This window comes from Triticum aestivum, chromosome 4B, assembly GCF_018294505.1.
Source record: "Triticum aestivum cultivar Chinese Spring chromosome 4B, IWGSC CS RefSeq v2.1, whole genome shotgun sequence".
In the NCBI taxonomy this organism is placed as follows: Eukaryota; Viridiplantae; Streptophyta; class Magnoliopsida; order Poales; family Poaceae; genus Triticum; species Triticum aestivum.
Window position 1 is genome coordinate 419,216,012 of NC_057804.1, and position 144,179 is coordinate 419,360,190.

A 144,179-nucleotide genomic window follows, 5' to 3' on the forward strand; every position below is an offset into this window, starting at 1 on the left:
GCTCTATAGTATGCTATGCTAAGTACCGCACCTGATGTGTGCCTTGCCACATGTCTGGCAAGAGGGTACAAAGGTGATCAAGGAGTGGATCATCAGATAGCGGTCAAAATTATCCTTAGAGGAATAAGGATTTGTTTCTCGATTATGGAGGTGATAAAGAGTTCGGCATAAAGGGTTACGATGATGCAAGCTTTAACACCTATCCGAATGACTCTGAGTAGCAAACCGGATACGTATAGTGGAGCAACCATTTGGAAAAGCTCCAAGTGGAGCGTGGAAGCAGCATTTACAATATGACCTAGAGATTTGTGAAGTACATACGGATCTGAATGTTGTAGACCTGTTGACTAAAACCTCTCTCAAGCAAAACATGATCAAACCCTAGAACTCATTGAGTCTTAATCACATGATGATGTGAACTAGTTTAATGACACTAGTAAACTCTTTGGATGTTGATCACATGGCGATGTGACCTGTGAGTGTTAATCACATGGCGATGTGAACTAGATTATTGACTCTAGTGCAAGTGGGAGACTGTTGGAAATATTCCCTAGAGGCAATAATAAATAAGTTATTATTATATTTCCTTGTTCATGATAATCGTTTATTATCCGTGCTATAATTGTATTGACAGGAAACTCAGATACATGTGTGGATACATAGACAACACCATGTCCCTAGTAAGCCTCTAATTGACTAGCTCGTTGATCAATAGATGGTTATGGTTTCCTGACCATGGACATTGGATGTCACTGATAATGGGATCACATCATTAGGAGAATGATGTGATGGACAAGACCCAATCCTAAGCCTAGCATAGAGATTGTGTAGTTCGTATGCTAAAGCTTTTCTAATGTCAAGTATTTTTTCCTTAGACCATGAGATTGTTCAACTCCCAGATACCGTAGGAATGCTTTGGGTGTACCAAACGTCACAACGTAACTGGGTGGCTATAAAGGTGCACTATAGGTATCTCCGAAAGTGTCTGTTGGGTTGGCACGAATCGAGACTGGGATTTGTCACTCCGTGTAAACGGAGAGGTATCTCTGGGCCCACTCGGTAGGACATCATCATAATGTGCACAATGTGACCACGGGGTTGATCACAAGATGATGTGTTACGGAAACGAGTAAAGAGACTTGCCGGTAACAAGATTGAACAAGGTATCGGTATACCGACGATCGAATCTCGGGCAAGTATAATACCGCTAGACAAAGGGAATTGTATACGGGATCGATTGAGTCCTTGACATCGTGGTTCATCCGATGAGATCATCGTGGAACATGTGGGAGCCAACATGGGTATCCAGATCCCGCTGTTGGTTATTGATCGGAGAACGTCTCGGTCATGTCTACATGTCTCCCGAACCCGTAGGGTCTACACACTTAAGGTTCGATGACGCTAGGGTTATAAAGGAAGTTTGTATGTGGTTACCGAATGTTGTTCGAAGTTCCGGATGAGATCCCGGACGTCACGAGGAGTTCCAGAATGGTCCAGAGGTAAAGATTTATATATGGGAAGTCTTATTTTGGTCGCCGGAAAAGTTTCGCACTTTATCGGTATTGTACCGGGAGTGCCGAAAGGGGTCCGGGGGTCCATCGGGGGGGGGTCCACCTGCCCCAGGGGGCCACATGGGCTGTAGAGGGTGCGCCTTGGCCAATATGGGCCAAGGGCACCAGCCCCAAGAGGCCCATGCACCAAGGAGACTTGGGGAGGGGAGAATCCTAAAAGGGGAAGGCACATCCGAGGTGCCTTGGGGAGGATGGACTCCTCCCCCCCTTGGCCGCACCCCTTCCTTGGAGGAAGGGGCAAGGCTGCGCCTCCCCCCTCTCCCTTGCCCCTATATAAAGGGAGGGGAGGGAAGGGCAGCCGCACCTGAAGCCCTGGCGCCTCCCTCCCTCCCGTGACACCTCCTCCTCTCCCGCAGGTGCTTGGCGAAGCCCTGCAGGATTGCCACGCTCCTCAACCACCACCACGCCGTTGTGCTGCTGTTGGATGGAGTCTTCCTCAACCTCTCCCTCTCTCCTTACTGGATCAAGGCATGGGAGACGTCACCGGGTTGTACGTGTGTTGAACGCGGAGGTGCCGTCCGTTCGGCACTAGGATCTCCGGTGATTTGGATCACGACGAGTACGACTCCTTCAACCCCGTTCTCTTGAACGCTTCCGCTTAGCGATCTACAAGGGTATGTAGATGCACTCTCCTTCCCCTTGTTGCTGGTTTCTCCATAGATAGATCTTGGTGACACGTAGGAATTTTTTTGAATTTTTGCTACGTTCCCCACCAAGTATATGCGGTATTCATGGCATCCCGAAAACTACGACACTGCTTTCAAGAGTGTTCAATCATGGTGGCCTCCGAAGTACCACTCAATGGCATAATAAATAACCGCGATGCCATGGGCCGGATTGCAAAATGGGCTATCGAGCTCCTCCCGTTCGACATAACATACAAACCACGGCAGGCCATTAAGTCGCAAGTACTAGACAATTTCGTCGCCGAATGGACAGAAGCCGAACTCCCTAAAGAATACGGCGCGTACTCCAATTGGATCATGCACTTTGACGACTCTAAGATGCTAGCTGGTCTAGGGGCTGGCGTCGTCCTGACGTCCCCCGCCAGAGATGCAGTCCAATACGTACTCCAAATACTTTTCACAGATTCCAACAATGCAGCAGAGTATGAGGCATTGTTGCACGGTCTTCGGATGGCAGTCTCCATGGGCATTCAACGTCTTGAAGTACATGGGGATTCAAATCTCGCAATATCTCAAATAAATGGAGACTTTGACGCCAAGGACCTGAAAATGGCGGCTTACCGTAATGCCATTCTCAAAATGTTAGCTTGGTTTGAGGGGCTCAAATTCCACCATGTGGTCGAGAAAACAATCAAGCGGCGGATATCCTTGCCCGTATCGGCGCTAAACGTGACCCCGTCCCACCAAATATTTTTTTAGAAAGGCTGTTCAAGCCATCCGTGGTATGGGAAGGGGCGTCCGGCAATACTAATCCGGATCCGCATACAACCCCAGATCCTGAACAATCTGACGTAATTGGAGGCTCCGCCACCGAAATCACATCTTCGGCCCACGTGATCATGGTGGTCATCGCCCCGTGGACGGAACCCTTCCTAGCTTACTTAAATAGGCAGGAACTCCCGAAGGACTAAAATGAGGCACGCTGCATTGTGCGGCGCTCTAAAGCCTACAAAGTCCACGAGGGAGAGCTTTATAATAAAAGCGCAACCGGAGTGCTCCAAAGGTGCATCTCCGAAGAGGAAGGGCGGCAGCTCTTGGCTGAAATTCATGCCGGACTCGGCGGCCACCATGCCGCAGCTCGGGCGCTCGTAAGCAAGGCCTTCCATACAGGTTTCTACTGGCCGACAGCCCGGGCAGACGCACAAGACCTTGTCCAACACTGCATCGGTTGCCAGCTTTTTGCAAATCAAAGCCACATGCCGCCCACCGCCCTCCAAACAATCCCTATAATTTGGCCCTTTGCGGTATGGGGGCTCGATATGGTTTGACCTCTTAAAGGAGGAAGCCATAAGAAGAAATATTTGTTGGTTATGGTCGATAAATTAACCAAATGGATAGAAGCCAAACTAGTTAAAACGGCTGAATCCGGACCAGTGATAGACTTTATATCCGAGGTTTTACACCGCTACGGTGTCCCAACACAACATCATCACCGATAACGGCTCGAACTTTACAGCCGATGAGGTGAAAGCCCGGTGCAATAAAATGGGCATAAAACTTGATTACGCCTCCGTCTATCACCCCCAAACAAATGGTCAAGTCGAACGAGCGAATGGTCTTATTATGAGCGAAATTAAACCCAGACTAGTGCGATCCTTGAAGGAATCGGATACGCACTGGGTCGAGGAGCTTGACTCTGTATTATGGGGGCTGCGGACCACGCCGAATCGCACAACCGGATACACACCATTTTTTATGGTGTACAACGCAGAGGTAGTGCTACCCTGCGATATCATTCATGATTCACCCAGAGTGCGCATGTACGAAGAGAGAGAAGACGAGCTGGATCGACAAGACAGCTTAGATGCCCTGGAGGAGGAGCGTGACGTCGCGAAGGCCCGTTCCGCATTCTATCAACAGTAGGCTCGAAGGAATCAAAGCAGAGAAGTGCGGGCCAAAACTTATAACATTGGCGAACTCGTTCTACGCCTACCAGAGAAGAAAAAGGACAAGCTCAAGCCCAAGTGCGAGGACCCCTTCATCATTGACAAAGTTCTCACTTGAGGTGCGTACCCTCTGCGTGATGCATCAGACAATCGACTCGAGCCGAACCCATGGAACGCGGCCAGACTCCGAAGATTCTACGCCGAGTGTCGAACTCTGTGTTTGTCTCCTCACCTTCGTTTCCCTTTTTAAATTATATCCTCTCTCTCTCTGCCTTTTACATGTATAGCCTTAAAAGCTTCAAATATGCCCTGACCGCACACTCTGGCCGCGCTATGCACGCTCAATATACCTAGGGGCTTCTTACACAGAAGCTTAATTGTCTTCTGGGCTTTATGCTCACCACATATGCGTCACTTCTTCGTATGTCCCTTTTTTCACCACTATATGCATCGATATGACTTAAGTTTGGCCAAGCTGGGTCTCCTGGCTCTTGTGTTTATGCCCTACATTCCCGTTAATTCGGCTAGGGCATAAGGGGAGCACCTCTACAATTGTTACTGCCGGGTTAGCCAGATGTGTACCTTAGACTGGGTGAAGTCGAAAGCTAGCGTCCTTAAGAGAATATTCGGTCAGTGAACAAAAGATGTATTTTACCTATTACAAAACATGCCCCTAGATGTTTATATCCTGCGTAAATTTTTGCAGTTCGGACATGCACATCAATGCATGCACACCTAGGGAAAGGAACCCTTAACGGAACTATTCTCCCTGGAAGATGTTTCTTACTACCCATGTAATATAACATAACTAGTTGGGCACTTGTCTGTTCAAGCACTTATGACCCCTACGCATGGTTTCCACGCGTGCCCCGGTTTTCACATAACCGAGCGAGTATTCGGATACACTCCGGACTGTCGCGTCCAGAGGTTGAAGCGAAAAGGTCAGCCAAGACAAATGATTTACAATCCGGCTAGGGACAAAATGTGTCCTTCGAAGTACAAATTCACTTAGACTGACTAAATTCTTCTTCTATAGCATCCAACAGACTGTCTAGCCTACAGTCCTATTGGGAATACTTAGCGGCTAATGCTACCTGGTCATACACCAGATGTATAGGGATCTCCTTCCCATCTGACCCTACAGGTCCGACCTCGGCCATGTGGTTCGGGTTAGCCTTGGTGTATCGCGTCTTCACCATTGCCCAGGCTTCCCTTGCTCCTTGTCGGCAGGCCGATATCTTCCATAATCGGAAGCGCTGCTGCGCTCCCTTCAGCATCTCCATAAGCTCCCCCATGCCTCTTGGCAAGGAGGCGGATGGCCACAAGGCTTGGGCAATGCCCCCCATCACCAGCCGAACTTGTTCGTGCAGTTCTGAGAGCTCTGGCAGAAGATCGCCTACTGATCCGGGCATCTCCTCTTCGGGATGACCTGTCAGCATGCCTACAGACATAATTCTGTTAGCATGCTTCTTTGCCGAACTCTATAGTAGGTTTGTTAGAACACTTACTGAATATGCCGCGTCGAAGCCTCTTATTCTCCTTTACGGAGTCAGCAAGCTGGGCCCGAACATCCTTTAATTCGACGTCCAGTCGGATGTTCGCGTCCTGGAGAGTATTTTTCTCCTTTATAACCTTTGTAAGCACACACTGGCCAGCCTTCAGCTGTCGCCGAACATGTTGCTCATCCTCTGGTACGGTCTCCGGATTGCCTCCGGGATTGTCTGCAGATTCTATTGTTAAAATCGCATTCATGCCGAATACTTACCTGGTACATGCCATGACATTATTTTCGTTTAAAGCAAATATTACCAGATGGGGCCTTCGTAGACTCCTCCGTCACGGCAATTGCGGCCCTCAGTTGGGCCTTGCACTCCTCCAGCTCTTTGGATAGCTGGGTATTCTTCTCTGTTAGAACCTATGCACACGAGGATCCTTAAATCAGTTGTGCCAACTGTTTCAAGTCTCAGGGGCTACTGATATACATACTGATCAAATTTTCTTACCCGTATATCCTTTACGTACTGCTCTGTGGCCCTGGCGAGGCCACCTTGAGCAGCCCGGATGTACGCGTCCCCTGAGTTGAAGGCATCGAACGCCTCTTCAGAGAAATTAGGGTCGCGTAGTGCAGCCCGACGGCGCCTATGATTCATGGCGCTCTCCACTTTGGAGTTTGTAGCAGAAAATCTATCTGCATCCTCTGTTGGAGGATCGTCCGCATTGACCTCCGCCCTCGAGTCCGGCCTTGGAGTCTGGCTGGTGGAGGCGTGGTCGGCAGGCTCTCCGGATATAGTCCGGCGAGTGCTTTTTCTATCGGAAGACAATGGACATTGTTATATCTTAACAATGATAAATTCGTGGCAGGTTTCTAAACATACCTTTGCAACGGCGTCTCGGTCCTGACGGCCTTCCTTTTAAGTCTACCTGACTTCGGTGCCCCTTGTTGGCGAGTCGATGCGGGTTCGGCTTGGCGCCCCGATGGCCTTCCCTGTAAGACGCAATACATCTGCGGTGGGTGAAGTGTAAAGGGGGAATCCTTTTCAGAAGTTGGGACTCTGGCTTTACTTACCTGGGATACAGGGAGTAGGCCAGGATAATAGGCTATGATGGCCACCATCGCACCATCACGGCTCAACTGGTAAAATGTCCTGTCAACAAGCTCCACAAACGTGTCCGGATCTTATTGGAGTCTGGGGTTGAGAGCCCGGTCAGGGTCCTCTGGCTGTGGAGATGGGCTGTGAACATCCTTCATAGTCCTTCGCAGTTCCTGCTATGAATTGACAAACTAAGCATCTGTGCTAAAAATACGGGAAGATTGGAATAAAAGATAGCGACTCACCCAGCTTGGGGGGTTGTACATGGAGAATCCATCCCGTGGCTTGATATGGATGAACTCCTCCTCTTCTCCTTTGTATAAATCAGACAGTATCTTTGCCAGAGCGGCGGGAGAATCCGGACCTTTACGGCCGCAGCGGCTGGCATCGTCTTCTCCATTGAAGTGCCACATGGGTTTTCCCCGATATTGAAGTGGCTGCACTCCTCGCATTATGCATATGGACATAACTTCAATTATTGTCAGTCCTGATTTGGCCAGTGTATTTATCTATCCATCAGGAAAAGGATCTCTCTGTTATATTCCTCCTGGGGGCTCCTGGGGCGCCAGTTGTGGTGTTTCTTCAACGGGGCATTTACAAACTTGGGAAGGCCCTTCCGAACAGGGTCCGGAAGAGGGACGTCCTCCATGTAGAACCATTCTGAGGGCCAGTCCTCGGATGTCTTCTTCGGGGTGCCGGATAGATATCTGGTCCCGGCAATGCGCCATATTTCGGCTCCGCCCACTTGAAATACCGATCCCTCTTGAGTACGGGGTACTAGGCAGAATAGCCTCTTCCACAGCTCGAAATGAGCTTCACAGCCCAGAAAAAGCTTGCAGAAGGCAACATAGCCTGCGATATGCAGTATGGAGGCTGGGGTAAAGTTATGCAGCTGGAGGCCATAGAACTGCAGGAGCCCGCGGAGGAAAGGATGGATTAGAAATCTGAGCCCCCTCAGCAAGTAGGGGACGAAGCATACCCGCTCTCCCTTGGATGGGTTTAGAGAGCTCTCGGCTTGCTCCCCGCCATTCTAAGTGGCTAGTCCAGCTCGGACGGGGACCATGTATACAGGTGGGAGAAACCCCTTGGTCTGCAACTCTACTAGTCGGCCGTGGGGAACAGAACATCTCTCCCAATCGCCTGGCCTAGTGCTATGGGAGCGAGAGGAGGAACCACGACAATCGGCCACGGTGGTATGGATTTGTCCGGACGCGCTCTGATGAATGCTCACTGGGAATAGATTGTGTGATTTGGATCTGAGAATCCCCGTCTCTTTTATAGATGATTTACTCACATAGTTGGGGTGGAAAATGTAAAAATGCCCCGACTTATCGCATTCGCTCTACACATGGAAACAACCGTTATTAAAGCACAGAAGCCGAGGAGTGCGACATTGATGAGGAGCCAGACACTGCTCGTTACAAGAATGCTCTGGAGGATTTGGAGAAGAACCCGCCTTGCAATGCCGAAGACAATTTGCGTGTCGGACTCATCGTCATTGAAGCCTAGTTCAGGGGCAACTGAGGGAGTCCTGGATTAAGGGGTCATCGGACAGCCGGACTATATACTTTGGCCAGACTGTTGGAGTATGAAGATACAAGACTGAAGACTTCGTCCCGTGTCCGGATGGGACTCTCCTTTGCATGGAAGGCAAGCTTGGATATTCGGATATGTAGATTTCCTTCTCTGTAACCTACTTTGTGTAACCCTAGCCCCCTCCGGCATCTATATAAACTGGAGGGTTTAGTCCGTAGGACAACAACAATCATAATCATAGGCTAGCTTCTAGGGTTTAGCCTCTACGATCTCGTGGTAGATCAACTCTTGTAATACTCATATCATCAAGATCAATCAAGCAGGAAGTAGGGTATTACCTCCATCGTGAGGGCCTGAACCTGGGTAAAACATCGTGTCCCCTGCCTCCTGTTACCATTAGCCTTAGACGCATAGTTCGGGACCCCCTACCCGAGATCCGCCGGTTTTGACACCGGCAGGGGCCATCGGGAACCCAGGCCCACCTCTACCGGGATAGAGCCACCTGTCTTTCCAGTCCCCACATCGGAATCACTTGCGGGTACTCTACGAGCTGACCCGACTTTAGTCACCATCTGCATAGTATGTATGTATGTAAGTATATACCCGTGATCACCTCCCGAGTGATCACAGCCCGATAGTATAGCATGGCAGACGGACAAGAATGTAGGGCCACAGATGATAAACTAGCATCCTATACTAAGCAATTAGGATTGCAGTTAAGGTATCAACAACTGTAGCAACAATGACAGGCTATGCAACAGAATAGGATTAAGCAAAACAGTAACATGCTATACTACTCTAATGCAAGCAGTAGAGGGAAGAATAGGCGATATCTGGTGATCAAGGGGGGGCTTTCCTGGTTTCTCTAGCAAGAAGGAGGGGTCGTCAACTCCGTAGTCGTACTGGGTAGCAACGACGTCGGTCTTGTAGTCTACTGGAGAGAAGAGGGGTAAGAAATAATAAATATAGCGCAAACATAAGAATGACGATGCAAGACATGACAATGAGTGATGCTAGGTGTGCCCTAACGCGGTAGTAGGTGATACCGACGAAAGGGGGAAACATCCGGGAAAGTATCCCCGGTATTTCGCGTTTTCGGACAAGTGAACTAGAGTGGGAAAGTTGCGTGTTCGCTATGCTAGGGATGTGTGGCGGACGAACGGGCTGCGTATTCGGATTCGTCTCGTTGTTATGAGCAACTTTCATGTACAAAGTATTTTCATCTGAGCAACGGTTTATTTTATATTAATTATCAAAGTTTTAATGAATTTATAGGGTCATTTAATTTCGAAATAATAACAGGATACTTTTTTCACCTAGTTCTAATCTAGACAGAATTTATGACAGGTGGGGTCCCCAGGCCAATCAACTATTGACCAGTCAAGAGTTGACTAGTCAACTAGGTCAAAGTGGACCCGCGTGTTTGTGTCATATTAGGTTAATTACCTAAATAACTAATAAAGCAATATTTTCCTAATTATTATATTTATTATTATTTCTAACTAAACCTTTTTTAAAGGGGCCGGTCCCACATGGAAGTGGCACCACTCGGCCACAGATGGGAGCTGCGCCCGCGCGAGCACAGGCCGCGGCCTGGCCACGGCCGAGCACGACCAGCAGGCGAAGGGGGCGGGGCGGCGAGCGTGTAGCGACGGGGGTGGCCAGACGAGGCGCGGTGGGGGCGAGCCACGGCAGCGGTGGGCGGAGCCGGCTCGGCCACGGCGCCGCGGGGCAGAGGGGAGCTGGGCGGGCGGCCAGCGGAGGCGCCACGGCAGAGGTCCGAGGCGAGCAGCGGGGGTAGCCCGAGCGTGGGGGTAGCGGCGCGGGAGGGCACGACCTTGCCACCGTGAGGCATGCGCGGGGCGCCGCCGGCAGCGGCGGGTAGTGGCGCGCAGCGACCAGTAGGCAGGCGCTAGGTACGATAGGGCAGCGGGCAGCGCGCACAATGGCGATGCGGGACAGGCGAGCGGGCGCGGTTGTGGCCGCGCGGGCGCGTGCGTGCACGACGGTGCGAGGAGCAGACGCGGGCCGGGGGAGAAAGAGGAGGAGAGGCCTGGGCCTCCGGCTGTGGTGGGGAAAGGGCAGTGGGGCTCGGGGAGGAAGACGGGGACGACGGCGTTGACGGAGATGGGGAGGCAGGCTGGCGTGGTGGCTCAAGCGACCAGGAGGCCTTCGGGCGGCGGCGGACGGGGCGGGGAGCACCGGCGACAGCGGGGCAACACTGGGCGGCATCGGCATCGATCCCCCGATCTCGATCCAGATCTGGGGAGGAGTGGGCAATGTGGGGGCGAGTGGGTGCGTAGGTAGGTTAGGTCACGGGGGAGTGGGGTTAAACTGGGGAGGTGAGGGGGCTAGCTGGGCTGGTTTGGTTAGCCCAGAAACCGCCTGGGCCGTGGCCCAGTGGGGGGGGGGGTTCTCCTTTTAGTTATTTTTTTATTGTTGTTATTTTTAATTCTGCATTTATGTTTTCTTTTTAGTATTAATAGCTTTCAGTTTTGTAAAATTATAAGACCACTACTTAAACTGAGGTTGCAAATTAGCCCACTGCCACAATATATTTTGGTAACTAAAATAGTCAGTTCGCATTTTTATAAATTTCAAAAAGAGCACTTATAATAGGTTTAGCTGCTGTTTTATTTGTCTTACTGCATTCGAATACTTTACAGAAGTGTGGTTTCTTCACCAATATTTCGTATGGATCATTTGCCACAAACCAAACATTTTAGTCTTAATGTTTTGAAAACTTTTGAGGTTCGTCAAAAACTCAAATATGAATTTGAATCGTTTGAACTAACGCGGGATTAGCAATAGTAACCGGGGTGACATGGCATCTTTAGTAGAGGTTTACTATAGCTTGATTATCCAGGCGTTAAAATTCTCCTGCACTACTAGAAATCTCGTCCCGAGATTTAAGAGGTGGGATAAGGGGGAAAGGTCTGGTTACAAAATTCCAACGCATCTTGTCGGTCTTGGTTGCTCTTCTCGAAGTGGTCGATCCATTACATGGATGTCTTCATCTTTCTGCTTCAGATCCTCATGATGAAGTTGGCATTATTTCTTCGGGTACTCCATCGTACTTACGAATAGGTATGGGGCATCTCGACAATAATAGAAGGCTACAATGGGTAATCATAGGGGGGTATCCCATGAATGAACACATGGGTATCTCTCGAGTTGGTCAAATGAAACACAACGAGAGCCACCAAGAAGGTATAGTAAGAAGTTTCAAGCGGATAGAAAATCATTCGATGTCTGAAACAAGTGGGAAAGGGGTCTAGAGCAATGAGAATAAGTATTGCATCTGATACCAGAATAGATAATCTCTAGGAAGGTGACCCGCATATTACATACGGTGTCAAACACAAGGAATAACTATGGCAAACAGGGGTGTACAGGAGAGTCAGGTTTCGATCCTGTGGAACTATGGGCTATGGGCCCACCATGTGGTTTTAAAAGTAGAAAGAGCGGTGACATCTTGCATGGTTAAAATAGCAAGGTATGTCAGAGGATAGCTGGTCAGTTATGTTGGCAACAACGTTGGTACCAAGGGCGAGGGATGAAGAGAACCATTTTCCCGCTCGTTGAATGATGCGGACCAATAGGCAAAGTTCTCATCCATCGGTGGTTACCGGAATACTATCGACAAATTCAACAGGGTCTTACTGACACGGTTGTACACCAAGGTGTTTACATAAGCAGAAGAATATTACTGCTTAGATCATAGGGATCACAAGGAAGGTTAAACAAATCAATGGAAAGGAAAATGTGATCATCAGATCAAACAGAACAATGGAAAGGAAAATGTGTTTGACACATATACCAGGGATATACCCTTCCCAAGGACAAGCAGAACATGATATCCATGGCAGGATATAAAGTAGAAAACCCTTCAGGAAAGGGGAGAGAAATTTCATGACATTACCCATACAATGGTGTTTGGATAATTGAGAAGGAAACATTTAGCATTGGGCTTCAAATATTCTTAAGGATGTTCGAAGTACCACAGTCATGCTTCGGGATAGCCTTGACATGGTCGTCAAGTAAAGGTCAGACTTTGGATGCACAAAGGATCCATCAGGAACAACTCCTATAAGTCTTACAATTTCTTCATGGAAAATGGCTAACCTTGCTAAAGGAAACTATAACAATAGGTCCTCCGGCCAGGTGTGCTAGGCATGACATCACTTTACCGGGTCATATAAAGACCAATGTTATAACTCTTGGAAAGTTGTCCCAACCATCATATCTGACCGAGATTCATATCCGATAGGTGTCATGATACCTCAGACTCAGGATGTCCGAGAAGAAAAGGTGCAACACAAATCGACGAAATGACATTGCAAGATTCTCGGGAAATGAACTAGGGGAGCGGGTTCCTGAAACAATAGTCCATCATCAAACCAAGGAGGGGATGAGGAGGTGGCTGATGGGCTCAGCGACAATTCATCGAGAATTCCAAATGGATGGATTTCCACAATAATGTGAACAAGAAGATTACACTTGTCAATTCAAATGACATAATGTTCTATGCTCGAGGAAATCATACACCATCAATCATTAGTTGAAAGGTGTGCCCGAAGTATGACCTTAGGCAGCAAGATCAATGTTAGAGTGACGATTCAATAACCAGCAGTCTAAGAACGAACTGTCGATCGTTAACATCAAAGAAATAGGGTTTCTAGAAGTACAGACTCAAGCAGCATCGTTAGCATATTGGTATCCTGGTTAAAAACAACACGGGGACGAAGGAAGAATGGTGATGGTGAGAAGTATCATCATACTGAGAATTTCTAAGAGGTGGAGCAATCCCCACAACATTCTCGACAGAAAAGACAGTAATACTTCAAGGCAGAACACAACACTAGCTGGAGAGCAAGTTGTATTCATAATGTGGATAAGTTCGCGATGAAAGGAAGTCAAGGGTGTTGTCGATGATAATAAAAATCATCGAGAGCAAGGAGGGTATTTCTCATCATGAACGCAGTTGACATCTCGGAAGAAGTCAAAGTGTTGAAGGTGATCCGACACATTTGCCGGGAGGTTTCGAGAGGATGCAATCAAACAACAACGGCAACAAGCAAGGGAATGACGAAGTGGCAAGTTATAGGATCAATATATAAGATGCAAGCTCTGAACCAAAGTTTCCTTTCAAGACAAGCAATATGATGTTGAAAGCTCGACATAAGTCGTGCTCACACACAGAAGAATTCGTGCACCAGAGAAGGATGAGGTAGCACAGTCAAAGATTGCAAGACCAGGATGCGGCCGATAGTCTAGGAATGACCAGATTGAGTTCATAATTTCCTAGTAAAAATACTAGGGGTATTTGATTAGTGGTGCGAAATAATTTCACTAATCGGTGTCCTCGGTTGACAACAACCCAGAACCCGCAGAGTGATTACGACAAGGAAAGACATTACTTCAACAAAGTTAGTAAGATGTGGTGCAATGGCAAGACATCTTCAAGATACCAGGGGGTAATACTCGAAGGTAGAACATGATAGAAATAGAATCGGGTCATTGACCTATGCCAGTAGATACTTTAACCTTGCCAAAAATAGACGAGGCACTGGAATGAATTCACATCAGATATATTAGATCAGGACAGCATGGTCGGAACCATAACTGTAAGGAATCAATTTTAAGAATACCGAAAGAATCATACAGCTGGATAATCATTTTGCAAGAAGCTTCCGAGACGGTCTACATCATTTTCATGGGCATGAACACAAAGTTCAAGGTCGACTCCCACTTCTTTAATGAATATTATTTCATTCACCTCTCGCTTTGATAAAATTGTAGCATTGGAATTTTCTCTGGTAGAACACCGAAAGAGTATGACTTGTGAAAACTTTTGGGTTCTCACGGATTAGGGGAAGACATAGGTTCAACCCATCGGGCATCTTAGTAACATATACCACAAGTTTCAAAAGTAAATACACAAGCTTGAAAGCAGAGCATGGTTGGCCAAGTAGATGATACAATTTACCAAAGGCACTATGTATCAGGGGAAGAACTCATAAGGTGGTTGAATATGAAGGACATTGTCGGATAACAATCGAACAATGGATCGGGCGATCCACAACGAAGCTGATGTGAGTATCGATACTCACTCAGAGGAAGAAAGAATGCAGAGGCATCAGATTCAAGAATCACTTGATTATTCTAATGCTTAAATGGAAAGAAATTATGGTTTCCAAAACGAAGGATCGTAAGCAGACGCTCTGATCAAGGATGGATAAGTTGAAAACACTTAGTTGGAAAATCAATAAAGGTTTGAATTGCCGAGAATCAACTCATGTCCGGAATGACGTCTGAGTCAGAAAGATAATTTTAAAAAGGATAACCTGTTATCAAGGACTACTAGTCATATGGAATTAAGCATAATGCAAGCAGGCAAGAATTTCAAGAATAACAGGCTGCAGAAAATTTTCGAAAGATCAAAAAGTATTCCAAAGAATTTTGTGAGACACATGAACAATTGAGAAAAATGGATCCTCGATAAATGTGAGGAAAAAACCGTAAGGGTTTTCATGCGAAATAAAACTGCAAGACAGTAAACTCAAAGGATTCTCGGGGCAACAGAGAATAGTTTGAGGCATCTTGTAACAACAAGAGCGACGAGAAATGATCATGAGAATGACAAGTGCGTGTAGATATCCATAGGGATATATCGGTGGCAGTGAATTGCAAAGGCGATGAGCACAAGGGTCTCAGGAAAATATCGAGGGATATCCTCAGAATCTTCTGACGAAGTAGGTGACCTTCCGGAATGAGGGCTCTCCGGGAGAAATAGTTACGAGAACCTAGAGTTAGAGTTAGCAAAATCATTTAACCCAAATAGAAGAGAGATCAGAGTCCCAGCGTATAGATGAGGAGTAAAAGATCCTAATACCACCCAATGGCGACGTGGGCCCGTAAGCCACACAGCCATGTTAGTAAAAGTTTTGCAATTGACTAGACTCGACTTCGGCCAAAGAGTGTGGAAGGGGGATTCCTACAGGCAGTCGGCTCTGATACCAACTTGTGATGCCCCAGTTCAATCATACACTAATCATGCACGCAAATGTGTACGATCAAGATTAGGGACTCACGGGGAGATATCACAACACAACTCTAAAAGTAAAATAAGTCATACAAGCATCATATTACAAGCTAGGGGCCTCAAGGGCTCGAATACAAGTGCTCGAACATAAACGAGTCAGTGGAAGCAAAAATATCTAAGTACAGACATAAGTTAAACAAGTTGCCATAAGATAGCTAGCAAAAACTGGGATACAGATCGAAAGAGGCGCAGGCCTCCTGCCTGGGATCCTCCTAAACTACTCCTGGTTGTCGTCAACGGCCTGCACGTAGTAATAGGCCCCTCCAGTGTAGTAGGAGTTGTCGTCGACGTTGGCGTCTAGCTCCTGGGCTCCAACGTCTGGTTGCGACATCCGGGAAGAAGAGGAAAAAGGGGGGAAAGAGGGAGCAAAGCAACTATGAGTACTCATCCAAAGTACTTGCAAGCAAGGATCTAGACTGCATATGCATGGGTATATGTGTAAAGAGGCAATATGAGTGGACTAAACTGCAGCATGCCAGAATAAGAGGGGGATAGCTAGTCCTATCGAAGACTACACTTCTGGCAGCCTCCATCTTGCAGCATGTAGAAGAGAGTAGATTCAAGTCCTCCAAGTAGCATCGCATAGCATATCCTACCCGGCGATCCTCCCCTCGTCGCCCTGTGGGAAAGCAATCACCGGGATGCCTCTAGAACTTGTCTGGGTGTGTTTTATTAAGTATCCGGTTCTAGTTGTCATAAGTTCAAGGTACAACTCTGGGTCGTCCTTTTACCGAGGGACACGGCTATTCGAATAGATAAACTTCCCTGCAAGGGTGCACCACATAACCCAACACGCTCGATCCCTCTGGCCGGACACACTTTCCTGGGTCATGCCTGGCCTCGGAAGATCAACACGTCACATCCCCACCTAGGCACAACAGAGAGGTCACCACACCGGTCTAAATCGTATGTGCGCAGGGGTCTGGGCCCATCACCCATTGCACACCTGCACGTTGCATACGCGGCTGGTGAGCAGACCTAGCAACCTCCATTACAAAGGAAGTTGCGTTACGTGGTCCAACCCGGCGCGCGTCGCTCAGTCGCTGATATCAAGAAGATTTCGGCTGATACCACGACGTCGAGTGCCCATAACTGTTCCCGCGTAGTTGGTTAGTGCGTATAGGCTAGTGGCCAGACTCAGATCAAATACCAATATCTTGTTAAGCGTGTTATTTTGAAGTAACCACGGACACCGACCAGGGACAGGCCCACCTCTTGCCTAGGTGGTCTCCACCTACCCTGTCGCTCCACCACAAAGTAACGGTTGGGGGCCGTCGGGAACCCAAGCCCACCTCTACCGGGATGGAGCCACCTGTCCTTCCAGCCCCCACATCGGAATCACTTGCAGGTACTCTACGAGCCGACCCGACTTTAGTCACCATCTGTATAGTATGTATGTATGTAAGTATATACACGTGATCACCTCCGGAGTGATCACGGCCCGATAGTATAACATGGCAGATGGACAAGAATGTAGGGCCACAGATGATAAACTAGCATCCTATACTAAGCATTTAAGATTGCAAGTAAGGTATCAACAACTGTAGCAACAATGACAGGCTATGCAACAGAATAGGATTAAGCAAAACAGTAACATGCTATACTACTCTAATGCAAGCAGTAGAGGGAAGAATAGGTGATATCTGGTGATCAGGGGGGGCTTGCCTGGTTGCTCTAGCAAGAAGAGGGGTCGTCAACTCCATAGTCGTACTGGGTAGCAGCGGCGTCGGTCTCGTAGTCTACCGGAGAGAAGAGGGGGAAGAAACAATAAATACAATGTAAACATAAGCATGATGATGCAAGACATGACAATGAGCGGTGCTAGGTTTGCCCTAATGCGGTAGTAGGTGATACCGGCGAAAGGGGGAAACATCCGGGAAAGTATCCCCGGTGTTTCGCGTTTTCGAACAAGTGAACCGAAGGGGGAAAGTTGCGTGTTCGCTATGCTAGGGATGTGTGGCAGACGAACGAGCTGCGTATTCGGATTCGTCTCGTCGTTCTGAGCAACTTTCAGGCACAAAGTATTTTCATCTGAGCAACGGTTTATTTTATATTAATTATCAAAGTTTTAATGAATTTCTAGGGTTATTTAGTATCAAAATAATAACAAGATACTTTTGTCACCTAGTTCTAGTCTAAACAGAGTGTATGACAGGTGGGGTCCTCTGTCCCAGTCAATTGTTGACCAGTCAATAGTTGATTGGTCAACTGGGTCAAAGTGGACCCGTGTGTTATTGCCATATTAGGTTAATTACCTAAATAACTAATTAAGCAATTAAATATTTTCCTAATTATTTTATTTATTATTATTTCTAACTAAACCTTTTTTAAAGGGGTCGGCCCCACATGGAAGTAGCACCAATCGGACACAGAGGGGAACTACGCCCGCGCGAGCACAGGCCGAGGCCTGGCCATGGCCGAGCGCGGCCAGCAGGCGAAGGGGGCGGGGCGACGAGTGTGTAGCAACGAGGGTGAGCCGCAGCAGCGGTGGGCGGAGCCGGCGTGGCCACGACGCGGCGGGGCAGAGGGGAGCCGAACGGGCGGCCAATGGAGGCGCCACGGCAGAGGTCCGAGGCGAGCAGCGGGGGAAGCCCGAGCGCGGGGGTAGCGGCGCGGGAGGGCACAGCCTTGCCACTATGAAGCACGCGTGGGGCGCCGCCGACAGCGGCGGGTAGTGGCGCGCAGCGACCAGCAGCCAGGCACTAGGTACGGCAGGGCAGCGGGCAGCGCACGCGGTGGCGATGCGGGACAGGCGAGCGGGTGCGGTTGTGGCCGCGCGGGTGCGCGCGTGCACGACGGCGCGAGGAGTAGACACGGGCATGGGGAGAGAGAGGAAGAGAGGCCGGAGCCTCACTAGCTGTCGTGGGGAAAGGGCAGCGGCGCTCGGGGAGGAAGACGGGGACGACGCGGTTGACGGAGACGGGGAGGCAGGCCGGCGTGGTGGCTCCGACGACCGGGAGGCCTTCGGGCGGCGGCGGACGGGGCGGGGAGCGCCAGCGAAGGCGGGGCAACACTGGGCAGCATCGGCATCAATCCCCCGACCTTGATCCAGATCGGGGAAGGAGTGGGCAATGTGGGGCGAGTGGGTGTGTGGGTAGGTTAGGTCACGGGGGAGTGGGGTTAAGCTGGGGAGGTGAGGGGGCTAGCTGGGCCGGTCTAGTTAGCCCAGAGGCCAGCTGGGCCGTGGCCAAGTGGGGGAGGGGGTTCTCCTTCTAGTTATTTTTTATACTTTTGTTTGTTTTAATTCTGCATTTATGTTTTCTTTTTAGTATTAATAGCTTTCAATTTTGTAAAATTATAAGACCAGTACCTAAATTGAGGTTGCAAATTAGCCCACTGCCACAATATATTTTGGTAACTAAAATAGTCAGTTCGCATTTTTATAAATTTCAAAAGGAGCATTTATAATAGGTTTAGCTGCTATTTTATTTGTTTTACTGCATTTCAATACTTTACAAAAGTGTGGTTTCTTCACCAATATTTCGTATGGATCATTTGCCACAAACCGAACATTTTAGTCTTAATGTTTTGAAAACTTTTGAGGTTCGTCAAAAACTCAAATATGAATTTGAATCGTTTGAACTAACGCGGGATTAGCAACAGTAACTGGGGCGACGTGGCATCTTTAGCAGAGGTTTACTGTAGCTTGATTATCCGGGCGTTACATTGGTAAGTCTTCGAGGTAGACTTCCAAACCTTCACAGGCTTCGTTCAACGGCAATCCACAATGACTCTTGGATGCTCAGAACGTGACGCCTAACCGGCTCGAGGATTCACAGTACTCAAGTGTAATAAGTCTTCAGATCACGCAGACAGAAAGACTTTAGTGATGCCTAACACTCTTTGGCTCTGGGTGTTTGGGCTTTGTCCTCGCAAGGATTTCTCTCTCAAATGCTTCGGAGGTGGGTTGCTCTCAAACGACAAAAGCTATGCACTAACTCTGAGCAGCCACCAATTTATGGTGTAGGGGGTGGGCTATTTATAACCAGGATGCAACCCGACCTGATTTGTCCGAAATGACCCTAGATCACTAAGGAACTGACATGTGTCCAACGGTTAGATTTCAAACACACGCGACAACTTGGCTTGGGCTACAAGCAAAGCTGACTCATCCAGGTGTGGATAAGATTTGCTCTCATTGTCTTCGCTCGAAGACATAGGATTTGGTTGAGCATCACTTCAGTCACTCTGACTTCATTCACTTGGACCCCACTTAATAGTACGGTGGTTCCTAAGACTCAATAAGAAGAAAAAGGAAACTGCGAAACAACTATGTCTTTGCACTCCATAGTCTTCAAGTGAATAGCTTCACGCGTCATAATCTTCGTCGTGAATGTCTTCACGAACCACCATTGTCTTCAATGTCTTCACACATTTTTAGGGGTCATCTCTGGTAGGTAAACCGAATCAATGAGGGATATTATCTGTGTTATCCTGCAATTCTCACAAACACATTAGTCCCTCAACCATGTTTGTCATCAATACTCCAAAACCAACTAGGGGTGGCACTAGATGCACTTACAATCTCCCCCTTTTTGGTGATTGATGACAAACTGGTTGAAGCTTTCAACAGGGATAAAAGTATGTGAAAGTTCAGTGTTGTGGGTATTGTCTTCATACATATGACGAGGCTCCCCTGAAGATGTGCATATAAATAGTTTGCTTTTGAATGCAAATGCACATGGCTGGTTTTGCTTTGTGGAGGCCATCTTCAAAGTGTGAAGACAATGCATCATGCATATAAGAAGATAATGAAGATAATGATATGCATAATGGAAAATGGACATCTGCAGAATGACTTCATGCGGAATTTATCATCGCATCACAAAGTGGTAACAAAAGTAGCAGACGACCATCAAGTTTAAGTGTTACAACTCAAAAGCCAAATGTTTCGGAACGAGAGTTGTAAGAACTTAGCAAAAAAAATAAGCAACCACCCATATGGACCCGCTTGAAGACTATCAACTCATATGCTTCTCCCCCTTTTGTCAGTAATGACCAAAAAGGATTGAAGACATAGAGTGTCTACTCGTTCCTAGTAGGAGACCATGTTGGAGTAGCAGGATTGATAGTGGAGTTAGGTGGTGCAGACGGGCCTGGTGCAGCATCATTATGCTGAGCAGTGAGAGCAGGCGAAGTGGCGTCATCTTCTTCATCGACGACTCTCGCAACAACAGTTGCAGCCGAAGATGAGTACTCAGAATCTTCAATGGAGGGTGTGCGACGCCAACTTGCATTTTGAGGTGGCCTGGAGTCAAACTTGAAATTTTCAGTGAAGCCATCCGCGCGAAGTTCATCTTCAGTGCATAGCAAGGTGAGACTCTTCAAGGAATGGCGACAAGCTTCTTGAGCAACAAACGAGTTCTTGGTGGCTAAGTTGCGAATGCGATTGACATCCACCAAGATACTCTTCATCTGACGCTTTAGCCAATCATGATGTTTGTCCTGCTTTTGATGTAAAGCCACCAGAAGCTCACGGTCATTGACAACACGGGGATGCTTCTGAGGCCTTTGTGCAATTGTGCTGGCAGTGGCTTCGGTGTTTGCACTATGCGGTAGGCGCAGGTTTCTAGCCAAGCGATAGGCATGAGTTGGAGCATTTGGCACATGAACACCATCAATGGACTGTATGAAGCTCTGGAACTCAGCAATCTGAAGATGTAGGGGCTTCTTTGCAGGCTTAGGGTAGATGGCTTCAACAGACATATCAACCTCAGGCAAGAAAACAATGTGATTGTGAGCTGAAGGCCGATAGTCAACAGTTGAATTAAGCTTAATCAAACTCATCACCCATTGAGCACAGAACTTTAGACCAAACAGATCAATCCCGGAAACAACAAGTTGTCTAATGAAGAAATCCTGAGTATTGAATCTTATGCCATTGACGATATAGAACACCAAAGTCTTCATGGAGCCTTCAAGTTTGGCTTCAGATGAATGGCCTTTGATGGGTCAAAGAGTATGCCTCACAATGTGATAAACTGTGCGTGGCAGATACTTGAGGTCCTCAACAAAGAATTCCTTTGGATATTCAGCGTCTTGAGGCAAAGGCTTCATCATGCTTTAGCATTTGGCTCATGTTTGGCTCAGGCTTCTGAAATATGCTCTATAGTTCATTCTGATAAAGCGAACAACCAGGTTCATATAGCTCACCTGGAGTGGGCAGGGAAGTCAGCTCGATGATATCCTAAGCTTTGGCTTCCTGACGCACATCACCTGTCATCCACTCAAGGATCCAAGTCTTCGGATCCCTGTTGTAGCCTCGAATGTGCAAGGTGGCATAGAACTGCATGAGAAGCTCTTCATTCCAGTTCTCTTTATCAGTGACAAATGCCAGAAGACCAACATCCCTGAAGCAGTCAAGGGCTTCTTCCAGACATGGCAGCCCAGCCATAGCATCACAATCCATACGCCTGTGTGGAAAAATCCTGTATAGAATGCAAGAGTAATAGCTTCACTGTTGGTAGCTCCAAAATCTATCAGATGAGATCCTTGGCTTCTTGTAAGGGTTCTTGGCACTATCAAAGAATGTATTGTCTTCTCTGAAACTGAGCACACTGAATGACCCTTGAGTAGTTACAGCACTAGGAAGCCTTGGCAGAGGCGGCTTAGGCTTCTGGACTTGAGGCCATCGCTCCACATGATAGTCATATTGTGGTCCTGGAGCGGTTGGAGGAATCATAATTGGCCAACGAACAGTGACCAGCTGATCGTCACGATCAAAGGCCAATTCCATTGTGTGAGGCAGTGGTGGAGGAACAGCGCCATCAGTGATGATTGGCGTCACAATAGCTTCAGCATTCACATTGTCTTCAGGCTCTAGATTGCCTTCAGCCATGACAGGGTCATAGGCTTCAGTAGCAGCGTTGGTGGCAGCCTCATTGTTTTCAACCTCCATTTGGTCAACGACCGGAGGCTCAGGCACGATCACATTCTCTTCAAGAATGACTTGATCAACAACAGGGGGTGTGGCTTCTCTTTCTTCTTCTCTTCGTTCTTCATCGGCTGATGCAGCCGAAATGTCTTCAACAGCATTAGCTTCAGACGCTTGATCAGTCGCAGAAGGATTCTCTTCAGGGAACACTTGACATGCCATTGAGCTGGATTGTTGTGAATCTTCTTCTGGAATGGTGGACATGGAGACGGATGGCTTGAGACCTTTCCGAATCCTACGAAATGCTGGCGACGCCTTTGGAGATGGAGTAGTCTCCATGTAATTGTCATCATCAAGTACCGGATAGGTAACTTGAGCTGGTGGAGTATGGGGTGTCTCATCTTGAACAGGGGTTTCTTCTTGTTGGCGCTCAGCCTAGGAGTCGTCTTGAGCAATTGGCGTCAATAGACGACCAATGCTAATGTATTCATTGCTCGTTGGAGCAGGCCATAATACCAACTGGTGCTGCAGTTGAGGAAGGACTTCATCATCAACTACACTGTCTTCATGACCAATGTCTTCAGCTTCGTTGGGGTCAACAGTTGGAACTTCATCAAATTATGGAGCCTCTGTGGGAGCAGGCTCATGAACAACGAGACGACGCTCGCGATTGGCAGAGGCAGGATATACAACAGAGATGGGTTCAACAACAAGAGGCTCAGGGGCAGCAGCACGATCTTTCCTTGAAGACTTAGAGCCCTTAGTCTTCAGCTTCTTCTTGGAAGGGACATCATCAGATGTATCCTTGTGCTTCCTCTTCCTGGCTTCTGCTTCAGCATGCCTAGTCTTCTTAAGCTCAGAAGCAGCTGAGGGGACCTTTGGTTTCGAGCCAGTCATGCTAGCAGGGAAGACAATGTTGGGTTGTCCCTGCCTTGCAGTGTCAGGATTAGCTTCAGCGTGCTTCTTGCTCTTCTTAGCAACCATTCTTGGATCAATGCCAGGACGCCCAAGAGCTTTCCTCTTTTCAGCTTCATTGTGTGCTTGCACACATTTCTGAGCATAGGATTTCATGCGTTGTCGAGAGTCTTTGGCTTCTTCACGCTTCTTATGAAATTCAGATTTGAGGTCATGCAACATCTTCTTGAAGATTTGCACATCTGCCACACTGAGCTTGTGCATGTTCTTATTGAAATGGGCCTTCTCATAGTCAATTTTGTTCTTGAGCTCGACGAGTTTATGTGCCAGGGCCAGCTCATTAGCAATTGTAGTGTGGAATGTGACGCTAATGCCCACTGGCAGCTGCAGACTGTCAATGCTGATGTTCTATTCGTCGAACCACTCATCAATGAAATTGTTCAAAATGTCAACATCAAAGAGGGGCAGATCACTGAAGATCTCTGCTTATTGCTTACTCTTGATAAACATCTCAAGGGCTTCATCACCAAGATCTTCATCGCTGGACAGATCAATGGTGTCATCCTTGTTGTGCAGAATGGCAACATGAGTGAGGGGTTGCCCAGCAGCCTTCTTGGGCAATGGCTTCTTGGTCCTCTTGGACACGCGAGACAAATCTTCAGACTGCACACTGGACTCAGGCGGTGCAGTTGTCAGTGACTTCTTGGTTGAAGCTTTTGGAGCAGCAGAGGCAGATGACTTTGAAGCTTTTGCCTTCTTCTTCTTCTGCTTTAGCGGTGATGGAGCATCATCAGAATCAGCTTCTTTAGCAGATTGCTCCACAACAGCTCTCTGGGCAGCAATATGAGACAGAAGCCTGTCAAAGTTGGCGAAGGGGCCAATCATGTCCTCATTGGCTTCATGAGTTCCATCTGGTCTCGGAGCGGAGGGGCCAGGGTTGAAATTGAGGCCAAACTCCTTTTGGTTCTTAGCCACATAATCTTTTGCAAACTGGAAGGTGTGCTTGAAAAGATTGTCTTCACGACACCATAAGAGACAAGATGGGTCGACATTCTCAGGCTGTGGCCCTCTGGCCAAACAGGGATAGAACCCTTGTTCAATAGCTTCAACCTTGTTCTTTGGTACCAAGCCACGGTACAGACAGTCACCCCACGGGCACTTGATGGCATTCTTTTCAGCATATTCAGGTGTTACAAACATGTACTTGAACCATTGCTCTGCCCAATATCTTTGGATCCACTGGATCCGGTTCTTGTGCTGGGTGTAACTCTCCTCTGGGTCAGACTTATAGAGTTCATACAGATCATCAGGCAAATCAAGTGCAGTGTTGCCATAGTGTTGCATGCCTCCTTTCCTTGCAGACTTCTCTGAAGCCATAAGATTCAGACTGATTGGCTTCAAGGTAGTGAAAGGCTTCCGTCTGCTGGTCAGGCAAGAACTAGCTTCAGGAGATTCGATGTGACGCTGTAAGAATTCTGCAAATGAATGCAGACTATGAGAACCGGGGATTCTCCCACGGACATGTACCTGTGACAGCATTAGAGATGCGAGGGAAGGGGAAGAGGTCATATGCATTCTCAGAAGATTTTGAAGATAAATCAGTTTAGAAGACATTTACCTCATGGTGTGAAGACATTTACTTATTGAAGGAAGTTGGTTCCAGATTTGTACAAATCCGCGAATAGGTACAAGTGAGGAATCTAACTAATTTTGACGCATAAGTGAACATACTTTGCAATATATGAGATTCACAAAGAGATAGATCTAGATTTGGAAGTGTATAAACCACTTTTGGTTGAAGTGGATGGATTTGACAGATCGAAAAGACTGTAAAAAGTAGATTTTAATTACCACAGATGAACTGCTAGATGAAGTAGACGGGAGGCCGAGCAGTCCAATCTCACGCACCCTAACTTAGCGGCGGAAGATACCTATGACGGCGGCGGTGAGGAAGAGGTCCGCGACCGGCGCGAGGACAGTGTCGAAGATGTCGCAGCAACTAAGCACTTCGTCTCTAGCGTCGACGCGAGCTAGCGAAGGCGCTAGGGTTTGAGCGAGGTGGCGAGGTGGAACAAGAAATTTTGACCATGAGGGGTGTGTGTTTATAAGAAGGAGGAGGGCGGCGCATTGCAATTACGCAGGTGCTCCTGGCGGTTCACATTTGAGGAACACGTGGCGTGCATGCAACTTGTCAGGAGTTGATCTATGTTCCCACGCACGCCTGGATTGTCGGGTGGTCGTTCCGGCTTCTCCGGTTTTCAGGAAAAAGGATAGAACATTAAAAGTTGGTTGTAAATGTGTGTCTTTGTATCTTCTGCTGGCAAGGACCCAGAGAAGATATTCGACAAGTGTCAATAGAATGCACATGACTTGGACAGAAAGAATTTGAGGGAGTAGCACAGATGGGATTAGGGTCCGATCACATTCACTTATGTCAGAAAAATAGGAACATGAAGACATAGCTATAAGTGAATGATGTGGAGGACAGAAGACATATGCAAATATAATTATTACTAAAGACAAATAAACATTGCAAAGATATAGATTTGAAGATAAACCAATGTAGAAGACAATCCAAATGTGAAGATAATTCAGTTATGACGCCAAAAGAAAATCTTCAAAAAGTTTTGGTCGTGGCGTTACCCACCTTATAGGAAGTATTAGACCCAGACATGGCACACAATTGTCGTGGCGCTCCGAAGTCAAATTCCATGTTAATATATTCACACTCAGAGGGTAAGTCTTCATTGATTGAAGAAATACGTTACTTCGTGTGTTGCACATCTAAGTCATCAACATGCATAAGCGTTAGGATGTGTGTCCATTCACTGGACATTTGAGGATTCTAAGATATTTAGCTCACACCATAGCTTGCAAAACCACTTCTCATACAAGGGCTTAGTGAAGATATCAGCCAGTTGCTCTTCAGTGTTGACATGAATAATATCAATGTCTTCTTTGTTGACATGATCTCTGAGAAAGTGATGACGAATCTAGATGTGCTTTGTCTTTGAGTGCTGAACTGGATTCTTGGAAAGCTTGATGACGCTTTCATTGTCGCAGAAGAGTGGCACATTCTTCGTGTTGATGCCATAGTCCTTGAGAGTTTGCTTCATCCAGAGAAGCTGAGCACAGCACGATCCAGCAGCAATGTATTTAGATTTAGCAGTGGAGAGTGATACACAGTTCTGCTTCTTTGAAGACCAACAGACAAGAGATCGTCCAAGAAAGTGACATGTTCCTGAAGTGGACTTGCGATCAACCTTGTCACCAGCATAATCAGCATCAGAATATCCAACCAGATCAAATGTTGAGCCCTTTGGATACCATAATCCTAGTGTTGGGGTGTGAGCCAAATATCTAAGTATTCGCTTCACCGCTAGGTGATGCCACTCCTTTGGTGCCGCTTGGAATCGGGCACACATGCAAACGCTAAGCATAATATCAAGCCTAGATGCACATAAATAGAGAAAAGGACCAATCATGGAGTGGTATACCTTTTGACCGAACTCTTTACCATTGTCGTTAAGGCGGAGATGACTTTTGGTTGGCATTGGCGTCATGTACCCTTTGCAGTCTTGCATTCCAAACTTTTTCAAGCAATCTTTGAGGTATTTTTCTTGTGATATGAAGATGCCATTGCACTGTTGACGGATTTGAAGACCAAGGAAGAATTTCAGCTCCCCCATCATGGACATCTGATTTGCATCATGTATCCAAACTCGTCACTATATCTCTTATCAGTGCATCCGAAGATAATGTCATCCACATATATTTGGCACACAAATAGTTCACCATCATATGTCTTCGTGAAGAGTGAGAGATCTAGTGAACCAGGTTTGAAGCCTTTGCTCAGGAATTCCTTCAGTGTGTCATACCAAGCGTGAGGTGCTTGTTTGAGGCCATACAGTGCCTTGTTGAGCTTGTACACCATATCAGGATTTTTGGGATCTTCAAAACCAGGCGGTTGAGAGACATATACTTCTTCTTCAATTTTTCCATTGAGAAAGGCACTCTTCACATCCATTTGATATAGAAGAATGTTGTGATGGTTTGCATAAGCCAGCAGTATGCGAATGGCTTCAAGCCGAGCCACGGGAGCAAAGGTTTCATCGAAGTCTATTCCTTCCACTTGTGTGTAACCTTGAGCAACGAGGCGAGCTTTGTTTCTGACAACTTGTCCAAGTTCATCTTGCTTGTTGCGATAGATCCATTTCGTGCCAATGACATTGTGCTTGCGAGGATCAGGGTGTTTGACAAGCTCCCAGACATTATTCAGCTCAAACTGTTGAAGCTCTTCTTGCATAGCTTGAATCCATTCAGGTTCCATGAAGGCTTCTTCGACTTTCTTGGGTTCAGATATAGAGAATAAATCAAAGTGACCACATAAGTTTGCTAGTTGTGTAGCTCTTGATCGAGTGAGAGGTCCATGAGCATTGATGCTATCAATGATCTTCTCAATTTGGACTTCATTTGCAACCCGAGGATGAGCTGGACGAAGATTTTGATCTGGCTAACTGTTGTCTTCATCTTCAGCATTGGCTTCGGACTGAGCATTGTCTTCAGGTTGATTAGATGCAGAAATGATGATCTCATCCTCAGTCTGTTCCTCTGTGGGTATGATTTCTCCAGTACCCATTAACTTGATAGCTTCACCTGGTGTAGCTTCATCTAGCACATTTGGCAGATGCTCTCTTTGCGAGTCATTAGTCTCATCGAACTGCACATCCACAGTTTCAACCACTTTATAGTGAAAGAGGTTGAAGACTTTGTAGGTGTGCGAGTCCTTTCCGTAACCAAGAATAAAACCTTCATGTGCTTTCGGTGCAAATTTAGACGTGTGATGTGGATATTTGATCCAGCACCTAGCACCAAAGACTTTGAAGTAACTAACATTTGGCTTCTTACCAGTTAGAAGTTCATAAGATGTCTTCTTGAAGAACTTGTGAAGATATACTTTGTTGATGATGTGGCATGCAGTATCAATAGCTTCAGGCCAGAATTTGCTTGGAGTCTTGTACTCATCGAGCATCGTTCGTGCCATCTCAATGAGTGTTCTGTTCTTGCGCTCCATGATGCCATTCTACTGAGGTGTGTAAGGAGCAAAGAACTCATGTGTGATGCCCAAACTATCAAGATAAATGTTGAGGCCAGCATTCTTGAACTCAGTGCCATTGTCACTCCGGATGTGCTTGATCTTGATGCCATAATTCGTCATGGCCCAGTTTGCGAAGCGCCTGAAGACATCCTGCACTTCAGTCTTATAGAGAATGATGTGCACCCAGGTGTATCTTGAGTAATCATCAACAATAACGAAGCCATAGAGATGTGCAGTAGTAGTGAGAGTAGAGTAGTGAGTAGGGCCAAATAGATCCATGTGAAGCAGCTCGAAGGGGCATGAGGTAGTCATGATTGTCTTCAAGGGATGCTTGGCTCTTGTCATCTTTCCAGCTTCACAGGCACCACATAGATGATCCTTCTTGAACTTGACGCCCTCGATGCCAATGATGTGCTTCTTCTTCGCGAGAGTGTACAGGTTCCTCATGCCCGCATGTCCTAGTCGTCGATGCCATAGCCAGCATTCTGAAGCCTTTGCTAGAAGACATACGGCAAGCTGTGGTCCTGCTGAGAAATCTACCATATACAGATCACCTCTTCGATAGCCTTCGAAGACTAGAGATTTGTCAGATTCCATTAGCACAAGACAACGATATTTTCCAAATATCACAATCATGTTCAGATCACAGAGCATTGACACAGACATTAAGTTGTAACCAATGGATTCAACAAGCATCACTTTATCCATGTGTTGATCCTTTGAGATAGCAACTCTACCAAGACCCAATACCTTACTTTTACCAGTGTTGGCGAATGTGATGTGGCTCTTAGTAGAAGGACGTAGGGTTGAATCCATTAGAAGACTTCGATCACCAGTCATGTGGTTGGTGCAGCCGCTATCCATGATCCATTCAGTGGCTTTCGGAGTTGTACCCTACAGTGCAGTTAGCGGGATAAGCTTCACCAAGAGTATTGTGAAGCAGAAACATATAGCGAACACGCATATTATCAAAATTTAAATCCTGGTTGGGCATGATAGGATGCTCGTCAAGGAACCCTAGGACGAAATACATGATAAGACCATTTGAGCATTTTATCTTGCGTCCCACAAGATGTTTTAGGTCTCTAGCATTGTTGTCAGAAGATTTTGCTTTCCGGCTGGAGACCTTTCCCTGCAAAAGAAGTTAATTCTTCTTAACCACCCACGTCTTCAGGGGTGGCTTAGAAGCAATGAGTCTAAGTGCAGCATCTGAGAACTTTGGCTTGGGAGCCCTAGTAAATAGCTTCACAAGAGGAGAATAATACTCATAAGAATATGCAGAAAAGTTCTTAGTGTTGTGAACATAGCGGTTGGATGAAACACACTCATATTCATGAGTCTCATAGCGATTCTCCTGCAAAACATTGACTTTAGGGTGACCATAAGTGGTCCTCTGTCTGTATGAAGCCTTTGGACCATATGACGCCTTTGGCCGAGGGTTTGTCTTCTTCCTAGGTGGTGTCATGATGACATTCACGGGAAGCTTCTCAAGACAGCTTTTGGGCACCCAGATCTTCTTCTGGGGTGACCCATTCCTGCAGTTAGTACCAATGTACTTAGCAAACACTTCACCATTATGATTCTTAAACAGTTTAAAGTTTGCATCAAAGGATTCATCAATGACAATTGGATTAGCACAAGTGAAGCCAGATAAAGTAGATGGGTCCACTGAAGGATCCTTAGCAGCAACCCAGGTGGTTTTGGGGTACTGCTCAGGTGTCTAATATGAACCATCGACATTCATTTTCCTCTCGAACCCAACACCCTCTTTCCTAGGGTTTCGGTTCAGAATCTGTTTCTTGAGGAAATCGCACAGTTTGATGCCCTTTGAGGCTTTTGTACATGCCAGTCTCAAGCAGTGCCTTCAACCTAGCATTCTCATTAGCAATAGTAGTGGCATCCTTAGTAGAGGGGTTAGTTACCACATTGGCAGTTGAAGATATTGCAACATCAGAGGTAGTAGAACATTCAGCAACAGAGACAACATTATCGCGCTCAAGACACTTCAAGCATGGTGGAACAAATTCTACCTGAGCGGTATTGATCTATTGGGCGAGTAGTGAATCATTCTCCTTTGAAGATCTTCATGAGACGCTCTCAGTTTCTCTAGATCCTGGTAATCATAGGGAAGCTTCTCATGAGATGCTGAGAGAGTTTCATGACGACTTTCAAGATCTTCGTACTTAATGCGAAGACTTTTAGTGTCTTTGATTAAGGACTGAGTTCGATTCATTTCCGCGTCCAACAGGTCATCGCTTTTGTCTAGCAGCTTTTGAATATGTTCCATAGCAGTTTGTTGCTCAGTTGCAATTTTAGCAAGTGTCTTATAGCTAGATTTGGATTCACATTCAGAATCATCTTCACTAGAGGTTTGGAAGTAGGCATCGTGTGAAGTTACCTTGGCACCACATGCCATGAAGTAGTAGGTAGGAGCAGAGTCGTTGTCATCATCATCAGCTTTGGCTTCAACACTGCGACCATTGTCTTCAGTGTTGAAGATGGACTTGGTGACGAACGCTGATGCCAGAGCCAAGCTTGCCATGCTTGAGTCAGACTCCTCCCGAGACTCCACCTCTGCCTCCTCAGAAGCAGACTCCTCCTCTGAATCCATTTCCTTGCCAATAAATGCATGAGCCTTGCTTGATGAGGTCTTCTTGTGAGATGAAGACTTTGACGAAGACTTTGAAGAAGATTTTGAAGATTTCTTCTTCTTCTTATCATCAGAATCATATTCCTTGCTCTTCTTCTTCTTCGATTTCTTATCCCACCGAGGACACTCGGAAATGTAGTGGCCAGTCTTCTTGCATTTGTGGCAAGTTCTCTTCTTGTAGTCACGTGATGAAGTGTAACACCCCGGATACACCCGCCGGTTGTCATTACTCCTGGCGGGATCTAGACTGGCCCCACAGATCAATACTAGACTTTTCTGCGCACTTTGTCCTCACTCATGCGCACCCGGGAGCAACTTCCCGGTCGATCACCCATCGTGAAACTACTCCAAGCTGAGCACGCTTAACTTTGGAGTTCTGTCTAAATGGGCTCCCGGAAAAGAAGGAATTCCTTATTGATATGAGTAGTCTATCATCCCTAATAAGCCAGGCTATCACATACACCCCCACTCAGAGGAACCGACGTCCTCGTTGGGCCACATGAACGTTCCCTCTTGGCGCATACGTCTGTGCATCCAGTCCAGTACATGTGCAATGTCGTGTGCCACGACGGGTCACAAACGTTATGAACAACATGACCGCGCACCTGTCCGCAAACATCCGTGTAACCACGAGGGTCGGCTCTAATACCAACTTGTACTGCCCCAGACACACCCGTCGGTGGTCGTTACTCCTGGCGGGATCTAGACTTGCCCCGCATATCAATACTAGTCTTTTCTGCGCACTTTGTCCTCACTCGTGCGCACCCGGGAGCAACTTCCCGATCGATCACTCATCCTGAAACTACTCCAAGCTGAGCACGCTTAACTATGGAGTTCTGCCTGAATGGGCTCCCAGAAGAGAAGGAATTCCTTATTGATATGAGTAGTTTATCATCCCTAATAAGCCAGGCTATCACATTAAGCCTCGTCGTTCTTGGAGCTAGATCTTGAAGACTTGCTGAATCAATTCTTCTTGGAGAATTTCTGGAACTTTCTCACCAGCATTGCAAGCTCTTTGCCAAGCTCCTCAGGATCACCAGAGCTACAATCAAATTCTTCTTCAGATGAGTAAACAACCTTTGCCTTCAGAGCACGGGTTCGGCCATAGTTGGGGCCATAGATATCACGCTTCTCAGATAGCTGGAACTCATGTGTGTTGAGCCTCTCGAGTATGTCAGACGGATCAAGATCTTTGAAGTCAGGATGTTCTTGAATCATCAAGGCTAAGGTGTCAAACGAGCTGTCAAGTGATCTCAGAAGCTTCTTCACGATCTCATGCTTGGTGATTTCAGTGGCGCTGAGAGCACGCAGCTCATTGGTGATGTCAATCAAGTGATCGAACGTGAGCTGGACATTTTCATTGTCGTTTCTCTTGAAGCGGTTGAACAGATTGCGAAGAACATCAATTCTTGAGTCTCTTTGAGTTGAGACGCCTTCATTGACCTTGGACAGCCAGTTTCAGACCAGCTTTGCAGTTTCTAGTGCACTCACACGGCCATACTGCCCTTTGGTCAGATGACCATAGATGATGTTCTTGGCGGTTGAGTCCAGTTGAGCAAATCTCCTGACATCAGCAGCGGTGACGCCTTCACCGACTTTGGGAACACCAGTCTTGATGACATACCAAAGATCAACATCAATGGCTTCAAGATGCATGTGCATCTTGTTCTTCCAGTAGGGGTAGTCAGTGCAATCGAAGACAGGGCACGCAGCGGAGACCTTAATTATCCCTACAGTTGACATAGCTAAAACTCGAGGTGGTTAAACCGAATCACATAGAGCAAGGGATACCAATTGAAAGTGCTAGTTATTGACTACAAGGGGGGTGAATAGGCGATTTTTATGAAAGTCTTCAAAACACGGTTGCTTTGAAGACAAACAAGTAACTGAACCCAAATAGTAAGCAGCAGAATGAAAACTACACTAGGTAAGCATAAGTCTAACATACAACATAATGAAAGCATGAAGACTAATTGCAACTAGGTAGATAGGATCAGAAAGGTAGATAGTACGAAGCTAAACAGATAATAGTCTTCACAGTGTGAAGTCAAACAGATTAGACAAGTAAGCAATGACTTCATGAAGACAACTGTAAAGGAAGGAGAGTAGAGGATAGAACCAGAAGCTTGACGAAGATAAGGATTTGGTAGACCAGTTCCAGTTACTGTGACAACTGTACTCTGGTTAGGGAGGCTGAGATTTAACTTAGAAGACCGTGTCTTCATCTTATTCCCCTTGAGCTAAGGACACCTAGTCCTCGCCCAATCACCCTGGTAAGTCTTCGAGGTAGACTTCCAAACCTTCACAGGCTTCGTTCACCGGCAATCCACAATGACTTTTGGATGCTCAAAATGTGACGCCTAATCGGTTGGAGGATTCACAGTCCTCAAGTGTAATAAGTCTTTAGATCACGTAGATAGAAAGACTTTAGTGATGCCTAACACTCTTTGGCTCTGGGTGTTTGGGCTTTGTCCTCGTAAGGATTTCTCTCTCAAATGCTTCGAAGGTGGGTTGCTCTCAAACGACAAAAGGCGTGCACTAACTCTGAGCAGTCACCAATTTATGGTGTAGGGGGTGGACTATTTATAGCCAGGAGGCAACCCGACCTGATTTGTCCAAAATGACCCTGGGTCACTAAGGTCAGATTTCAAACACACGCGACAGCTTGGTTTGGGCTACAAGCAAAGCTGACTCATCCAACTCTGGATAAGATTTTCTCTCATTGTCTTCGCTCGAAGACATAGTATTTGGTTGAGCATCACTTCAGTCACTCTGACTTTGTTCACTTGGACCCCACTTAACAGTACGGTGGTTCCTTTGACTCAATAAGAAGAAAAAGGAAACTACGAAACAACTATGTCTTCACACTACATAGTCTTCAAGTGAATAGCTTCATGCGTCATAATCTTCGTCGTGAATGTCTTCACGAACCACCATTGTCTTCAATGTCTTCACACATTTTTAGGGGTCATCTCTGATAGGTAAACCGAATCAATGAGGGACACTACATATGTTATCCTGCAATTCTCACAAACACATTAGTCTCTCAACCATGTTTTTCATCAATACTCCAAAACCAACTAGGGGTGGCACTATGTAACACCCACGATGCGGCTATATCTCCCACGTGTCGAAGCACGACTTAGAGGCATAACCGCATGGTGGTTTTGTCGCAAAAAGGGTCATCTTCACACAATCCCATGTAATGAACAAGAATGGGATAAAGAGAGTTGGCTTACAATCGCCACTTCACACAATACAAAATTAAGATCATACATCATTCAAAATACACTCATAGACCGGCTACGGTCAAATTCAAATGAAAAGAAGACAACCCCAAATGCTAGATCCCTGATCATCCCGACTGGGCTCCTCTACTGATCATCTGGAAACGATACATAGTAACGACCAAGGACCTCATCAAATTCCCACTTCAGCTCAGTTGCGCCATCTGCGCTGGTATCCTCGGCACCTGCATCTGTTTTGGTAGAATCTGTGAGCCACGGGGACTCAGCAATCTCACACCCGCGAGATCAAGACTATTTAAGCTCATAGGTAGGAAAAAGGGGTAATATGGTGGAGATGCGGCAAGCACTAAGCATATATGGTGGCTAACATACACAAGTGAGAGCGAGAAGAGAAGCAACGCAACGGTCGAGAAGCTAGAAGCGATCAAGAAGTGATCCTCAAACTACTTACGTCGAGCATAACTCAAACCGTGTTCACTTCCCGGACTCCGCCTAGAAGAGACCATCACGGCTACACACACAGTTGATGCATTTTAATGAAGTCAAGTGTCAAGTTATCTACAACCGGACATTAACAAATTCCCATCTGCCTCATAACCGCGGGCAAGGCTTTCGAAAGATAATATACCCTGCAGGGGTGTCCCAACTTAGCCCATCACAAGCTCTCACGGTCAACGAAGGATATACCTTCTCCCGGTAAGACCCGACCAGTCTCGGAATCCCGGTTCGCAAGACATTTCGACAATGGTAAAACAAGACTAGCAAGACCACCCGTTGTGCCGACAAATCCCGATAGGAGCTGCATATATCTCGTTCTCAGAGCACACCGGATAAACTAAGCGTACAGGTACCAATGTAATCCAAGTTGCCAAGGAATGGTCCCGCACGATGCTCTAGTTTGGACCAACACTCGGAGGAGCACTGGCCCCGGGGGGGGGGGTAAATAAAGATGACCCTTGGGCTCGCGAAAACCCAAGGGGAAAAAGGCTTAGGTGGCAAATGGTAAAACCAAGGTTGGGCCTTGCTGGAGGAGTTTTATTCAAAGCGAACTGTCAAGGGGGTCCCATAAATCACCCAACCGTGTAAGGAACGCAAAATCAAGGAACATAACACTGGTATGACGGAAACTAGGGCGGCAAGAGTGGAACAAGACACCAGGCATAAGGCCGAGCCTTCCACCCTTTACCAAGCATATAAGGTGCATTAATTTAACAAGAGATATTGTGATATCCCAAAATATCCATGTTCCGACTAGGAACAAACTTCATCTTCACCTCCAACTAGCAACGCTATAAGAGGGGCTGAGCAAAAGCGGTGACATAGCCAAACAACGGTTTGCTAGGACAGGATGATTAGAGGTTTGACATGGCAATAGGGAGGCATGATAAACAATGGCAGGTAGAGCTAACATAGCGATAGAGCGAGTACTAGCAAGCAAAGATAGAAGTGATATCGAAGGTATGGTCATCTTGCCTGCAAGGTTCTCAGAGTTGTCGAAGGCTTGATCCTCGTTAGCGTACTCAACAGGTTCCTCGTGCATGTACTTGTCTCCCGGCTCTACCCAAAGCCAGAACACAAGCAAAGGAACCACAATAAATCACGGTGCAATGCACAAGCAACATGATGCAATACATGTCATGATATGCGAGATGTGATATGCAATGCGTATGGGTGCTCCGGGAGGAAAAATGATGAACAAGGCATCAACTTGGAAAACCAAGTATGCCGCTAGAAATATGAGATGATTTCGGTTGAAATCGATATAAGGATCACCGGGAACGGATGCACGGTTTGCAAATGGCAAGCAAAATAAGAATGGCACAAAGCTGCGATTAACAGCACGATGCTACTTAGAATGCAACAAGAAACTAGGCTACAGCACCCCAACATAATAACAAAGCATATGGCAGTGATCTACAGGAGATGCTTAACAAAAGAGGAACACTGAGCTACGGCTAAATCACATCATAACAGGTTCAAACAAGCATGACGAAAGTGCAAAAAATATCAGGTTGGGCATGGCAGAAACAGCATCACGAAGCAATGTTCAGAGCAAGTTATCAACATGCTACAGGAACTTATAATAGCAAAACAAGACATGGCATGATTCTACTCAAATCATAGATTAAAAATCCCTTAATGACCTTGAGCCAAAAAGGACCAGAAGATATGATGGCACCCATGTAAACATAGCAAGTTTCGTTAACAGATTCAGCAAACAAAGCATGGGATTGACAGAATTACGAAGGCATCTTCGCGAGCTCGATGCACTCACTATAGAGCATTTCATGATAAAATAAGCATACATCCATCAATAAGACATGGCATAGAAGCTATACATGGCAAGAACAACATCATAGCATACACGGATCAACTACAACAACCTTGGCAAAATTGAATAACATGTAAACAATCTGCCAGGAAACATTTTGAAGCAAATGTAGAGCACGAAAATGACATGCTAGACTACTCCATAATTGCAACCAGGGGCATGGATGGATAGAGCTTAACCATATGTTCAAAACACCCTTACAGAAGTATCTCAAAATATGCATGGATCTCTCTGTAGCATCATGTTTACATGGCATCAAAATAACAGCAGAACAGGGACTAAAATCAGTAATATCACGGAGCCTAGTTTGCATGCTTGTGCTAGTCACCACATTGATCACAAAAATACATGGCAAGTACCTGTGCAAAGAAAACATGGCATAGTTCAACTCACATGTAGGGCTCAAGTACATAAGATGCACACATCAATCATGGCAAAAATGACAAAAGTGCATGTTCTGATAAGAATCTGAAACTAACATCACATAGCCCTCTTCCAACAGCATTTCGGGCATCAAGATGAGCTCAAATGAAAATGATGCAATGAGATGAAATGATGTACTCTTCGAGACGAACAAATCAGTATGCTACACGCCCAAAACGGAGCCACGGGTGCAAAGTTGTGGTGCAATGAACATGTAACAAAATTACTGACAGAAAAAACAGTGGATTTCGGGGGAGAAGAAAGTCAACCCTAGGGTGGATCTGGATCCGGGCGCGCGGATCGAGGACAGCCGGTGCGAGTTCGTCGAAGGGCGCGGTGGTCGCCGGAGTTGGACGGGGGAGGCGGATCCGGGGCATCTCCTGCGTGGGGGCGCCGGATCTGGCGCCGGCGGCGGCTGCGGCGACCGAGGCGCGGTCGGCGGCGACCGGGCGGACGGGCGCGGCCGCGGGGAAGGCGCAACGGCGATGGGCGGCGGGGCGCGGCCGGCGGCGGAGCGCGGGGCGGCGCGACGTGGGCCGCGGGGGCCGGGAGCGGGCCAGGCGGGCCGGCGACGCGGGGCGGCGGAGCGGGCCACGTGGCAGCGCGTGGTTCGTCGCGGCGGCGGGCGGACGCGTCCGGTGCAGTCCGGACGTGTCCGGTGCGCGGAGGAAGGGGAAAACTAGGGTTTGATCCGGAATTTCGGAGGGGGAGGTGTTTTTATAGGTAGAAGGAGCTAGGAGTGTCCAAATGAGGTGCGGTTTTCGCCCACACGATCGTGATCCTACGACGGAGAGCATGGAAGTGACTTAATGAGTTATTGGGCTGTTTTGGAGGGGTGTTGGGCTGCAACTCAAAAGAGGCCTTTGCGGTTGTGCGGTTAACCGTTGGAGTACCAAACGAGCTCCAAATGACCCGAAACTTGACAGGCGGTCTACCGGTGCTAGACCAGGGCCACTTGGCAAGGCTCGGTCCATTCCGAGAACGTTTAACACCCGCACACGAAAAGAGACAAGAGGGGTGCGCCGGTGCATGTGGGAGTGTCGGATTATGAAACGGACAACGGGGAAAATGCTCGGATGCATGAGACGAACACGTATGCTAATGAGATGCACATGATGACATGATATGAGATGCATGACATGAATAAAATGCAAAAACAAAAGACAAAACCCAACCACGGAGGGAATAACATATCACATAGCCGAAAATGGCAAGAGTTGGAGATACAAAGATGGAAAGTTACATCCGGGGTGTTACAACACTCCACCACTACAAGAGGATCTCGTCCCGAGATCTAGGACTAAAAGAACTCCGGATATTTGGAACGGAGGTGATCCTCGCGCTCCCAGGTGGCTTCTCGGTCGGAATGGTGTGACCACTTCACTTTCAGGAATTTGATTGACTTGTTGCGAGTCTTGCGCTCGGTTTCTTCAAGAATAGCAACGGGATGCTCATGATAAGAGAGATCTTCTTGGAGGTCAATCTCTTCGAAATTGATAGTGCGCTCAGGAGTCTTGAAGCACTTGCGAAGCTGTGACACGTGAAACACATCGTGCACGTTCGCAAAGTATATCTTCACTCAAGTATATCTTCACTCAACCCAACCTCAACCTCAGGAAAACTCGATGGGTCGAAATGATTCAAGAGTACAATCCGAGTATTGAATATACTCCTGGCAAGGCAAATGTGATTGCAGATGCTCTGAGCAGAAAGGCTTATTGCAACAGTCTAATTCTCAAGTCATTTCAACCGGATCTTTGTGAAGCCTTCCGCAAGCTGAATCTTCAAGTTCTTCCTCAAGGCTTTCTTGCCAACCTCATAGTCTCTCCCACTTTGGAAGATCAAATTCGTGAGGCACAACTCCTGGATACCATGGTGAAAAAGGTGAAACGTGGTATTGACAAGGGCATTCCCAAATACAAGTGCTATCGCTTGGATGACAAAGATACTCTTTTCTTCGAGGATCGAATTGTGGTTCCAAAAGGTGATTTGAGAAAAGTCATCATGAATGAGGCACACAATTCCCTCCTATCCATTCATCCTGGAAGTACAAAGATGTACCATGACCTCAAGCAGTCATATTGGTGGACTCGAATGAAGCGAGAGATTGCTCAATTCGTGAATGAATGTGATGTCTGCAGAAGGGTGAAAGCAGAACACCAATGACCAGCTGGTCTCCTCCAACCTCTTGCTATTCCAGAATGGAAGTTTGACCATACTGAGATGGACTTCGTGACTGGTTTTCCTAAGTCCAAGCGTGGAAATGATGCTATCTTCATTGTCATTGACAAGCTTACTAAAGTGGCTCATTTTCTTCCTATCAAAGAATCTATCACAGCAGCTCAGCTGGCAGAGCTATACACCTCCAGAATTGTCTCCTTGCACGGCATTCCACAATTGATATCTTCAGATCGTGGAAGCATCTTCACTTCTAAGTTATGGGACTCCTTTCAGAAGGCCATGGGCACCAACATTCGTTTCAGCACAGCTTTCCATCCTCAAACAAGTGACCAAGTCGAGCGAGTCAATCAAATCCTTGAAGACATGCTCAGGGCTTGTGTCATCTCTTTCGGTATGAAGTGGGAAGATTGTCTTCCATATGCCGAGTTCTCCTACAACAACAGCTTCCAAGCGAGTTCGGGCAAGGCCCCATTCGAGATTCTCTATGGCAGAAAGTGCCGTACTCCTCTCAATTGGTCCGAGACGGGTGAACGCCAACTTCTTGGCAACGACTTGATCACAGAAGCTGAAGAAATGTGCAAAGTCATTCGTGAGAATCTCAAAGCCGCGCAATCGCGCCAAAAGAGTTACTATGATAGCAAGCATCGTGACTTGGCTTTTGAAATCGAAGACCATGTCTACCTCCGCATCTCTCCAATGAAAGGCACTCGTCGCTTCGGTATCAAAGGGAAGCTTGCCCCTAGATACGTGGGTCCTTTCAAGATCATTGGCAAAAGAGGCAACCTCGCCTATCAACTTGAGCTTCCGTCCAATTTTGCGAACGTGCACGATGTGTTTCACGTGTCACAGCTTCGCAAGTGCTCCAAGACTCCTGAGCGCACTATCAATTTCGAAGAGATTGACCTCCAAGAAGATCTCTCTTATCATGAGCACCCCGTTGCTATTCTTGAAGAAATCGAGCGCAAGACTCGCAACAAGTCAATCAAATTCCTGAAAGTGAAGTGGTCACACCATTCCGACCGAGAAGCCACCTGGGAGCGCGAGGATCACCTCCGTTCCGAATATCCGGAGTTCTTTCAGTCCTAGATCTCGGGACGAGATCCTCTTGTAGTGGTGGAGTGTTGTAACACCCCGGATGTAACTTTCCATCTTTGTATCTCCAACTCTTGCCATTTTCGGCTATGTGATATGTTATTCCCTCCGTGGTTGGGTTTTGTCTTTTGTTTTTCCATTTTATTCATGTCATGCATCTCATATCATGTCATCATATGCATCTCATTTGCATACGTGTTCGTCTCATGCATCCGAGCATTTTCCCCGTTGTCTGTTTCACAATCCGACACTCCCACATGCACCGGCGCACCCCTCTTGTCTCTTTTCGTGTGCGGGTGTTAAACATTCTTGGAATAGACCGAGCCTTGCCAAGTGGCCCTGGTATAGCACCGGTAGACCGCGTGTCAAGTTTCGGGTCATTTGGAGCTCGTTTGGTACTCCAACGGTTAACCGCACAACCGCAAAGGCCTCTTTTGAGTTGCAGCCCGACACCCCTCCAAAACAGCCCAATAACCCATCTAAGTCACTTCCATGCTCTCCGTCGTCAGATCACGATCGTGTGGGCGAAAACTACACCTCATTTGGACACTCCTAGCTCCTTCTACCTATAAAAACACCTTCCCCTCCGAAATTCCGGATCAAACCCTAGTTTTCCCCTTCCTCCGCGCACTGGACACGTCCGGACCGCGCCGGACGCGTCCGCCCGTGCCCTTGGACGAACTCGCACCAATCGTCCTCGATCCGCGCGCCCGGATCCAGATCCACCCTAGGGTTGACTTTCTTCTCCCCCGAAATCCACCAAGTCTTTTCTGTCAGTAATTTTGTTGCATGTTCATTGCACCACAACATTGCACCCGTGGCTCCGTTTTGGGCGTGTAGCATACCGAATTGTTCTTCTCGAAGAGTACATCATTTCATCTCATTAAATCATTTTCATCTGAGCTCATCTTGATGCCCGAAATGCTGTTGGAAGAGTGCTTCATAATGTTAGTTTCAGATTCTTATCAGAACATGCACTTTTGTCATTTTTGTCATGATTGATGTGTGCATCTTATGTACTTGAGCCCTACATGTGTTTTGAACTATGCCATGTCTTCTTTACAGAGGTACTTGCCATGTATTTTTGTGATCAATGTGGTGACTAGCACAAGCATGTGAACTAGGCTTCGTGATATTGCTGATTTTAGTCCCTGTTCTGCTGTTATTTTCATGCCATGTAAACATGATGCTACAGAGAGATCCATGCATATTTTAAGATACTTCATTAAGGGTGTTTTGAACATATGGTTAAGCTCTATCCATCCATGCCCCTGGTTGCAATTATGGAATAGTCTAGCATGTCATTTTCGTGCTCTTTTTTTGCTTCAAATAGTTTCCTCGCAGATTGTTTACATGTTATTCAATTTTGCCAAGGTTGTTGTAGTTGATCCGTGTATGCTATGATGTTGTTCTTGCCATATATAGCTTCTATGCCATGTCTTCTTGATGGATGTATTCTTAGTTTATCATGAAATGCTCTGTAGTGAGTACATCGAGCTCGCGAAGATGCCTTCGTAATCCTGTCAATGCCATGCTTTGTTTGTTGAATCTGTTAACGGAACTTGCTATGTTTACATGGGTGCCATCATATCTTCTGGTCCTTTTTGGCTCAAGGTCATTAAGGGGCTTTTGATCTATGCTTTGAGTAGAATCATGCCATGTCTTGCTTTGCTATTATAAGTTCCTGTAGCATGTTGATAACTTGCTCTGAACATTGCTTCGTGATGCTGTTTATGCCATGCCCAACCTGATATTTTTTGCACTTTCGTCATGCTTGTTTGAACCTGTTATGATGTGATTTAGCCGTAGCTCAGTGTTCCTATTTTGTTAAGCATCTCCTGTAGATCACTACCATATGCTTTGTTATTATGTTGGGGTGCTGTAGCATAGTTTCTTGTTGCATGCTAAGTAGCATCGTGCTGTTAATCGCAGCTTTGTGCCATTCTTGTTTTGCTTGCCATTTGCAAACCGTGCATCCATTTCCGGTGATCTTTAAATCGATTTCAACCAAAATCATCTCATCTTTCCAGCAGCATACTTGGTTTGCCAAGTTGATGCTTTGTTCATCCTTTTTCCTCCCGGAGCATGCATACGCGTTGCATATCACATCTTGCATATCATGACATGTATTGCATCATGTTGCTTGTGCATTGCACCGTGATTTATTGTGGTTCCTTTGCTTGTGTTCTTGCTTTGGGTAGAGCCGGGAGACGAGTACGTGCACGAGGAACCTGTTGAGTACACTAACGAGGATCAAGCCTTCGACAACTCTGAGAACCTTGCAGGCAAGATGACCATACGTTCGATATCACTTCTATCTTTGCTTGCTAGTACTCGCTCTATCACTATGATAGCTCTACCTGCCATTGTTTATCATGCCTCCCTATTGCCATGTCAAACCTCTAACCATCATGTCCTAGCAAACCGTTGTTTGGCTATGTCACCGCTTTTGCTCAGCCCCTCTTATAGCGTTGCTAGTTGCAGGTGAAGATGAAGTTTGTTCCTGGTCGGAACATGGATATTTTGGGATATCACAATATCTCTTGTTAAATTAATGCACCTTATATGCTTGGTAAAGGGTGGAAGGCTCGGCCTTATGCCTGGTGTCTTGTTCCACTCTTGACGCCCTAGTTTCCGTCATACCAGTGTTATGTTCCTTGATTTTGCGTTCCTTACACGGTTGGGTGATTTAGGGACCCCCTTGACAGTTCGCTTTGAATAAAACTCCTCTAGCAAGGCCCAACCTTGGTTTTACCATTTGCCACCTAAGCCTTTTTCCCCTTGGGTTTTCGCGAGCCCAAGGGTCATCTTTATTTACCCCCCCCCCCCCCGGGCCAGTGCTCCTCCGAGTGTTGGTCCAAACTAGAGCACCGTGCGGGACCATTCCTTGGCAACTTGGATTACGTCGGTACCTGTACGCTTAGCTTATCCGGTGTGCCCTGAGAACGAGATATGTGCAGCTCCTATCGGGATTTGTCGGCACAGCGGGTGGTCTTGCTGGTCTTCTTTTACCATTGTCGAAATGTCTTGCGAACCGGGATTCCGAGACTGATCGGGTCTTCCCGGGAGAAGGTATATCCTTCGTTGACCGTGAGAGCTTGTGACGGGCTAAGTTGGGACAGCCCTGCAGGGTATATTATCTTTCGAAAGCCGTACCCGCGGTTATGAGGCAGATGGGAATTTGTTAATGTCCGGTTGTAGATAACTTGACACTTGACTTCATTAAAATGCATCAAGTGTGTGTGTAGCCGTGATGGTCTCTTCTCGGCGGAGTCCGGAAAGTGAACACGGTTTGAGTTATGCTTGACGTAAGTAGTTTCAGGATCACTTCTTGATCACTTCTAGCTTCTCGACCATTGTGTTGCTTCTCTTCTCGCTCTCACTTGCGTATGTTAGCCACCATATATGCTTATTGCTTGCTGCAGCTCCACCATATTACCCCTTTACCTACCTATGAGCTTAAATAGTCTTGATCTCGCGGGTGTGAGATTGCTGAGTCCCCATGGCTCACAGATTCTACCAAAACAGATGCGGGTGCCGAGGATACCAGCGCAGATGGCGCAACTGAGCTGAAGTGGGAATTTGATGAGGTCCTTGGTCGTTACTATGTATCATTTCCAGATGATCAGTAGAGGAGCCCAGTCGGGACGATCAGGGATCTAGCATTTGGGGTTGTCTTCTTTTCATTTGAATTTGACCGTAGCCGGTCTATGAGTGTATTTTGAATGATGTATGATCTTAATTTTGTATTGTGTGAAGTGGCGATTGTAAGCCAACTCTCTTTATCCCATTCTTGTTCATTACATGGGATTGTGTGAAGATGATCCTTCTTGCGACAAAACCACCATGCGGTTATGCCTCTAAGTCGTGCTTCGACACGTGGGAGATATAGCCGCATCGTGGGTGTTACATGTATGCTCTAGCCAATGCTTGTAGAAGTGTATGCTCTAGCCAATGCAACCAAAAGACCGATTTGATGGAAAAGACTAGGCAATATATTTATATGTCAACACTCACCCTCACATGTGGCTCCCTTGGGACTAAACATAGTTCAAAAGTGGGGTGCAATTTAATTGCGCCAGTCAGGTCTTGAACTCACGACCTCTTGGCTCCAGGGGCGGAGCCAGGCTAGCCCTAGGCCCCGGGCCTCCTTCGTTACTACAGTAATGTATAGTGACCAACAGTAACAATACCACTACAATCAACGAAGGATACTCCAGCCATGACCCGGGCCCAGGCCCCCCGGGCCTGGGGTGTAGCTCCAAAACTGCTTGGCTCTGATATCATGTAGAAGTGCATACTCTAGGCAATGCAACCAAAAAACCGATTTGATAGAAGAGATTAGACAATAACGGAAAGACTAACGCCTACACGTGTGGGCGTCTGGCAACTCGCCCACACGCATGGATCCTCGTCCAACAAATTATGCACAAAACTTGGCGCGTTCTAGCAGTTTTTGTGTGTCGCGTAGGACTGGGCTGGTGTGTGGGCATTCATCCGGTCGCCCACATGTCCTTTTTCACTACACGGGGGGCTGGTGTGTGGGCGTTTAGCAATTCGCCCACACACCAGTTTTCACGCACGCAGAGGGGCTGGTGTGTGGGCGTTTATCACTTCGCCCACACGCCTGTCTCCTCGCCCACACCCAAAGCTGTCAGTTGCCATGTGTTTCTGCAGGGTACATGGCAACTGCCCTAGCTTTGCTTGTAAGCAGATGGCAACTCTCTTTTACCCGAGTTGCCATGTGTTTTTGCATGGTACATGACAACTGCCCTAGCGTGCACATAAGCAGATGGCAACTCTTTCTTTTACATGGCAACTGCCCTAGCGTGCTTGTGAGCACATGACAGCTCTCTCTTTTACCCGAATATGTTTTTTTGCCATGCCTTTTGTTGTAGTGCTACATGGCAACTGCCTAGTGTTAGTAGGTGGCAACTCCTGAAGTTTTGAAATCATGGCAACTTCAGTAGACCAGACCATACATGGCAACTGCCTAGTGTTAGTAGGTGGCAACTCCTAAAGTTTTGCAATCATGGCAACTGCAGTAGACCAGACCATACATGGCAACTGCAGTTGAGCAACCATGGCAACTGTAGTTGTCCAACATGGCAACTGTAGTTCAGCGACATGTCAACTGCAGTTAAACGGACATTGAAGAGGGTCCGGACAATGGCAACTGCGGGGACGCATGGTGACTGTCACGCGGGGCGTGCGGGACCGTGAGGTAGATGGCTGAGAGAGGTCGTGTGGGCGTTATCCATTTTGCCTACACGTAGGCGTGTAAGAGGGACCGCGAGAAAAAAAAGATGTGTGTGGGCCCACACGTGTGGGCGTTATCGGCGTCCTACATTTATACGTGAATATGTCAATATCTATATATTAGTTTGTTTCTATTTCTAGATATCCATTTCTATATATTAGTATTAGTTTTTTTGACAATTTGTACATTAGTATTAGTTAGTAGTAGTACTATTAGTTATCGATCCGTATTACTCCCTTCGTTCGGAATTACTTGTCTCGGAAATGGATGTATCTAGAACTAAAATATGTCTAGATATATCCATCTGTTACAAGTAATTCCGAATGGACGGAGTAGTTAGTAGTACTATTAGTTATCGATCCCAGTTCTGTGATTCTTTCTTCCGTGATGAATTGTGGGCACCGGTCTTACATATTTTTTTGTGGACCGAGGAGAAAGGGGACTGAGATCCAGTGCCTCGCCTCAGGCAAGGCACGCATTGCCTTGAGGCTCCCAATCCACCCTCCATCTGCATCTGACGGTCAGAATCAGTCAACACGGAAACAACCTGGTCCCCGTCCTCCTCCTCACGCGCGAGGCAAAATCAGCTCCAGGCTTCGCGGGCGGGAACTCGGCTCCGACGCAGAGCTCTGCCGCTGTCGCCGCCGTGGGGAAGGGAGCCATGGGAGATCCGGCGGCGGCCACCGGATAAACGACGCCGGCAATCCCTTCCGCCCCCACGCCTTCACCTCCCCGCCCCGCTCCGCTCCGACGAGCTCCTCGTCCCCACTGCGACGGCGCCCCACCCACCTCAGCTCCGACGACCACCTCAACGGAAAGGGAGGGAGGTCCTCAGCGCGCTGCGGGAAAGGGGGATGAGGCATGTCCCCCTCCGACGTCCTTCTATGCTACCTCCGACCATGACGGATGTCCTGGAGCTGGCAGCCGGCAGAGGGAGAACAAATTCAGTTAACTACACACAACTATAGACAGATACGAAATTCAGTTAAACTACAGACAGAGAACAAATTCAGTGTAGAAAGCCTGCAGCAGAAAAGTGTTTGATACAAAGACTTTAGTACTGGAAAAGGAACTGAAAAAAGAAGAGTTGAACCTGAGGCATACATTATACAATGAATTAAAAAGTAAACTCAAAATGACTTGAACAATATACAGACTTTGTAGCATTTGCAACTCAAATTCGGCACCAACAAAATCTGTTCTTACATAATTCTTCAAGTAGATAAATTAGGCCAGTCTACTTGTACACTTAGGCCACGAAAGACTATAGTCAGCCCAAAATCCAAAATACTATAGTCATCTTTGTCCAAAATACTAGTCAAAATGTCCAAAATACTATCTAACAAGCTTGTACACGTTAGAACAGATTTTCATCATAAACACCACCAAGGGGAGTCATCAAGAGCTGCGTGTAACTGACAACCGTGTTGCTCTCTTCAAGCTCCACATTTGCTCTTTTATCGCCATCATCCTTCTCCACTCTCACTTGACGCTGTCCACCATCATCCTTCTCCACTCTCACTTGAGGCTGTCCACCATCATTTTTCTTTTGCTGCTGCCATGAAAGTTTCAGAATTTAGTTTACAACGAGTGGCAACAATATATCATGTATAGTTTGGAACATACCTTTGCTCCCTTTTTTTTTGACGGGGCAACTTTAAATGACTCAAATGTTTCATCAAATAGCAATGCCGCGCCAAAAATGGTGGTTTCTCTAAACTGATTGGGCCCAAGAAAAACACCAAATGGCCTATATTCTTTGTTTGTGCCAAAAGTTGTATCAAATGTGACAACGTCACCAAAGTGTGCATAGTCAAGAAGCATTTTAGCATCAGCCCAAAATATGTTGGCTATATCTTCCTCACAATCCAGCTGCAAAGCATATTGGAAAGATGGGTTTTCGATCATTTTGTTATGAAAATACTTCAACATACTACCAGCCTGACCGTAAGCCAACTCTCTTTGTCGCTTGGTTCGCAAATAATTCTTTTGATCACGACAAGTGTAGCCCAGGTTCAATGGTCCACCAACTTGGCGACAAGCAAACTCATGTGCAGCTTGGGGCATTATTCCTGAATCCTCGGCAGCTTCTATTTCAAAAGCTTGTAGTTCGGAAATCTTCCTTTGTGATGCCATCAAGTGACATGTTTGTGGCAATTGAAGACAATGATTGTGTTCCAACACAATATCTGTGACTTCGTAATTTCTTTGCACTCGGTCCAATGATATAGTCATGCGAGCTTTGCAATTTGTCCTTGTTTCAGCTCGAACACGTTTTGGCTCATGATCCATTGTTATCCCTTTCTTTCGTATACCCTCATTGGAGCAAACAAATGTGCATGAAGTCACTTGACCATCCATCTTACTTACATGCTTGTTTCTCTTCCTCACATCAAACCCAACACGGCCTCCATATGCAACCCAAAACAGCCAAGCTTCATCCGGATTTCTAAACCTCTTGCCAATTTGAGGCATCCAATTGTCAATTTCTCCCATTGCACGGCACTTGCAAATGCACAACACTCAAATCTTGTCAAATTGCACAACCACGCAGCCCAATCAGCAACAATTCTGTCAAATGGGACAGTACACACATCATTCAATTTCACACAGTACATAAAAAATCAGCTAAATAGCACAAACGGCTACCTGTTGGAGTCGGCCTGGAGCTCGATGGCCAGTGCGGGGGCGAGGGAATGGACGGAGAGAGCCGTTGGAGCCCGTCGGAGGGGGTGGGGTGGAGGAGCCCGGAGTGGCGACGGAGGAACCTGCCGACGCCGTTTCCTTCAGTGGCCGCGGCTGGAGCTCGATCCCCTGTGTTTCCTGCGGCCGGGGGGGGGGGGCGCTGCAGGAGAGCGGCGGCGGGGGCTACGGGAGAGCGGCGCCGGGGGCGGCGGCAGCGGCTGGAGAGCGGAAACGGGGGCGGCCAGAGAGCGTCGGCGGGGGCTGCGGGAGAGCGGCGCCGGGGGCGGCGGCAGCGGCTGGAGAGCGGAAGCGAGGGCGGCCGGAGAGCGTCGGCGGGGACGGCCGGAGAGCGGCGGCGGCGGGGGGCGGCGGCCGATGCCCCAGCCCGCGCAGTTTTCCCCGACCCGCCCGCGCGATGTGTCTGGCCGCCCGCGTAATTTTTGCCTGTGTTGAATCTCGTTGACTGGGTGTGAACTGGTTACAGCCGTAGGATTATTTTGGACGATGGATGTAGGGGCGCAAGGCACACCGTGACCCGCCTCTGGCAAGGCATGGGATCTCAGTCCGGAGAAAGGGGGCTCAGCAGGAAGATATGGAACATGGTTTTATAATAGATCAAGATGTAGTACAAGATGTTGACAAGGGGAGCGCGGCTGAATCTGAATTACTTTGCAACTATCATTCGATCTATCATACAACACTTCGCTGAAGCAAAATTAAGCAAATCAAAAGGCGGAGAGCAGAACTGGATTGAGAAGCTAACTTGGAGCATAGGGCGCGCCACTCTATACTACCATTGCATTCCGTATTTCCGTTCGATTTCACTGTACCACCCGCAGCAGCAGCAAGATCTGAAGGAAGATGTAGGATACTCCCCCGATGGTGGCATACCGGAGCTTGCTCTCCCCCTCCAGCTCGGCGAAGTCACCGTCGACGGACTTGCTAAACCCCCCGGCGAGCCATGCCACGTTCTTGTACCCGTCGTCGTGCAGCATCCTCGCCGCAATCAGCGACCTTGAATTGATTAACAGCCCAACCAAAAGCTTTATCCACATCAGTCAACTTGGACAGCACATGCATGCCACTTAATCATCCGGATAGTCTACTAATTACCTGAGGCCTTCGCCGCATGCGACGAGCAGCTTGGCGTCCTTCCCGGCGACGGCGGCGGCGACGTCGTCGAGGAAGCGGTCGTTCATCTTGGTGAAGGACTGCCCGGTCCAGAGCCCGATGTAGCCCAGGTGGACCCACTTCTTGAGCAGCGTCACTGGGCCCATGTCGTCGTCGGCCATGAACAGCGGCACGTGCACGGACCCCCGAACGGCGGCGCGGTCGTGCTCCCAGGCCGGCCGGACGTCCAGCAGCTGGAACCCCTCGGAGCCCATGACCTCCGCCGCGTCCCTCGGCCGGACGGCCTTCACCGCGCCCGACCGCACCAGCTCCTCCGCCCCTCCTGCCCATGACGTCGCCTGCGCCTTGACGCGGCAGTAGCGGCACCGTGACACGCCTGAGGATGCGGAGGAGAAACAGGCGGCCGCGGTCGCCGCAGCACCCATGGACATGGATTCCGCCTGCTCGTGCTTAGTTTCTTCAGCTCCGTGCTCTGGCGATTGTCTTGTTGTCCCCTTGCCCTTGCCAGGGAACCATGGAAGGATACGTTTCCAGGTCTCTTATCCACTATGATTTTCTAGGTTCAATCAGCACCGTCGACACAGCGGGCCTCTTACATTCCTGATCGCACGATCACTCCAAACAGATCAGGCGGTGACGGGAAGCAACTCAAGTTTTTTCGCGGTTCTACCAGCCGCCAAAAGTTCTTACATCTGCGACAAATCAATCTAATCTACTCCAGCTAGCTATCATATGACACGCATGATATACTACAACACATGTGCAACGCAACACACGCACTCCTAGTCTGCCGGCCAAAAGGTGACTAGACAAACTCGAAGCTCATGAGAAGCTTCACGCTCTTGAACTTCATCCCCTTGTGGTCGAAGAGCGGCACGGTGCGGATCCCCGGCCACAGCTCCGACACAGGAAGGACGGTCTGCCCGCCGAAGTCGTCCTCGTTCACATCATACTCGTGCACCTCCACACGCAGCAGAGCGATCTCCGGCACGGTCAACGGGAAGGTGAACCCATCTTCCCACATCGGGACCCAGCTATCCTCCACGACTCTAGTCTTCCTCATCACCGAGTCCGATGGAACTCCGGCTATGCCCACCTGCTCGTTGGGCGGCATTCAAATTTCAGTTCTTGCTTTAGTTGGCGTTGGATTATTATTTTTCACTTGTATACATTGCACGCTGATTTCCAATGTTTTTGGTCACTTCTTTTCGGATTCTACTTATCATTTTGATGATGAACAGTGGTTCTGGCAATACCTTTGCATAAAAATCTGGAGGGGAATATGAATCGAAATGCGTCTGCTTAAAATCGTGCTGCCAACCATCGCCCATGTACACTTTGACCTGAGAACCAGTAGCCACGTGAAACCCGTTTCTGAATTTCAGAAAGGGAAAGGAAACGAAGGAATGCGTTATGCACCTTCAGTGTTTTCTTCACAGGTAAGTCTGCTGTCGGATCGAAAACCTTTCCATCCGGACAAGTTTGCATTAAAAAATCTGGTTTCTTCACATAACCACAGCCTCCATTGGCTTTGTAAAATCCATTCATTAACCAAAGGGCTCTGCCGTATCCCTGCAAAAATAAATGGCAGGCCTTATATTAGCAACAACTGAAGAGCACATGGATAACGAACATAGCACAACCAGTAGCAGAGATAAATTGTCAACCAAAAAAAAATATGCACCATAACACAACTAATCAAGGTAATTCACATCCTGTAACTGGAGATCTTTAAACAGTAGGTATCCAAACACAATAAAATATCTTGCTAAAATCACAACTGCACCTGCATATTGAATGCCACCATTTGAGCACCATGCACCCAGCCAAGAAATGGGTTGTAGTTGGATGAATTGAAGCGGGTCCCCTTTGGGTATATTCTCAGTAGATTTCTTTGTGTAAAGCTGCTTGTAACAAACAGGATGAACACTTCAGTAAGACAAAGAGAAGTGGATCCTAACAGTTCTGATTCACAGAAAAGGAAATGATATAACTGTGTCCCTACATAGTTTCCTGGGCAATTCAATAAATTTACTAAGCGAACCTCACTATCTTCGGACCATGACCTGCCGCCACTTTTGCAAGTTCTTGCTCACTCAAACTGAGGCGCCTAACTTTTTCCGGGTCACTCTTCAAGGCGTCAACAAGAGAACCCTTCGGCTTTCCTGCTTTAATAGTAATAAGGTGTTTATACTCCAGTGGTGCATTCTTGCACACTTTCTGTTCATCATCTTCATCTACACCTCTTTCGTGGTATGACATATCGTCCTGATGGTGATTTGTAAATCTCGACATAAAGATGATGTACGAAAGAAAAGGTAGAAACGATTTGCTTAACTTTGAACCAATTACCTTGTTGGCATCTTGCAACTCATCCTGAATATCGGGGACTTCTATACCCCATGCTGATTCTTCATTTTCTCCTTTGCTAAACTTTGGCTCAATGTCTCTATCTTTCATAGTACCACCCTTTGCTTCAAGGTACTCCTTTGGGGGCTTTGTTGAGAGGATTACACGCCCCTTTAGTGCTTCCGGTGAAGGAAATTCTTGAAGATGTTTTGATTCAGGATAGTACAGGATATCTCCAAATACTTCAAGGACCATCTAAATAGAATTCAGAACTACATTCGAGAGAATCATCCGGACGAGATATAAATCATATAAAGAAAATACAGTACCTTAGCTACTTTTGCCTGAAGATCAGATGTAAGGTGATCTTCTAATGTTATAATAACAGGGTAGGGAGATGCGACAAAGGCATATTTTTTGATGGATGCCAAACATTTCAAAAGTGACACTGGGGCAGTAAGTGTCCTACAAAGAGTCAAAGAATTAGAATGAAGTCATACATATGGAATGCACTTTGTATTTGCAGTACAGTTATCTTGCAACAAATAAATGTTATAGAAAGTTTCTTGAAGGAAGGATTTGTCATATGTACCTTCCATGGAGAATATCTATGTCATCTTTAGAAGAATTTGGCCACATGTCTAATTCAATTACACGAACACCTATTTGCAGTGCCTTGATTATGGGAGCATCACTACAGTCACTGCTAAGTTGATTGCCAGTAAGATATGAGTTGTGTCCGGTGTATATGAAGTAGTGGGACAAAGGTGCATTCATGTCATGATGGACCTGGAAACCATGAGATTTACAGTCAACGGACATCTCAAACCAAATACCACACTTTACGTTACATCAAAATTCAAAACGGAGCTTGTCATGCTAATCCACAGCAGATAGTTGACACCAAAACTTAAATAAATAAAGCAGATAATGGCTAACAGAACATTCAGATACAGCTAGTCATCAGAGTTTTGTAGAGATTTAGTTATACTTTATACTAAAGTGTATGTGTAATACTAATTCCATATATCAACCATCAGCTTGCTGGGCATGATGCATCATGATAATGACACTACATTCGAACACTTAGGCAAGGCAATGCCTAATGCCTTCACATCCCACAAAGAGTTTGTATGCCTTTAAGTTTTGTAGCAGTTATGATAAATAACTTAATGCAGCATCTAAGTAGTATTTGGCACTAGTGTGGCTGCCACATCCAACTACAAAAGAGCAATCTGCATTACGGTTTGAGAAATACCAAGACATAGTCACATGATCCTGTGATAGCGACAATGGCTGGTAATATTCAAATAACATGTTCACCACGAAGCGGTTTGCCAAGCACAGGCCCCCTTCTAAACTGTGATGATCAGTAAGGCCTTAAATGTCACCAATTCACCTCGTCGTGTAACCTGCACAGGAATGCTGATTGCTACCTTTGACTGACGGATGGGCGGGTTGAGGTCCTCGGAGAAGAGGAAGTTGTGGAAGTCATCCACGGTGAGGGCCGGCCTTCCGAAACGCGGGGTGCGGCTGCGGCCCTGGAGGACCCGGTCCACGATCCGCTCCGCCACGTCCATTCCGCCGTCACCGTCGACCTCCCCGGTGGCGGCTAGGTAGCGGCGGAGCTCGTCGACGCTCATGTACGGCGTGCCGCCGGAGAAGCGGGAGAAGAGCGTGCGCACATCCTCCGGCGTGGTCGCGTCGGGCAGCGCGAACCTGCGCGTGAAGAAGATGCAGCACTTGTACGTCCCCATCTCCGCCGCCTCAGCCTCGGCGCCCGCTCCCCCTGGATCGGCCGGTTTTCTCTCCTCGTTTGGTCCCCGGGGGAGGAGACGTGTGGGGGTGGGAGGCGCCTCAGGAGAAATTTCCCTCTCCATTTTGGGATTTCTCGCCCCCGCATTGCGAGTTTTGAGGGCGATTCGAAGGTGGGATGGGGACTAGAGGGAGAGGACGAGACGAGAGGACGAGGAGCCGGGTCGCCACGAGCCCACGACACACGGCGGGCAACGACGGACACACCAAATGGACCGCAGCCAGCACTTGGTGGCTGACATATAGGCCAGCGTGTTCCTGGGCCTACATGTCAGAGAGGCGAACTCAGTTGACTTAAGTCAATCTGGCCACCACAGCAGAGCCAACGGATGGTCATTGGGCGCAACCTAACCAGTTCCCAGACCTCGGTTTCGCTCGCACCCAGTCCCAGGCCGCCTCCACCCTCGAGCGCTTAGGGCGGGCGGAGGGAGGCGCTGGTAGGGTTTGTCGGCGGCGATCGTCGGAGAATCGTCCGATTCCGGGTAAGCATTTCTTCTCTCCCACTTGGCCACCTTCACGGTACCCTTTGCCCCCATCCTTCCGCGGCTAATGTTCCCTCGATTTCATCTTTTTTTTTTTTTTGCCTTCCGGGCGCTTGCCTTTTGCCTGGTTCTCGGCCATGGGCAAACTTTCACAAAATCAAATTATAGGGGAACTTTGCGGAACAATGTATGAATACCTAAAAAAGTCAGGGAGAACTTGAAATGGGAAATAAAATAATATAAATAAATTCCAATAGGGAAAATATTCAGCGGATGTAGAAAATAATAATGAAATGGAAGAAAATGAAGTTCAACTGAGTGTTACTTTTCTGTGTTATCTGAATCCTAATTTTGTTTTTCTACACAATTTCTAAGTTCTCAAATTGCTGTAAAATTTTAATCAAATTTACATTTTATTAACATTTTCTGGTATTTTTCCAATGCTGATGAATTGGCTATTTTGGTCATGTACTCATGTGATACCATCTCACCAACAAGATTGACACCTATCTGCTATGTCAACCAAAACGACCCTGGTTGGGTAGTCCATGGACTTGGTCATGTACTCAAGACATGTGCTGTCTCTGAAGTTTAGGGTAAATAATTGAACTTGGCTGCAGTCGAGGGACGTAATGTGCACTTGTCTCTTCTAGGTCAATAATCATGGACGTAGTTACCCACAGGAGTAGTCTGGCTAGGATTAAACTCTTGCTGCTTGGCCCATCTCTTGCATGGTCGTGTGTTGTGTCTTGTGTGGCCAGCTGGGCATGTGCAACCGCTGCAGGTGGGCAAGGTCTTTGATCACAGACCATTCGCATGGCCCAGGTCTTTGAGCCAGAAATTACACAGCCACCGTATGATATGAATCAAATGATTGACATAATCGACTATGTTCTGATAAACATTAATCGACTGTACACAGAGTGTTGAGGCTGACCACCTTTGGTCCTGCTCTGTACACGACAGACATAATTTGTACTGCCTCCGTCCCATAATATAAGATCGTTTTTCAAGCTATGTTAGTTTGAAAAACGATCTTATATTATGGGACGGAGGGAGTACTAGTTAGGTGGATATTGTTTTTGGAATACATGCAAAGCTTGCATGGAGGGTGAAACATGTTTCTTTATATGGGATATTGTTTGTGATGTACCGGAACAACTCTTACGTGGCCTATGAACATTTGCTTTGATAAACACAATTGCTTTTTGTGATCTATTGGAAGAAGTGCCATGTCAGACCACATAAGAATATTTTCCATTTTACAAAATGCACAAAAAAGGAAAAAGTAAAAAATAATAGTGGGCTGGCACAACACATCTAGTCCGATGCTTGTCGCTTAAGGCGTGAGAGCTACATCCAAGGCCCTGAAATAATTTTGGATTTTAGCTGGGTTTGGTAGCTGTGGTTTGGACTTCTTGAGCGTCTGGAGCACACACATCAGGCATGCTTTTAGAAGAAAAAAAACGACTAGATGATCCAAATGCAACTGTTATTTACCTGAAGTTGATTTTTCATGGAGTGATTTTTTCACGGCTAATGGACCTTCAAATGATCAATCCCGTGCCCTGGCTTTGTCTGCGGGGGTTTCTTGGTGCTAGTAGCCGCTATACTGATTGCTTAGGTCGTTCAGGTCTGCTTGGAGTGTTGTTTGACGACTGCTGGGTCTACTATGTTGGTAATTTTAATCTAACTCTCTTTTATTATTTTCTGCACTTGTAAAAAAATCGGTGTTTATTCAGTTTGGACCATGTCTTTGTGACACATTGGAATGAATCTTGTTTGAAATGTTTGTATAGTGCTATTGATTAATAACTAAATCGTTTGTGTTCAAAATCAGATCAAAGGGCTTGTCCACATTACCACATTAAAATGTCAGCAGAGCACATTGCAATTGGTATTACTCATTTCCTATCATTTTACCTTTCCAACATAATTCTTACTTTCTCATGTCACTCGTGCGAATCTAAATTACAGGTCTGGTTGGATATCAAAACGGTTACAAATCAAAGTTGTTGCGTGCATTTCTAAATGATGAGGTAAACATGTACCTCATCTACAACTTCTTTAGTCCATTCTGTATAGTTTTTCTGTTTTAACTGTTTTTCATGTGTTGCAAACTCATCTCATGAAAAGGAAGGAACATGCCTTAGCATTGTGTAGCAATGAAGCACAGATATTCAAATGTGCCTCTCCTGATGCAGCATGCTACATGTATTGTACTTTGATTAATCACCTATAATTTCACAAAGTTTATTGATTATTTATCTTTAATATATTAATATTTTTTTAGATCAAGAAAGCGTGGACATGTTGGGTCAGCATTTTGTGCACATCCTGGTCATGAATCTGATAGAGTTGTCCTTTCAAAGGATGTATCTCTCTTAGATTTTCCGGTAAAATTTCAAATCACATACTTGTATAGTAACTTTTTGATACACATTTTCTGTGTGAAAATTGTATCATCTATAATACAGGATAAGACTGTGTATGCAAGTACAATACTAGGGGGAATGTTCATCTTGGATGGAGTTTTGATTCTTTCAGATGCCAAATTGCCCTTTGCTAGACTGCCAACAGTTGAACTTATTGCTGCTGCAAGTGTACTGAATAAGAATGTTGTTCTCGTCCAAAGCATGAAAGATCCAATAGATGATACCAGAATTTTAGAGCATCACCACGAGATCACACAATTACTGTTGTGAGGAGTTAGTTGCAAATAGGAAAGTGAGAAGGGTTAAAATGTAAATGTAGTTTGTATATACTGAGACAAGGAGGAATGAATCGGAAGATAAGGTTCTTCCAGAAATCCCTAGCTTCCCCCCTTAGCTTCCTGACTAGAGAAGAGAAATCCACAAAATCCAACAACATGGTATCAGAGCAGGTGTTGTAGCCGCCGCCGGCGACCAAGGGAATGGTGGCGCTCCTTGCTGTGGTCGAGGAGAGAAGAGGAGTGCTTCTGGTGGTGGACTGGAGCGAATAGAAGGAGCTGCGGCCAGGGTGTGAGGCGGTGCAGCGGGTTGGAGTTGAAGCTGGTGGCTGTGCGACCTGGGAGTGGTGCTCCTGCTTGTAGCCTTGTGCAGGCTGCTCGAAATCGGAAGCCTCGGCAAGGGTGTCGCCGGCAGAGAGAGCCAGCGCACGGATTGTGTTCGGTTGGGGCAGCAGTTGGTGGAGATCCACTGATTTGGAGGCGAGCAGAACTGTAGGTGTGGAAGCAGGCTGGAGGTGCCAAGCAGAGGTGTAGGAGAGTGTTCCCTGGAGGTGGTTGCGTGGTGTTGCTGGGAAAGATTTGTGTCCAGGAGGAGGCAGGAGCTGTTGTTGTGTTGCAACAGAGAAAGAAGCACCAAAGGTCACAAGTGTGCTTGGTCCTGAAGCAAGAGGATTTCTGGGCTGCTGAAGACCAGGTCAGAGCAGCACATCAAGGAGAGGTTTGCAACGATGGGTGACAAGGATGCCGCTCCATCGGGAGTCACGGCAGGGGAGCTTGCAGCGGTGTTGCAAGCCATGGATGATAAATACAGATTGTTGTTCGAGGCTATGAGCAAGCAAGGAGGGAGTTCAAAACCAGAAGCAGAGGTCAAGGAGGAGGTTCATCCATTGCAAATGCCCCTGGTGAAGTTAGATGGGTCTGAAACCTATGCAAGTTGGGCAGAGCACGCAGAGACAATTCTTGTCTCAAGAAGTCTAGAGGGATATATACATGGGGCAATTGAAAAACCAGCTGACGAGAACTCCAAGGAAGGCCAGAAGTGGAAGATGACCAACGCATTGGTGAGAGCATGGCTGCTGAGTTCAGTCTCACCTCAAATTGCTAAGCAGGTGGAAAGGATTAAGGAGGCGTCAGAAATTTGGCGGCTACTGAAAGGTACATATTCTGGAGTCGGTAATGAGATGCTTGCTTGTAAAATTCAGAAGGAGCTGCAGGGGTTGAGTCAGGGTGACAAATCAGTTGTGGATTATGTGTCCGAATTGAAGAGATTGTGGAGTGAGATTGATTACTTTGATCCAATTGATATGGAGTGTGGTAAGTGTATTGAGAAATTTAACAAGTGGACGGAAAAGAGACGTGTGAGGGACTTCCTAAATGGACTTCATTCTAAGTATGAAAACAGGAGGGCTGCACTGTATGGTAGCGGAAAGCTTCCTACACTGGAGCAGGCAATATCAGCTATCATTAGTGAGGAAACCAGATTGAAATTAGAGGCAGCCGGGTCAGTGATGCAAGGTATCATGCAGCGGCGATCAGCACTCTATGCAGTAGAGGGTGGAAATTATCAAAGGTTGGGATCAAATACAACTGAGAAGAAATGCTTCGAGTGCGGTCAGCCAGGACATTTGAAGTTTTCATGCCCTGAGTTAATGGGAGGCGGCAGAGGAAGAGGGCAGGACTGGCGTGGAAGAGGCCGTGGCCATGGGCTTGAAGGACGAGGCTACCGTGGGCGAGGTACACGCCCTGCTGCTAAAGCAAACACGTCGGTGATCACTGAAAATACCACCCAAACTATGAGTGTTGAGATGACTGCTGAGGATTGGGAGAAGTTGTGCCAATTCAAGGGGCTTTCTCTAGGTGACAAGACAACTGTTGAAGCGCCTACCTCTGCTGCCTTAGCAAATTTCGGTGGTAACAACTCTCACACTGTGATAGATAAGTCCATTGATGCACCATGGTTATTAGATTCAGGTGCATCTAGACATATGGCTGGTTCCTACAGAAATTTTATTGACTATACTCCTGATTTAAATAAGAAAACCGTTAAATTAGCTGATGGCTCCTCCCAAACCATTATGGGATCAGGAACAATTATGTGTAGCACTGATATGTCTTTGTCATCTGTTTTGCATGTTCCCTCGTTCCCAATAAATCTGCTATCCATCAGTTGCATCACAAATGAACTTAATTGTGTTGCTATCTTCTTTCCATCATGGTGCTTGTTTCAGGAACTTGGGACTGGAAGAAGACTTGGGACGGGGATCATGCATGATGGACTGTATTATCTGGATAATAATGTGCCACCTGTGGTTGCAGCTGTTGTGTCCCTTTCACCACTTGACGAATTCCTTCTTCACCACCGCAGGCTAGGACATATGTCTTTTGTCACCCTTGGTAGGCTTTATCCTGCTCTTTATAGTAAAGTTAACCAGGGGAGTCTAGTATGTGACGCTTGTCAATATGGTAAACAAACACGTAGCTCCTATACATCGTCTGATAATAGAAGTGACATGCCACTTCAAGTTATACATTCTGATGTGTGGGGTCCTAGTGGAGTTCCATCTTTAAATGGATATCGCTCGTTTGTTACCTTTATTGACTGTTGTACTAGAGTGACTTGGGTTTATGTGTTGAAGAACAAGAACGATGTGTTTGAATGCTTTGTTGATTTTCATAATATGATCAGAACGCAATATAATGCTTGTGTGAAAACATTTTGCACTGATAATGGCACGGAGTATGTGAACAAGGAATTTGATGAGTACTTATCCAGTTTTGGGATTATTCATCACACAACTTGTCCAGGTACTTCAGAGCAGAATGGTTTGGCAGAAAGGAAGAATAGACATCTTCTGGAAATCACTCGTTGCATAATGATATCTATGAATGTTCCTAAGTTTTTGTGGGGTGAAGCTGTAATGACAGCTGCTTACTTGATGAATAGAATGCCATCCAGGGTACTTGGTTATAAAACACCGTTAGAGTGTCTAACGGGTGAAACAAAATATGTGGTTCCACCTAAGGTCTTTGGGTGTGTTTGTTTTGTGAAGGATTACAGACCATCTGTTGGCAAGCTAGATCCAAAGGCGTTAAAGTGTGTATTCGTGGGGTACTCTGGTAAGCAGAAGGGATATAAATGTTGGTGTCCATCTGAAAGGAGAATGTTTGTGAGTATGGATGTGGTATTTAGGGAGCAGGAACCATTCTATGGTGAACCGACGGATTTAACTGATGTCTTCCCTGATTTGTTTGCTAATGAAAATTTAGATGCAGATTGTGAGACAGGGGGAGATAAGGAAGAGGAAGATGATGCAACATCAAGAAAGATGATAGTTGGGGTAATTCCAGTGGAAACAGAGCAAGAACGAAGACATGAGCAGCAGTATGATACATCAAGTGAAGCATTCCGGTGGCCAAAACCAAATGAGGAAAGGGGGATTCAGGTGTATACACGAAGACGTCGTATTGAGGAGGAAAGGACGCAAGTGTTGGAACCTGAGCCCGAGGCTTATGGGCAACATGGTGAGCAAGAGAAGGAGGCTGACCAACAAGATAATACTCAAGTTCAAACTAGTGATACTGGACCTTCCTTGGACAGTGGTAACATCTCTTCTCAATATGATGACCTTGATGTCCCAATAGCTTATAGAAAGCAACCACGAGCTAGTGCCAGAAAATTGCCCTCTAAATTGGATCCTTATAATGTCTCCAACTATGTCTCTTATGACATTGTTGGTCCTTCTTACAAGTCCTTTATTGCAGCGCTGGATTCTGCAGAACCCTTACCACGGGACTGGCAGGAGGCAAAATTAAACCCAAAGTGGAGGGCAGCAATGCTTGAGGAGATGTCTGCTCTCGACAAGAATAATACATGGGTAATTACTCCACTTCCTTGTAACAAGAAAGTGGTAGGTTGCAAATGGGTGTTTACCATAAAACATACACCCGAAGGGAAAGTAGATAGATATAAGGCGAGACTTGTGGCGAAAGGTTATAGCCAGACATATGGAGTGGACTATGATGAAACCTTCGCCCCAGTTGCAAAGATGAACACCATCAGAGCTTTAATCTCGGTGGCAGCAAATAACAAGTGGAAGTTGTTTCAGCTAGATGTGAAGAATGCATTTCTTCATGGAGATTTGAAAGAAGTTTATATGGAGATTCCACCAAGGTTCAGTGGGCCTGAGACAATGGGTAAAGTGTGTAGATTGAAGAAATCACTTTATGGACTTAAACAGTCACCAAGGGCTTGGTTTGGGAGATTTCGCAAGGAAGTCTGCACTTTGGGTTTTCGACAAAGCAATGCTGACCATACCCTTTTCTTTAAGCACCACGGAAATAAAACTGTCGTATTGGTCCTATATGTTGATGACATTGTGATCACAGGGAATGATGATGTGGAGATAAAGAACTTGAAGAAAATGTTGGCGAAATCATTTGAAGTCAAAGACCTTGGCTTCCTCCACTTCTTCCTGGGAATAGAAGTAGCTTATGGAGCTCAAGGTATCTATCTCTCTCAAAGGAAATATGTGCTTGATCTTCTCGCTGAAACTAGGATGCTTGAAAGTAAACCAGCTGCCACACCAATTGAACCAAACCTTCGTATTACAGCCAATTCAGGAGAACCTGTTGATAGGGGGAGATACCAGAGACTTGTGGGACGTTTAATTTATCTATCCCATACTAGACCAGACATTGCATATGCCGTGAGCCTGGTGAGTAGATATATGCATGATCCTCGATCAGGTCATCTAGATGCAGTAAATAGAATTCTGCGGTATCTCAAAGGTTGTCCTGGAAAAGGAATTCTCCTTTCCAACCATGGGCATCTAGAAGTTGAGGGATACACAGACGCTGATTGGGCTGGGTGCTTGGATGACAGGAGATCCACTTCAGGTTATTGCGTCTTCTTGGGAGGAAATTTAGTCAGTTGGAGGAGTAAGAAGCAAAGTGTTGTCGCCAGATCCACGGCAGAAGCAGAGCTGCGATCCATGGCTTCAGGGCTATGTGAGTTGTTATGGCTTCGATTATTATTAACTGAACTTCGGTTGTTTAAAGGAGGACCACTCAGGCTCCATTGTGATAATCAAGCCGCAATCAACATTGTCAACAATCCGGTTCAGCATGATAGAACAAAACATATCGAAATTGATAGACATTTTATTAAGGAGAAACTTGATGAGGGAGAACTTCAAGTAGGTTTTGTTAAAACTGGAGACCAACTTGCTGATGTATTAACAAAGGGCGTGAGTGTTGTATCCTTCTTTAAGTTGTGTGGCAAGATGGGGCTCTTAGACATTTTCACCCCATCTTGAGGGGGAGTGTTGTGAGGAGTTAGTTGCAAATAGGAAAGTGAGAAGGGTTAAAATGTAAATGTAGTTTGTATATACTGAGACAAGGAGGAATGAATCGGAAGATAAGGTTCTTTCAGAAATCCCTAGCTTCCCCCCTTAGCTTCCTGACTAGAGAAGAGAAATCCACAAAATCCAACAACAATTACTTACAGTGAGTTCTTTTTTCCCTTAAACTATCCTTCCGTAAATGCAGCTTTTTAGCTGGTTGTAGAATTATCACCAAGTGCAACTCTTATGCCAAATAAGTCCATCACAACACTATTTACTTTCATACGCATCATTGTGGCCAGCATCCTAATTCAAGCTCTAAGCATTTTTCCCACAATATAATATATTATCTATCAATCAACGTGGACTTTCTTCTGTCAAGGATAGCAGACACAATGAATTACCTATATAACCTAACAATTCTAGATGCATATCCTACCATAGAATTATTGCAGGAGTTGGCCATTGTTAGATCATGTAAATATGCCATCTCACCCCTTCCCCACTTTTAGCTTCAAACTGATAGCGGCAACATTATTGATCTAAAATCAAATTGATGGTACCATGATATAAAATAACGCATGACAAAGTTGTATATTGTAGATATCAGATACGATTGCAGCATTCTTGTGTAATAATCTGAAGAACAAAAAGAAGGATGGCTACGAAAATATTGGGCCCTGCTACAAAATATCTTTTCTAGATAGGAATGAAAGTAATAAACCATATTCACGGTTAGACCTGTAACATATCTTCCTTCCTTTGCCTGAAAATTTTGCTTGCTTTAACCAGTAGTGGGTGAAACCTAACAATTATCTTAAGTGAATGGACGATGTGCTGCTCCTAGTAAATCTATCAAGCACCTATATTGTAGAAAATGGAGCATTTCCAACAGGAGGCTTTTTCTCTAGAATCTTCATACGAGAAAACTAAAAAGTAGTTTAGAAAGTTCATTTGATCGATGCCATTTAGCATTCTTATCTTCATCATAGATCTACCAAACTAAATAATTCTCAGCACAATAGTTATGTTGAACATATATGTATCTTAAATGCTTAGTGTATACTAATTAATTAAGCAATTAAAGATGTACTCCCTCTGTAAAGAAATAGAAGATCGTTTAGATCAGTACTTTAGTGATCTAAACGATCTTATATTTCTTTACAGAGTACCACACTCACAAAACTGAACTAAAAACTCTTAGAAATTGGATTAAGGAACCATGGAGTGATTAAGGAATGTAACGCAACTGAAGCAGAAATTGTTATGATAAGAACATGAGGGAAGGAGGATGGAACCCTTGTCACTTTTGTTCTCCCAAGAGACCTGTGTGAAAAAGAACCTAGAAGGAAACAGACCCGGCAACTTTACAGCTCTAACATTTTATCGAAGGAGAAAGTTAAAATGCTTGGAACCTTAGTTACAAATTGGCGTGTTAGCACTTGGTATCATCATCGATTTATTGATGAACCGTCTTTTGCTTCCTAGTCTACCTGAAATTCCTACTAATGAAAAATAAACAACATAAGCACATCTTGTGGCTGGACTGAATCGGTCCAGCGGCAGTACCTCCCCATGCACCACTTCTTCCGACCTTCACGTCACCACCTCTGACTGCAACTGCCTCCTATCCTGACAACGAGAGGCGAAGCATAGGACACCGGAGAGGTGGGAGCCATGGCAGTGCCATGGCATATCTCTGACACCAGATACAACACACCCTACTCTAGTGTGTCCTCATCTCGATCTCTTGTTGTCGCTGTCGATGCCACTGAGCAAAGAGTGAGCAGCACGGGAGGAGGGAGGCTGTGGAAGCGGCGGCATGAGGGGTCTTCTTGTCACCCTCTTTCCTTCGTCTGGACTCTGGAGTGGAGGGGTGAGGAGATCTGTGGGGTGAAAGGAGCAAGCGGAGAGTGTGAAGCGGTGCTAGTGACTCCGTGGGAAGAGGCGTAGGAGAGTGAGAGGAGACTTAGGGTTTTGCTGGTGTTGGCCTGTTGGGCTTTGTTTTTGAACCCTCCACTCAATGTATCTAAGCCGTCTTCTTTTTTCACCACTAAATCAAGCGGTGTATGAGCTCCATCAATGCTAATGGATATTTTTCTCTCAAATGCTTAATGGAACTAATTTAGCTCTTAAATTGTTAGTGGATACTAATTTAGAGGTGGCAAAAGATGTACGGCGCTCACAAAACTGACGTAAGCGTGCTTAGAACTTGGAATAAGTATCCATGCAGTGATTAAGGAACGAACAAAACTGAAGCAGAATTGTTATGACAAGGACATGAGGGTGGAGGGTGCCCTTCCCATTGATGCATTACGCTGGGGAGGTGTTTCTTCATGCAGCTATGACTTGTACTCCCTCTGTTACATCATTCTTTTTCTCTACTGCTTAAAATAGAATAATACTGTTGAAGTATGTATGCTTTTCTCTTTAAATATCTACTTATCCGTTAGTTCATTTACTAGACTAAGAAGGCTGTTTTTTTTTTGTGATAGTAACATAGTAGCTGTCTTTCTTGCATGTTGTAATTTTGTACAAGATAGAAGAAAATAATTTTTCCACAAGTAGCAAACGACTGAACGAGCGGCAACATTTTTTGTATTTCTTAGCTTTCATATATGTTTATCGCTGTACTTACCAAGGTCAATTTTTGTTTGCAGGGAATGGGTTTGGATGAAGCTTTAACCATTCTACCATCAACGTCTGCAAACAGTAACATCGGAGCATTATCCACCAGGATCAGTAATATGTGTACTGCAGTATATGAGTATCATGCTCCTGCTGAAATGATAATTATGGATAGCTGTATCCATGAAGATCAGGGTACTGAAAAAACCGTTTTAACTATACAAGGACGTGTTCTAAAGGTTTGCAATTTATCTAATATTCAGTCTCAGTATCAATTAATAACTATTATTTTTATTGATTCTAAAGGATTGCACTGAAAACTTGTCCGTCCAGCACAGACCTGAATTTGGTACTCTTGGCCCTTACAGTAGGTGTCTAGGAGATGAAAGGGCAAGCAAGAGTTATCAATCTGTCTGTTGGCCTTTCTCTCCTACCTTAGTGCCCCTCTCCTATGCGCATGCTATCGTAGATGCCATTGCTACCACGGCTAGTTGATGGCGACGCTGCAAGCCTAAGCTGCTCGTTCATCACGAGTTCACGACACTTACCAATCATGCTGCAAGCCTAAGACCCAGAAGCCCCTGCCGAGTGACATCCCGTCTTACAGCACAAACAAAACTCTAGCCGAGAAGCGTCCTCAAGGAGATCGACCTCAAGACATATCTAGGACCAGATCCAATCTAGATTATGCTCTTGTAATCCTTATAAACTTTTTTCAAGATCAATACACTATAGCAGGATGTAGGGCTATTACGCTACTTAGGGTGTGAACCTGGGTGAAACCCGTGTCTTTGGATTCAAAGAGATTCCTATGGGTCCTGATACCTTCGTTTGCAATTTCTACATGATCCTTAGCACGATCATAAGATCGACGGCTAAAAAACTATCAGCAAACGCAGTCGCGGTTGCACTCGCTCAGCGTAATTCAAGGCAGAAAATATCACCGGCGTTGGCATGCACACTGTCAATACCTCACTTCACCCTCTTCGTCGAGCTTCAGCAACAAATAACAACCTCCGGTTCTGAGTAGGCCAAACTTCGGGAGCAGGGCCTTCGCTCCGTGTCCAGGATAGCAGCAAGCTTCTGCAGAAATTAATTAGTCAGTCTTGGATCTTATGTTAGGAGTCTGAGTTGTCTTAGGATAAGATTCTAATTAGGAAATCAATGAGAGGTGTAGTCCGAGTCGCTTTTTATTTGATGGTGGTGGTCTAGCCCAAGTCTGTCTAACGGTTGTCACTGAGAGGATCTTGATCAATGAAAGGGCAAGATATAGTAGATATCAATATGTCTCCTACCTCGTGCTTCTTTCCTACCACAGCGCCTCTCCCTTATGCACATGCTATTCTTGACACAACTGCGCCCTACCACAGTTAGCGGTGAGGCCGTCTGAAGCTGCCTATTTACCACAGCTATTACCTGAGATCTGGTACTGGTCTTGGCATATTATGCTAAAAGGCGGTTATTCTGTATCATATTTGTAGTGGAATGTCATCATATGTTCACAAATAACTAAAAAATGTGAATAACTTTTCCCAATATAACTGCACATTGTTTGGTATCTGATATCCAGATGCTAACCTCAATCTGATATCCATTAAATAGAAGCTTTCTGTTTTTATCCTTAATTTCAGGGGGTTCTCAAGAAAAAACAGCAGCTAGAAATTCGTCCTGGATCATTTAGTCACGATGACAATGGTCAAATCATGTGCAATCCGGTCATTATCAATGTAGCAACTCTAGATTCAATTGGTGGTAATGATCAGTTGGAGCAAGCAGCCGCTGGTGATATGATTACAGTCAGGAGTAATATTGATTATGAGCAAATCGGTGGTATTGTTGCAGACATGAGTGGCTTTGTTATTGGTCATGTGGATAGTTTGCCTGATGTACTCTCAGCACTGAAGGTTAGAGAAACTAAAACTTTTAGTTATGAACTGTTTCTAGCATTTTGTTTTGTATGTTTGGGAGTCTACTTTTTTTTTACAAGTACATAATTTGGACTGTCTTGCAGCTTAAAGTTATTCTTCTGCCACTGATGTTTGACTCGTACACGGAAGATTTTAAGGAGGTCTCAATTATTGAGAAAGGTGAGGTACTGTTGGTGACCGTTGGAATGTTATCAGCAGCGGCAGAAGTACGTAAAGTCGTGGATGAGACTACTGTTGTTGTTACTCTCAAATCACCCATCTGTGCAAGGAAAGAAGACAAAGTGCTTCTTCTCAGATCTGCTAATGTGTGTTGGCGTTTAATAGGCCATGGCCAAATAGAGGATGCTACTGTTATCAAAATTGGCAAAGCTATTCATGGTAAGTGACATGTTGCAATGAATTTCTCTTGAATAGTTGAACTTTCTATTGAACTCATGGACTCCATTTCTCCACAGAACCGACCTAATGTTTAATGTTTCACCAACCTTTTGCACTTTGTTTGTCTGAAAGAACGCTTCTAGTGTTTAGGTTGTGGTTAGCAAAATATTTGGTTCTCACTTTGACTTAATGTAATGCGCATATATTTTTTGAAAAGCCAACTATTTATATCTACAATACCAAATATATAAAATGTGAAACTACATCTTAAGATGAATTTGGCATTCTAGATGTAAATTTTTTTCTCCATAAACTTGGTCAAAGTTTGTGGGGTTTGACTTTTCGAAAAATCTATATGCACTTCATTATGAAAAAGAGGGAGTATTAGAAGAAGGATATGCCAAGAAGGCGGAAAGGTTACAAAAAGCGCAGAACAAAACAAATCCAGAGCTAGCCTAGAACAACCCAAACTAAACTAACATACGAAAGCCTATAGAAAAGAAGATGAAAACCTAGGCTAAGCTAGACCAGCTGCTTGAAGATCTTGAATGCTGTGGGAGCTTCATCAACCCTTTGGCAGCTGCCAACTTCCACTGCTCTGCCTGCCTCAACATAACGTCTGCTGCATTGTCTTTCACATCCTAGCCGAGTAGATGTCTAGTAATGGTGAGTTGGTGCAGTCACATGCATTATAACAGAGTGTTACAGTCATGAAAAAAATATAGGTCGCATATTTACATAGTTACCACAACTTTTATTCTCTGCACTTTGATTTAATTTCCATGATAACGGAAACATTAGCGGTAGCTGTTCTAAAGTAATTATCGTGCCAACTAATTTCTGAGATTAAAGCAAAAACACAACGTGACAATCCTCAACTTTAGTATCTTAGTACGGATTGGTTTAACATGTGTATATGCTGTGTGGAAATATACAACTTTTATTTCCATGAGTCCATCTGTAGGTATACATACATGTACATGTGGGATAACCCAACCAAACGAAGCTATTTAATATTTTTTTTGAGTTCACAAAACTATTTAATTAGGAGCTGACTAATGTTTCTATAGAACAGGCATGGCCAACTTCCAGTAGCCATCTTATGTTGGCTAAGTAATACGCATGTAATGTTGGCTATTTAATATTTTGCCTTATAGTAGCAGCATTGCTCACTTGACCCTATTCATTTCAGGTTAATTTCATATCAATTATGAAATCCGAGGAAGGCCCTTGAAGACAATCCTACAGAATTTTGAAATTGCATCTTTTGACTTTGTGATATGGTGTAGCACGTTGACGGTTGCAGGAAGAACTAATGGCTGATTCTTTTGTGCAGCACGTTGATTCTAGTCATGCTTTGTCTTTAGTTGGCTGTAGCAACATTAGCTTTTGATAAAAGGCAGTTAGCCTGGACTCAGTTTTGTAGTGTTATTGACCTTATATGTAACCGTGATGAAAGGGACTCTGCTGATTCTTTTTTCGAGTATATAAGCATTGGCAGTTTGTATTTGACTAACTCACGGGCTTATAAAATTGTTGTGGTCGTGATGAAAGGGACTCTGCTGCTTAGTACCACTAGATGACCCGTTGCGCCAATGGCGCAAAGGCCGAGTGTAAGCTAATTATTGTAAGAGCATGCATTAACATATTGTTATTCAAAAAGAATAGCTCATTCTATACGCAGTAAGTACATAAGATTGAAAATGATGCAATAAGTCATGTAGGAAAGAACTCTTTTGATCTGTTTAGATTGGATAGACAATCATGCAGAGGCCTTTGGATGTGCACTTAAAGGTGAAAGCATATATTTCTTCCATCAAGGTTGTTTCAAAAGCATACCACATAGCAGTCTAAGCGGCAAATAACCGATAGCTAAATGGCTAAATGCACAGGATGGTCTTAGGGGATTACATAAGATCCAACAGAATGATAAACACGAAAGTCTTAATAGGCATCTACTAATACTAAGTTATATAACAAGGGGCTCTTGCAACCGAAAGTCCTTTTCTGTGCTCGAGCACATGTGCTTCCGGTATCGTCCCCGTTCAATGTCCCCGAGATCATGGACCCAGCACGTGGAGTAACTCCAGCACGTGAGGGCCGAAGAATTCTTATTTTGTTCAGGACCGATGGCCCACATCACAGACAACGCCGTCAGTCACGTTTCTAACGGAAGCACACGAAACGGACCGTCAAAACCGAGTCAAAACCGAGACGAACGGAGACGCTGGGCCCCATATATCGCGCTCCACCGTTGCACTTACCAATCTCCCGCCCGTTGCTAAAAAAAAGCTTCCTCTGCCCCCAAAAATGCGGAGATCTCTGACGGCGCCAAGCCCCACTTCTCGCCAAGCGATGCACAGGATGCTCGCTCGATCTACACTGCTGAATACAGGCCTCCCTCTCCCAATGCTTATCTATGGATAGGCATCCATTTTTTCTGCTCATGTCGTTCAAAATTTGAACTCGTAGATCTGCCTTTGTCTGCCGCACCAGAATTTTGTAGACACATGTCTGCAGACAGATATGAACGCAGCATGCATTAAACTTTTTGTACCTTTCCACTACAGGTACTGTCTTCCAATTTACCCAACAAACTCAAATACCAACATCATAATTCTGGAGGTATAACCATCAACGCCCACCCACATCATAATTCTCAAGATCAAAACACAGCCCTATTCACAACACATTCAGTACAGTTATTCGGACCACAAACTATTTATTCAGACAAGTTCCGCACAGGAAGTTCAAGGAATACATTGAGACACACTTGTCGATCTACACATGCAAAGGAAATTTTAAATCTTTACCACGAGACACAGGCTACAACAAATCAGTCCGCACTATCTGGAAATTGTCATACGCATACACCATATATCCTAACCATGCAAGTACTGTCTCAGGTACATCCCTATTTTTTCAGTCTCACTTTCAGACGTAGCTCTGCTGCTTCGTTGCAATTGTTCCGCCGGTGAGTGGTGACCTTTGACTCCACAGTTCTTGCATCGAGCAGGACTTCTAACCTGCTTTGGTACATCTCCGCGGTCTGGGCACGTAGTCCTTTTGTGCCCCTGTTGCCAGCAAATGGTGCAGAACCTGGTCCTCTTGCTCAACCCATCGTAAGTCGCTTTCTCTCTGCTGGTCGTAGGCCTGCCCATCTCATTCCTTTTTGCCTGTGTCAATAGTCCTGCCAATCTGTTCCCAGAGTCATCTGCTGAATTAACATCATCGTTGTGAAGGCTATTTTTTCATCTGTCCCCAGTAACAACAAGTGCCCATTCAGTCTGAATTTGGTTCATGACATCACCATTTTCGGCAATCATGTCTTCCGGTCCAAGCGGTTGTGCTCCTCAGAGTGTTCTGCTATGTACTAGCCATTGGCCTTGGACCACAACAACCTGATGAGAGCAGGGCATTCACAACGGCACGGCCATGTGTTCTCAACCCCCGCCTTCCCCTGTGTAAACAAACAGACACAAAGAGAGAACACTTTTTCAGAGACAACTGCTGGATGAAATATTTTCAAATACTAACAATTTATAAATCCATACTACCATACCGCACAACCACAAACAATCTCCTGCATGCATTTTGTCCTCTCCACATTTAGCCTACTCTTGCCGTATCTTATGTCAGATCCTTTCTCCCCCGAATACAAGTCGTAGGAATCGTAGGCTTCACCAAGAGAATCAAAGCTTGCACCCAAAGTTGCCACTATGACATTATCCCCAGGATCAGTGGCGGAGCTACGGCAAGGCCAAAGTGGCCGCGGCCTGCCCAGGATCTGTATGTTTTTTCTTTCATACGCATCGGTAGCTCATAAGCCTGGTCTACTGGCAGACACCACCTAGGCCCCTAATCCCCATTACGCTCCATTTAGTGAGAGATTCGCACGACGCCAGGAATGGAGCAGTAATTATTGGCCACAAGGAGCAGCCGAGCAGCAGCGGCACAGCAAGCATCAGAGGCCACTAGCTGGCCAACATCATCCACCGCACATTCGCGCACCCAAGCGACGACGGTCTTGCCGTGCGTATATATTTGCTGATCTAGTTAAAAAATTATTGAGAACTGACTCATGTCTAATGAAGTAGCACGATTCATCGTAATTTTGAAAAAAAACGTGCACTTGTTTGCCTCGCCCGCCCAACTATTTTTGTGTAGCTCCGCCACTGCCCAGCATTGTTGGCAAAACCACATATAGTCTTCTCCAGAGCAGTAGTCCGATTAGGACATGGCGTCTTTCCCGGCGGAGCAGCACCTACCCTCACTCTGCAACCAAGCAAATCCCACAAACTGATACGAATTTCATGGATAGTTTTATAGAAAACACTAGCAAACATTTGCAAGCACCCGACACATCACTTTTTGCAGTGTAATAGTGCTCGAATAATAACATTTCTTGCCCCTGCTCTTCTACTTTTGGTTTAGCTGCACAATCACCGATTTCACAACTTTGTTAATAACAATTTCCTGATTTCACACACTAGCGGCAACATGGTAATTACTTCATATTCGAGAAACATGGTAATTACTTCAAACCATAAATCACGCAATGCCCAGTCTATTCTTCTTCTGAATTTCAGAAGCATGTACTAACAGATCAGTCAGCCCTGCATCTATATTTACATGGCCACACACCTAGTAGTTCAGGCAGTACCAACTCATAGGGACCCCTCCCTGTCACATTTTGCATGCTCAGCTTATTTCAAATCATGCCATAATAATTCGTCGCACAAATTTTGTGGTTCTGCTGAACTGACATACCTTCTTTTCCACCCAGGAGCTCTAGGGTCGATCTGTCCAATGGAGTGCTCCAACGCTCTCGGCGACCCTTCTCGGACTACATCCGTCGCCCCTTCCGCCGCACAGATCTGGCCGTCCGCATTCACCTCCACCATAGGCGCCAGCGGCTCCTCAATCGGCCGCGCCACCGAGTAGTGCAGCGGCTCCAACTGAATATCGCTGTCGTTCACCTCTTCCAGGTTCCAGCACGGTGGCCCTGGGCACCCAGATTGGAAACAGAAGATTTATCTTAGCGAGCAACCCCCAAAATCACTCACCACAAAATACAACAAGTGGACAGATTGCTCACCTCTTAATCTGCATAAGGAACTCCATCTTTCGCCGGTTCCGCTCAGCCCTCCTCGCGCACGAGAATCGCCGCTGAGCTCCGCCGCTTCCGCAAGTGACTAATCCAGGCGGCGGCGGAGGTAACCGGAAAGCAAGTTTCCCGGGCCACGGATCGGAAAGGACATGACGTCATGGGCCACGACTCGTCTTCGAGGTGTCCACGGCGTTCTAGCTCCGTCACAAACATGGCCCACCGTCCAGGGTTCACGGCGCACGTGACATGGCCCACGAAGTGAATCCCATCGCATCCCAACGCTATAATGAACCGCCCAGATAACAAGTCCATTTGTGCTCGAGCACAATTAGTCCGTGTCCCTCTTGCAACTTGCTTATATTGAGTAGACGATCACGCAGAGTCCCTTGGAAGTGCATTTGAAGGCGAAAGCATATACTTGCCCTTCGTTCATGTGTGCCTGACGGAAGAAGTCGCTCCAGCCTTTAGTGATGGTGGCCCTTTTGTCAACACCCTTGATAAAGGGGGTCGTGACAGCGTAGTTCCGTCTTCAATAGTGATTGACAGTTCACCATGGTCAGCATCCATGTGTGGGAAAAAGGAACCCGTAGAAAGGGAACGCTAAAGTACTGAAAATAACAGTAAAGGTTAGTTACTATAACATTTTCTACCATGCTATTATATGAAACCGGACAGAGTAATTGCAAAGGATTACCATGCTTTTGCCTTCTGTTGCAAATGTTTCTGTCATGTGGCACACATAGTAGTTATCAGGCGTGGTGGTGCTGCAGATGATCTTTCACAGTGTACGAACATTATGGTTATAGAGCTTAACTGTGTTGCCCCACGCAATGTGGTGACTAAACTCATCTAAGTAGTGGATGCAAGGCTCACCTATGTTAAGTTGTACAAAGTTATATCTTTTAGCAGTTGTTGCGAGAGTTGATGGAATGAGAAGAGTAATATAGCTCTTACCACGGAGAATGTACTTTCTAGGCTTTACATGGATTTTCTTGCCTTTGAACTTTTGGATTCGAGTTTGCTTTGCATGGGCGATGAATATACTCGGCTTATTGTGCTTCTGACACAGTGGTTCGTCTGTGTTGGTAGATAAGGAGATCATGGTAAGAGTTTGCAATAGCAAATAGAGGACAACATAAACAAACAGAGAGGCTAATTAGCTTGTGTGTACTCGTGAAAGGTAGAAAGATTATCTATTGTATATGGTCAGTGGGAAGCAGGGGCTAATTAGCTTGTGTGTACTCGTGAAAGGTAGAAAGATTATCTATTGTATATGGTTAGTGGCAAGCAGTAAGCAGTGCTTGTACATGTAACAACAAATAAATCAGAGCATTAATGAATAGCAAACAACTTGTACATGTAACAGCAAATAAATTAGAGCATTAATAAATAGCAAACAGAACACCTACTGGACCTGAAAGAAGTTTGTTTTATTACATACTTGATCAACTTGCATGCATAAGTGATAAAAAAGACTGATCAAATAGCATGCATTAGTGAAGAAGAAGAAACATTTTTTGCGATGTACAATCAATCATAAGTATGTTTTTCAGAATTACCATGGGTAATTGGCCACCGCTGATATCACTGGCTGTGTCTACCTCTTGTTTAACAGCTGTCATCTGGAAAGTAGTAGAATAATTAAGTTGATTTATCTACTGTGGTTTTAACTGGGATGATTAACAGTGATGCATGTGTTTTAATACGGTGAGACTTCATAGGCCATTGGTGGTAAAAGATGCTCATTATATTTCATAAATAATCATAATCCTTAAAAAATCTTATTTCTTCACGTGAGAGGTGAAGTATATCGCTCAATGCGAGAGCCACCGGCCTCGCCGTCATTGGCGGTGGGTGAAATCGATGGCATCCAATCGAACCCAGTAGGCGGCGGATCTCTCTGGCCTCATCTTCAAGGTCTGTGAAGAGCACAACGCACTCGGCGTTGCGGATGAAGATCTCATGGTGCTTGACCGTGCGAGTGCTCTTCATGGACTCGAAGATTGCCCAGTTCTCGAAGACGATATTCAGTGAGACAAAAAACTGTATGGGAATAATCAGGATGGGATAGTGCTTTTAAGCACTATATCAAGAACCAAAGCCATGGCAAAAATTATGGTGATTTCATATGTAAATAAACCTGAAAAAGTAGCAAGATGACTTAGACCGAAAAACAAATCTCTTGACAGTGCTCTCTGGCAAGTGCTGCAGAAATGGATAAAACCCAGTCACAGTCTCTACTCTATACCAACGTTTCCTATAGGTTGGGTGTAGTATACAGATTTTGGGAGCTATAGTGTCTTTCAGCATAGCATCTAAAATAATCCTTGGTGGAATGTGTACAGTATCCATTAGGAAATACTAAGATGATCTTGTAAGTGTTAGATTATCGCTCATAACAAAGGCTATATAAGGTTAACCTGTACGTGCTATTTATCTCTTATAATATCTATCTTTGCAAAGGAAAAAAATGTACAATAAAACCAAATATCATGTATGGAATAAAAACTTTCTGGGAAATTATAGTAGATCCTAAACAAAAAGAAAATACAAAATAGAAAGGTACTTTGACATGGCCTTCCATCAGTGTATTCATTTGTCTTCTATTGATCACCCACACCTGAAATGAAAATAAAAGGATGGCTTCTCATTTCAGTCTAAAAAATTAAATCAACAAATGATAAATGAAAATTAATGTTAATAATTTTGTAACTGCAATAAATATGGCATCAGGACCAAAAGATGCTCAAATAATATCAATGCCTAAACTGTAGTAGCATGCAGATATAACATCCTTTTTGTCTCATAAACCAAAGGAAGTTCAGAATATACCATCTTAAATCGGTGTGAGCGCCTTGGCTTGCATCATCTCCTAGTTGACCTAAGCTACAAATGCAATACAGGTCAATACTCTGATTTCATTGACCCTATTTTGCACAGGTCAATACCGAAGGAACCAAATCAGTCAATAGAGATACTCTGAATAAATGCTTACCATATTTTTATAGAGATGCAGAGGGAGAGGGAGCGGGAGAGGGTCTGAGTCTGATGGTGTAGAAGAAGCCAGAGAGGAAGACGACCATGCGGTCTGCGCCTGCCGAGAAGAGGCGATTGGTGCCGTTCATGGCGTCGCCGAAGTGGTTATCAAGGGCAGAGATGATGGGAATCTCGGCGTCCGTGGCGTGTGGGTGCAGCGGCGGCCACCTCGTCCTCTCCACGAAAGCTTCATGTCCTCGTCCATCTCCTGCTGAGAGTTGAGGAGCGGCGAAAGCCTGGGTTAGGAGCAGCTATGGCAAGAGCACAACGTGGTAAGATAAACGGGGAAGGAGAAGGTCGATGTACCTCTTCAAGGAGCGAAGGAGAGGGGCTTGAGTAGCAGGCTGCACCCTTCCTAACGAAGAAAGAACGCCGGTCGACTGATGGCGCTCCTCGCACACGCATCTGCACCTGCCGCTCCTGGGTCGAGCCGGCAGGTTCAGCAGGAAAAATAGTTGAAGGATGCAATAAATGGCATCTCAAATTTTGTAGCCCAAGAACAAACATACATTTAGGTAAAAAGAATTGAACACATACCTCAAAGGGAAGCATGACGAACAGTGATGTTATCATGGGAAATATGCAAAGAGCATCAGGGGTCGTTAGATCTCTAAGCCATGGAGCTCCAGCCCCTTTTAAAAATGGAACTTTCTCAACCACGTTTGATATCTAGAAGCATGACAGAAAATTGAAATGCCTGCCTGAAATTATCAGTTGAATGCTTTAGGCTTGAAAGAGAAGGAAATCACAGTTCAAAACCTCTGCACGAAAATAACCCTTGCATACACCAGTACAACAATGAAATACCAACATGTGCTCAGTTTCAGGAGCCAGCCAACAAGTTAACCCAAAGCTGAAGCGATTAGCATCTTGTAGAACGATGGGCAAATATATACTAAGATATATACACGATGGTTGCTTTCTTGATACTTTCTTTTCCTCAGTTTACCTCTTGAATAATGACAGGCTATGATTTACTATTTGAAGTGAACAGGTTTTTCAGCAGTATCATGGGCAAATAAAACTAATTTCTTACATAGATCAGGCCTATTGCCCAATTAGTGCAGCCAAGTGATAAAAGTTAGAACTTGGAAGTGTCATGTTTTCCCTATAGTACATGAGAGTTTTGATGATCACGGTCCTTACAGCCGTATTATACACCATTAAAACTGAAAATTACCATTCGGTTTTGTTCTGAAGAAGATTGCAGTGCAACTATTGATTCTAATTTTTTTAGAATGTCTAACAAAAGTGCCAAAAAAGTAAGATTAAGCAGTTGGCTATTTTATTCATTAAATGTCGGAGAGAGTCTGTATCTGAGATTTGGACCATGATAGATGAAGAACATCAGCGGCGTGCCCCAGGGGCGAGCAAAATGGCTTATCTCTGTGTAGGGGAACGCAGCAGAAAACAAAAAATTTCCAACCTACGCACCAGCCCAGGACCACTATGGAGACTGCATACATGGTTTGATCTTTTTCGTTACCGACTCGTAGCGCAGTGGGAAGTAGAGTCGATGACGAACGGCGGTGCAGATCCCCACAGCTAGGATTTACAACCTCCCAACCGCGAGGATGTATACCCTCATCTACTCCTCAGACAACCCTCCGGGAGGCAGTTGAACGGCCCCTCGGACGGTGTCGCGGACAGCCCTTCGGGAGGACCTTCGAAACTCGAACGGTCACTCGGACAGCCCTTCGGGAGGACCTTTGAAACTCGGACGGTCACATGAACAGCCCTTCGGGAGGCACTCACGAACTAAGACCGAAACTACGATCTCTCTATAGAGTTGCACACATACGGTGTCATCTATCCGGCAGGGCTTCGCCGTCCAGAACTAGTTCCTGCCGGAACCCAGACAGCCTTACGGCTCTACGAAACTCTTTTCATGGGAGGAAGAGAAGAAGCTAGATAATGCATGGCATGTGTATGAGAGCAAGGGATGATGTTTGGTCAACCCCCTCACCTCCTATTTATAGGGAAACCAAGGGGTAGGATGGGTATTCTGAAATACCAAAAGTGCCCCCACTTTATGTCACACACAAAGGGTATAAAAGGCATAAAGGGATGACAAGTGGAGCCCCATGGAGGAGCTGCACCCTCCAACGTCCCACCTTCATGGGCGCCCCCCAAAGGGGGTTCCTTGATCCCCAAGTCCTTCTAGAAGCCTTTTGGGAAAAGCCCCAAAAGGTGGCTTTCCATAAAATATCCCAAAAAGCACTTTCACTATTCATGACGACATTTTTTAGCGTCCGTTCGAACTGAAAATATTTATGTGGGCTTAGAACATTTCCAGTACCCACCATAATAATTTTCAACGCGTTCCAAAACAATTCCGTTTTTAGTGATTTTCATTTGCGAAACACATCTGAAGTGGCTCCGGCAGCTCCGGAACATTTCCGGTTTTTATCTCAGAAAATTCCAAAAAGCTTCCAGAATGATTCTGGCACCCTCCAAGAATTATCAGGCATTTGCCAAAACCAATTTGACTTAATGGTATATCCCGAAACAAATTTTCGGTATCATCGAAACTCATCCGATGACCTCTCTCTGCGGTACGATTCCGCTGTCCGAAACTTTTCCGGTGTCCGAAACTTTTTCGATGATTTTCTCTCAGACTCCCTGTGTAGTATTCAGCAGATAGATGACCCTTAAGCGTGTGACCCTATAGGTTCGGTGAAGTATAGACATGACCCGGAACCCCTTCCGATCAATGATCAACATCGGAGCCGTGGACACCCATATTGACCCCTATACCCACACGAATGAATATTCGAGTGAACCTCCAGTTGTCGTGTGCTATTCCTGTTGCTTCGCCATATGTTACAAAGACCCGAGGTGAGATTTACTTGCATCCCCGTGGATCAACAATTTTTCCACTATGCTAGTTACCTCGTTACTGGTTTTGTTCTCTTTTCTCGTTTCCGTGTTCCGGCATCCCTGTGATCAAATCACACTGTGTCTGGCCAGACAATGATGGATACCGTAACACCGAGAGGGCCCGAGAATATCTCTCCATTGTCGGAGGAGCAAATCCCAATCTTGAGCTATCAAGTTACTTGACACACTTTTCCATGAACCTGTAAGCCGCTGTAATAGCCACCCATTTACACGTTTAACAAACCCCAAAGTTCATGAAGCAAGCATGAAGAAACTCGATACTCTCATGGTCTAAGGAATCATGCAAACGTTAACCATCTCTGTGTTATTTACCATTAACTTGTGACGAATGAATCTCATAGCATAACATCAAACCGGGTCGATTCAACACAAATGTTCTCTTAACATTGTGCCCTCAAAGTTGCTGGCATATACATGCCCATGATCAGGAAAACGGAACCATCATGCAACACTTGAGCTAGTCTTAGAGGCCAAACTAGGAATACTTCTTACCGTTTATTATTCCACACGTGCATATGAGTCTTCCTTCGAGCCTCGTGGATATTGCAGACTCGAGAATCATTGCAGTTATAGCATGGAACATAAACATAATTATGAACTCAGAGATAAATAATATCATTTATTATTGCCTCTAGGGCATATCTCCTACAGACTCCCACTTGCACTAGAGTCAATAATCTAGTTAATGCTAATGCACTTTACACCTATGGCATGCCGGTGTAAAAAATGCTTCGCATGTGGTATAGCCTGATGTCCATCAGATCTGACAACTTCAGCTCCGTGTCTATCTCTGCATATCCTCGCGTTTTCACGCTTTCACAAAATTCATATTTTGTGCGGACTTGGCTTTGTATAAATGTTAATCACAGGTTGAACCTGGATTCCTCAGACTGAGTTATGGAGAAACTACCTACAGTAGTGTCCCATTGACAAAAGCCATCTTGGAACCATACTAAGTTCATGAATGAACTATATGATTCAACATCTTGTTTGTCGCTTCTAAAGCGTCAACATACTTAGTCATTTGTTATAGAATTCGCCACAGTATGTTGTTGGGAACAATTTCCAACTACCGTGCCACCATATTGTGTATTACACAAAACCTTTAACTTAAATCGAAAATCGCATGGAGAAACGATGAAGACTGTATCGATGTAACATTTTACAACGAACTCTTCATGATCTCCGCTTGCGAGAAAACATATCATCAGTACTTACTCTAGTACTCAATGACATCTTTCACTGTTGTCCCATGATCAGTACTTTGATCACTTTAGTATCCATACTCGCAACATCTTGGGAGTATTGGACATATCTGGTTTTTTACATACCATGGAATACATGATTAATCCAAACATAAAAGTGTGTGGAATCTGCATCATGTATTTTGCTCATCAGTGTTTTGGGACACTGATTCTTGCAAAAACTCTTTCCAGGTGACTTCGGCAAGAATCACTCCTTGTCGTTCTTAGTGCTAAACGGTTTTAGCATCTTGTCAATATGTATTTATTGCTTAGCCCTATTAGGTAAATCTATCTCCATAGATCATTATGCCTAATATTGAGGCTATTTAGCCTAAGCACTTCATCAAAAAACTATTTTCAAATGAAGTCCTAATTCGTGTCAAGAAATTTATTTCCAATTAACAATGTGTCAAGCACACAAGGTTTTTAGAAATATTATTACGCTCCCACTTACTTTCTTGAATTACAAGCATCTTCGTTACCCATTGATGAAGTCAAACCCTTTGACCATTTCATCAAAGCACGAAGATTCCAACTCCATTTTGCTCTCTTCTGTCCATCGCTGGAACTCTGAAGTTTGCACCCTTACTAGCATCCTCTGGATAGAACAAAATGCCTTGGACTGTAACACATGCAAGTCCTTGGTTTCATTTCCATCAGATGGAAATCCTATTGTCATCCATGTTTCATATCTCATGATTGAAATATGTATTAATTGCTAGTTCAACCCGAACCGACTTTAAGCATCGCTACGATGAAAACAACCTCATCATAGTCAACTCTTGAACTTGTTAATTCAAGAAGTCGAGCTTTATGGATAAAACATTTTTATCCATATCAGTTTTAAGTTCTAAATATTCGTTAGACTCTAAGTCTTCCGAAAGGTGTATCAAGGTTTTAATCTTGAATCACATATATGGAAACTAACTCGGGTTGTATTGGAATTTAGCCAATTCCGGAGTCAGGGCCCATCAACGCTTCCTTGTGTATCATAGGTATAATGTTGTCTAACAACAATATCTCATTTGCGCACCTGAGAGGTTTGCACGAGCCTTGCCTACATGGGTCAGCTGCAAGTTCGACCGAAGTTCATACATTTTATTGTAGAGACTTCCGTATCAGTCACGGTATGAAACTCTGGAATTACTTCCAAGGTCTCTTTCCTTTGACCTGATGACAAAGATAGTATTTATCTCGTCGAGTTGCACTATTCTCCCACTCACCTTTTTGAAAGAACCATTCCCTTTAAAAGCACACTGTTCTTTATGGCAAAACTTTTTGCCTCAGTATTGTGGTGAGGGAATACCCAATAATTTAGATAACCTACAAAGTAGCACTTGTCTGATTTGGAATAGGTTTGTAACCTTTTACACAAGCCCAATATTCCAAATGTTAAGAAAAGATATAACATGGTTGGGCGTACCATACCATGCCATCATTTCAACAGACCCGATGGATCTCTTTTCAGTGTAAAAGCTGCAGTCTCTAAAGCATTACTCTTTAAAAGTGATAATGGCAAATTTATTTATGTCATCTTTGATCTTACCATGTCATAAATGGTTTGATTACATCTTCACAGGACTTTCCACTCATAGTGGTGTTCCGGGAGGTGTAAGTTATGAAACCTCTTTCACAACTCATCAGACATTCGCTAAACATGTAACTCAAATATTCCTTTGTGCAATCAAATTGCAGAAACATAATTTTCTTGTTACAATAACTTCTACTTCATTTTTGAAAACCTTTCGAATGATTTCAAAAGATCCAGACTTACGTCTCATCAAGTAAATATCCATATATCTACTTGAGTCATTTCAGAAGATAAATAAATCCACCACTTGCAACAACATTTATTGAACTACACACATCAAAATGTATGATCACCAATAAGTTTGTTGCTCGTTCCTTATGGCCTGTGAACGGTATTTCAGTCACTTCACTTTTCGGAGGAAAGTTGCAAGTGTCAGATGATTCAAAATCAAACGACTTCAAAATCCATCATAATGGAATTTTTCCATGCGGGTTTCTCCAATGTGACCAAATGTAGTGCCACACATGTGTGGTATTCTCATAGTCTCGCGACATTTAGCGTCAGCGTTATGGATGTATCATATTACCATCAATATTCATAACATACATCCCATCTTGGATGGAAGCATGGCCCTTCATGTTATTCATAATACTTAACAACAATTGTTGGTTTTATGAACAACTCTTTTGCAACAAACATTGTGCAATGGGCTAGAGTGTATGAAACTCTAAAATGAATTATGAAAGTAAACCCAGAGGTATTTTATTATTATCAATATTCATAACATACATCTCATTCATAATGAAAGTATGGCCCTTGTGTTATTCATAACATCGAACATAAAAAGTTCTCTTATGAACAACCTTCTTGCAAGATACCTGATGCAATGGGCTAGAGTTTGTAAAACTCTAAATGAATTATGAAAATAAATATAGACGACAATACACCGATGGAAGGTATAGTAACATTTACTATGTTCCCTGTGTATACCTTAACCTCATTTCTGGCTAGTCTTTTTAGGCCATAGTAGCTCTTACATTGATTCGCAACAGAATGCAATCAAGCGGGTATCTTTGTGATTAACTCACAATACCCAAGAATTAGTGATTAACATGTTTAACCATAATTCCCAAGAACTATATCTTTGACCAGCCTACTTATACATCAAAAACTTGTATGACATTCATACATGAGCTGGATATTCCAGTCATCTTTCTTTCTGCCTTTATACTTCTAACAGTTTAACTTTTAGTATTTCTCCTACTCGCAAAAGAAGCACCCAACTTAAGAGTGGCGTTAGCCCCGGACTTCCTAGGCGTGTAAGTCACACTAACACCCTTTGGACACTTCCTTTCTCTTTAAGTTGTTGTTTTATTCACCTTTCATCATATGACAGGCGTTCTTCTGGATCCCTCTCTTATCAGTCTAATGCATAGTAAACACTTTATTAATAATCTGCAATCAAACATTGCCTTGGATATTTCATATCTTTCAGCCTTTGTTTCTATCTGAAAATTAATTTTCAGTTCCATGAATATCACATAACTATCCCAAACTTTCGAAGTTCGAGTTTCATGGAAGGAAACATATTGCACTTGACCGCAAGGGAATTCTAGCTTTTGGATCGAAGGACGAGAGTCTCATCATCCATTGCTTTTACCGGGAGTATACGAAAAGCATGCGATAGGACAAAGTCCTTCTCGGCACTTTTGAGGACAATCCTCACATTACGTTACTAATCATAAAGTTTTAACCAGATATTTAACAGCTATTCAATTTTAACAGGGAAGGTGGAAACGCGAGCCATTATTCTACAACTATTTTGCAAGAAACACTTAGACAATGTTCATAATTAATTGCACTGAGAATTAAACATGTTAATTCAACAGTGCGCTCCCACTCAAATCAATATCTCTCATAATTAATTTTGAGTGATACAAGATCCAGACTTCAACTCATCGCCATAGAATCATCATCTCATAACGGGAATTTTAATCGGTAGGCCAACTTGCCGATCACATCTCTATGTGACTCTTGCTCATCTTTCGATGCGTGTGTTCCGAGCTCAGGACGATCCTGCCATGAACGTCAAGACAACCAAGTGATCTTGCTTCAAGGTCTGACCTCACCCGCCTCACACTTCTCTAATTGTTCGTACCCATGCATCCATGGCGCACCCTGAAAATATAGGTGCCATGACGGTGCTACACTTGGGAGAACACTAACTACTTGATATTTTAGTGAGAGATCACCCTAATAAAAAGTGACTACAATGCAATCAAGAAGGGTGCATCATAAGGGATAAACATCCCAGGCAATTCATAATAGCATGATATGGTATAGCCCTTTCTGACGGAGAAGTCTTTCATTTCTTCGTCTTCGGCATTTGCGTCGGTGTTCACCTTCGTGAAGATTGCCACCACCTTGTCGATGCACCATATAATATTGCTATCTCTATAACTAATAAAATAAGTGCATTACTTAAGGTTGACACGCAGGTCGCTAAAGTGACAATCATATGGCTCCAGCCATCATGCCGAATCATGACACGCAGGTCATGTTAATTACATTATATAGTCATCTCATACATAATCAAATTATTATGAGCACTGCTATACCACATCACATGCAAACCATCCTGCAAAACCAAGTTAGACGCCTCTAATCGGTTCATACAAAAAAGGTTTTACGTGGCTTCTAAGGGTTCGAAACAAACCGAAGCTACCTACGTCCATCATCAACTATGATAATTCAAGTCACTAGATTAACATCTCGGGATGTATGAAGCACGAGATAATAAAATATCGAACCCCATACTAAACTTCGTCATACGCATGACCCCCGTGCAGATCATATCTGCAATGCCCTTTCATCTGCGAATTTCATCTTTCTTTTGACTACGACAGAACCCAAAGAACTGATAGCACTTCCATGACCAATCAGGATCACGGATTGCCAGAACTTTGTCAAATTCCACCATGCTGTCTCAAGATTGAGCAAACGCAAATTCTAGGGAAGCAACAAGAACGTCGGGTAACAGATTTCATCTGCCACCCGCATAAATAATTTTCAGCAATAGATCTCATGTACTCCAAAATTATATTATGCAATACCCATACATCTCCATGTATTCTAGATCGTAACCTGCATCTACACATAGCACGACTCTTGATGCCACTGTAGGGGAACGCAGCAGAAAACAAAAAAAATCCAACCTATGCACCGGCCCAGGACCACTATGGAGACTACATACATGGTTTGATCTTTTTCGTTACCGACTCGTAGCGCAGCGGGAAGTAGAGTCGATGACGAACGGCGGTGCAGATCCCCGCAGCTAGGATTTACAACCTCCCAACCGCGAGGATGTATACCCTAATCTGCTCCTCAGACAACCCTCCGGGAGGCGGTTGAACGGCCCCCTGGACGGTGTCGCGGACAGCCCTTCGGGAGGACCTTCGAAACTCGAACGGTCACTCGGACAGCCCTTCGGGAGGACCTTCGAAACTCGAACGGTCACATGGACAGCCCTTCGGGAGGCACTCACGAACTAAGACTGAAACTATGATCTCTCTATAGAGTTGCACACATACGGTGTCATCTATCCGGCAGGGCTTCGTCGTCTACTAGTTCCTGCCGGAACCCAGACAGCCTTACGGCTCTACGAAACTCTTTTCGTGGGAGGGAGAGAAGAAGCCAGATAATGCATGGCATGTGTATGAGAGCAAGGGATGATGTTTGGTCAGCCCCCTCACCTCCTATTTATAGGGAAACCAAGGGGTAGGATGGGTATTCTGAAATACCAAAAGTGCCCCCACTTTATGTCACACACAAAGGGTATAAAAGGCATAAAGGGATGACAAGTGGAGCCCCATGGAGGAGCTGCACCCTCCAACGTCCCACCTTCATGGGGGGCCCCAAAGGGGGTTCCTTGATCCCCAAGTCCTTCTAGAAGCCTTTTCGGAAAAGCCCCAAAAGGTGGCTTTCCATAAAATATCCCAAAAAGCACTTTCACTATTCATGACGACATTTTTCAGCGTCCGTTCGAACTGAAAATATTTATGTGGGCTTAGAACATTTCCAGTACCCACCATAATAATTTTCAACGCGTTCCGAAACAATTCCGGTTTTAGTGATTTTCATCTGCGAAACGCATCTGAAGTGGCTCCGGCAGCTCCGGAACATTTCCGGTTTTTATCTCAGAAAATTCCAAAAAGCTTCCAGAATGATTCTGGCACCCTCCAAGAATTATCAGGCATTTGCCAAAACCAATTTGACTTAATGGTATATTCCAAAACAACTTTTCGGTATCATCGAAACTCATCCGATGACCTCTCTCTGCGGTACGATTCCGCTGTCCGAAACTTTTCCGGTGTCCGAAACTTTTTCGGTGATTTTCTCTCACTCCCTGTCTAGTATTCAGCAGATAGATGACCCTTAAGCGTGTGACCCTATAGGTTCGGTAAAGTATAGACATGACCCGGAACCCCTTCCGATCAATGATCAACATCGAAGCCGTGGACACCCATATTGACCCCTATACCCACACGAATGAATATTCGAGTGAACCTCCAGTTGTCGTGTGCTATTCCTGTTGCTTCACCATATGTTACAAAGACCCGAGGTGAGATTTACTTGCATCCCCATGGATCAACAATTTGTCCATTATGCGAGTTACCTTGTTACTGGTTTTGTTCTCTTTTCTCGTTTCCGTGTTCCGGTATCCCTGTGATCAAATCACACTGTGTCTGGCCAGACGATGATGGATACCGTAACACCGAGAGGGCCCGAGAATATCTCTCCATTGTCGGAGGAGCAAATCCCAATCTTGAGCTATCAAGTTACTTGACACACTTTTCCATGAACCCGTAAGCCACCGTAATAGCCACCCATTTACGGATGACGTTTAACAAACCCCAAAGTTCATGAAGAAAGCATGAAGAAACTCGATACTCTCATGGTCTAAGGAATCATGCAAACGTTAACCATCTCTGTGTTATTTACCATTAACTTGTGACGAATGAATCTCATAGCATAACATCAAACCGGGTCGATTCAACACAAATGTTCTCTTAACATTGTGCCCTCAAAGTTGCTGGCATAGACATGCCCATGATCAGGAAAACGAACCATCATGCAACACTTGAGCTAGTCTTAGAGGCCAAACTAGGAATACTTCTTACTGTTTATTATTCCACACGTGCATATGAGTCCTCCTTCGAGCCTCGTGGATATTGCAGACTCGAGAATCATTGCAGTTATAGCATGAAACATAAACATAATTATGAACTCAGAGATAAATAATATCATTTATTATTGCCTCTAGGGCATATCTCCTACACTCTGAACCCAAACACGCACTCGGGCACAACCAGATGATCAGAACCGACAGACTTGCGGCTGCTCTGCACCCGTGGCCTCCTCCTCTTCTCCACATATCCCTTGTCTACACTGCTGAGCGGCAACATTGCCACCACCGCGATCCATTTCCAGCAACTGCCACAAACAGACTGCCTCCGCCACCACTCTCCTTTGAAACCGCACCTTCCCCGAGCAGCTCCCCCTTTCTCTCACCCTCGGAGACCTCCCAGACATGGATCACACGGTCCTCGCCGGCGCTCGCAAGGTACCGTCCAGCCAAGCTGAAGTTAATGCACCATACAGAGCCAGAGTGCGTGGCCAACTCTCGTGTCATGAACATACCGGTGAGCTCCTTGCACGTCTTCCCATACTGCCGCACCTTGACCCTGCCGACACTGCGCGTGCTGCTGCCGTCGAGGCTGTCATCGGTGGCGGAGCTGAGGCGCCATGCCTCCCTCTAAAAGGCATAAATCCATCAAGCTGTTACATTGTGAGCTTTCAAAAGTGTGTATTTTACTTGTATTTCTGAGATAAATATATTAAATAATATTGCAAGCTAACAAAAAAGCAATGCATAGTAGAAACTGAGATCAGTCTGTAAATAAGGAGACAAATCATGATTGGCTTTTTAATGGTGTTCATTTCCAGAACATATTTGTGAGATCTTATATTCAGTAGTGTAGTTTTAAAGTAAAAAATATCATAAGCACAATTCCAGATTATAAAAAAGTGTCCTAATTTGGATTAAGTTGATTTGGTTGACTTCACAAAAGGTTAGAGCATAGGTACCATTTTCAGCAAAATAACATACCTCCAAATAGTAACTATCATGCAAGTAATATCGGGTTGATTAATCACTCGGTGCTAATGTCATTCGAGCATAATGTATCTTTAGGTTTCTAACCAACCCTTAGGACCTAGGCAAGGTGTCATGTTAATCGCGAGCTCAGTAGCATCACAGAGAAACCTCACTCTACTAAAGCACATAATAAGGATGCTATCTAGACGAGGTGACAATGTTACCAATTGCCATGGCCAAGCAGGACATCGAACATATAAACCATCCTAGACTACCCGCTCACCTGGAGGCATCACTGGCGCACGTCGGTTTTTACCACCCGATCAGGTCAGCTGTCCGCTTTTTTCACTTTTGTTCCTGATTCTGGAGAGGATGGCAGGTGGGGCTCGATAGACATGGGGCCGCGGAGTCAACGTGAGTTTACTTCATATCCATTGAGACGTTGACCAAAGAGGCCCTACATATATATCATGTACCTTGCTCCTCAAAAATAACAACTCTGTCTTGAGGGGAAAACATTTAGGGATTTATTTATAGACTTCCATTTTCAGGTTTGAAACAATAATTAACACACAGGTGGCCAATATATCTTTCTTATTTTTACCACAAGCTATTTTACTAATTCAATTTTCGACAATAACACTAACCAGAGGTACGTACAAATGAGCTAGAAATTCCTAGAGCGACCAAAATGAATAGAAACAGGAGTGGAGGTAATGGTGAAAAGCTTCCATTATTTTACGTTGCCATTGTAACCTTAAAATATTGTAACTCTGTACTCATTAGTCTGAGTCCAATTTAGTTTGTAGCTTGAAACCAATGTGCAGGTCAGAAACAGTAGGTGGATGCTTTAAGCTTCATCTATATAATTAACATTCAATTAATCTGGTAGAAAGTGCTCATTGAGTGCTTAAGACAGATAGCCGTTGCCCTGGATCATAAGCAAAGTTGCTCTTTGTAGGTGCCTATCAAATCATAAATAAATTAAGCGTGAGATTTAGGTCATCTGAGTTGGTTAGAGGAAGGGCCACCTCCCTCTTTCGTATATATGTTTATTTTGATATAGAATATAGACACCTAAGGGTGCAAAATCTTGGTTAGAAGAAAAAAATGATTAGCAAAAGACAGGGGAAAAAACAGAAACCATGGCAGAAAATGGAAACCAACGAAGAAGAGGCCAAACAACCAAAATAACTATACAACTACATTACAACCATTACTGAACCAGTCTGGAGTGATAAGATTCTCAGTAGAACAGTTAGCAGTTTTCATCATCAGGGACCTCAACTCTGACTCGGTCAAATGAATTAGGTTGCCGTGTGTTACATGTGTAATCCTTCCGTGTAAATTACTCTACATCTATACCTAATCCCTGCTTGAAGGGTCATCCACAGATCACAGCAAAGGAATTGTGTGCAGCAACTTGACAAATTTGTTTTTGCCCTTTTTTCTTGTCCATTTCAGAAATGAGAGGTCCTAAATGTGTCTGCAGCTAAATTATTCATAGACGAGAGAAGTCAAGGTTGCAACATATGCACAGTGTGTCCTTTGTATCCTACCTCTGACAATGAGGCTCACAGTTGACCCGAGATTAAAGCTCAGGCTTACCGGAAAACTGCTCAAAATGACAGTGATCAGCGACCGATGTGTGTGTGCTAACAGCAGCCCGGTGCGTGCCTAATCTCCAATATTCTGATGTCCACAGCCCGGTGCGTGCCTAATCTCCAATATTCTGATGTCCACCTTGTAGCTGCAAGTTCATTTCGTCGGTCCAGTCCAGGGGGAGTTGTTGCTTTCAGGCTTTGCATGCCATGCAATTCCGCAAGTACAATGCTGATATCTGAAAGGGATAATTCAGCTCCGTTCCCTGATCCTTTGCATCAAAAGTTTTTTGCTTTACAAAATGCACTTCTGCAATCCGAGTCATGATGCAAATCAATCTATACAATGTGCATTGGCGAAGATCAAATCAAGCAGGTGGGGTTACGGCAGCGGCACCCTCTCCTCAACTGAGACTTCGCCACAAGCCGGATGGTGGGATTACGACAGCAGGGAAGCAGAGGAAGGGAGCCAGGAAGGGGATGTCAGAAATTACCTTTGCCATGAGGAGTCACAGGTCATCCTCGTCACCTATCCCGCTCCGCCGCAGATCTGCGTCTCTGGTGCCGATGCCTCACCACTGCCCAACCTCGTTCCTCTTTGCTGCAACATCATCGATCCACCCCTCCCTTGTCGCGGATCTCGGATGCGGAGCTGGGATGGGGGCTCCACCGTGGACTGGGAAGGGCTCCAGGAGCGATGTTTCGGGCGAGATGGGGAGGTAGGGAAGAGGCGGCGGCTGTCCTCCTCTGCGGGGCCCGCCTCCTCAGGAGTAGGCGAAGCGGGCGGCGGGGAGGGAGAGCGGGAGCGGGAGCGGGGCGGCAGCGAGAGAGGGGAGGGGATGGAGATGGAGTGGAGGCCGGTTGAGATGAGGGAACGGGGATGGAGGAGCAAGCTAACGGGCGCAGGGCTCACGATGGCCTGCACATCGAGCGCGTCCCTCGCATGGTGCGGTAGTTTTTTCCTCGCGTGGTGCGGTGCGCCCTCGCCATTTTTCTTTCCCAAGCGCAGCGCGGTGCGGTGTTTTTATCCCCTCGCGTGGTGCGGTGCGCTTGAGCCACCGTTGTGTGTAGCGACTCCTTCATTTTTTATATGTTCAACTCGTGATGCATGCACCCTGGGAGAAAATCTCGTGATACCAAGTACCACATGCTCCCGTGCTACCATTTCAACAAAATCGATTTTAATATTAAATGTTTCAAAAAATTCGGAAAAAATGTGTTTTCACAAGGAATGTGTCTATGACCCCTAAAAAATCAGATTCAAATTTGAAATCCACATTGAGAAACAAAAAAGTACCCAAATGTGAATAGTGTCAATTTTGCTGGTCTTTTTGTGACACTATTCATGCTAGATTTGTGATCTGACTTTTTAGGGGTTGTAGGCATACTTTGTGAGCATTAGAGCTTTGGAGTAGCCAATTCTTGTCCTTGATATTTTGAGGGGTCCACATCCATTGGTTCTTGTCATGCCAATCATTGATCTTTTTTGAAATCTATCATCAATGTTCATTAGATCAATGACATATATGTTGTTATTAATTACCAAGACCGTTTGGGAATTAGTTACACTTCCATCAAGCAATTTAGTCGATAAACTGAAAGTGATAAAGAAAAACTTTTTGAAACTTTTTTGTTTTTGTATGCATATATAAGCTTACTAGTAAGCAAGTTTTTAGCAAAGGTCATGAAGTAACCATGTGAATGATAATGCTTAGAACTCACATTTACTCATATCAATTGCATAATCAACTAGCGAGCAATAATAACATATCTCAAATGCCAACAATTTGTCAAAATAATAATGATATAATATGATAGCATGGTATCTTGCTAGCCCTTTCTGAGACTGCAAAACATAAATGCAGAGCACCTTCGAAGTTCAAGCATTAAATAAACATTGTAATTCAGAATAGAGGAGATTCAGTCATGCTCACATCCAACATTAACTAGACTCAATGCATGTTTAAACTAAGAATGAGAATCGCACTCTCTAAGTTGGTGCTTGAATGAGAAGGTGATGACTCAATAATGAAAGTAAATAACAAGAAAGTAAATAGAAAGACCCTTCGCAGAGGGAAGCAGAGATTGACAGCAGTGCCACAACTCAGAGCATAAAACAGAGATGAATACATTTTTGGGTGGTGTGCTTTTCCTGTCAACGTCACGACAAAGGATTTCAACATCTTCCATGCTAAACATGTTATTGGCGGTTCCCATGCAGAAATGAAAATTTTAACCCCCCCCCACACACAACCAAACAAACAGAAGCCATGGCTAGCCGAATCCATGGGTGCCCTCCAAACAATCATCTTTTTCGGGGGGAATTTTTTTATTTGTTTTGTTTGACGGGATTGAGCATCCCAATTACCAGCCTCTCCGTGCAAGGACGAGTGAATAAATTCTTGTCATGAGAATAACCTACTTAGCATGAAAGATATTGACTGCCCCGTCGCTCCATGAGCGGCACGGGCACACAAAACATATGTTTATTTGAATGATCAGAGATGGCACATGCAAATTTACTTTGAAACGGCAGGGTAATACAATATATAGGAAGATATGATGGACTCTTTCGGCATAACTTTGGGTTTCATGAATTTGGATGCACAAGTAGTATTCCCGCTTAGTACAGACGAAGGCTAACAAATAGATTGAGAAACGACCAACTAGAGAGTGACAAAGGTCATAATCATGCATTGCGAATATTTAACATTGGACATGGGCATGCGAATATAAACACTCTAAACATAAATATCATAAAGGTTGCATTGGTTTTGAATCAACTACATGTGTAAACATGTTCCAATTCAAGCCACTTGAGTTCTTCATAGGAGGATATCATCCTGACATACTACATCACAATCATTTTAATGCATGTTTACACTCAAGATAAATCATTATCCACGCCTAGCTACTTAAGCATGGCATGAGCAACCATAATCTCTAATTGTCATCACAAACATGTTTACTCATAATATGTTGAATCGGGGCTACTGAGTTGAACATATTTGCAAAAAAAAGAGTCCATACCAGCCTTTCTTTGCCACGGTCACTTCATGAAATTATTGTCATTATCGCCTTTCACTTGCACGACTGAATGATATGAAGAAAGTAATAATAGTTCAAGGGTGTCATGGACTAAGCTGAAATCTGCAAACACTTTATTCAAAGGAGAAGACAAGGAAATATTGGCTCTTCATTAGATCAACAACAAAGCATATAAGAGCCACTCAACAATTCTTATGAAGTCTTCTCTGTACGACAACTCAAAGAAACGAAAATAAATTCAAAGAAACACACTGAAATATTTTTGGAGCTTTTAGTTTTTTTGAGGAAAGCAAATTAAAGAAGAAAACCAAAGAGCGATAAAAACTATTTACAATGAAGATCTTCCAAAAAACAACGAGAGAAGAAACAAGAAATCTTTTTGGGTTTTCTTTTACTGTTATTAACTAACTAAACAAGAAAGAAAAAACGAAAAGAAGCGAGAAATATTTTTTTTGGATTTTCAAAGTTTTTCAAACACATAAAAGAAAAGCAAAATAAAGTGAAACATGGATATACAATAAAAATGCGAACACCGACAACTATAATGAATGTGTAAACATAAATGTAATGTCGGGGAGAATATGTACCCCCGAAGCTTAGGCTTTTGGCCTTACTTGGTAATCACCACTCCTGATCAAGATAGTAATCATAATGTTAACTTGGGGCGGCGTTCTATGCCGCCTCCTCAACGAGGAGAGCATCCTCTACTACCGCGTTGTCGAAGGAAATATGCCCTAGAGTCAATAATAAAGTTGTTATTTATATTTCCTTATATCATGATAAATCTTTATTATTCATGCTAGAATTGTATTAACCGGAAACTTAGTACATGTGTGAATACATAGACAAACAAAGTGTCACTAGCATGCCTCTACTTGACTAGCTCGTTGAATCAAAGATGGTTAAGTTTCCTAGCCATAGACATGAGTTGTCATTTGATTAAAGGGATCACATCATTAGAGAATGATGTGATTGACTTGACCCGTTCCGTTAGCTTAGCATTTGATCGTTTAGTATATTGCTATTGCTTTCTTCATGACTTATACATGTTCCTATGACTATGAGATTATGCAACTCCCGAATACCGAAGGAACACTTTGTGTGCTACCAAACGTCACAACGTAAGTGGGTGATTATAAAGGTGCTCTACAGGTGTCTCCGATGGTACTTGTTGAGTTGGCATGGATCAAGATTAAGATTTGTCACTCCAATTGTCGGAGAGGTATCTCTGGGCACTCTCGGTAATGCACATCACTATAAGCCTTGCAAGCAATGCAACTAATGAGTTAGTTGCGGGATGATGTATTACAGAATGAGTAAAGAGACTTGCCGGTAGCGAGATTGAACTAGGTATTGCGATACCGACGATTGAATCTCGGGCAAGTAACATACCGATGACAAAGGGAACAACGTATGTTGTTATGCGGTTTGACCGATAAAGATCTTTGTAGAATATGTAGGAGACAATATGAGCATCCAGGTTCCGCTATTGGTTATTGACCGGAGACGTGTCTCGGTCATGTCTACATAGTTCTCGAACCCGTAGGGTCCACACGCTTAACGTTCGGTGATGATCGGTATTATGAGTTTATGTGTTTTGATGTACCGAAGGTAGTTCGGAGTTCTGGATATGATCACGGACATGACGAGGAGTCTCGAAATGGTCGAGACATAAAGATCGATATATTGGAAGCCTATATTTGGACATCGGAATAGTTCCGGGTGAAATCGGGATTTTACCGGAGTACCGGGAGGTTACCGGAACCCCCCAGCAAGTGTATGGGCCTTATTGGGCCATAGTGGAGAGAGAGAGAGAGAGAGGAGACCAGGGCAGGCCGCGCCCCCTCTCCCTCTGGTACGAATTGGACTAGGAGGGGGGGCGCCCCCCTTTCCTTCCTCTCTCTCTCCCCTTCCTTCTCTCCTGGTCCAACTAGGGAAGGGGGGATCCTACTCCCGGCGGGAGTAGGACTCCTCCAGGGCTCGCCATAGAGCGCCAGCCCTCCCCCTCCTCCACTCCTTTATATACGTGGCCAAGGGGGCACCCCATAGACACACAAGTTGATCATTGATCCTTTAGCCGTGTGCGGAGCCCCCCCTCCACCATAATCCACCTCGGTCATATCGTATCAGTGCTTAGGCGAAGCCCTGCGTAGGTAGCATCATCATCACCGTCATCACGTTGTCATGCTGACGGAACTCTCCCTCGAAGCTCTGCTGGATCGTGAGTTCGTGGGACGTCACCAAGCTGAACGTGTGCTGAACTCGGAGGTGCCATGTGTTCGGTACTTGGATCGGTCGGATCGTGAAGACATACGACTACATCAACCGCGTTGTCATAACGCTTCCTCTTACGGTCTACGAGGGTACGTGGACGACACTCTTCCCTCTCGTTGCTATGCATCACCATGATCTTACGTGTGCGTAGGAAATTTTTTGAAATTACTACATTCCCCAACAGTGGCATCCGAGCCAGGTTTATGCGTAGATGTTATATGCACGAGTAGAACACAAGTGAGTTGTGGGCGATACTAGTCATACTGCTTACGAGCATGTCATACTTTGATTCGGCGGTATTGTTGGATGAAGCGGCCCGGACCGACATTACGCGTATGCTTACGCGAGACTGGTTCTACCGACGTGCTTCGCACACAGGTGGCTGGCGGGTGTCAGTTTCTCCAACTTTAGTTGAATCGAGTGTGGCTACGCCCGGTCCTTGTGAAGGTTAAAACAACACATACTTGACAACATATTGTTGTGGTTTTGATGCGTAGGTAAGAACGGTTCTTGCTCAACCCGTAGCAGCCACGTAAAACTTGCAACAACAAAGTAGAGGACGTCTAACTTGTTTTTGCAGGGCATGTTGTGATGTGATATGGTCAAGACATGATGCTAAATTTTATTGTATGAGATGATCATGTTTTGTAACAGAGTTATCGGCAACTGGCAGGAGCCATATGGTTGTCGCTTTATTGTATGAAATGCAATCGCTATGTAATTGCTTTACTTTATCACTAAGCGGTAGCAATAGTTGTAGAAGCAATAGTTGGCGAGACGACAACGATGCTACGATGGAGATCAAGGTGTTGCACTGGTGACGATGGTGATCATGACGGTGCTTTGGAGATGGAGATCAAAGGCACAAGATGATGATGGCCATATCATATCACTTATATTTATTGCATGTGATGTTTATCCTTTATGCATCTTATTTTGCTTAGATCGATGGTAGCATTATAAGATGATCTCTCACTAAATTTCAAGGTATAAGTGTTCTCCCTGAGTATGCACCGTTGCGAAAGTTCATCGTGCCGAGACACCACGTGATGATCGGGTGTGATAAGCTCTATGTTCACATACAACGGGTGCAAGCCAGTTTTGCAAACGTGGAATACTCGGATTAAACTTGACGAGCCTAGCATATGCAGATATGGCCTCGGAACACTAGAGACCGAAAGGTCGAGCGTGAATCATATAGTAGATATGATCAACATAATGATGTTCACCGCTGAAAACTACTCCATCTCACGTGATGATCGGACATGGTTTAGTTTATTTGGATCACGTGATCACTTAGATGATTAGAGGGATGTCTATCTAAGTGGGAGTTCTTAAGTAATATGATTAATTGAACTTTAATTTATCATGAACTTAGTCCTGATAGTATTAGCATATCTATGTTGTAGATCAATAGCTCGCTTTTAGCTCCCCTGTTTTGTTTTTGATTTGTTCCTAGAGAAAACTAAGTTGAAAGATGTTAGTAGCAATGATGCGGATTGGATCCGTGATCTGAGGATTATCATCATTGCTGCACAAAAGAATTATGTCCTTGATGCACCGCTAGGTGACAGACCAATTGCAGGAGCAGATGCAGACGTTATGAACATTTTGGCAAGCTCGATATGATGACTACTTGATAGTTTAGTGCACCATGCTTTACGGCTTAGAATCGGGGCTTCAAAGATGTTTTGAACACCACAGAGCATATGAGATGTTCCAAGAGTTGAAATTAGTATTTCAGACTCATGCCCATGTCGAAAGGTATGAGACCTTTGACAAGCACTTTGCCTACAAGATGGAGGAGAATTGCTCAGCTAGTAAGCATGTGCTCAGAATGTCTGAGTACTACAATCACTTGAATCAAGTGGGAGTTAATCTTCCAGATAATATAGTGATTGACAGAGTTCTCTAGTCACCATCACCAAGTTACTAGAACTTCGTGATGAACTATAATATGCAAGGGATAACGGAAATGATTCCCAAGCTCTTCGTGATGCTGAAATTGACAAAGGTAGAAATCAAGAAAGGCATCAAGTGTTATGGTTGTCAAGACCACTAGTTTCAAGAAAAGAGCAAAGGGAAAGAAAGGGAGCTTCAAGAAGAATGGCAAGCAAGTTACCACTCCCATGAAGAAACCCAAAGCTGGACCCAAGCCTGAAACTGAGTGCTTCTACTGTAAATGGAAATGGTCACTAGAAGTGGAGCTGCCCTAGATACTTGGCGGATAAGAAGGATGGCAAAGTGAACAAACGTATATTGGATATACATGTTATTGATGTGTACTTTACTAGTGTTTATAGCAACCCCTTGATATTTGATACTAGTTCGGTTGCTAAGATTAATAACTCGAAATGGGAGTTGCAGAATGAACAGAGACTAGTTAAGGGTGAACTGACGATGTGTGTTGGAAGTGGTTCCAAGATTGATATGATCATCATCGCACACTCCCTATACTTTCGGGATTAGTGTTGAACCTAAATAAATGTTGTTTGGTGTTTGCATTAAGCATGAATATGATTTGATCATGTTTATTGAAATACCATTATTCATTTAAAGTCAGATAATAATTGTTGTTCTGTTTACATGAATAAAACCTTCAATGGTCATACACCTAAGGTGAATGGTTTATTGAATCTCGATCGTAGTGATACACATATTCATAATATTGAAGCCAAAAGATGCAAAGTTAATAATGATAGTGCAACTTATTTGTGGCACTGCTGTTTAGGTCATATTGGTGTAAAGCACATGAAGAAAATCCATGCTGATGGGCTTTTGGAATCACTTGATTATGAATCACTTGATGCTTGTGAACCATGCCTCATTCGCAAGATGACTAAAACTCCATTCTCCGGAACAATGGAGCGAGCAACTAACTTATTGGAAATAATACATACTGATGTATATCGTCCAATGAGTGTTGAGGCTCGCGGCGGGTACCATTATTTTCTGACCTTCATAGATGATTTGAGCAGATATGGGTATATCTACTTGATGAAACATAAGTCTGAAACATTTCAAAAGTTCAAAGAATTTCAGAGTGAAGTGGAAAATCATCGTACCAAGAAAATAAAGTTTCTACGATCTGATCGTGGAGACGAATATTTGAGTTACGAGTTTGGTCTTCATTTGAAACAATGTGGAATAGTTTTGCAACTCACACCACCTAAAACACCACAACGTAATGGTGTGTCCGAACGTCATAATCGTACTTTATTAGACATGGTGCAATCTATGATGTCCCTTACCGATTTACCACTATCGTTTTGGGGTTATGCATTAGAGACAGCTACATTCACGTTAAATAGGGCACCATCTAAATCCATTGAGACGACGCCGTATGAACTGTGGTTTGGCAAGAAACCTAAGCTACCGTTTCTTAAAGTTTGGGGTTGCGATGCTTATGTGAAAAAGTTTCAACCTGATAAGCTCGAACCCAAATCGGAGAAGTACGTCTTCATAGGATACCCAAAAAGAAAATATTGGGTACACCTTCTATCACAGATCCGAAGGCAAGACATTTGTTGCTAAGAATGGATCCTTTCTAGAGAAGGAGTTTCTCTTGAAAGAAGTGAGTGGGAGGAAAGTAGAACTTGATGAGGTAATTGTACCTGCTCCCGAATTGGAAAGAAGTTCATCACATGAATCAGTTCTAGTGATGCCTACACCAATTAGTGAGGAAGTTAATGATGATGATCATGAAACTTCAGATCAAGTTACTATCGAACCTCGTAGGTCAGCCGAAGTAAGGTCCATACCAAAGTGGTACGGTAATCCTGTTCTGGAGGTCATGTTACTTGACCATGACGAACCTACGAACTATGAGGAAGCGATGATGAGCCCAGATTCCGCGAAATGGCTTGAGGCCATGAAATCTGAGATGGGATCCATGTATAAGAACAAAGTGTGGACTTTGATTGACTTGCCCGATGATCGGCGAGCCATTGAGATTAAATGGATCTTCAAGAGGAAAACAGACACTAATGTTACTATCTACAAAGCTAGAATTGTTGCAAAAGGTTTTCGACAAGTTCAAGGTGTTGACTATGATGAGAGTTTCTCACTCGTATCTATGCTTAAAGTCTGTCCGAATCATGTTAGCAATTGCTGCATTTTATGAAATTTGGCAAATGGATGTCAAAACTGCATTCCTTAATGGATTTCTTAAAGAAGAGTTGTATATATATGATGCAACCAGAAGGTTTTTTCAATCGAAAAGATGCTAACAAAGTGTGTAAGAACCAGTGATCCATTTATGGACTGGTGCAAGCATCTCGGAGTTGGAATGTACGCTTTGATAGTGTGATCAAAACATATAGTTTTATACAGACTTGCGGTGAAGCCTGTATTTACAAGAAAGTGAGTGGGAGCACTACAACCTTTCTGATAAGTATATGTGAATGACATATTGTTGATCGGAAATAATGTAGAATTTTCTGGAAAACATAAAGGAGTGCTTGAAAGGAGTTTTTCAAAGAAAGACCTCGGTGAAGCTGCTTACATATTGAGCATCAAGATCCATAGAGATAGATCAAGATGCTTGATAAGTTTTTTCAATGAGTACATACCTTGACAAGTTTTTGAAGTAGTTCAAAATGGAACAGTCAAAAAAAGAGTTCTTGCCTGTGTTCCAAGGTGTGAAGTTGAGTAAGACTCCAAGCCCGACCATAGTAGAAGATAGAGAGAGAATTGAAGTCATTCCATATGCCTCAGCCATAGGTTCTATAAAGTATGCCATGCTGTGTACCAGACCTATTGTATACCCTGCCCTGATTTTGGCAAGTGAGTACAATTTTGATCTAGGAGTAGATCACTGGACAGAGGTCAAAATTATCCTTAGAAGACTTAGGAAATATTTCTCGGTTATGGAGGTGATAAAGAGTTCGTTGTAAAGAGTTACATCGATCCAAGCTTTGACATCGATCTGGATGACTCTAAGTCACAATCTGAACACATATTGAAAGTGGGAGCAATTAGCTAGAGTAGCTCCGTGCAGAGCATTGTAGACATAGAAATTTGCAAAATACATACGGATTTGAATGTGGCAGACCCGTTGACTAAATTTCTCTCACAAGCAAAACATGATCACAACTTAGTACTCTTTGGGTGTTAATCACATAGCAATGTAAACTAGATTATTGACTCTAGTAAACCCTTTAGGTGTTGGTCACATGACGATGTGAACTATGGGTGTTAATCACATGGTGATGTGAACTATTGATGTTAAATCACATGGCGATGTGATCTAGATTATTGACTCTAGTGCAAGTGGGAGACTGAAGGAAATATGCCCTAGAGTCAATAATAAAGTTGTTATTTATATTTCCTTATATCATGATAAATGTTTATTATTCATGCTAGAATTGTATTAACCGGAAACTTAGTACATGTGTGAATACATAGACAAACAAAGTGTCACTAGTATGCCTCTACTTGACTAGCTCGTTGAATCAAAGATGGTTAAGTTTCCTAGCCATAGACATGAGTTGTCATTTGATTAACGGGATCACATCATTAGAGAATGATGTGATTGACTTGACCCATTCCGTTAGCATAGCATTTGATCGTTTAGTATATTGCTATTGCTTTCTTCATGACTTATACATGTTCCTATGACTATGAGATTATTCAACTCCCGAATACTGGAGGAACACTTTGTGTGCTACCAAACGTCACAACGTAACTGGGTGATTATAAAGGTGCTCTATAGGTGTCTCCGATGGTACTTGTTGAGTTGGCATAAATCAAGATTAGGATTTGTCACTCCAATTGTCGGAGAGGTATCTCTGGGCCCTCTCGGTAATGCACATCACTATAAGCCTTGCAAGCAATGCAACTAATGAGTTAGTTGCGGGATGATGTATTACGGAACGAGTAAAGAGACTTGCCGGTAACAAGATTGAACTAGGTATTGAGATACCTACGATCGAATCTCGGGCAAGTAACATACCGATGACAAAGGGAACAATGTATGTTGTTATGCGGTTTCACCGATAAAGATCTTGGTAGAATATGTAGGATCCAATATGAGCATCCAGGTTCCACTATTGGTTATTGACCAGAGACGTGTCTCGGTCATGTCTACATAGTTCTTGAACCTGTAGGGTCCGCACGCTTAACGATCGGTGATGATCGATATTATGAGTTTATGTGTTTTGATGTACCGAAGGTAGTTCGGAGTTCCGGATATGATCACGGACATGACGAGGAGTCTCGACATGGTCGAGACATAAAGATCGATATATTGGAAGCCTATATTTGGACATCGGAATAGTTCTGGGTGAAATCGGGATTTTACCGGAGTACTGGGAGGTTACCGGAACCTCCCGGCAAGTGTATGGGCCTTATTGGGCCATAGTGGACAGAGAGAGAGGAGACCAGCGTAGGCCGCACGCCCCCTCTCCCTCTGGTCCTAATTGGACTAGGAGGGGGGCCTTTCCTTCCTCCCTCTCTCCCCCTTCCTTCTCTCCTAGTCCAACTAGGGAAGGGGGGGGGGAATCCTACTCCCGGTGGGAGTAGGACTCCTCCAGGGCGCGCCATAGAGGGCCGGCCCTCCCCTTTCCTCCACTCCTTTATATACGTGGCCAAGGGGGCACCCCATAGACACACAAGTTGATCATTGATCTTTTAGCCGGGTGCGGAGCCCCCCTCCACCATAATCCACCTCGATCATATCGTAGAGGTGCTTAGGCAAAGCCCTGCGTCGGTAGCATCATAATCACCATCATCACGCCGTCGTGCTGACAAAACTCTCCCTCAAAGCTCTGCTAGATCGTGAGTTCGTGGGATGTCACCAAGCTGAACGTGTGCTGAACTCGGAGGTGTCGTGTGTTCGGTCCTTGGATCAGTCGGATTGTGAAGACGTACAACTACATCAACCGCGTTGTCATAACGCTTCCGCTTACGGTCTACGAGCGTACATGGACGACACTCTCCCCTCTTGTTGCTATGCATCACCATCATCTTGCGTGTGTGTAGATTTTTTTTGAAATTACTACGTTCCCCAACAGTTGTCCTCACGGGCCTCATCCTCATAGAAAAAATTCCTTTCTTTGTTCTAAAAGTCAAAGAGAATAGGCACAGGAAAAATAACAGAGACATCATGGAATCCATTAAATGTCAGGTTGTAACCATATTTATGAGTCTTATACTTAATAAACTGGTGGCATTGCATAGCCTCATAATCCAAGTATTTATCAGGCAGTATAGGATCATCGAGTCTAATGGAGACCCCAAGTTTCTTAGCTATGCGAGAGGCATAAATTCCTCCATATAAATCACCATCCTCCACGTTTCGGCTTAACCAATGTGCAATAATGGCCCAAAAGTTGGAATGTCTACTGCCATGTACAACAGCATGAATGATGCTCAAATCAGGAGCACAGAGTGCACTACAATCATGTTTGCCAACAATACACCTCCCACTAAAATTTGCAAAGTAACGAATAGCGGGAAACTGAATACTTCTAAATTCTAGCTTGTGTCACACCCCTATCCTCACCATTGCAAAAAACACTAAGGAATGCCTCATAATCAGATTTCTGTTGTTCAGCGAGCGAACCCCAATACGGAATCTTGCATGCATCACAAAATTCTTCTAGAGACATACTATAAGAGTTCTCATAGAGATAAAAAAATCTGGAATTGGAAGAATGATACTTAAATTTCTGTGTGAACGAATTGGTAAGGTGGTAATGTTGTGTGCACTTAGCTACGAGGAATGCAGTAAGCTTGACATTCTAAATATATTGATCAAATTCTTGCTTGATGCCGGCACCTGTGGCTCATGATATGTCTAAAATGCCGATCCTTGGCTCGAAGAACTCCCTGAGGATCTCCTCCTGAACATCTTTATTTCGTAAAAATATCAAGGAGCAATCCCCCAAAACTGTTTCGGAAACGGAGATTCGAGCAAAGAAATAAAAAAATCTCAGTTTTTGGAGCAACAACACGAGAACAAGACCCACCATGATTTTTTCTGGAGGAAGGAGAAGAAGTGGGTAGGTGGACTAAGTGAGTGGGGTCCTATGGGCCCCACAAGACAACATGGCGTGCCTAGAGGGGTAGGTGTGCCATGTGGTCTTCTGGACAACAGGTGCACCCCTGGGGTCTGTCTAGTGCCAAAAATTCTTATTTCAATAAAAAATCGTGTCAAAATTTTACGATATTTCCAGCACTTCTATTTCTGGTCATTTTTATTGCATGGAAAATGTACAAAATAGGATAATGATGGCATTTTACTTTACTAGACTATAAATAACAAAGAGTAAACTAGAATTACAGTAGGTTGTGCTTACAAAATTCATTGACCATATGCCCCTTAAAAAGAATCCATTAATAAGGTTGATCAAGTCTTATTAACTAACTATTTCGAGTAACGTGAAACCGAAGAAGTTTTGTATAGCACTAGGTTACCTCGACCGGGATATGCATTGTCCCAATAATAAGAGTTTCATATTTCTTATCTGTATTCGGAAGAGGGAATTCAAAACCTCCAATAGTAATTGTCATAACCTTTTCAATAGAATTGATACTATTCACTTTGTTTTGTTTCTTCGGAAAATATACCATATGCTCATTATTGTTTACATGGAAAGTGACCTTGCTTTTGTTGCAATCAATAACAGCCCCTGCAGTATTCAAAAAGGGTCTACCAAGGATAGCCGACATATTTTCGTCCTAGGGCATAACTCAAGAATAAGAAAGTCAGTTAAGATAGTGACATTAGCAACAACAAAGGGAACATCCTCACAAATACCGATGGGTATTGCAGTTGATTTATCATCCATTTTCAAAGAGATTTTAATAGGTGTCAACTTATTCAAGTCAAGTAGCACCAACTCCTAAATCACACAAAGCAATTCTGACATAATTAATTTTGATAGAGCATGGTATAGTAGGTATGTCACAGCCCTAGCTTAGTCATTGCCTTTCATTGCATAATCATCCATGCACCATGTTTAAATTTCATTGAAATTTGAAATGGGGATTGATCAAACCCTAGCACCAACTCAAATCAACTAGTTCAACACAAAATATTTTCAATGAACCCAAATGCCCTTAAAAAATATTCATAATTTCTGGCACAAGGTGAAAACCTAACCCAAAAATGGTGCACGTTTTTTAGGTCATAGTTGGGCTTTGAATTAATCCAATAAGTATTTGGATTGGAGCTTTAAAATCCTATAAATATTTTTATAGCTCCAATAATGTTGAAACTTGGTGAGGGCCTCTGGAATAATTCCTTTAGTGCCCACACAAAGTTTCATATTTTTATAAAATGATTTGGTTTAACAACTAAGTCAAAATATACTGCAGAAAATAGAAAAACAAAAAGAAAATAGGAAAACAACTTACCTGGCACCATTGTCCTATTATTGTTCCGGCCCAGCCCACCACTCTAGCCCATGTCATCTTCCTCCTCAAGCCAGTAGGCAGAGTGCATGCTCGTTGTCACTGTCAAAATCGGTGGCTCTCGGATAGGGGGTCCCGAGCTGCGGGTCTAAGATCAATGGGGAACAAGGGACGAAGAACACGGTGTTTACCCAGGTTTGGGCCCTCTCTAAGAGGTAAAACCCTATGTCCTGCTTGATTGTATTTGATGTGTATGGTATGATTATAGAGTCGATCTACCTCGAGATCAGGCGAGCTAAACCCTAGGTTGATGGGGTGTTGGATGTTGCTCTAGCCCTAAAGACTAAAACCCTTCAGTTTATATAGACACTCACATGGTTAGGGTTACATACGGTCGGTTATAATGAAGGAAAGATCATGCCTAATCTTGACTTGGAGGGCACACCACAGCTCCGAAGATCTTCTATCACTATTGGAAACAGGAGATTTGCCATCAGCCAGCTCTTTACCGTCGGATGGCTGACGGCAAAGAGGTCTTTTGTCGTCTGCTTAAAATAAGCCATGGGTCCACGCTCTAGCTTGGCTCCATAGCATCCCATCAGTCCAACCCATAAGCCATGGGCCAGCACCCCGAGGACCCCTTAATCCAGGAATCCTCAGTAGCCCCCGAACTGGCCTCCATCAGCAGGGATTGCCATCTGGCATTTTTCGAATCTTCGGCTTGCGAGGTGAGTTCTTCACCCTTCCTTGTATTGTTTGGAGTAGTGCTCTCTTGCCGAATACTATCCAGAATCCGGACCAACGCTAGAGGTTCGCCGCCCATCGTGATCCGTGTTAACTCCGCACCTGTGCCTTGCCGGTTTCAACAATCCAGAGTCGGAGGACCTCATCAGATCATGGTGGGGCCATCGGAATTTAATGCTCACCTCGGGGAAGGGCCAACTTTGACTGTCGTGCACCTTTTTAGAAGGCGAAGGACCCAATGCCACCTTTTCTGCAGGCATGTCCTTTCAGCTTTAGGACCAAAGGCTTATTTATAGATCTAAAGGTGCAGGGGATGGCCGACCCATCCTCTCCACAAAAATCGACACTTGAGAAATTGTAGGCACCATGGCCGAGATATCCCAGGCTCATCTTCACGCCCTCATGGTCCTCTTTTTGATGATTGGACGAGCTGCTCAGTCTCACGCCTCCAGCCGAGCAATCTGCAGACGCAAGGCAATCTTCTCGCGGCGGATCTTGTTCCCGTTTATGTCGGATTAATCTCTGTCAATGACCAAGCACTCGCCAAGAGCTCCCCTACTCCAAGCAAGGAAGAGAGGGTATGTTTCGTGCCTTTCCTTCTACGAGGCCTAGGCTTTCCCATTCACCCTTTCCTACGGGGTTTATTGGAGTTAAACGAGATCCAGCTCCACAACCTCACCCCAGGATCCATATTGCATATTTCTTGCTTCGTGGCATTTTGCGAGATATTCTTGAGTTGCAAGGCCCATTTTGATGTGTGGAGGAAATATTTCTGCCTCGTACCTCATACCCGGAGAGGGTCCATATTTGAAGTAGGTGGAGCTGAGGTGTGGCTCATAGCTGGGACAGGGTATCCTGTTGGGACCCCCGAAGAAGGATTCCAAAGAGTGGACTTCGGAATGGTTCTATATCAAGGACGTCCCACTATATGAACCAGTCTGGAGGGGGCTACCAGAATATTTAGCCGCCCCATTGAAGAAGCAGTGCAACTGGAGGCGTAAGAGCCCTTCCCAAGGAGATAGCGAGGAGGTGCGCCTCCTGGCCACCAAGGTTCGGCTGCTGGCCCATGGTCAACTAACTATGGCTGATGTAATGGCCATCGCCATAACTCGGTGTGTGCAGCCCCTTCAGCAGAGGATGCACCCTTTGTGGTGTTACAATGGCACTAGCGACGCCACCAGTTACAAGCGACAAGGGTCGGACAATTAGGCGGCCCTAGCCAAAATACTAGCCGACTTCTTCAATGGAGAGGAAGAAGATTTCACGCGATCGGGAACCCAAGAGGGTTATTCCGGCTGCAATTAGACAGAATGGGTAAGCTTTATCCCTTCGTAGTATGACACAAAGATTATGTCAGAACATTGACCAGGTGCTTTTCCGCCTTAAACAGAGTTGGAAGTGTCAGATCGAATCTATCGGCTGCCCCTCTCCTCAACCGGAGAATCATTCCCGCGAGGATGATCCGGGGTATCACGATGATCCGAAGACATCGATTGATTTTGAAGACGGGGTCTTTTACCAAGAAAGTCTTGACAGCACCAAGGTCAACCTGACGGCCGATCACCCCGGGGTCCTTCCTTCCTCCACAATAAGTAACCATAGGACCTCCCCCCACCGGGCGCTCGCCTCGCATCGTCCCAAGTGTGCTGACTTCCACTCCCAAGGGCCATTGCACTGTACACAGATCGAAAGAAGGGGTGCGGGGCATGCCAGCCTTGGCTCATAATGGGGCATCCAAGCGAAAAGCAACTATCGGGATGGGGGCGACCGCACCCTCAGCTCAAAGATACTACGTTTGGAGCCATCGAGAGAGTCATTCTTGCCATTTTTGACATTTGCTTGGTTTTGCAGAAGAAAAACACCGCCATGTCAATCTGAAGATACCCCGGGTGTACCGAGGCACAGTTCCAATCCCGAGTCTTCGATGCAGGCTGGGGCCATGCGGAGCATGCATCGCCAAGGGCACCTCCAGAGGATCTAGATGATGTCTTGGTTACCAATTCTGAAGTTGAGAGTATGATGAATCACCACCACCGGAGGGAATCCTTATGTCATGCTGCCTTCACCAACCAGGAATTCAATGCATTTAATTTGGTGGACGCGTACCTTGGAGCGGCCCGAACAGGGCTTGAAGGGATCATCAGTCTTTTTTTGCCAAAATGCAGGTGCGAGATTTAAATAGCTTAAGAGCAGATCATAATCCCTAACCTAGTAGCCCCCAAGCCTTAATTTGGGTGGGACGACTGAGTTAAGGATCTGTATTATCTTGATTTTGCAGGCCGCGAGGGAACAAAATAACAAGTTATCCGAAGACCTCGAGCTGAGCTGAACACAGTTGGCCGATACTAAAGTCGGACTGGAAGCGGCCAAGAAAGCTACCAGTGAAATTCTTGGTAAGTGGAAAAGCTGTAGAGTACTTAAAAACTGTATGATGTTTCCTCCATGTTGATACCATGCTATCCCTGTAGCCACCGAATCCATTAATCAATTGCGGAAGGACCTGGAGTCTGGCAAACGAGTGCTGACACGAAGTCATGAGGAGAAGAATGAGCTAAAGGCAGAAAATCAAAGGAAAGCCAAAGAAATCAAGAACTTAAAATCTCAGTTCGCGCAAGCCTTGGAGGAGAACCAGAAGCTAAAAGGTGACATATTCTATAAGTCGCAAACTCAATATTACATGTATGTGGATGATCACAATATTTAGAAAAACATGTTGCCCCAGTTTGGTAGGTCTCCTGACAGGACGACTGAAAGAGGAGGCCAGTTCCTTTAGTGGGAACCTTTTGAAGGAACTGACCAAAACACACGAGAGAGCCCGGACGGCCATGAAAGACATGGTTAAGACATTATGGCCGCTGGACATACCGCCAGTGAGCATGACTGAGCTGGCTAGCCGCCTTAAAGGGTGAAAGTGTGTTATATTGACTAGAGGGAGGGGAGGGTGAATAGGCGATTTTTACAAATTCGTCACTGAGGAATTTCATGGTGAGGAAATTCCTAAGTCACGAATGACTAGCAGTGGAATAAGTACTCAGATGCAAGCATAACAGAGCAGTAGCACAGTCATCATGATGAAATGAAAACAAGCACAGAGTACAAGTAGCGTAAACACATGATAGGCAGGCAGAAGGCAAACTAACTGAAGAAATAGGATTGAGGAGATTGAGAAAGTCTTCAGTCAATGTCTTCAAACAGTAACGATCAAGTACAATAGTATATGAATGAGGAAATGGAAGGGTTTAGGAAATAGAACCAATAGCTCGGTAAAGACAGTGATTTGGTAGACTAGTTCCAACTTTTGTGACAGTCGTACGTCTGGTTGGAGCGGCTTGATATTTAAACCCAAGGACACACAGTCCTCACCGTATTCTCCTTGAGCTAAGGTCACACATACCTTGCCCAATCACTCGTGGTAAGTCTTCAGGTGACTTCCAAACCTTCACAGACTCGGTCACTTAGCGATCCACAATTTCTTCTTGGATGCTCTAGACCATGACGCCTAACCGTCTGGAGGATGCACAATCCTCAAAGGTAACAAGCATCGTTTCCACACAAGAACAATCTCTTTAATGATGCTCAATCACTTTGGGTTTGTAGGTGTTTGGGTTTGGGTTTTTCCTCACTTGATGATTTCTGCTTAAAGTCCTTAGAGGATGGGATGCTCTCAATGACAAGTGTCAGTTTCTCTCGGTGCAGCCAACCAGCTAGTGGTTGTAGGGGGTGGCTATTTATAGCCTAGGGAGCAGCCCAACATGATAAGACATAAATGCCCTTCAATGATATGACCGTTAGGTGGGTAGATATTTTGGGATAGCTGGTGCGTAGCACAACAACGGTCGGATATTTGAGTATCAAATTCCTCAGGGCTATCATGTTCCTCACTTGCAGGCAATCCGCACTGGTGAATTCCTAACTCCTCAGTTAGAACAAATTTCTCAGAGACTAGAAGATCTTCGTCTCTGTCACTGAAGAAATTGACTGAACTGTATGAGATTTCCAATGGCTTCACTCGAAAGGATTGGGTAGGTGTAGGATTTTGAGATGAGCATCACTTGGAAACTTTTCCTTAGTTTTACCTCGACCCCCTTTAACAGTACGGTGTTTCCTATGACTCAAGAAAGAGAAAAACGAAACTAAGAAAACAAAAGTCTTCATGCTTCATATTCCTCGCATGAATATTAAGTCTTCACGATCACACCAAATTCTTCACTTTCAAAGTCTTTAGAAAGCCAAAGTCTTCAGTTGAAGACATTCATTTTTAGGGGTCGACTTTCTCTATAAATATCAAACTCCTCATAGACTTATAGACCTGTGTACACTCACAAATGCATTAGTCCCTTAACCTATAAGTCTTCAATACACCAAAATCACTAAGGGGCACTAGAAGCACTTACAATCTCCCCCTTTTTGGTGATTGATGACAATATAGGTTAAGTTTTCAAAGGTGATAAACATATGAAGTGTAAATACTGATATTGAGGAATTTGATTGCAAGATATAGAAGAACTCCTTCTGAAGATGTGCATATGTGAAGAATTTGCTTTGAATAGCAATGCACATTGTAGAGTAGAATCATGGAGATCTCCCCCTATATCTTGTAATTCATATACACATTTAACTTAGATATGAAGAATTGAAATGCATGATGAAATATGGTGTCTGATGTAATTCAGCATGCGTGCATTAACATATATGAGGAAATAGCATGCAGGAAAACAGAGCAAAAGTATCAGACCACCATAGGACTTAAGTTTACAACTCGATCCAACAAACACTTCAGAAGAACGAGAGTTGTAACTTAACAAAAAATGCCCATATATAGACCCACTTGACGACTAACTCAAATTTCTCCCCCTTTGTCATCGAATGACCAAAAGGGACGAAAAATGAGGACTAACGCCCCTGAAGAATATCATCAAGATGTTGATGGAGGAGGGCCAGCATTGTTGGGGTCATCCGTTGATGTAGGGTCTGCCGCAGTGTCATTCAAATCTTCATGTTCATCAGTCTCGTGCGATGAAGAATATGAGCTGGCCACTAAGTGAGGAACTTTGACCTTCTTGAATTACTTCGAAGGTGGCTGAGACCAGTCAAAGTCCCGCTTGAAACCCATTTGCTTGAGATCTTCATCAGCATAGAGGTGAGACAATACAGCCCAGGCGCGATCAAAAAATTCATGCAGATAGTAATGGTTCTTCTTCACAGTGTTTTGTGTGATTGTCATATTCTCAAGAATTGAACCAAACTATCGCTTGACCTATTTGTCGTTGCGATCGACCTGCTGATGAAGACTTAGGAGAAGCTCACGATCACTCATCACCCTTGGAGCAGTGGTTTGAGGATTTTGCTTTGAAGCATTTGCGGCAGTGTCATGAGTGGCAGAGTCATCATTGGTGGAGTGGGATGCAACTTTGCGAAACTATCCATCCAATGGATGAGTGCCTTCATCAATAACAGCAACCTTGCCCTTCTCATCAGCTGGGAAACATGCCATTTGAGGACCTCGATTGGGGGCAAGTAGCTGTGATGATTGAGAACATCAACCTTGTAGTTGATCGAAGACCTTGATCTGATGAATCTCATGAACCAGGTGTTGGGGAACGTAGTAATTTCAAAAATTTCCTACGCACACGCAAGATCATGGTGATGCATAGCAACGAGAGGGGAGAGTGTTGTCCACGTACCCTCGTAGATCAAAAGCAGAAGCGTTAGAACAACGCGGTTGATGTAGTCGTACGTCTTCACGGCCCGACCGATCAAGCACCGAAACTATGGCACCTCCGAGTTCTAGCACACGTTCAGCTCGATGACGTTCCCCGTACTCCGATCCAGCAGAATGTCGGGGAAGAGTTCCGTCAGCACGACGGCGTGGTGACGATCTTGATGTTCTACCATCGCAGGACTTCGCCTAAGCACCACTACAATATTATCGAGGAGGACTATGGTGGAGGGGGGCACCGCACACGGCTAAGAGATCAAGAGATCAATTGTTGTGTCTAGAGGTCCCCCCCTGCCCCCGTATATAATGGAGAAAGGGGGAGGGGCGGCCGGCCTAGGAGGGGGCGCGCCAAGGGGAGTCCTACTCCCACCGGGAGTAGGACTCCCTCCTTCCTTGTTGGACTAGGAGAAGGGGGGAAGAGGAGGGAGAGAGAGGAAGGAGAGGGGGGGCGCCGCCCCCCTCTCCTTGTCCTATTCGGACTAGGGGGAGGGGCGCGCGGCCCAGCCCTTGCCTCCTCTCCTCTTCTCCACTAAGGCCCATGTAGGCCCATTAAGCCCCCGGGGGGTTCCGGTAACCTCCTGGTACTCCGGTAAAATCCCGATTTCACCCGGAACACTTCCGACATCCAAATATAGGCTTCCAATATATCAATCTTCATGTATCGACCATTTCGAGACTCCTCGTCATGTCCGTAATCACATCCGGGACTCCGAACAAACTTCGGTATATCAAAACTCATAAACTCATAATATAACTGTCATCAAAACCTTAAGCGTGAGGACCCTACGTGTTCGAGAACTATGTAGACATGACCGAGAACCATTTCCGGTCAATAACCAATAGCGGAACCTGGATGCTCATATTGGCTCCTACATATTCTACGAAGATCTTTATCGGTCAAACCGCACAACAACATACATTGTTCCCTTTGTCATCGGTATGTTACTTGCCCGAGATTCGATCGTCAGTATCCTAATACCTAGTTCAATCTCGTTACTGGCAAGTCTCTTTACTCGTTACATAATGCATCATTTTGTAACTAACTCATTAGCTACATTGCTTGCAAGGCTTATAGTGATGTGCATTACCGAGAGGGCCCAGAGATACCTCTCCGACAATCGGAGTGACAAAACCTAATCCCGAAATACGCCAACTCAACATGTACCTTTGGAGACACCTGTAGAGCTCCTTTATAATCACCCAGTTATGTTGTGACGTTTGGTAGCACACAAAGTGTTCCTCCGGTAAACGGGAGTTGCATAATCTCATAGTTGTAGGAACTTGTATAAGTCATGAAGAAAGCAATAGCAACATACTAAACGATCAAGTGCTAAGCTAACGGAATGGGTCAAGTCAATCACATCATTCTCCTAATGATGTGATCCCGTTAATCAAATGACAACACATGTCTATGGTTAGGAAACATAACCATCTTTGATTAATGAGCTAGTCAAGTAGAGGCATACTAGTGACATTAAGTTTGTCTATGTATTCACACATGTATCATGTTTCCGGTTAATACAATTCTAGCATGAATAATAAACATTTATCATGATATGAGGAAATAAATAATAACTTTATTATTGCCTCTAGGGCATATTTCCTTCAGTCTCCCACTTGCACTAGAGTCAATAATCTGGATTACACAGTAATGATTCTAACACCCATGGAGTCTTGGTGCTGATCATGTTTTGCTCATGGAAGAGGCTTAGTCAACGGGTCTGCAACATTCAGATCCGTATGTATCTTGAAAATCTCTATGTCTCCCACCTGGACTTGGTCCCGGATGGAATTGAAGCGTCTCTTGATGTGCTTGGTCCTCTTGTGAAATCTGGATTCCTTTGCCAAGGCAATTGCACCAGTATTGTCACAGAAGATCTTCATTGGTCCCGATGCACTAGGTATGACACCTAGATCGGAAATGAACTCTTTCATCCAGACTCCTTCATTTGCTGCTTCCGAAGCAACTATGTACTCCGCTTCGCATGTAGATCCCGCCACGACGCTTTGTTTAGAACTGCACCAACTGACAGCTCCACCGTTCAATATAAACACGTATCCGGTTTGCGATTTAGAATCGTCCGGATCAGTGTCAAAGCTTGCATCGACGTAACCATTTACGACTAGCTCTTTGTCACCTCCATAAACGAGAAACATATCCTTAGTCCTTTTCAGGTATTTCAGGATGTTCTTGACCGCTATCCAGTGATCCACTCATGGATTACTTTGGTACCTCCCTGCCAAACTTATTGCTAAGCATACATCAGGTCTGGTACACAGCATTGCATACATGATAGAGCCTATGGCTGAAGCATAGGGAACATCTTTCATTTTCTCTCTATCTTCTGCTGTGGTCGGGCATTGAGTCTGACTCAACTTCACACCTTGTAATACAGGCAAGAACCCTTTCTTTGCCTGATCCATTTTGAACCTTTTTCAAAACTTTATCAAGGTATGTGCTTTGTGAAAGTCCAATTAAGCGTCTTAATCTATCTCTATAGATCTTGATGCCCAATATGTAAGCAACTTCACCGAGGTCTTTCATCAAAAAACTTTTATTCAAGTATCCCTTTATGCTATCCAGAAGTTCTATATCATTCCCAATCAACAATATGTCATCTACATATAATATCAGAAATGCTACAGAGCTCCCACTCACTTTCTTGTAAATACAGGCTTCTCCAAAAGTCTGTATAAAACCATATGCTTTGATCACACTATCAAAGCGTTTATTCCATCTCCGAGAGGCTTGCACCAGTCCATAAATGGATCGCTGGAGCTTGCACACTTTGTTAGCACCTTTTGGATTGACAAAACCTTCCGGCTGCATCATATACAACTCTTCTTCCAGAAATCAATTCAGGAATGCAGTTTTGACATCCATTTGCCAAATTTCATAATCATAAAATGCGGAAATTTCTAACATGATTAGGACAGACTTAAGCATCGCTGCAGGTGAGAAAGTCTCATCATAGTCAACCCCTTGAACTTGTCGAAAACCTTTCGCAACAAGTCAAGCTTTGTAGATAGTTACATTACCATCAGCGTCAGTCTTCTTCTTGAAGATCCATTTATTCTCGATGGCTTGCCGATCATCGAGCAAGTCAACCAAAGTCCATACTTTGTTCTCATACTTGGATCCCATCTCAGATTTGATGGCCTCAAGCCATTTTGCGGAATATGGGCTCATCATCGCTTCCTCATAGTTCGTAGGTTCGCCATGGTCAAGTAACATGACTTCCAGAATAGGATTACCGTACCACTCTGGTGCGGATCTTACTCTGGTTGACCTACGAGGTTCGGTAGTAACTTGATCTGAAGTTTCATTATCAATATCGTTAGCTTCCTCACTGATTGGTGTAGTTGTCACAGGAACCGGTTCTTGTGATGAACTACTTTCCAATAAGGGAGCAGGTACAGTTACCTCATCAAGTTCTACTTTCCTCCCACTCACTTCTTTCGAGAGAAACTCCTTCTCTAGAAAGGATCCGAATTTAGCAACAAAAATCTTGCCCTCAGATCTGTGATAGAAGGTGTATCCAATAGTCTCTTTTGGGTATCCTATGAAGACACATTTCTCCGATTTGGGTTCGAGCTTATCTGGTTGAAGTTTCTTCACATAAGCATCGCAGCCCCAAACTTTAAGAAACGACAACTTTGGTTTCTTGCCAAACCACAGTTCATAAGGCGTCGTCTCAACAGATTTTGATGGTGCCCTATTTAACGTGAATGCGGCCGTCTCTAAAGCATAACCCCAAAACGATAGCGGTAAATCAGTAAGAGACATCATAGATCGCACCATATCTAGTAAAGTACGATTACGACGTTCGGACACACCATTTCGTTGTGGTGTTCCGGGTGGCGTGAGTTGCGAAACTATTCCGCATTGCTTCAAATGTAAACCAAACTCGTAACTCAAATATTCTCCTCCATGATCAGATCGTAGAATTTTATTTTCTTGTTATGATGATTTTCCACTTCACTCTGAAAATCTTTGAACTTTTAAAATGTTTAAGACTTGTGTTTCATCAAGTAGATATACCCATATCTGCTCAAATCATCTGTGAAGGTGAGAAAATAATGATACCCGCCGCGAGCCTCAATATTCATTGGACCACATACATCAGTATGTATGATTTCCAACAAATCAGTTGCTCGCTCCATAGTTCCGGAGAACGGCGTTTTAGTCATCTTGCCCATGAGGCACGGTTCGCAAGTACCAAGTGATTCATAATCAAGTGATTCCAGAAGTCCATCAGTATGGAGTTTCTTCATGCGCTTTACACCAATATGGCCCAAACGGCAGTGCCACAAATAAGTTGCACTATCATTATCAACTCTGCATCTTTTGGCTTCAACATTATGAATATGTGTATCACTACTATCGAGATTTAATAAAAATAGACCACTCTTCAAGGGTGCATGACCATAAAAGATATTACTCATATAAATAGAACAACCATTATTCTCTGATTTAAATGAATAACCGTCTCGCATCAAACAAGATCCAGATATAATGTTCATGCTTAATGCTAGCACCAAATAACAATTATTCAGGTCTATATGGTAGATGTAGAGGTAGCGTGCTGACCGCGATCACATCGACTTTGGAACCATTTCCCACACGCATCATCACCTCGTCCTTAGCCAATCTTTGCTTAATCCGTAGTCCCTGTTTCGAGTTGCAAATATTAGCAACAGAACCAGTATCAAATACCCAGGTGCTACTGCGAGCATTAGTAAGGTACACATCAATAACATGTATATCACATATACCTTTGTTCACCTTGCCATCCTTCTTATCCGCCAAATACTTGGGGCAGTTCCGCTTCCAGTGTCCAGTTTGCTTGCAGTAGAAGCACTAAGTCTCAGGCTTAGGTCCAGATTTGGGTTTCTTCTCTTGAGCAGCAACTTGCTTGCTGTTCTTCTTGAAGTTCCCCTTCTTCTTTTGTTTACCCTTTTTCTTGAAACTGGTGGTCTTATTGACCATCAACACTTGATGCTCCTTCTTGATTTCTACCTCCACAGGCTTTAGCATTGCGAAGAGCTCGGGAATAGTCTTGTCCATCCCTTGCATATTATAGTTCATCACGAAGCTCTTGTAGCTTAGTGGCAGTGATTGAAGAATTCTGTCAATGACACTATCATCAGGAAGATTAACTCCCAGTTGAATCAAGTGATTATTATACCCAGACATTTTGAGTATATGTTCACTGACAGAACTATTCTCCTCCATCCTACAGCTATAGAACTTATTGGAGACTTCATATCTCTCAATCCGGGCATTTGCTTGAAATATTAACTTCAACTCCTGGAACATCTCATATGCTCCATGACGTTCAAAACATCGTTGAAGTCCCGGTTCTAAGCCGTAAAGCATGGCACACTGAACTATCGAGTAGTCATCAGCTTTGCTCTGCCAGACGTTCTTAACATCGTCAGTTGCATCTGCAGCAGGCCTAGCACCCAGCGGTGCTTCCAGGACGTAATTCTTCTGTGCAGCAATGAGGATAATCCTCAAGTTAAGGACCCAGTCCATGTAATTGCTACCATCATCTTTCAACTTAGCTTTCTCAAGGAACGCATTAAATTTCAACGGAACAACATCACGAGCCATCTATCTACAACAAACAGTAGACAAGCAAAATACTATCAGGTACTAAGTTCATGATAAATTTAAGTTCAATTAATCATATTACTAAAGAACTCCCACTTAGATAGACATCTCTCTAGTCATCTAAGTGATCACGTGATCCAAATCAACTAAACCATGTCCGATCATCACGTGAGATGGAGTAGTTTTCAATGGTGAACATCAGTATGTTGATCATATCTACTATATTATTCATGTTCGACCTTTCGGTCTCTGTGTTCCGAGGCCATATCTGTATATGCTAGGCTCGTCAAGTTTAACCTGAGTATTCCGCGTGTGCAACTGTTTTGCACCCGTTGTATTTGAACATAGAGCCTATCACACCCGATCATCACGTGGTGTCTCAGCACGAAGAACTTTCGTAACTGTGCATACTCAGGGAGAACACTTCTCGATAATTAGTGAGAGATCATCTTAAAATACTACCGTCAATCAAAGCAAGATAAGATGCATAAATGATAAACATCACATGCAATCAATATAAGTGATATGATATGGCCATCATCATCTTGTGCTTGTGATCTCCATCTCCGAAGCACTGTCATGATCACCATCGTCACCAGCGCGACACCTTGATCTCCATCGTAGCATCGTTGTCATTTACGCCATCTATTGCTTCTACGACTGTCGCTACCGCTTAGTGATAAAGTAAAGCAATTATAGGGCGTTTGCATTTCATACAATAAAGCGACAACCATATGGCTCCTGCCAGTTGCCGATAACTTTGGTTACAAAACGTGATCATCTCATACAATAAAATATAGCATCACGTCTTGACCATATCACATCACAACATGCCCTGCAAAAACAAGTTAGACGTCCTCTACTTTGTTGTTGCAAATTTTACGTGGCTGCTAAGGGCTGAGCAAGAACCGTTCTTACCTACGCATCAAAACCACAACGATAGTTCGTCAAGTTAGTGCTATTTTAACCTTCGCAAGGACCGGGCGTAGCCACACTCGGTTCAACTAAAGTTGGAGAAACAGACACCCGCCAGCCACCTGTGTGCAAAGCACATTGGTAGAACCAGTCTCGCGTAAGCATACGCGTAATGTCGGTCCGGGCCGCTTCATCCAACAATACCACCGAACCAAAGTATGACATGCTGGTAAGCAGTATGACTTATATGGCCCAGAACTCACTTGTGTTCTACTCGTGCATATAACATCTACGCATAAAACCAGGCTCGGATGGCACTGTTGGGGAACATAGTAATTTCAAAAAAATTCCTACGCACACGCAAGATCATGGTGATGCATAGCAACGAGAGGGGAGAGTGTTGTCCACATACCCTCGTAGACCGAAAGCGGAAGCATTAGAACAATGCGGTTGATGTAGTCGTACATCTTCATGGCCCGACCGATCAAGCACCGAAACTACGACACCTCCGAGTTCTAGCACACGTTCAGCTCGATGACGTTCCCCGTACTCCGATCCAGCAGAATGTCGGGGAAGAGTTCCGTCAGCACGACGGCGTGGTGACGATCTTGATGTTCTACCGTCGCAGGGCTTCGCTTAAGCACCGCTACAATATTATCGAGGAGGACTATGGTGGAGGGGAGCACCGCACACGGCTAAGAGATCAAGAGATCAATTGTTGTGTCTAGAGGTGCCATCCTGCCCCCGTATATAAAGGAGCAAGGGGGGAGGGGGCGTCTGGCCTAGGAGGGGGCGCGCCAAGGTGAGTCCTACTCCCACCGGAAGTAGGACTCCCTCCTTCCTTGTTGGACTAGGAGAAGGGGGGAAAGAGGAGGGAGAGAGATGAAGGAAAGGGGGGGGGGGCGCCGCCCCCTCTCCTTGTCCTATTCGGACTAGGGGGAGGGGCATGCAGCCCAGCCCTTGCCTCCTCTCCTCTTCTCCACTAAGGCCCATGTAGGCCCATTAAGCCCCCGGGGGGGTTCCGGTAACCTCCCGCTACTCCGTTAAAATCCCGATTTCACCCGGAACTCTTCCGACATCCAAATATAGGCTTCCAATATATCAATCTTCATGTCTCGGCCATTTCGAGACTCCTCGTCATGTCCGTAATCACATCCGGGACTCCGAAAACTTCGGTATATCAAAACTCATAAACTCATAATATAACTGTCATCGAAACCTTAAGCGTGCGGACCCTACGGGTTCGAGAACTATGTAGACATGACCGAGAACCGTTTCCGGTTAATAACCAATAGTGGAACCTGGATGCTCATATTGGCTCCTACATATTCTACAAAGATCTTTATCGGTCAAACCGCACAATGACATACATTGTTCCCTTTGTCATCGGTATGTTACTTGCCCGAGATTCGATCGTCGGTATCCTAATACCTAGTTCAATCTTGTTACTGGCAAGTCTCTTTACTCGCTACATAATGCATCATTCCATAACTAACTCATTAGCTACATTGCTTGCAAGGCTTATAGTGATGTGCATTACCGAGAGGGCCCAGAGATACCTCTCCGACAATCAGAGTGACAAAACCTAATCTCGAAATACGCCAACTCAACATGTACCTTTGGAGACACCTGCAGAGCTCCTTTATAATCACCCAGTTACGTTGTGACGTTTGGTAGCACACAAAGTGTTCCTCCGGTAAACGGAAGTTGCATAATCTCATAGTTGTAGGAACTTGTATAAGTCTTGAATAAAGTAATAGCAACATACTAAACGATCAAGTGCTAAGCTAACGGATTGAGTCAAGTCAATCACATCATTCTCCTAATGATGTGATCCCGTTAATCAAATGACAACACATGTATATGGTTAGGAAACATAACCATCTTTGATTAATGAGCTAGTCAAGTAGAGGCATACTAGTGACATTAAGTTCGTCTATGTATTCACACATGTATCATGTTTCCGGTTAATACAATTCTAGCATGAATAATAAACATTTATCATGATATGAGGAAATAAATAATAACTTTATTATTGCCTCTAGGGCATATTTCCTTCACCAGGGAGCGTAAGGCTTCAGTTAAACGGTGACAGAGCTAGATTGGCCAAAGTCCTCATGAAGAAATCATGGTAGTTGATAGGAATACCATGTATGATGTTGAAAATCAGATTCTTCATGATGCCAACAACCTCTACTTCATCAAAGTTGTGGCCCTGATAGGACTGAGGGTTTTGGTCAATATCCTGTACACTGTCCTTGGCACATAGAGCAATTCCTTGACGAGGAATTTGGTCCTTGGAGCTTGGCCAGGCTTCAAAGGCTTCATCAGCACTTGCATCGGATGATCTAAGAGTTCAGGGTCAGCATAGATGAGCCTTGCACCTTCAACAGGAGGACTGACTGGGATGGCATGAAGTAATTCAAAGGCCAGAGCTTTATAGTGAGTGTTTTCTGTCATCTAGTCCAATACCCATGAATTCACATCTTCAACGTTGTATGTGATGTGCAACGTGGCATAGAATTGAAGAGTGAGTTCTTCATTCCAGTCACAGATGTCGGTGCAGAAGTTGAGCAGCCCATCGTCATGAAGAACGCTGAGGACTGGGGTGAAGCAAGGTAGAGACTCCATGTCCACATGAGGAATTTGCTCATGGTCAAAGATCTTTTCTTTATCAAACAACAGCGAGGAATAGAAGTTCATCTGGCTAGTGGTCCAAAAACGCTTGCGTCGAAGACGAGCAGAGTCATAAGGCTTGTAGTCAGTGAAGAAAATGTGCTCATTGAAGAAATATTCAGCCTTGAACTTCTGCTTCTTGGAGAAAGGATTCTGTGGCTTGGGCTGAGGATTGTCAGTTGAAGTCTTCACAGCATCTTGAATCATAGACTCTGGAGCCACAAGCTGAGGAATTCCAGGAACAGTGTCATCAGCAGCAGCCTGGGTCTCCATTTCTTCAGCAACATTATCATCAGCTCTAGTGGCTGGAACTTCTTCAGGAATAGTGAGAAGAGAAGCTTGATGTTCTTCAGAGCCCGTGTGAATTTCTTCAGTTTGAACCGGGGACTGAGGAATCTGTTGGAGAGGGGTGTAGAGTGGTGAATTGGGGTGATGACTTTCCCAGTAGTCATCATTCAGAATCGGAATTGTAGACCCAATATCCACATCTTCATCTTCCTCATCTATTTCCTCAACACCAACCTCTTCAGCAGTGAACTGAGACATGTGCGAGGATACTACTAGCGTTGAAGTGATGTTGTCCACTTCAATTTCTTCATCAATCTGCTCTAACGAAGCAGTAGAGGGATCTTCTTCATCAGATTCACTTGGAATCACATAGTCCTCACCAAAGGGAACAATCTCCTTTGATGGCATGCTTGATAGAGGAACAACATCTATGGGATTTGCATAGGAGCTTGTCAAAGTCTTCACTTTCTTTGGAGCTGAAGACTCCGAGGATGCAGATGCTTTCCTTTTCCTCACAGCTGCTCGCTCTGCAGCCGTGGTTTTCTTCACTTCTGATGCAGAAGGAATGGTACAACTTGTCATATGTGTAGGAGGAGCAGAGGAAATTGGTGCAGTTTCTTCAGGCGCAACTGATGCAGTTGCCCTGGCATGTTCAGTTTCTTCAGGCGTAGTAGCAGATGCTTCAACTAGCCTGGCTTGTTCCTCAGGCGCAACACTAGAGGTTGCCCTGGCAGTTTCTTCAATGGCTGGAATTTCTTCATTAGCCCTGGTGCTTTCAGAATCATCAACAGCCTGATTGTCATCAGCTGTGCTTGCATGTTCTTCAGTTGGTTGTGCAGATGCTTCAACCTGAGGAATTTCACGTTGCGTTGAGGCTGCAGCATTTGAGGTGAATCACTTCGCCATTCTGACGAATCTGATCTTGGCACCTAGCCAATTTGCACGGTATGCGTCAAATACATCACTGAGTGCTTTGATCTCGGCTTGCATGGACACAAGTTCATCAGTTGTCATTTTGACAACATTCTTCTTCAGAAGTCATTCCTTCTTGTAGTGAGCTTTCTTCAGTTGCTTGGCCTTCTCAAACTTCCATTTTTCTTCGCCTATGAAGGCTGTCGGCATGTGACTTTGGCCAGGTGAGAGATTGAAATCAGACATAGGAGTGTTGGGGTCCTTGTGCTAGAGATCAATGAAGTCGAGAATCAACTTGGGATCCAATAAAAGAGGCACATTGCTGCCTTTGGCTCTAGCGGCCCTTTGTTGTCTATCTCTAATGATTTCAGCTAATTCTTCATCACCAACTTCGCCTTCACTATACCACACATGGAAGGCAACATGCTTCTTGTGAGGACTTGGCCTTGTGCCTCGTCCAGCAGTGGCCTTTGTCTTCAGCAAAGTTGGGCCTGTTGAGGACTGAGGAGGAGCTGAAGAACTTGCAGATGCTCCTGAAGCAATAGAGATACCAGTGGTCCTTTGGCAAGAGGCAAGATGCACAGTTGCCGAGGACTTTGCAGCAGTAGCTAAATGTTTTGCAAAAGTGGGAACTGGAGCTGCTTGAGGAATATGCCGTGAGGGCTTTGATGAGCTTGGTCGTGAGGGCATTGCTGAGGAACTGGGCTTGTGCGCAGGCTTCTTGGGCATAGCCTTCTTGGGCTTGCTAGCAAAGGCCTCAGCAGAGGCCTTAGCTGCGGCAGCAGCAAAACTTCATTGAATTTCTTCACTGCTTCTTTGGACATTTTGGCCAACTTAGCTTTCCATTTAGCCCACTCCTTGGGAAATTCCTCACCTCTTCTGATGCTAGAGGGATCAGCAACTTGGCCTGGTGCCAATGGAGGTCTTGGGCATGGAGGGTGTACTGCGAATTTCTTCATGTACTTGGGAGTCCCATATATGTACTCCCTCCATTCTCTAGCCCATCTCCTCTCTATCCTCTGTATGCGCACCTTGTGCTGATTTTTGTTCTCCTTGCCATGTTTGGCTTCACCAGGAGCGCAATATTCCTCATAGATGTCATCTAGGATCTCAAACACAGTGTTTGCTTTTGGTCTCTTTCCTCCCTTCTGAGGTCTTTTGCCATCAGCCATTTTCTTCAGCTAAGGATTTTGAAAATTGGAATTCTCCGACGAGGTATGCAATTTGTCTTTGAGGAATGCTGCAAATGAGTTAAGTTGATGAGAACCTAGAGATTCCGCAGCGGACATGTGTACCCGTGAATAGAGTATAGGTGCGACGAATTTGGAGAGGTCATATGCATTCTCAGAAGTTTTTCAAAAGAACAAGTTTGAGGAATTTGACCAGGAATGTCTTGAGGAATTTCACTAAGCGGTGTTTGACTTAGGTTCCAGAGTTTTATAGATTAAAAATCCACACAATTGAGGAATCTCGAGGAAAAATGTTGCTTAGCGAAACAAATCAAGAATATATGCAACTGTGGTGTTTAAGAGTGTGGTAGTCGAAGAATAAACACCTTTTGAAGATTTTGTGGAAAACATCAGAATCAACAAGGGCAGTAAAAATAAATTTTATTTACCCTTGACGAAGAACACGACAAATTGGGAGTTGTAGATGGGAAGTTTCTCTGTTCAGATCTTCCACGCCCTAACTTGGCGGCAGTGAAGCTCTTCCTCATTGGCGATGATGGAAGTAGCAGTGGCGGTAGGTCTGAGAGCTCGAGCGAGGGGAGTGAAGTCGAGCGGGGTAAAAGTGGTCTGAGGAGGGTGAGGGGTATTTATAGCCGAGGTGAAAAACCGCTTGTCCGAGGAAAATGGACGAACATGCCCCTGACCCTTCTCATCCTAGCGACATGTGTCACCCACGTACAGTGAGGTGGAGATCGTGGGTGAATAGAATAATCAAATCGTGGGATGTGGAACGGTTTGAGCGGGAAAAGCCAAAAATTTAGATAAGAATATTTTAAAGTTTCATTCGCAAATTCTTCAGCTGACAAGGACACAGTGAAGATTTTGAACAGGTTTCAAATAGAACACACATGAAGAATTTGTGAACAGACTAGGTTGAGTTTAGCATAGAGGGGGACGAGTCTGATCACATTCACTTAGCAGAAAAGTCAACTTGAAGAATTAGCAATAAGTGAATGCTGTAGAGGACTGAAAACTCAAATATATATAGTTAATGAAGAACAAGGTTGGAAAGAGTGAATACATTGCAAAGTTGAAGAATTTGAACAACTGAGGAAATTCAAAAAATTGAAGAAAAACTCAAATTGAAGAATTTCAACTTTTGTTGGTGGCGTGACCCATCGAAAGAATGATGATTTCAGACACCACATACAATTGTTGTAGGGCTCTGAGAATCAAATTCTGTGTTAATTTCTTCACACTTAGAGGGTTAGTCTTCATTGATTGAATAAAAATGTTACTTTGTGTGTTGCACATCTAACTCATCAATTTTGCGTAAGTGTTAGGATGTGTGTCCTTTTCAAAGGACATTCGAAGATTCTAAGATATTTAGCTCACACCGCAACTTGCTAAATCTCTTCTCATCCAAGGGCTTTGTGAAGATATCGACTATGTGTTCTTCAGTCTTCATGTTCTCGATAGAGAGATGTCGCCCTTCAACACATGATCTCGAAGAAAATGATGATGAATCTGGATGTGCTTTGTCTTCAAGTGCTGAACTGGGTTATGAGAAATCTTGATGGCTTTCTCATTGTCACAGAAGAGTGGCACATTCTTCACATTGATGCCGTAGTCCTTGAGGGTTTGCTTCATCCATAGCAATTGAGCACAACACGAACTAGCAGCAATGTACTCAGCTTCAGCAGTAGAGAGTGATACGCAGTTCTGTTTCTTCGAGGACCAACATACCAAGGATTGTCTGAGGAAATGGCATGTGCCTGATGTTGACTTGCGGTCCACACGATCACCAGCATAGTCAGAGTCAGAATATCCAATGAGATCAAAAGCCGAGCCCTTGGGATACCATAATCCAAGTGTTGGAGTGTGAGCTATGAAAGTGCGTTATATCGACTAGAGGGGGGGGGGTGAATAGGCGATTTTTATGAATTCTTCACTGAGGAATTTGCTGGTGAGGAAATTCCTAAGTGAAGAACTACTTGCAGCAGAATAAGTACTGAGAAGTAAGCATAACAGAACACAAGCATAGTCATCATGATGAAATGAAGACAAGCACAGAGTACAGAAAGCGTAAACACATGATAACATAAGAAAGAAGACGGACAGACTAAAGAAATTGAACTGAGGAAATTGAGAAAGTCTTCAGTCAAAGTCTTCAAACAGATATGAACAGGCACACAACAATAGACCTGAGGAAATGAAAGAGTTGAGGAAATGGAACCAGTAAGCTCGGTGAAGACAATGATTTGGTAGACCAGTTCCAACTGTTGTCTCAGTTGTACATCTGGTTGGAGCGGCTGAGTATTTAAACTTGAGGACACCCAGTCCCGGACACACAGTCCTCACCGTATTCTCCTTGAGCTAAGGTCACACAGACCTCACCCAATCACTCGTGGTAAGTCTTCAGGTGACTTCCGAACCTTCACAAACTCGGTCACTCGGCGATCCACAATTCCTCTTGGATGCTCTAGACCTTGATGCCTAACCGTCTGGAAGAAGCACAGTCTTCAAAGGAAACAAGCGTCGGATCCACGCAAGATCAATCGCTTCAGTGATGCTCAATCACTTTGGGTTTGTAGGTGTTGGGTTTGGGTTTTCCGCACTTGATGATTTTCGCTCAAAGTCATCGGAGGATGGGATGCTCTCAATTGACAAGTGTCAGTTTCTCTCGGAGTAGCCAACCAGCTAGTGGTTGTAGGGGGCGACTATTTATAGCCTAGGGAGCAGCCCGATATGATAAGCCATAAATGCCCTTGTCTGATATGACCGTTAGGTGGGTAGATATTTTGGGATAGTTGGCGCATAGCACAGCAACGGTCGGAATTTTGACTATCAAATTCCTCAGGGCTATCATATTCCTCACTGTGTAGGCAATTCGCACTGGCAAATTCCTAACTCCTCAGTCAGAACAAATTCCTCAGAGACCAGAAGAACTTCGTCTCTGTCACTGAAGAATATGGCTGAACTGTATGAGATTTCCAATGGCTTCACTCAAAGGGATTGGTAGGTGTAGGATTTTGAGTTGAGCATCACATGGAAATTTTTCCTTAGTTTTTCCTCAACCCCCTTTAACAGTACGGTGTTTCCTATGACTCAAGAAAGAGAAAATGAAACTACGAAAACAAAAGTCTTCATGATTCATGTTCCTCGAATGAATACCAAGTCTTCAAGGTCACACCAATTTCTTCACTTTCAAAGTCTTCAAAAAGTCTTCAGCAATACAAAGTCTTCAGTTGAAGAACTTCATTTTAGGGGTCGACTTCCTCTGTAAATATCAAACTCCTCATAGACTTATAGACCTGTGTACACTCACAAACACATCAGTCCCTTAACCTATAAGTCTTCAATACACCAAAATCACTAAAGGGCACTAGATGCACTTACAATCTCCCCCTTTTTGGTGATTGATGACAATATAGGTTAAGTTTTCAACGTGGATAACCATATGAAGTGTAAATACTGATATTGAGGAATTTGATTGCAAGATATAGAAGAACTCCCCCTGAAGATGTGCATAGTGAGGAATTTGCTTTTGAAGCAATGCACACTTGAAGAGTATAATCATGGAGAACTCCCCCTATATCTTGTAATTCATACACGTATTTGATATATAATATGAAGAATTTGAAATGCATGATGAAATATGGTGATTGATGTAATTTAGCATGCGTGCATTAACATTAATGAGGAATAAGCATGCAGAAGAACACAACAAAAGTATCAGGCCACCATAGATTTTAAGATTACAACTCGATCCAGCAAAGTCATCAGAAGAACGAGAGTTGTAACTTAGCAAAAAACGCCCATAGAATAGACCCGCTTGAAGACTGACTCAAATTTCTCCCCCTTTGTCATCGAATGACCAAAAGGGTTGAAACTAAGGACTAACGCCCTTGAAGAGTATCATGATGATGGAGGAGCGCCAGCGTTGTCAGGGTCTTGAGTCGTTGTAGGGCCTGCTGCAGTGTTGTTCAAGTCTTCATACTCGTCCGTGGCGTGTGATGAAGAATATGAGCTGGCCACCAAGGAAGGAACCTTGACCTTCTTGTATTTCTTCGGTGGAGGAGCAGACCAGTCGAAGTCTTCCTTGAAGCCTATTTGCTTCAGATCTTCTTCACCATATAGATGTGACAGAATAGCCTAGGTGCGATCAAACACTTCATGTAGGTAGTAATGGTTTTTCTTCACTCCATTATGTTAGAAGTCATGTTGTGAAGAATAGAGCCAAACTGACGCTTAACCCACTTGTGGTTTCGATCCACCTTCTGGTGAAGACTTATAAGCAGCTCACGGTCAGTCATCACACGAGGAGCAGTAGCTTGAGGGCTTGACTTGGTAGCATTGGCAGCAGAATCATCATTGGTGGAATAAGATGCAGCTTTGCGGAACTGACCATCCAATGGACGAATGCCTTCATCGATAACGGCTGGTGACTTGCCCTTCTCATCAGATGAGGAAATTATCCTCTTGAGGACTTCAATAGGGGGCAAGTAGCTGAGGTGATTCTGAACTCAACCTTGTAGTTGAGTGAAGACCTTGTTCTGAGGAATCTCATGATCCACGGCGCGTAAGGCTTCAGCTCAAAAGGTGAAAGTGTAACATTCGCCAGAGTCCTCATGAAGAAATCATGATAGTTTATGGGGATTTATTATGTTGAAAAGCATATTCTGCATCATCCCAATAATTTCTTCATCGGATGAGTCATGGCCTTTGATAGGACTCATGGTCTTCGTCAGAATGCGGTAGATGGTTCTTGGCACATAGAGCAATTCCTTCACGAGGAATTTTGTCCTTGGGGCTTGACCAGGCTTTAGAGGTTTCATGAGAACTTGCATATAGTGAGCAGTGAGTTCAGGCTCATCATACAGACAACGAGCACCGTCCGGTGGAGGACTGATTGGCAAGGCACGAAGCAATTCAGAGGCTGGTGCCTTGTAATGAGTGTTTTCTGTCATCCAGTCCAACACCCACGAGTTGACGTCAGCAGCATCACCTGTGATATGCAGAGTTGCGTAGAACTAAAGAATAAGCTCTTCATTCCAATCAACTAGGTCAGAGCAGAAATTGAGCAAGCCTGCATCATGAAGCATGCTGAGGACTTGAGAGAAGCACGACATTGATTTCATGTCCACATGAGGAATATGCTCGTGATCGAAGACTTTGTCCTTGTTGAAAAGCAGTGAGGAATAGAAGTTGGCCTGGCTGGCAGTCCAGAAATGCTTCCTTCTAAGACGAGCATTGTCATAGGGGTTGAATTCAGTGAAGAACACGTGTTCGTCGAAGAAATCATCAGCCTTGAATTTTTGCTTCTTTGAGAAGGGATCCTTTGGCTTGGGCTGAGGAGTGTCAGTCAATTGCATCACCACCTCAGGAATCGCAATCTCAGGTTCCTCGGGCTGAGGAATGTCAGGCTCTTCTGCTGCTTCAGCCTGGTTCTTTATTTCTTCATTGACATTTTCTTCAGCACTAGTGGCTGGAATTTCTTCATGAACACTTGGGGTTGCATGAGGTTCTTCAGATCCCATTTGCACTTCAGTAGCAGTAAGGGACTGAGGAATTGCTTGGAGTGGAGTGAACATTGGAGAGTTGGAGTACTGACTGTCCCAAAATTCATCATTGAGCACAGGAGTGGTACAGCCAATGTCCACATCCTCATCTTCCAATTCTTCAACACCTGCCTCTTCAGCAGTGAATTGAGGCATAGGTGAGGAAATGACTGGGGTTGAAGGGATTTCATCTACTTCAATTTCTTCGTCCAACTGCTCTGTCGAAGCAGCAGAAGGAGTTTCTTCATCAGATTCATTGGGAATCAAATAATCTTCACCGAAAGGAACAAGGTCCTTTGATGGCATGAAGGAGACTGGAACGACATCAATTGGGTTGTCAATTGAGCTAGTCAGTGGCTTCATCTTCTTCTAAGCTGAAGAATTTGATGAAGTTGATGTCTTCCTTTTCTTTATAGCTGCACGCTCGGCAGCCTTGGTCTTCTTTGCATCTGATGCAGATGGAAGGATCGGAGTTGGTGTAGGCGCAGGAGGTGCAGAAGACTTTGATTCTTTTCCTCAGGCGCAACTGATGCAGTTGCCCTGACTTGTTCACTTTCTTCAAGCGCACCACCAGTGGATGCCCTGGCAATATCTTCAGCGGCTGGAATGGAGTCATCAGCCCTGCCACTCTCAGTTTCTTCAGCAGCCTGATTGTCATCAGCGGTACTGGCATGTTCTTCAGTAGGCTGAGCAAATGCTTCAGCCTGAGTAACTTCAATGTGCATAGGAGGAGCAGCACTTGAAGTGAATTTCTTTGTCAGATTGATGAACCGCACCTTGGCGCCCTTCCAATCAGCATAGTAGCGATCAAATTCATCACTCAATTGCTTGATTTCAGCTTGCAAAGCAATGAGCTGCTCAGGGATGAGAGTGAGGACATTGTCCTTGAGGTAGCGCTGTTTCTTGTACTGCGCTTTCTTCAAACTTCTGCCTTGTTCAAATTTCCACTTTTCTTCCTCAATGAAGGAAGTCAAAACATGACTCTGACCAGGAGTGAGGTTCATCTCCGGCAAAGGCGTGCTGGGGTCCTTGTGCCATAGGTCAATGTAACTGAGGATCAACTTTGGATCCAATATGAGTGGCACATTGCTGCCTTTGGCTCTAGCGGCCCTGGATTGCCTGTCTCTGATGATTTTGGCAAGTTCTTCATCACAAGCCTCATCATCATCAGAGGGCACTTGGAAGGCGACCTGCTTCTTGTGATGACTTGGTCGAAGGCCTCGTCCAGCAGTGGCCTTTTTCTTCAGCAGAGAGGGGCCAGCTAAGGATTTTGGTGCACCTGAGGAACTTGCAGATGCTCCTGAGGCAATTGAGATGCCTTGGATCCTTTGGCACGTGGCGAGATGCATAGGTGCCGAGGATTTGGTAGGAGCAGCTACTTTGAAGGAGGAGCTGAGAACTTTGAAGGAGCAGTATGAGGAATTTGTCGTGAGGGCCTTGAAGAATCTGGCCTTGAGGGCATTGCAGAGGAGCTTGGCCGTGAGGGCATTGAAGGAGAAGCGCTTGACTTATTGGCAGGCTTCTTATGCATTGCCTTCTTTGGTTGACTAGAAGAGGCCTCAGCAGAGGCAGCAACAACAACAGTAGAGTCTGTGTTGAATTTCTTCACTGCTTCCTTTGCTTGCTTGGCCAGTTTGGCCTGGCGCTTTGCCCATTCATCAGCATAGTCCTCACCGCGCTTGAGGCTGGTGGGATCTGCCACTTGGCCTGGTGCTAGTGGAGGTCTTGAGCATGGAGGGTTGAGCGCGAATTTCTTCATATACTTGGGAGTAACATACCTGTACTCCCTCCATTCTCGTGCCCATCTCCTCTCTATTCGTTGTATGCGCACCTTGCGCTGATTCTTGTCCTCCTTGCCAAACTTGGCCTCATCAGGAGTGCAGTATCCAGCATAAATGTCCTCAGGGATTTCAAATGCAGTATTGACCTCAGGCCTCTTTCCTCCCTTCTGTGGCTTCTTATCAGCCATTTTCTTCAACTGAGGAATATGAACAACTGAAGTTTCTGAAGAGGTGCGCAACTTTTCTTCGAGGAACGCCGCAAATGAGTTAAGTTGATGAGAACCTAGTGATTCAGTAGCGGACATTTGTACCTGTGAACAGAGTATAGTTGCGAGGAATTTGGAAGGGTCATATGCGTTCTCAGAAGGTTTTTCAAAAATGAATAGGTTTGAGGAATTTGACCAGATGAGTCTTGAGGAATTTCACTAAGCGTTCTTTGTCTTAGGTTGCAAAGTTGTATAGATTGAAAATCCATACAATTGAGGAATCTTGAAGAAAAACATTGCTTACAAAAACAAATCAAGAGCCGATGACATGTGAGGTGTTCATGTGTGTGAAGATTTGAAGAATAAACACCTTTGAAGATTTTCAAGAAAACATGAGAATCAAAGAGGGCAATAAAAGTAACTTTTAATTACCTGAAGTGAAGAACTCGACGAACTGGGAAGTGTAGATGTGAAGTTCGTCAAGTCAGATCTTCCACGCCCTAACTCGGCAGAGGAATACAACTACGACGGCGGCGGAGTGAAGAAATCCGCAACCGGCGCGAGTACGATGGCGATGAGGTTGAGGTAGTGAAGCTCTTCCTCACAGGCGACGATGAAGTAGCGGCGGCGCTAGGGTTTAGGGAAGCTTGAGCGGGAGTGAGAGCGAGCGAGGTGAAAGTGAAGTGAGGAAGAGGCAGGGGTATTTATAGAGGGAGTGAAAAACTGTTCGCCCAAGGAAATCGTACGAACGTGCCCCTTGCCCTTCTCATTCACTTGACATGTGTCACCCACGTACCGAGAGGTGGCGATCGTGTGGGATTGTGGGTGAATAGATAAGTATTGTCATGAGAAGTGGAACGGTTTGAGCGGCAAAGCCAAAAATTTAGATAAGATTAGTTTAAAAATTCCGTTCGCAATTTCTTTAGCTGTCAAGGACACAGTGGAGATTTTGAACGAATTTCAATTAGAACGCACATGCAGAAATTGTGAATAGACTGGGTTGAGTTTAGCATAGAGGGGGAAGGGTCCGATCACATTCACTTAGCAGATGAAATCAACTTGAAGAATTAGCAATAAGTGAATGCTGTAGAGGACATAAAAACTCATATATATATATAGATATTCCAATGAAGAACAACACCGGAAAGGGTGAAGACAATGCAAAGTTGAAGAATTTGAAGAACTGAGGAATTTCAAAAATGAAGAAAAACTCAAATTGAAGATTTCTAACTTTGGGTGGTGGCCTAACCCACCGTATAAGAAAATTGTTTTCAGACACCACGTACAATTGTCGTAGGGCTCTGAGAATCAATTTCTTCATTAATTTCTTAACACTTAGAGGGTTAGTCTTCATTGATTGAAGAAAAACGTTACTTCGTGTGTTACTCATCTAAGTCATCAAGTCGGCATAAGTGTTAGGATGTGTGTCCATTTCAGAGAACATTCGAAGATTCTAGGATATTTAGCTCACACTGCAACTTGCTAAATCTCTTCTCATCCAAGGGCTTAGTGAAGATATCGGCCAGTTGATCTTCAGTGCTAACGTGTTCGATGGAGATGTCGCCCTTCAACACATGACCACGAAGAAAATGATGACAAATCTGGATGTGCTTGGTCTTCGAGTGCTGAACTGAGTTATGAGAAATCTTGATGGCACTCTCATTGTCACAGTAGAGAGGCACATTCTTCACATTGATGCCATAGTCCTTGAGTGTTTGCTTCATCCATAGTAGTTGAGCACAGCACGATCCAGCAGCAATGTACTCAGCTTCTATAGTGGAGAGTGATATGCAGTTCTGTTTCTTCGAGGACCAACAGACCAAGGGTTGTCCGAGGAAATGACATGTGCCTGACGTTGACTTGCGGTCCACGCGATCGCCAACATAGTCAAAGTCTGAATATTCAATGAGATCAAACGAAGAGCCCTTGGGATACCATAATCCAAGTGTTGATGTGTGAGCTAAGTATCGAAGAATATGCTTCACAGCCTTATGGTGTGATTCCTTCGGTGTAGCTTGAAATCGGGCACACATGCAAACACTAAGCACAATATCCGCCCTAGATGCACATAGGTACAATAGAGAGCCAATCATGGAGCGGTATACCTTTTGATCGAAGTCTTAACCATTTTCATCAGTGCACAGATGGCCATTTGTGGGCATTGGAATTTTGACCCCTTTGCAATCTTGCATGCCGAATTTCCTCAATACGTCCTTGAGGTATTTCTCCTGAGATATGAATATCCCATTGCGCTTTTGATGAATTTGAAGACCTAAAAATAATTTCAATTCTCCCATCATAGACATTTGATATTCTTCACTCATCATATAGGCAAATTCATCATTATATCGTTGGTCAGTACAGCCAAAAATGATATCATCAACATATATTTGGCACACAAACAATTCATCATCATAAGACTTAGTGAAAAGAGTTGGGTCGAGTGAACCGGGTTTAAAGCCTTTCTTCATGAGGAATTCCTTCAAGGTATCATACCACGCCCGAGGGGCTTGCTTGAGGCCATACAGGGCCTTGTTGAGCTTGAAGACTTTGTCAGGATTCTTTGGATCTTCAAAACCTGGGGGTTGAGCAACATATACTTCTTCCTCAAGCTTACCATTGAGGAATGCACTTTTCACATCCATTTTTTGTAAGATAATATCATGATGGTTAGCATAAGCAAGTAATATGAGAATAGCCTCAAGTCTAGCAACAGGTGCAAAGGTTTCATCGAAGTCAATTCCTTCAACCTGTGTGTAGGCTTGAGCTACAAGCCGTGCCTTATCCTCACCACAAGGCCATTTTCATCTTGCTTGTTGCGGTAGATCCACTTTGTGCCAATAATGTTGTGCTTGCGAGGATCTGGACGTTTGACCAGTTCCCAGATGTTGTTGAGCTCGAACTGACGTAATTCTTCTTGCATAGCTTGAATCCACCCAGGCTCCAGAAATGCTTCATCTACCTTAGTGGGCTCTGAGATAGAGACAAAAGCAAAGTGCCCACAAAAGTTAGACAAATGTGAAGCTTTTGAGCGTGTGAGAGGAGCTGGTGCTTCAATGTCATCGATGATCTTCTCGATTTGCACTTCGTTTGCAATACGAGGATGAGCGGGTTGTCTTCGAGGAATTTGATCTGCATTTTCTTCAGGAGCATTTTCTTCAGCACCATTTTCTTCAGGTGAGCTAGCTCGACATTCATCATGTTCTGGAATGAATTCTTCAGCAGATTCTTCAGTGGGAATGACATCCTCAGTAGCTTTGAATTTGAAAGAACCCTCATGTGCTGGTTCATCTATCACAGAAGGTAGGTGCTCTCTTTGCGAGCCATTAGTTTCGTCGAACCACACATCTACAGTTTCAACAACCTTGTGAAGAACATTATTGAAGACTTTGTAGGTGTGCGAGTCCTTTCCGTAACCAAGCTGAAGCCCTCATGTGCTTTCGGTGCAAATTTAGAAGTGTGATTAGGATATCTAATCCAACATTTAGCACCGAAGACTTTGAAGTAACTCACATTGGGTTTCTTGTCTGTGAGGAGTTCATAGGCAATCTTCTTGAAGAATTTGTGAAGATATACTCTATTGATGATATGGCACTCAGTATCAATTGCCTCACTCCAAAAACGACAAGGCGTCTTGTATTCATCAAGCATAGTGCGAGCCATCTCAACAAGAGTTCTGTTCTTGCGCTCCACGACGCCATTCTGTTGAGGAGTATAAGGAGCAGATAACTCATGAGTAATACCAAGTTCATCAAGATAGTCATCAAGACCGGAATTCTTGAACTCAGTTCCATTGTCACTCCTGATGTGCTTGATCTTCACACCAAAGTTGGTTGAAGCCCTCGATGAAAATCATTTGAAGACTTCCTGCACCTCATGTTTGTAAGTGACAATGTGTACCCATGTGTAACGAGAATAATCATCAACAATAACAAAGCCATATAGAGATGCATCATTTGTAACAGCAGAATAATGATTAGGACCGAAGAGATCCATGTGAAGCAATTCAAATGGTCGATTGGTAGTCATGATAGTCTTCGCTGGATGCTTGGCCTTTGTCATGTTTCCAGCTTCACAGGCTCCACATAAGTAATCCTTGAGGAATTTGACATTCTCAATGCTAATGACATGCTTCTTCTTCGCGAGCGTGTGCAGATTCCTCATGCCAGCATGACCAAGTCGTCGATGCCATAGCCAGCCTTCTGAAGCTTTTGCAAGTAAGCATACAGCCGGTTGTGGTCCTGTAGAGAAATCAACAATGTACAAGTCTCCTCTCCTAAAGCCTTCGAAGACTTTGGAATTGTCAGCTTCCATGATCACAACACAACGATACTTGCCAAAGACAACAACCATATCAAGATCACAAAGCATTGAGACAGACATGAGGTTGTATCCTAAGGACTCGACAAGCATGACTTTGTCCATGTGTATGTCCTTAGAGATCGCAACCTTACCTAGACCCAATACATGACTTTTGCCTTTGTCAGTGAAGATGATATGCTTCAGATGTGACGGTGATAAAGGAGCATCCATCAATAGATTCTTGTCACCCGTCATGTGATTCGTACATCCACTATCGAGGACCCACTCATTGGCTTTGGCTTGTTCATCCTGCAGATGAATTAGTGCAACTTACGAACTCATATACTTCATCAGTGAAGAATATGACATCAATATCATCAGATCAATTTCTTCGAGCAATTAGAATAGATAAACAGTATGAGGACGTGTGAAATGAAAGTTCATTTCATCATGATTAGCCTGCGTCCTATCAGACATTGTTCAGGTCTCCAGCAAATTCTTCAGACATTTTGAGCACGTCTGGAGACCTGACCCTGCATAAGAGATTAGTTCTTTTTCTTCACCACCCACATCTGAAGGGGTGGCAAAGAATTCATCACTCTGCGAGCACCATATGAGAAAGGTGGCAAAGACGCCAGTCCACTTCATTTCACATAAGAGGGGTTAGGATAAGCATATGAATAAGCAGAGAAATTCTTCGAGGACTTATGAACATAATGATTTGAAGAGTAATGCTCATATTCATAGCCCTTATCTCTACCCTGCGAAACAGGAGGGTTAGCATGATGATGATCATATGAGGACTTTGATCCTTTTGTAGAATTTGATCCACGTGAGGAATTTGGTCCATATGAGGACTTGGATCCATATGAAGAATTTGGTTCATATGAAGATTTTGATCTGGGGTCCCTATTCTTCACAGGCGGTGTCATGAGGACATTCACCTGAAGACTTTCAAGGCAACTTTTGGGAACCTAGATTTTATTCATAGGGGAACTGTTCCTGCAGTTAGTGCCAACATATCTAGCAAATACTTCACCATTCTGATTTTTGAACAATTTATAGTTGGAGTCAAATGACTCATCAGAAGAATGAGGAGATTCACATGTAAAGCCAGATAAGTTGGATGGATCAACTGGAGGTCCCTTTGCAGCAACCCATGAGGTTTTGGGGTACTGCTCAGGCTTACAATATGTTCCATCAGCATTGAGTTTCCTCTCAAAGGCAATACCCACTTTCCTAGGATTTCTGTTGAGGATCTGCTTTTTGAGCACATCACAAAGAGTCTGATGCCCTTTGAGGCTTTTGTACATGCATGTCATGTGCTCGCCTTCCTATTTACTGTCAAGATTCGCACCTATGACAGTGTACCTCTCCGGGTGCTCCGGGTCCAAGGGTATCTTCTTTGTTTCTTTGGCCGGCTTGAACGATCCCTCGGCTTCCGACTCCCTGGGGTTGGGTGACATTTCCAGCTGCTTGCCTGCCATTGCCACAACCCGGTCAATGAGCCGCTTCTCCGCTGCGATCATGAGGGACTTGGCCAACCGGCTGCTTTCTTCAGCGCAGGCAGACGACTTCTTGTTGTCTCCTGCTATGGTCAGGATCCCCTTGGATCTCGGCATCTTCATCTTCAGGTAAGCATAGTGGGGAACCTCCATGAACTTGGCTAGGGCAGGCCGTCCAAGTAATGCATGATAAGGGCTCTCAAGGTCCACCACTTCAAACCATACTGGCTCTCGGCGGAAATGATTTTTGTCCCCGAAGAGGACATCTATCTGAGTCTTACCGATTGGTGAGCAGGAAAGGCCAAGAACTATGCCATGAAAAACAGTCCAGCTGGGCTGAAGATGTCTCTGCTTGATCCCCAACTTCTCCATGGTATCCTTGTACAGAATGTTGATGATGTTGCCGCCATCTATCAGGACTCAGGAGAAGCAATCAGCTCGCCTCTCTGTGGCAAACGTGGCATCCAACACCAAGGCATAAGAGCCGGGATTTGGCATCACCTCCGGGTGGTCAGCTCTGCTACAGCTGATGGGCTTCTCCGACCAATGCATGAACTCAGGGGGTCTCTGATGCTACTGCATTCACTTCTAGCTGCTGCTGCCGTCTGCCGCGCCTGTTGTCGTCCACGCTGGTGAACACGACGTAGGCCCCATGCTCCTCGGGATAATCATCTTGTATGGCACCGACTGTCCGGGCCACCGGCTGCCGAGGAGGAGGAGGCGGCGGGCCGGCTGGCAGAGGAGGCTGGAGTTCGTCGCCCTTGGCGATCCTGGTGAGCCAGTGGCACTTCTGAGTAGTGTGATTGGACAGCTTCGCACCACTATGGAACTTGCAAGGTGCATCATGAGTCTGCTCGTATGAGAAAGCGGGCAGCCAGTTGGGCTTGCCGCCCTTCTGGCGCTTGGGAGGAGGCGGCCCTTCTGGCTGCTGATCTTCAACTGCCGCCACCTGCCGGCTCGTGGAAGCCGGCTGCATGGCCTTGCTCTTGTTGTCATTCGGTTGCTGTCGCTGATTGGAGTTACCAGCCGGGGTCCGAGAAGCTTGAGGGGCCACCTTGTCCGACACGTTGACTTGAATCTCTGCCCTCATGGAGGAGTCGGCCGTGGCATACTTGTCTGCTATGATTAGCAGTTCATCGAGGGTTGCTGGCTCGTCGCAGAGAAGCTTGTGCTTGAGGAGGGTGCCCTCTCGGCACCCGGGAGTGAAGTACTCGATGGCCTGCACCTCGTGCACACCCTCACACGAGTTGCGCAACTCGGCCCAGTGCGTAAGATAGTCGCGAGTCGACTCGTTGGGGCCTTGGACGCATAAGGAGAGTTGGCAGGGCTTGGGCGGCCGCTTGTATGTGCTGGTGAAGTTGCGGATGAATGCTTCGGTGAAATCAACCCAGCTGTTGATGCTACGGGGCTTCAGGATGTTCAACTACGTCCGGGCCGTGCCCTGGAGCATGAGCGGGACGTACTTCATGGCAACGCGCTTGTTGCCGTTGGCGATGCTGACGGCTGTGGAGTAGTCGACGAACCAGTCCTCTGGCTTCACGGAGCCGGTGTACTTGGGTGTGTCTCTCAGGGGAGGGAATCCTTTGGGGAAGGGCTCATCTCGGATGCGAGGGCCAAAACAAGGCGGACCCGGCTCGTCTTCCTCTTCTAGCGACAGGGATTGATTGAGGCGATCGATCCGGTGGCGGGCATCGTTTTCTCCGATTCCTTCTCGGTGGCCAAGGCGGTCCTGAGTGATGGGTGATCAATAGGCAGCGGGGAAATGCACCTTTCCCTGCAGGGAGGAGGAGGTAGACAGTCGTCTCGCTGCCGTACTGCTCTTGGGCGACCGTCTTGGTCGCGCTCGATGGTGATGTGAGTCCTGCTGCGGCTGGTAGCCGACTCCTTGTCTCTTCTGTCACGGACGCCACCAGTCGGCATCCAGGATGTCGCGCCTTGGTCTTGTCGAGGAGGCGGATCGTTGTTCCGCCAGTTGGGCGCTTTAGTCCGGCACCCGACATCTTGCTACTCAGCAGCTGCGTCGAGGAGCTGCTGAACTCGCTCCGTCATGTGGCGACGCTCGTCGCTCTCGAGCTTGTCTAACTCGTCTGCTGCCACCAAGGAAGCTCGTATGTTCTCCGCAGGCGTGGCGTAGACGGGACGATCTATCCCGAACATGCTGGCCATGGTCACGCCACGCTGCCGGACCAAGCCAATGCGGCTAAGCCCACCAGGAGCCGGCGTGCCACCGACAGCACAGTCCATTTCCCGCTGGTAGGTCTTCGGAAGGCGTCTCATGCTGGCCAGCCGGTTGGCGCTTTCGACGAGCTGGACGCGGCGCGCTTCCAGCGTCTCGGCGTCGGCGTCTTCCGGGATAGGCGCAGCCAGGTCTTGCATTGCCGCCTACAACGGGTCCTGGCCACCTCCGCCAGAGTTCTCGCCGTGGCTGATGACGAGCACCTCCATGACGGTGTGGCCGCCGCTGTCCGCGCGAGGAAGCGGCTCATCGTAGGCCACCACGTTGGAGGGGAATGTGTCGAGCGACACCGTGTCGGAGTCGACCAACATCGGGTCGGTGGAGCCAACCGACTCCAAGTCAGCAGCAGTCTCGCTGGCGACGTGGAGCTGATCAAGGAGGCTCACGAGGCGGCTCTCAGGGCCATCGGTGCCCGCATCAGACGCGGGCTCGTTGGAGAGGCGAATCTCGCCAACAAGATCGGTGAGGCAGCTCGCCGCGCAGGCGACCTCCGCACCACGCAGCGCATCGGTGCAGATGCCGTCTGGCATGCCGGGCAGGCTGCGCTCGCCAGGAAGGAACAAGGTTCCCGTCCAGAGCAGGTCTCCGAGAGATGGTGCACCTGCCCCATGGTGGGCGCCAAATGTTGGGGGTTGGGTGTGACATATGCCAAAGGATGGCTTATCATGGTGGGAGCGAGCAGAACGTCGCCGGTGCCTGGAAGCGGGATGAGGCGTAGACACGTACACCGGCGAACTTTACCCAGGTTCGGGGCTCTTCGTGGAGATAACACACCTAGTCCTGCTCTGCGGGGTCTCCGCATGATCACTAAGGCACTAGTGGTACAATGGTGCTCCATGAGCTGTTTGCTAGAGGTGGAAGAAGGCAAGCACGTTCTCTCCTCCTCCAGGCATAAGTCTAGTTCTAACAGGTTGGAACCCTTTGCATGGGTGCCCCGGGGGGTTTATATAGGCCTACCCCCCAGGGGTACATTGGTAATCTGCCGGGTGTAGGACCCGGCTGTCAGTGTCTCTAGCCGTCGGCTTCTCCGCCGGCTGCTGGTGGCCGCTGCCTGGTGGGCCCCGCTGACTGGTCTGGTACGGAGCCGACAGGCCGCTCCCGCCGCTCGCGGGTCTTGCCGGCTGGTGATCACTGTAGTTGTGATGCTAATGACGCAGGCTTGGTCGGGGGAGCGTGGCTACAGTGCCGCCGCCTGGCGGGCGATTACTGTAGCCACACCTCGTCTCATCTGGTTGCTGGTGCATGGGGCCCGAGGGAGTGATAAGCCGCCTGCTGGAAGCCGACTTCTCTCAGGGTCGGCTATCCTAGCTTCCTCCATCTTCAGGGCTCTCACTGCCTGGTAGGGCCCGCCGCCTGCAAGCCGTACCGACAGGCCATCGTGGGAACAAGGCTCCGCCTGTCAGGAGTGATGTTTAGGGGGGAGAGGCAACAATGCCGCGTCGCGCGGAGATCTCCGCCTGTACGGGGCACTGTGGCCACGCCCGGCCCTGGATTCGGGGGGATGGGCTACGCTGTAGCCATACCCTGTCTTGTCTCCTTGACGAGGGCGCAGACTTTGAGGGCGCCACGGGCCGACTGCTAGGGGCCGGCCTCTCTGGAGGCCACCCACTAGGAATCGGCCTGTTGTGATGTCGTTCTGGAACTCGGCCGCCTTCTGACAGTCGGTCGTTCGACCAACCGGCCGCGAGAAGGCGGGGATCTATCTTGATGTCTTGAGGGGCGCAGCCGGCCCCGATGTCTTGAAAGGTTAGGGGGCTCGGGTTAGGCTACCCGTGGCCCATTACTCCGACAGTGAGCCATGGACATAGCACTATAGGTGGAATAGAATGGTGGTTGTGGAGAAGACAAAAAAGGAATATGTTCTCACATCAACTAGGCGTATTAATGGGCTATGAAGATGCCCATCAATAGATATCAATGTGAGTGAGTAGGGATTGCCATGCAACGGATGCACTGGAGCTATAAATGTATGAAAGCTCAACAAAAGAAACTAAGTAGGTGTGCATCCAACTTGCTTGCTCATGAAGACCTAGGGCATTTGAGGAAGCCCATCGTTGGAATATACGAGCCAAGTTCTATAATGAAAAATTCCCACTAGTATGAAAGTGACAAAATAGGAGACTCTCTATCATGAAGATCATGGTGCTACTTTGAAGCACAAGTGTGGAAAAAGGGTAGTAGCATTGTCCCTTCTCTCTTTTTCTCTCTCTTTTTTTGTTTGGCTTCTTTGGACTCTTTTTTCATTGGATTCTTTGGCCTCTTTTTTTTCCTTAACACGGGACAATGCTCTAATAGTGATAATCATCACACTTCTATTTATCTACACCTCAAGGATTACAACTCGATACTTAGAACAAAAGATGACTCTATATGAATGCATCTGGTGGTGTACCGGGATGTGCAATGAATCAAGAGTGACATGTATGAAAAAAATTATGAATGGTAGCTTTGCCACAAATACGTTGTCAACTACATGATCATGCAAGACAATATGACAATGATGGAGCGTGTCATAATAAACGGAACAGTGGAAAGTTGCATGGCAATATTTCTCGGAATGGCTATGGAAATGCCATAATAGGTAGGTATGGTGACTTTTTTGAGGAAGGTAAATGGTGGGTTTATGGTACCGGCAAAAGTTGCACGGTACTAGAGAGGCTAGCAATGGTGGAAGAGTGAGAGTGCATATAATCCATGGATTCAACATTAGTCATAAAGAACTCACATACTTATTGCAAAAATCTACAAGCAATCAAAAACAAGCACTACGCACATGCTCCTAGGGGAAGGGTTGGTAGGAGTTAACCATCGCGCGATCCCGACCTCCACACATAAGGAAGACAATAAAAAAACCTCATGCTTCAAATTTGTTACACAATGTTTACCATACGTGCATGCTACGGGACTTGCAAACCTCAACACAAGTATTTCTCAAATTCACAATTACTCTACTAGCATGACTCTAATATCACCATCCTCATATATCAAAACAATCATCAAGCATCAAACTTCTCATAGTATTCAATGCACTTTATATGAATTTTTTTATTATACCCATCTTGGATGCCCATCATATTAGGACTAGTTTTATAGCCAAAGCAAATTACCATGATGTTCTAAAAGACTCTCAAAATAATATAAGTGAAGAATGAGAGATCAATAATTTCTATAAAATAAAACCACCACCATGCTCTAAAAAGATATAAGTGAAGCACTAGAGCAAATTATCTAGCTCAAAAGATATAAGTGAAGCAAATAGAGTATTCTAATAAATTCTGATTCATGCGTGTCCCTCCCAAAAGGTGTGTACAGTAAGGATGACTGTGGTAAATTAAAAAGCAAATACTCAAATCATACAAGACGCTCCAAGCAAAACACATATCATGTGGTGAATAAAAACTATAGCCTCAAATAAAGTTACCGATAGACGAAGATGAAAGAGGGGATGCCTTCCGGGGCATCCCCAAGCTTAGGCTTTTGGTTGTCCTTGAATTTTACCTTGGGGTGCCTTGGGAATCCCCAAGATTAGGCTCTTGCCACTCCTTATTTCAAAATCCATCAAATCTTTTCCCAAAAACTTGAAAACTTCACAACACAAAACTTAATAGAAAATCTCATGAGCTCCGTTAGTATAAGAAAACAAACCACCACTTTAAGGTACTGTAATGAACTCATTCTTTATTTATATTGGTGTTAAACCTACTGTATTCCAACTTCTCTATGGTTCATACCCCTCGATACTACTCATAGATTCATTAAAATAAGCAAACAACACATGAAAAACAGAATCTGTCAAAACAGAACAGTCTGTAGCAATCTGATTGATACAAATACTTCTGTAACTCCAAAAATTCTGAAAACATAGGACGACCTAGATAATTTGTTTATTGATCTACTACAGTTGTAATCAGTATTTTATAACTCTCTGGTGATTTTTAACAATTGTTTTCGTGAGTGCAAAGTTTCTGTCTTTTTTCAGCAAGATCAAATAATTATCACCCAAGAAGATCCTATAGGTTTTACTTGGCACAAACACTAATTAAAACATAAAACCACATCTAACCAGAGGCTAGATGAATTATTTATTACTAAACAGGAACAAAAAGCAAAAACAAAAATAAAATTGGGCTGCCTCCCAACAAGCGCTATCGTTTAACGCCCCTAGCTAGGCATAAAAACAAGAATAGATCTAAGTATTGTCATCTTTGATATGCAATCCATAAGTGGCTCTCATAATAGATTCATAAGGCAATTTAATTTTCTTCTTGGAAAGTGTTCCATGCCTTTCCTTAACGGAAATTGGAAATTATATTTCCTTCTTTCATGTCAACAATTGCACCAATTGTTCTAAGGAAAGGTCTACCAAGAATAATAGGGCATGTAGGATTGCAATCTATATCAAGAACAATGAAATCTACGGGCACATAATTCCTATTTGCAACAATAAGGACATCATTAATCCTTCCCATAGGTTACTTAATGATGGAATCCGCAAGATGCAAATTTAAAGAACAATCATCAAATTAACGGAAACCTAACACATCACACAAAGTTTTTGGAATCGTGGAAACACTTGCACCCAAATCATACAAAGCATAGCATTCATAATTTTTTATCTTAATTTTAATAGTAGGTTCCCACTCATCATAAAGTTTTCTATGGACAGAAACTTCTAGTTCAAGCTTTTCTTCATAGGACTGTATTAAAGCATCAACGGTATGTTTATGAAAACTTTATTTTGATTATAAGCAGCACAAGAATTTAACATAGATTGCAACAAGGAAATACAATCTATCAAAGAGCAATTATCATAATTAAATTCCTTGAAATCCAAAATAGTGGGTTCATTGCTATATAAAGTTTTGACCTCTTCAATCCCACTTTTATTAATTTTAGCATCAAGATCTAAAAACTCCTTATCATTGGGACGCCTTTTAACTAAAGTTGACTCATCTTCAGTCCCATCTTTATCAAGATTCATATTGGAAACAAAAGATTTGATAGGAGTCACATCAATCACTTTTAGATCTTCATCTTTATTATGATGAAAACTAGAAGAACACGCTTTCACAAAGAAATCTTTTTTAGCACGCATCCTAGCGGTTTTTTCTTTGCACTCGTCAATGGAAATTCTCATGAATTTGAGAGACTCATTGATATCATGCTTAGGTGGAATAGATCTAAGTTTCAAAGAATCAACATCAAGAGAAATTCTATCCACGTTTCTAGCCAATCATCAATCTTAAGCAAATTTTCTTCAATCAAAGCATTGAAATTCTTTTGCAAACTTATAAATTCTTTAACACTAGTCTCAAAATCAGAGGGTATCTTATTAAAATCCATAAGAGTTGTTGTAGGAATTACCATAATTATTAGAGGAATTACTAGGGAACGGCCTAGAATTAAAGTTTCCTTTATACACGTTGTTACCAAAATTGTTCCTACCAAAAAAATTCACATCCATAGATTCATTATTATTCTCAATCAAAGTGGACAAAGGCATATCATTAGTATCATAAGAAAAACTTATATTAGTAAACAATTTCATAAGTTCATCCATCTTTCCACTCAAAACATTAATCTCTTCAATTGCATGAACTTTTTTACTAGTGGATCTTTCGGTGTGCCATTGAGAATAATTAACCATAATATTTTCTATGAGTTTGGTAGCTTCTCCTAAAGTAATTTCCATAAAAGTGCCTCCCGCGGACGAATCTAAAAGATTTCTAGAAGCAAAATTCAATCCGGCATAAAAATTATGTATAATCATCCATAAATTCAAACCATGTGTAGCCGTGTAGGGCAATTACGTATCATTAATTTCATCCTCTCCCAAGCTTGTGCAACATGTTCATGATCAAGTTGCTTAAAATTCATAATATCGTTTCTAAGAGAGATGATCTTAGTGGGAGGAAAATACTTAGAGGTAAAAGCATCTTTGCACTTATTCCATGAATAAATACAACTTTTAGGCAAAGAAGAGAACCAAGTTTTAGCATGATCTCTAAGAGAAAATGGAAATAGCTTCAATTTAACAATATCATTATCCACATCTTTCTTCTTTTGCATGTCACACAAATCAACAAAGTTGTTTAGATGGGTAGCGGCATCTTCACTAGGAAGGCCAGAAAATTGATCTTTCATGACAAGAGTAAACAAAGCGGCATTAATTTCACAAGATTCAGCATCGGTAATAGGAGCAATTGGAGTGCTAATAAAATCATTGTTGTTGGTATTGGAAAAGTCACACAATTTAGTATTATCTTGAGCCATCGTGATAAACAATCAATCCAACACATAAGCACACAAGAAGCAAGTGAAAAGAGGCAAACGGAAAAGGGGCGAAGAAAAGGGAAATGTTTTCAAAAATCGTTTTAGAAGTGGGGAAGAGAAAAACAAGAGGCGAATGGCAAATAATGTAATGCGAGGGAGAAGAGTTTATGATGGGTACTTGGTATGTCTTGACTTGAGCGTAGATCTCCCGAGCAACGGTGCCAGAAAACCTTCTTGCTACCTCTTGAGAATGTGTTGGGTTTCCCTTGAAGAGGAAAGGGTGATGCAGCAAAGTAGCGTAAGTATTTCCCTCAGTTTTTGAGAACCAAGGTATCAATCCAGTAGAAGATAACACACAAGTCACCTAGTACATGCACAAACAATCAAGAACCATGCAACCAACACGATAAAGGGGTTGTCAATCCCTTCACGGTCACTCGCAAAGCGAGATCTAATAAAGATAGTAAGATAAATATTTTTGGCATTTTTGTTGTATAGATTGGAAAATAAAGATTGCAAAATAAAATAAATAGGAAACTAGAATTGTAGATCAAAAAACTTATAACATGTAAAATAGACCCGGGGGGCATAGGTTTCACTAGTGGCTTCTCTCAAGATAGCATGTATTACGGTGGGTGAACAAATTACTGCCGAGCAATTGATAGAAAAGTGCATAGTTATGAGAATATCTAGGCAATGATCATGAATATAGGCATCACGTCCGTGTCAAGTAGACCGAAACGATTCTGCATCTACTACTATTACTCCACACATCGACCGCTATCCAGCATGCATCTAGAGTATTAAGTTCACAAGAACAGAGTAACGCATTAGGAAAAATGACATGATGTAGAGGGATAAACTCAAGCAATATGATATAAACCCCATCTTTTTATCCTCTATGGCAACAATACAATACGTGCCTTGCTGCCCCTACTGTCACTGGGAAAGGACACCACAAGATTGAACCCAAAGCTAAGCACTTTTCCCATTGCAAGAAAGATCAATCTAGTAGGCCAAACTAAACCGATAATTCAAAGAGACTTGCAAAGGTATCAAATCATGCATATAAGAATTCAGAGAAGAATCAAATAATATTCATAGATAAACTTGTTCGTAA

General features: G+C 44.8%; 5 protein-coding genes and 2 long non-coding RNA genes across 11 annotated transcripts; 1 reads left to right on the top strand and 6 right to left on the bottom strand.

Moving 5' to 3' along the window:
- Positions 1-46,588: 46,588 nt before the first annotated feature.
- Positions 46,589-48,480, bottom strand: LOC123092465 (protein FAR1-RELATED SEQUENCE 5). Of its 2 annotated transcripts, none has more exons than XM_044514247.1 (3): positions 48,098-48,480; positions 47,075-48,019; positions 46,589-47,000 (listed from the first exon to the last, which is right to left on the bottom strand). In XM_044514247.1, exons 2-3 carry the CDS (start codon positions 47,942-47,944, stop codon positions 46,806-46,808), a joined length of 1,065 nt encoding a protein of 354 aa, XP_044370182.1. In that variant the 5' UTR covers positions 47,945-48,019; positions 48,098-48,480; the 3' UTR covers positions 46,589-46,805. The 2 variants fall into 2 exon arrangements, with proteins under 2 accessions (XP_044370182.1, XP_044370181.1); XM_044514246.1 differs by having other exon boundaries at positions 46,589-47,003.
- A 244-nt stretch (positions 48,481-48,724) lies between these two features.
- On the bottom strand, positions 48,725-49,948 carry LOC123092467 (rhodanese-like domain-containing protein 10). The gene is made up of 2 exons (XM_044514249.1): positions 49,247-49,948; positions 48,725-49,147 (listed from the first exon to the last, which is right to left on the bottom strand). Exons 1-2 carry the CDS (start codon positions 49,693-49,695, stop codon positions 48,955-48,957), a joined length of 642 nt encoding a protein of 213 aa, XP_044370184.1. The 5' UTR covers positions 49,696-49,948; the 3' UTR covers positions 48,725-48,954.
- LOC123092464 (phosphoinositide phospholipase C 2) lies at positions 49,899-53,593 on the bottom strand. Its single transcript, XM_044514245.1, has 9 exons — positions 53,050-53,593; positions 52,206-52,402; positions 51,943-52,078; positions 51,617-51,868; positions 51,309-51,532; positions 51,051-51,168; positions 50,684-50,836; positions 50,521-50,607; positions 49,899-50,360 (listed from the first exon to the last, which is right to left on the bottom strand). Exons 1-9 carry the CDS (start codon positions 53,491-53,493, stop codon positions 50,070-50,072), a joined length of 1,902 nt encoding a protein of 633 aa, XP_044370180.1. The 5' UTR covers positions 53,494-53,593; the 3' UTR covers positions 49,899-50,069.
- A 173-nt stretch (positions 53,594-53,766) lies between these two features.
- LOC123092466 (eukaryotic translation initiation factor 2 subunit 3, Y-linked) lies at positions 53,767-68,444 on the top strand. The gene is made up of 10 exons (XM_044514248.1): positions 53,767-53,910; positions 55,544-55,588; positions 55,751-55,807; positions 55,888-55,949; positions 56,051-56,124; positions 56,204-56,306; positions 64,623-64,829; positions 66,222-66,494; positions 66,602-66,896; positions 68,089-68,444. The coding sequence occupies exons 3-10, from the start codon at positions 55,783-55,785 to the stop codon at positions 68,091-68,093; spliced, it is 1,044 nt and encodes a 347-aa protein (XP_044370183.1). The 5' UTR covers positions 53,767-53,910; positions 55,544-55,588; positions 55,751-55,782; the 3' UTR covers positions 68,094-68,444.
- A 1,117-nt stretch (positions 68,445-69,561) lies between these two features.
- LOC123094922 (uncharacterized) lies at positions 69,562-72,183 on the bottom strand. Of its 3 annotated transcripts, none has more exons than XR_006446037.1 (3): positions 71,995-72,183; positions 70,459-71,901; positions 69,562-70,356 (listed from the first exon to the last, which is right to left on the bottom strand). It is a non-coding gene; the product is annotated as an uncharacterized lncRNA (long non-coding RNA). The 3 variants fall into 3 exon arrangements; XR_006446038.1 differs by having other exon boundaries at positions 69,564-71,171; positions 71,667-71,901; positions 71,995-72,172; XR_006446036.1 differs by having other exon boundaries at positions 69,577-70,356; positions 71,667-71,901; positions 71,995-72,170.
- Positions 72,184-74,501: 2,318 nt separating this feature from the next.
- Positions 74,502-75,126, bottom strand: LOC123094923 (uncharacterized). Its single transcript, XR_006446039.1, has 3 exons — positions 75,002-75,126; positions 74,839-74,887; positions 74,502-74,626 (listed from the first exon to the last, which is right to left on the bottom strand). It is a non-coding gene; the product is annotated as an uncharacterized lncRNA (long non-coding RNA).
- Positions 75,127-85,933: 10,807 nt separating this feature from the next.
- LOC123092468 (TAF5-like RNA polymerase II p300/CBP-associated factor-associated factor 65 kDa subunit 5L) lies at positions 85,934-89,496 on the bottom strand. 2 transcript variants are annotated; one of them, XR_006444615.1, is made up of 2 exons: positions 87,159-89,496; positions 85,934-86,533 (listed from the first exon to the last, which is right to left on the bottom strand). XR_006444615.1 is itself a non-coding variant. In XM_044514250.1 (2 exons), exons 1-2 carry the CDS (start codon positions 88,977-88,979, stop codon positions 86,162-86,164), a joined length of 381 nt encoding a protein of 126 aa, XP_044370185.1. In that variant the 5' UTR covers positions 88,980-89,481; the 3' UTR covers positions 85,934-86,161. The 2 variants fall into 2 exon arrangements, 1 of the variants encoding a protein (XP_044370185.1); XM_044514250.1 differs by having other exon boundaries at positions 88,971-89,481.
- Positions 89,497-144,179: the final 54,683 nt, after the last annotated feature.

Coding starts and splice junctions, on each gene's coding strand:
- LOC123092464 (XM_044514245.1), bottom strand. CDS start 53,493: ATGGAGAGGGAAATTTCTCCTGAGGCGCCTCCCACCCCCACACGTCTC. Junction 52,079..52,205: donor ATAGATATTCTCCATGGAAG/GTACATATGACA, acceptor GACTCTTTGTAG/GACACTTACTGCCCCAGTGT. Junction 50,837..51,050: donor TGGTGGCATTCAATATGCAG/GTGCAGTTGTGA, acceptor TTATTTTTGCAG/GGATACGGCAGAGCCCTTTG.
- LOC123092466 (XM_044514248.1), top strand. CDS start 55,783: ATGTCAGCAGAGCACATTGCAATTG. Junction 56,307..64,622: donor TATCTCTCTTAGATTTTCCG/GTAAAATTTCAA, acceptor TTTTGTTTGCAG/GGAATGGGTTTGGATGAAGC. Junction 66,495..66,601: donor ATGTACTCTCAGCACTGAAG/GTTAGAGAAACT, acceptor ACTGTCTTGCAG/CTTAAAGTTATTCTTCTGCC.
- LOC123092467 (XM_044514249.1), bottom strand. CDS start 49,695: ATGTCCATGGGTGCTGCGGCGACCGCGGCCGCCTGTTTCTCCTCCGCA. Junction 49,148..49,246: donor GCATGCGGCGAAGGCCTCAG/GTAATTAGTAGA, acceptor AATCAATTCAAG/GTCGCTGATTGCGGCGAGGA.
- LOC123092465 (XM_044514246.1), bottom strand. CDS start 47,944: ATGGGAGAAATTGACAATTGGATGCCTCAAATTGGCAAGAGGTTTAGA. Junction 47,004..47,074: donor CAAAAAAAAAGGGAGCAAAG/GTATGTTCCAAA, acceptor CTTTCATGGCAG/CAGCAAAAGAAAAATGATGG.